General features: G+C 44.5%; 2 protein-coding genes, 8 non-coding genes and 2 pseudogenes across 14 annotated transcripts; 8 read left to right on the forward strand and 4 right to left on the reverse strand.

The window, feature by feature from the left end:
- Positions 1-14,537: 14,537 nt before the first annotated feature.
- TRNAK-UUU (transfer RNA lysine (anticodon UUU)) lies at positions 14,538-14,610 on the forward strand. The gene has a single exon. It is a non-coding gene; the product is annotated as a tRNA-Lys (tRNA).
- Positions 14,611-33,434: 18,824 nt separating this feature from the next.
- LOC132360581 (large ribosomal subunit protein uL23-like) lies at positions 33,435-33,956 on the forward strand (annotated as a pseudogene).
- A 12,982-nt stretch (positions 33,957-46,938) lies between these two features.
- EAPP (E2F associated phosphoprotein) lies at positions 46,939-73,401 on the reverse strand. Of its 5 annotated transcripts, none has more exons than XM_059914082.1 (8): positions 73,310-73,401; positions 72,415-72,503; positions 66,476-66,697; positions 63,253-63,434; positions 62,079-62,174; positions 60,916-61,036; positions 53,634-53,747; positions 46,939-47,520 (listed from the first exon to the last, which is right to left on the reverse strand). In XM_059914082.1, the coding sequence occupies exons 3-8, from the start codon at positions 66,547-66,549 to the stop codon at positions 47,244-47,246; spliced, it is 864 nt and encodes a 287-aa protein (XP_059770065.1). In that variant the 5' UTR covers positions 66,550-66,697; positions 72,415-72,503; positions 73,310-73,401; the 3' UTR covers positions 46,939-47,243. The 5 variants fall into 5 exon arrangements, with proteins under 5 accessions (XP_059770065.1, XP_059770064.1, XP_059770066.1 ...); XM_059914081.1 differs by having other exon boundaries at positions 73,298-73,367; XM_059914083.1 differs by having other exon boundaries at positions 60,916-61,033; positions 73,219-73,367.
- On the forward strand, positions 54,469-54,575 carry LOC132360934 (U6 spliceosomal RNA). Its single transcript, XR_009501252.1, has one exon. It is a non-coding gene; the product is annotated as a U6 spliceosomal RNA (small nuclear RNA).
- LOC132360582 (peptidyl-prolyl cis-trans isomerase FKBP1A-like) lies at positions 56,046-56,510 on the forward strand (annotated as a pseudogene).
- Positions 73,011-73,174, reverse strand: LOC132361145 (U1 spliceosomal RNA). Its single transcript, XR_009501456.1, has one exon. It is a non-coding gene; the product is annotated as a U1 spliceosomal RNA (small nuclear RNA).
- Positions 73,402-79,557: 6,156 nt separating the features above from the next.
- Positions 79,558-79,721, forward strand: LOC132361261 (U1 spliceosomal RNA). Its single transcript, XR_009501566.1, has one exon. It is a non-coding gene; the product is annotated as a U1 spliceosomal RNA (small nuclear RNA).
- A 4,807-nt stretch (positions 79,722-84,528) lies between these two features.
- On the reverse strand, positions 84,529-84,618 carry TRNAY-GUA (transfer RNA tyrosine (anticodon GUA)). The gene is given in 2 exon segments: positions 84,529-84,564; positions 84,582-84,618. It is a non-coding gene; the product is annotated as a tRNA-Tyr (tRNA).
- Positions 84,564-90,556, forward strand: LOC132360583 (phenylalanine--tRNA ligase beta subunit-like). The gene is given in 3 exon segments (XM_059915664.1): positions 84,564-84,688; positions 88,008-88,582; positions 88,585-90,556. Coding segments are annotated over 2 exon segments (1,764 nt in total). The 5' UTR covers positions 84,564-84,688; positions 88,008-88,032; the 3' UTR covers positions 89,799-90,556.
- A 9,168-nt stretch (positions 90,557-99,724) lies between these two features.
- Positions 99,725-99,814, forward strand: TRNAY-GUA (transfer RNA tyrosine (anticodon GUA)). Its single transcript is given in 2 exon segments — positions 99,725-99,761; positions 99,779-99,814. It is a non-coding gene; the product is annotated as a tRNA-Tyr (tRNA).
- Positions 99,815-104,619: 4,805 nt separating this feature from the next.
- Positions 104,620-104,783, reverse strand: LOC132361374 (U1 spliceosomal RNA). The gene has a single exon (XR_009501675.1). It is a non-coding gene; the product is annotated as a U1 spliceosomal RNA (small nuclear RNA).
- Positions 104,784-111,166: 6,383 nt separating this feature from the next.
- Positions 111,167-111,330, forward strand: LOC132361486 (U1 spliceosomal RNA). The gene has a single exon (XR_009501772.1). It is a non-coding gene; the product is annotated as a U1 spliceosomal RNA (small nuclear RNA).
- Positions 111,331-113,840: the final 2,510 nt, after the last annotated feature.

Below are 113,840 nucleotides of genomic sequence, written 5' to 3' on the forward strand. Positions count from 1 at the left end.
CACCCCACACTATCCAACCCTGTCTTGGAGTTCTCACTACTCCTTTGATTCAACCCTTTTTTCTTCCCCATCCCTAAAGACTTGCTGGCCCCTCTAGCTCTCTCCACTCATGCCCACTTCCTTCTCCACTCATGCATGCAACCTTCCCTTTGGATTCCAAATATCACCTCGAGTCTTTTTCCTAACTGCTGGCAGAATATGTCTAAATATAATTAAAATAAGAGTAAAGGTTATTGGGCTTCCCTGGTGGCGCAGTGGTTGAGAATCTGCCTGCCAATGCAGGGAACACGGGTTCGAGCCCTGGTCTGGGAAGATCCCACATGCCGCGGAGCAACTGGGCCCGTGAGCCACAACTACTGAGCCTGCGCATCTGGAGCCTGTGCTCCGCAACAAGAGAGGCCGTGATAGTAAGAGGCCCGCGCACCGCGATGAAGAGTGGCCCCCGCTCGCCGCAACTAAAGAAAGCCCTCGCACAGAAACGAAGACCCAACACAGCCATAAATAAATAAATAAATAAATAAATAAATAAATTTATATTAAAAAAAAAAAGGAATAAAGGTTATTGTTACATAATTGGTCCTTCCCAGCTTTCAAATTTCAAAGTGCTCTCACATCCATTATCTCATTTCCTCAGAAATGAGAGCAAATACAATCCCTATTTAATAATTATGGACACTGGAGTTCAAAGACATATCCAAGTCCAAACTAATCTTGCACCCAAAACTCACTTTTCTTATCTCTATTAATGGTGAAAACTACTTTGAACTCCAGGCCAGAAACCATGTACCAGTTTTAATTCTCTTGTCTTCTCCCCACTCCTGATTTCCCTCCCTAAGTGATATGGAGTCATTCTCCCAAGTATCTTAGATTTGCCTCCTTTGGTAAGATCTGCCCATAATCTCACTTTTTTTTTTTTAATTAATTTATTTTATTTATTATTTATTTTTGGCTGCATTGGGTCTTCATTGCTGCACGTGGGTTTTCTCTAGTTGCAACGAGAGGGGGCTACTCTTCGTTGCAGTGCGCAGGCTTCTCATTGCGGTGGCTTCTCTTGTTGCAGAGCATGGGCTCTAGGCGCACGGGCTTCAGTAGTTGTGGCGCGCGGGCTCAGTAGTTGTGGTGCATGGGCTTAGTTGCTCTGCGGCATGTGGAATCCTCCCGGACCAGGGCTCGAACCTGTGTCCCCTGCATTGGCAGGCGGATTCTTAACCACTGCACCACCAGGGAAGTCCCCATCATCTCACTCTTATCAAGATAATGAGCTGGCTGTTGTCATCCAAACTTGGCTTATCAGCTACCACTGCCTATTCCTGCTTGAAAACTTTCATCCTGAAAATACTTGCAGCCTATGAGAAGAGGATGACAGATTTTCAAGAAACTATCCCATGTTGTTTGCATCCTGAAAGTTTCACTTGAATCATCTTTTCAGTTAAAATGGCCCAGGAGTTCACCAATCCATTCCCCGACCGCCCACAGTATGGCAGCTGTGCCAAGGCTGGGTTACAGAAAGCCCAATGCAACATGGCCGCTGCCATCAGAGTCTATGGTCTAAAGAGAAACATGTCCCCGTGTCCCATGGAAAGAATGTTACAATTAGGTTTAAAACTGCTGTGAGTGCCTCATTCGTCAGGGGCTGTAGGAGTGGCAGGGCGGGTCACCCAGAGCCACCCTTTAAGGAGACACACGTAATGGCAAGGAAAACACGGGATTCATCCTGCCCACTAGGTTTTCATGATATTCCTGCAACAGCAGCCATAGAGGAGACTACTCATAGAGAAGTCTGAGGCTGAGGAGGCAAGGAGGCTGGGGAAGCAGAGAAGGCCGGGGAGGCGGAGGCACATAGGCTGCTGGGAGAAGAGGAAGGCAGGGAGCAGTGTCTGGCTGGAAGGGTGGGGTCCTGCAGGTAGATCCGAGAGCAAGAGCCAAAGGTACCCTTTCAGCTACCCACAGCTGCAAACCTGCTTGTCTCTTTAGCAAATGAATGTAAACTAGAGGCCCACTTAAGCCTCACATTAACAGCTCCTACTTCCTCTAACTCAGTCTGCTTTCCAAGTACAAATACAAGAGTGATTTCATGTTTAGTTTCCTTTATGTTGCAAATAAATAGCTGGCCTTGTCTGTGGTGTCATTCTTTGTAGCCTTTTTAATAACCTCTATAGAAATATAATTTATCTTAAAACTTTGCTGTGAGGACTCTCCTGGTGGTCCAGTGGTTAAGAATCCTCCTTCCAATGCAGGGAACGCAGGTTCGATCCCTGGTCAGGGAACTAAGATCCCACATGCCGCGGGCCAACTAAGCCTGCATGCCACAACTATTGAGCTCGCGTACCTCAACAAGAGAGCCTGCCTGCCACAAAATACAGAGCTCATGCACTCTGGAGCCCTCGTGCCACAACTACAAATCCCACACACCCTGGAGCCTGTGCGCCACAACTAGAGAGAGAAAACCTGCACACCGCAACTAGAGAGAAACCCGAGCAGACTGCACACCGTAATGAAAAAGATCCCGTATGCCTCAACAAAGATCTCGTGTGCCGCCAACTGGGACCCAACGCAGCCAAAAAAAACAATATGGAAAATAAATATTTTTTAAAAACCCCAAACTTTGCTGTGAAAAGTGAATCATTCTGACAGGTGATCATCAGTCTTAGGGTGCTGAACTTTTCAAGTCTAAAATTCATATGCAGGAGATTTGGCTACTTTAGGGAGATATTTAAACTGCTCAGCAGTTCACCTATGAGGCAGAATTCTACAAAATAATCATTTGGTAAGGTAAAATAACCTCCCTTGTATGACTTTGAAAATTATGTCAAATAAGTTTTGAACTCTGCTATTTATTCTAGACATAATTAAATCGACTTAAGGTTCTGGAAGAGCTCATCCAAAACTTAAGGTGGAGGTGGTTTCCAACTATGTGCTTAAATTGCACATCTACTCATTAAAACTAATTCGTGTTTTCTGTCATTAATGCTAGAACTCCATGCTTCCTACTGCTGAATTACAATCCCATCTGGAACGTATATCACACAGGCCAGGGATTCAGGAGCAGCGGCCCTGTATCATTATGTCACATTACGTGTTATCTCATTATAATTTTACAAATTATATGTATAATAAAAGCTGGATTGATTACATGACATTGCCCTAACAAGTTCTAGGCATTGGTGTCTCTGATACTCTCCTAAAACAAATCTTTATGCTGGCCGAGTACTAATACTGAAATTCAACCAGTGTCAACACACTCTGAAGACCTGTCAGAATTCTCTCAAAGTCTTTAGATAAGCAGAGTAAGACAAGGAAAAAAAATCAATCAATCAATCTTTCTCCCAAAATTCAAAAATAAGAAAGGCTTCAGAAGCCACTATGGAGCATAGTATGGAGATTCCTTAAAAAACTAAAAATAGGACCCCCCCCTGGTGGTCCAGTGGTTAAGCCTCTGCACTTCCACTGCAGGGGGCACGGGAAGCTCCACATGCTGCCACCGTGTGGCCAAAAAAAAAAAAAACTAAAAATAGAGCACCACATGATCCAGCAATCCCACTCCTGGGCATATATCCAGAGAAAACCATAATTTGAAAGGATACATGCACCCCAATGTTCATTGCAGCACTATTTACAATAGCCAGGACATGAAAGCAACCTAAATGTGCATTGACAGATGAATGGACCAAGAAGGTGTGGTACATATATACAATGGAATATTACTCAGCCATAAAAAGAACAAAATAATGCCATTTGCAGCAACACGGATGGACCTAGTGTCATACTGAGTGAAGTAAGTCAGACAGAGAAAGACAAATATCATATGATATCGCTTATATGTGGAATCTAAAAAAAATGGTACAAATGAACCTATTAACAAAACAGAAATTGAGTCAAGATGTAGAAAACAAATTTATGGTTACCAAGGGGGGATGTGGGGGGAGGGATAAATTGGGAGATTGTGATTGACATATACACACTACTACATATAAAATATATAACTAATAAGAACGTACTGAATAACACAGGGAACTCTATTCAGTACTCTGTAATGACCTATCTGGTAATAGAATCTAAAAAAGAGTGGATATATGTATATGTATAACTGACTCACTTTGCTGTACAGAAGAAACTAACACAACATTGTAAATCAACTATACTCCAATAAAAAATTAACTATATAAAAGAAATAAAAATGGGAACTTAACAGACCCTCATCAAAAAAGATGCAAGGGAAAGATGTTCAACATCATTACACATTAGGGAAATGCAAATTAAACCCACAATGAGATACTACTACACACCTTTTAGAATGACTAAAATTGAAAAGGTTGACCATACCAAGTGTTGGCAAGGATATGGGGGAAATGCCATCCCCATACATTGATGATGAAAATGTAAAATTATACAGCCACTTTGGAAAACATTTTGGCAGTGTCTTAAAAAGTTAAACAATCACCTACCATATGATCCAGTCATTTTATTCTTAGGTATTTTCCCAAGAGAAATGAAAGCGTATGTCCACACAAAGACTTTTACAGGTGCTTTATTTGTAATAGCCCCAAACTGCAAACAACCCAAATGTCTGTCGATAGGTGAGTGGAAAAACAAACTGTGGTTTATCCTTAGTAGACAGAAATGAAAAGGCTGTGAGTCTCCTTAACTCTCCCATCACCACCATGGAGAATATCTCAGCTGGTCCTTTGACCCTTTACCACGGAGGTACCCCAAGAGGCAGGGGAGTGAGTCTTCCCCTGAGGCTGGGGGCTGGGTATAGGCTGAAGGGACCAGCCAGAACAGACACAATATTTATTTGAAACATCATTCTAAATTGGCATTCTACTCCAGAAATATATATCTGCACTTGTTTCCCCCCGCCACAAATCTCCCCAATGAATCCAATGTTTCAGGAAAATGGGAATTGTACCTACAGTGGCTTCAAGTATCCCCAGCACACACACCAACTGAGATTCAAGTTTGAAAACCTGGCCACAGTCCTCTCCCACCTTACCTTCAACTCAGATTTGATTATCAAAGTCTGGCAATTCCAGAATTCCAGGATCTGCAGGCTTCAGTCAACAACTCACACCATCTCCTAAACACATGGCTGGCCTCTTCTTTCTGCTCAGAAAGCATAGGGGGCCCCTATTTCCTTCTGCATTTGATATTGGCTCCTTTGCCTTGCTTTCCAGAATCTCCACAGCTGGACTGCACCCTCCTGGTTACTGTAGTATCCACACCTGCTGGTGGCTTCACCCTCACAAATGGCCTCTCCATCCACAAACACTTCATGCTTGCTCCCACCTTTATGCCTGGAATTTCTTTCCCACTGGCCTCTATAAATATCCAAATCATGTTTTTCCAGCCCCAGCTTAAGTTTTCCTTTGCAAATATAATGATTCCCTGCTCTTTCAAAATGCAGTAACAGCTGCAGTCTGTGCCAGCCATTGGGCTCATCACATGATTTTTTTCTCACATTTTGGGTAATGTCTTCACTCTGGTCCTTAAGTGCCCTCCCTAAACCATCCCAGTAGCCCCTTTCCTCCCCCCACTCCCCTAAAATCAATACCAAGTCCTTGCCTTGCTCTTGCCTCTCCAGGCCTTCCAGAGGCAGTAATCCTGGTCCTGAACCCCACCCCCATCCTGCTTTCATTTCCCTTCTCCCTGGTGCCCACCTGTTGCTACTGCCAGGTGTCAAGAGGTTCTGACCCCTGGCTGGGCATCCTCATGTAGCCTCCTCACGGTGGGCTCTGGGTTCCAACCTTCCCAGGCAGACGGAACATTCATTACCACATTTCTGAATCCCCTACAACTTAACCAAATAAATTAAACTTATGCTAAATCCAGATGTGTGAATGATGGTGACTCAAATATGGGCATGTGGGGCCTCCATTAAAAGAGTGCATGGTCAACTGGAGAAGACAGTCTGGAAGAGGCAGTGCTTTTCCTGCCTGGGATGTGAGGCTGTCAGGAAGGCAGAAGAGGTGATATTCAACCTGGGTCTCGAAGTGTGTGTCTGATTCCCCAGTTAGTAATGGGGAGGAGGGTGACATGTGGGGACTTTCCAGACAGGAAACTGCCTGAGCCAAAGTCACTAAGGACATGAGAGGCTGCAGTCTCTTCAGAATACCAAGCACACCGATGCTGTTAAAGACTGACCTTTCACTAAATTTTTCCAATTATGAAATGTTTTCCCAATTTTAGATAAAAGAAGAAAACATTTTACAGGACAGAACTTGGGCATGTTCTCATGCAGACCCTTACTGAGGGTAAACGCTTACCCTTTGAAAGTAAATCCTTTTTGTAAATAATCCGAGGTCAATTTCAATCAGAGGATAACCCAGTAACTCATGTGGATTATCAAACTAGTTCATGCTCTATGGAATAAGTAAAAAAAGATGACCAAATGAGTCATCTTTCATGCTGTGCGGAATGAGTAAAAAAGTAATGAAACTGGAAGGTGACAGTGTGGGAAGACGCCAAGTTAGCGTCTCCCCACAACTAGGGCTCCTGCCGGCCACTGGTGGGGAACCCTGATGCCCAAGGAGAAGGGAGGAACCCCCAAGTGAACCGGTAGGATATGCGGGAACTGAGAGGGGAGGAGAAGTGGAGGCCAGAGAGGATCGGTGCCCCTGAAACCAGGGGAGATCAGGAAAGGCAGGTGGGAGGGGCCCTCCAGAGGAGCTGGAGAGGAGTCGTGGGGGGGAGGGGGAATTGCCCCACCCACTCAGGCCCAGTGAGCCTGCTGAGCTCCCAGGCCGGTCCCCTGCCCTCCAAAGCCCCCTCCAGGCCACGTGGGTCCTGAGGGCAAAGGAGGGAGGCCAGGCAGACAGCAGGGGCCCTCTGGGAGGAGGGGGGCATTTGCCCCACCCACTCAAGCCCAGGAAGCCTGCTGGGCCCCCAGCTGAGGTCTCCCCCCCTCTGAGACCAGGGATGGGGGGCATGCCTGGGGCCCTTGTGTTCCATTGAGCCTAAGTCCCACCCCACACACCCCCAGGGCCTTTTCCAGCCCTATGGGTCCTGAGCACAGGCCCTGCCCACCACCCAAACCTCGCCCTTGCTTAGACCCCGCTCTCCACAGCCAACGCCTTTCCCCCCCGTTTTTTTTTTTCTTTTCCCTCCTCCTCTTTTTTACTATTGTGGTACTGCTGTACCTTCTGGTTGTTGATTCATCTATATCTTTATTTTTATATTCTTTCTAACATACCTTTTAGTTTCCTAGTCTAATTTTATTTTTTACTTTGTTACTGTTCTCTCTCTCTCTCTTTTTTTTTTTTTTTGCCACCCCACGCGACTTGTGGGACCTTGGTTCATGAACGGGGGTCAGGCTGAAGCTCCTGCAGTGGGAGTGCCAAGTCCGAACCACTGGACTAACAGAGAATCTCAGACCCCAAGGAACATTCGTCAGAGTGAGTTCTCACGGAGGTCCTCATCTCAGCACCCAGCCCTACCCAACAGCCTACAAACTCCAGTGTTGGAAGCCTCAGGCCAAACAACCAGTAAGACAGGAACACAATCCCACTCATTAAAAAAAAAAAAAAAAAAAAATGAGACGGCAAAAAAATATGTCACAGATGAAGGAGCAAGGTAAAAACTTACAAGACCAAATAAATGAACAGGAAATAGGCAATATACCTGAAAAAGAATTCAGAGTAATGATAGTAAAGATGATCCAGAATCTCAGAAATAGCATGGAGGCACAGATTGAGACAATACAAGAAATGTTTAACAAAAATCTAGAAGAACTAAAGAACAAACAAACAGAGATGAATGACACAATAACTGAAATGAAAAATACACTAGAAGGAATCAATTACAGAATAACGGAGGCAGAAGAATGAATAAGTAAGCTGGAAGACAAAATGGTGGAAATAACTGTCAAGGAACAGAATAAAGAAAAAGAATGAAAAGAATTGAAGACAATCTCAGAGACCTCTGGGACAACACTAAACACAGCAACATTCGAATTATAGGGGTCCCAGAAGAAAAAGAGAAAAAGAAAGGGTCTGAGAAAATATTTGAAGAGATTATAGTTGAAAACTTCCCTAATATGGGAAAAGAAATAACCAAGTCCAGGAAGCGCAGAGAGTCCCATATAGGATAAATCCAAGGAGAAACACGCCAAGACACATATTAATCAAACTAACAAAAATTAAATTCAAAGAAAAATATTAAAAGCAGCAAGGAAAAAACAAAAAATAACATACAAAGGAATCCCCATAAGGTTATCAGCTGATTTTTCTGCAGAAACTCTGCAGGCCAGAAGGAAGTGTCAGCATATACTTAAAGTGATGAAAGAGAAAAACCTACAACCAACATTACTCTACCCAGCAAGAATCTCATTCAGATTTGATGGAGAAATCAAAAGCTTTTCAGACAAGCAAAAGCTAAGAGAATTCAGCACCACCAAACCAGCTTTACAACAAATGCTAAAGAAACTTTTCTAGGCGGGAAACGCAAGAGAAGAAAAAGACCCACAAAAACAAACCCAAAACAATTAAGAAAATGGTAATAGGAACATACATATCGATAATAACCTTAATGTAAATGGATTAAATGCTCCAACCAAAAGACACAGACTGGCTGAATGGATACAAAACCCAGACCCATATATATGCTGTCCACAAGAGACCCACTTCAAACCTAGGGGCACATACAGACTGAAAGTGAGGGGATGGAAAAAGATATTCCATGCAAATGGAAATCAAAAGAAAGCTGGGGTAGCAATACTCGTATCAGATAAAATAGACTTTAAAATAAAGACTGTTACAAGAGATAAGGAGGGACACTACATAATGATCAAGGGATCAATCCAAGAAGAAGATATAACAACTATAAATGTTTATGCACCCAACATAGGAGCACCTCAATACATAAGGCAAATACTAACAACCATGAAAGGAGAAATAGACAGTAACACAATAATAGTAGGGGACTTTAACACCCCACTTACACCAATGGACAGATCATCCAAACAGAAAATAAATAAGGAAACACAAGCTTTAAATGACACAATAGACCAGATAGATCTAATTGATATTTATAGAACACTCCACCCAAAAGTGGCAGAGTACACTTTCTTCTTAAGTGCACATGGAACATTCTCCAGGATAGATCACATCTTGGGTCACAAATCAAGCCTTGGAAAATTTAAGAAAATTGAAATCGTATCAAGCATCTTTCTGACCACAACGCTATGAGACTGGAAAGCAATTACAGGAAAAATACTGTAAAAAACACAAATACATGGAGGCTAAACAGTGTGCTACTAAATAACCAAGAGATCACTGAAGAAATCAAAGAAGAAATTTAAAAAATACATATTAAAAAATGACAATGAAAACACTACGACCCAAAACCTATGGGATGCAGCAAAAGCAGTTCTAAGAGGGATGTTTATAGCCATTCAATCTCACCTCAAGAAACAAGAAAAATCTCAAATAAACAATCTAACCCTACACTTAAAACAACTAGAGAAAGAAGAACAAAGGAAACCCAAAGTCAGTAGAAGGAAAGAAATCATAAAGATCAGAGCTGAAATAAATGAAATAGAAACGAAGAAAACAATAGCAAAGATCAATAAAACTAAAAGCTGATTCTTTGAGAAGATAAACAAAACTGATAAACCCTTAGCAAGACTCATCATGAAAAAAAAGGGAGAGGACACAAATCAATAAAATTAGAAATGAAAAAGGAAAACTCACAACTGACAGTGCAGAAATACAAAGGATTATAAGAGAGTACTACAAACAACTATATGCCAATAAAATGGACAACCACGAAGAAATGGACAAAATCTTGGAAAGGTACAATTTTCCAAGACTGAACCAGGAAGAATTAGAAAGTATAAACAGACCTATCACAAGTAATGAAATTGAAACCATAATTAAAAATCTTCCAGCAAACAAAAGTCCAGGACCAGATGGCTTCACAGGCGAATTCTATCAAACATTTACAGAAGAGCTAACACCAATCCTTCTGAAACTCTTACAAAAAATTGCAGAGGGAGAAACACTCCCAAATTCATTCTACAAAGCCACCATCAACCTGATACCAAAACAAGAAAAAGATATCACAAAAAAAGAAAATTATACACCAATATCACTGATGAACATAGATGCAAAAATCCTCAACAAAATACTAGCAAACAGAATCCAACAACACATTAAAAGGATCATACATTTTGATCAAGTGGGATTTATCCCAGGGACGCAAGGATTCTTCAGTATACGCAAATCAATCAATGTGATACACCACATTGACAAATTAAGGAATAAAAAGTATATGATCATCTCAATAGATGCAGAAAAAGCTTATGACAAAATTCAACACCCATTTATGATAAAAACTCTCCAGAGAATGGGCATAGAGGGAACCTACCTCAACATAATAAAGGCCATATATGACAAACCCACAGCAAGCATCATACTCAATGGTGAAAAACTGAAAGCGTTTCCACTAAGATCAGGACCAAGACAAGGATGTCCATTCTTGCCACTCTTATTCAACATAGCTTTGGAAGTCCTAGCCGCAGCAATCAAAGAAGAAAAAGGAATACAAATTGGAAAAGAGAAGTAAAACTGTCACTGTTTGCTGATGACATGATACTATACATAGAAAATCCTAAAGATGCCACGAGAAAACTGCTAGAACTAAGCAATGAATTTGGTAAGGTTGCAGGATACAAAATTAATGCACAGAAATCTCTGAAATTCCTATACACCAACCACAAAAAATCAGAAAGAGAAATTAAGGAAACACTCCCATTTACCATTGCAACAAAAAGAATAAAATACCTAGGAATGAACCTGCCTAAGGAGGCAAAAGACCTGTACTCAGAAAACTATAAAACACTGATGAAAGAAATCAAAGATGACATAAACAGATGGAGAAATATACCATGTTCTTGGATTGGAAGAATCAATATTGTGAAAATGACTATACTACACAAAGCAATCTACAGATTCAATGCAATCCCTCTCAAACTACCAATGGAATTCTTCACAGAATTAGAACAAAAAGTTTTACAATTCGTATGGAAACACAAAAGACCCTGAATAGCCAAAGCAATCTTAAGAAAGCAAAACGGAGTTGGAGGAATCAGGCTTCCTGACTTCAAACTATACCACAAAGCTACAGTAACCAAGACAGTATGGTACTGGCACAACAACAGAAATATAGATCAATGGTACAGGATAGAATGTCCAGAGATAAACCCATGAACATATGGTCACCTAATTTATGACAAAGGAGGCAAGAACATACATTGGAGAAAATACAGTCTCTTCAGTAAGTGGTGCTGGGAAAACTGGACAGCTACATGTAAAATAATGAAATTAGAACACTACCTAATACCATACACAAAAATAAACTCAAAATGGATTAAAGACCTAAATGTAAGACAAGATACTATAACTCTTAGAGAAAAACATAGGCAAAACACTCTTTGACATAAACCATGGCAAGATCTTTTTTGACCCACCTCCTAGAGAAATGGAAATAAAAACAAAAATAAACAAATGGGACTTAATTAAACTTAAAAGCTTTTGCACAGCAAAGGAAACCATAAACAAGACAAAAAGACAACCCTCAGAATGGGAGAAAATATTTGCAAATGAAACAACAGATAAAGGCTCAATCTCCAAAATATACAAACAGCTCATGGAGCTCCATATCAAAATAACAAACAATCCAGTTAAAAAATGGGCAGAAGACCTAAATAGACGTTTCACCAAGGAAGACATACAGATGGCCAAGAGGCACATGAAGAGATGCTCAACATCACTAATTATTAGAGAAATGCAAATCAAAACTACAATGAGGTATCACCTCATGCCGGTCAGAATGACCATTATCAAAAAATCTAGAAACAATAAATGCTGGAAAGGGTGTGGTGAAAAGGGAACCCTCCTGCACTGTTGGTGGGAATGTAAATTGATACAACCACTATGGAGAACAGTATGGAGGTTCCTTGAAAAACTAAAAATAGAACTACCATATGACCCAGCAATCCCACTCCTGGGCATATACCCTGAGAAAACCATAATTCAAAAAGAGTCATGTACCACAGTGTTCATTGAAGCACTATTTACAATAGCCAGGACATGGAATCAACCTAAATGTCCATCGACAGATGAATGGATAAAGAAGATGTGGCACATATATACAATGGACTATTACTCAGCCATAAAAAGAAATGAAATTGAGTTATTTGTAGTGAGGTGGATGGACCTAGAGTCTGTCATACAGAGTGAAGCGTGTCAGAAAGAGAAAAACAAATGCCGTATGCTCACACATATATATGGAATCTAAAAAAAAAAAAAAAGGAACTGATGAACCTAGTTGTAGGGCAGGAATAAAGATGTAGACCTAGGGAATGGACTTGAGGGCATGGGGTGGGAGGGGGAAGCTGGGGCGAAGTGTGAGTAGCATCGACATATATACACTAATGAATGTATAATAGTTAGCTAGTGGGAAGCAGCTGCATAGCACAGGAAAATCAGCTCAGTGCTTTGTGATGACCTAGAGGGGTGGGATAGGGAGGATGGGAGGGAGGCTCAACAGGGAGGGGATATTGGGACATATGTATGCATATGGCTGAGTCACTTTGGTGTACAACAGAAACTAACACACTATTGTGAAGCAATTATACTCCAGTAAAGATCTATTTAAAAAAAGATTAAATGGCAGGTATTCCTAGGGCAACTGCCAGCAGAAGGACAGAAGAAAAATCATGAGCCAAATTCTAAGAAAGGTCCTAAGAACCCGGATCCGTATAACTACGTGCACATATCCCATACTAGCATTCCAATATGGGGATTCTGAACCAGAAAACAAAATGAATGAGAAATGGTCAGGGTCCAAAACCTTCCTTATCTTCATAGTTGGTTGATTGTAACTCTGTTTTTAACCCTTAAACTAGTGCTTGGTTTTATAGTTAATTGTTGGACATATCTGTCTCCCCAACTCAGTTTTAAATTCCTTGAAAACAAATGGTTTCTTTTTCATCTTTGTACATCTCAGATTGCTCTGATTATAAAAGGTTCCCCAATAAATAATTATTCAGTAAAAAATTTTTAAAAAGTAATGAAACTGATCTTCTTGGTCCATAAAGGGACTCAGAAGGCAATTTTAAAAGTTAGTGACCAAGCTGGAAATATAGGAATTATCCTAGACTACTCCTTTAGCCCCTACCTTCACCTTAAATTACTGGCCAAGATCTGTAATCATTTGCCTAACCACTGAATGACTCCATTGTCCTGGCCATCTCCTTCCTTTCCTTCCCAGTCCCTACCTTAGGTTAACCATTGATTCTGACCTGGATGGACCAAACGTGCAGCATGACTGACAGGTTTTTGATTGGGTGGAGGATGGGGGAAACCAAGCTCTCATTTTCTATCTTGATGAAAAATGTTCAATTGTTATGTTCCTGTAGGACACATGGAACTGTGGGATACATTTCACCATGTACATGTACGGTTCACCTATTGGATAGTTATCATGTTTCTGAGAGTTACAAAAGTGTATAAGATACACACTACTATATATAAAACAGATCACCAAGCTCCTATTGTATAGCACAGTTCAATATATATGTTGAATTATATATAGTTCAATATATTGAACTATATTCAATACCTTCTAATAGCTTATAATGGAAAAGAATCTGAAAAAGAATTTTACATATATATATATATGAACTGAATCACTGTGCTGTACACCTGAAACTAACACAACATTGTAAATCAACTATACTTCAATTAAAAAAAAAAAAGAAGTACTTCAAGTGCCTCTAGGAATTCAGGGAGGAGGGTGCATATTCCCTCAGTTACCTCCCCCCCCTCCCATTTGTGCAGATAAGTAGTATTAGCCTCATACCCCATCTTCCTGTCTTGCCCCCAAAGCCAGTCCTTCCTCACTACTGCCAGAGTCAACTTTCCAAGAATCTTTCCACAACTTTTCATCACCTCAGCGTGGTGGGCAAAGTTCTGCACGCTTCTGCTCTGCCCTCTCTCCCCCAAGCATGCTGAACTATTCCCTCTGTCTGTGGCACACTCTTTCTCACTCCCATGCCTACATAGAGAACTTTTATTCCCTCTGCCAGGAAGCACCTGAGTCCCCACTCCTGCTCCTCCTGGCGAACTCCAGCTCACCGTTCAAGGACCAGCTCCATGGCTTCCTCCTGCAGGTGCCCTCACTGTCTCCTTTAGACCCCCAGCAGCCCTCCCTCCCTCCCCCCATAAGGACCCAGCACCTCACACCCCCTCCCCTAGAGCACCTGCTACCTGCATTGTCACTGTCACTGCACTGTAACTGTCGCCCCACCATTCAATGAGCTCCTGGAGGACCAGCCCTAGGCCTGTTCATCTTTATGTCCCCAGCAGTGCCTGGGACAAAATAGATTCTCAACAAATGTTTGTCAAAAGAATAAATAAAAGAATGAAGAGCTCCAAGAATATTTTAGCAACAAAAGCATCAGAAAAATAAGCACACAGTTTCGCAAAGTCACTGCTATTAAGAATAAAATTAATTTTTAAAAGTTATTTTTAGGGAATTCCCTGGTGGTCCAGTGGTTAGGACTCTGCACTTTTGCTGCCGAGGGCCCGGGTTCAATCCCTGGTCGGGGAACTAAGGTCCTGCAAGCCGCATGGTGTGGCATGGCCAAAAAAAAAAGTTAAAAAGAATTATTTTTAAAAATAGTGGTGGGGGGCTTCCCTGGTGGCACAGTGGTTGAGAATCTGCCTGCCAATGCAGGGGACACGGGTTCGAGCCCTGGTCTGGGAAGATCCCACATGCCGCGGAGCAACTAGTCCCGTGAGCCACAGTTACTGAGCCTGCGCATCTGGAGCCTGTGTTCCGCAACAAGAGAGGCCGCGATAATGAGAGGCCCGTGCACCACAATGAAGAGTGGCCCCCACTTGCCACAACTAGAGAAAGCCCTCGCACAGAAACGAAGACCCAACACAGCCATAAAAAAATAAACAAATAAATAAAAAAAATAAGCCCAAAAGTTAAAAAAAAAAAAATAATAATAGTGGCGGGGCTTCCCTGGTGGCACAGTGGTTGAGAATCTGCCTGCCAGTGCAGAGGACATGGGTTCGATCTCCGGTCCGGGAAGATCCCACATGCCGCGGAGCAAATAAGCCCGTGTGCCACAACTACTGAGCCCATGTGCCACAACTACTGAAGCCCGCATGCCTAGAGCCCGTGCTCCACAGCAAGAGAAGCCACCGCAATGAGAAGCTCATGCACCGCAACGAAGAGTAGCGCCCGCTCACCGCAACTAGAGAAAGCCCGTGCACAGCAACAAAGACCCAACACAGCCAAAAATAAGTAAATAAAATAAATAAATTTATTTTTTTTTAAAAAGTGGCATGTTATAATTACATTGGTTGTTGGGGAGGAAAGTCATGTTTTGATTTTATTTTTAATACAAAGGTTTCAGTGATATCGTCTCCTGATTTTGAAAGATATTTAAAATGTGTCATACTTAAACACCTAATAGTCGTGACTAATTAAGCCAGAAATGATCACCTTCCTCTTCTTGTTCCAGCCTGAAGTAAAGATAGAAATCAGAAGGGATAAAAGTTTGATGACTAGCAAAACAAAGCAAATGTCTGATGTACTGATATCATTCTAAGTACTTAATAAGAGATACATCAAACCAACTTCCCTGGTGGCACAGTGGTTAAGAATCTGCCTACCAATGCAGGGGACACAGGTTCGAGCCCTAGTCCGGGAAGATCCCACATGCCACGGAGCAACTAAACCCGTATGCCATAACTACTGAGCCTACGAGCCACAGCTACTGAGCCCACGTGCCACAACTACTGAAGCTTGTGCGCCTAGAGCCCGTGCTCTGCAACAAGAGAAGCCACCACAATGAGAAGCCCGCGCACCACAAGAAAGAGTAGCCCCCGCGCACCGTAACTAGAGAAAGCCCGTGAGCAGCAACAAAGACCCAACACAGCCAAAAATAATAAATAAATTTATTAAAAAAAAAAAAAAGAGGGCTTCCCTAGTGGCGCAGTGGTTGAGAATCTGCCTGCCAATGCCGGGGACATGGGTTCGAGCCCTGGTCTGGGAAGATCCCACATGCCGCGGAGCGACTAGGCCCGTGAGCCACAACTACTGAGCCTGCGCGTCTGGAGCCTGTTCTCCCCAACAACAGAGGCCGCGATAGTGAGAGGCCCGCGCACCGCGATGAAGAGTGGCCCCCGCTCACCAGAACTGGAGAAAGCCCTCACACAGAAACGAAGACCCAACACAGCCAAAAATAAATAAATAAATAAATTAAAAAAAAAAAAAAAAAAGAGATACATCAAACCAACAAACTAGAAGACTTTTGCCTTCTCTGTCGGCTTTTTCCTTCCTCCTTCTCAAGTCAGCCCAGCTAAGAGCTCATTCGATGAACATCGTCAATGTGCTGCACAGGCCCTGTGAGTGCTCCCCCCACCCCATGCCCTGACCCTGAGGAGTACTCACTCTCTAGTCTGAGAGGCGTCCCCTGGATGTAACTGTAACTGCTCTGATGAAGGGCCAGGCAGGAGGCACCCAGCCCGGTGAGGAACACCGCCCATTCCCCAAGGAGCTCAGGCTGCCCTTGACTTTCATTACTTATTACTTCCACAGAACTTGCATTTTTCAAACTTACATCAATACCCCCAAACAACCCTTCACGAACAGAATTCAGCTCTCTTCCTCAACTTGACCAACTTTCTATCCTGGTACTTCCCATTCTAACCAAGAGAATCTTGCCATTTTCCTAGGCATGATTTATTCATTCCCAACTTAGAGCCTCCATGAATGCCATCCTCTAGAAAGCTTCTCCCTCAGGCAATCCAATGTATTCTCTTCCTATCAGTCAGTGGTTCTCATCCAGGGGTGATTTTGCCACCCAGGGAATATTTGGCAATATCTGGAGACATTTTCGTTGTCAGAACCAAGGGTTGCTATATGTGGAATCCAGAAAAATGGTACAGATGAACCGGTTTGCAAGGCAGAAGTAGAGACACAGATGTAGAGAACAAACATATGAACACCAAGCGGGGAAAGCGGGGTGTGGGGAGGGATGAATTGGGAGATTGGGATTGACATATATACACTAATATGTATAAAATAGATAACTAATAAGAACCTGCTGTATAAAAAAATTAATTAAAATACAAAAGAACAAACAAAAAAAACCCTAAGAGTTGCTACTGGCATCTAATGGGTAGAGTCCAGGGACGCTTCTAAATATCCAACAATGCATAGGACAGCCCCCAACAAAAAGAATTACCTGGCCCCAAAAGGTCAATAGTATACCCAGACTGAGAAACTCTGCTTTAAGTTGAGCTTTAAATTCATCTATTTGCATTAGGGAAGTGTTCGGCAGCACATATACTAAATTTGGATTAGGAAATATTCCTGAATTAACCATACCCAACTCTGAACATACCTTTGCTTTGCATTACCCCAAAATGTACAGAGTGCTCTACAGAAACTTGAATGTGAGGTTAAGAATCATAGAGTCTCCAGATAGAACAGGACTTCAAAACTCATATATTCTAACCACTTCCTTGTTAACATTGCTTTGTAAACATCTGTTGCATGTGAAAATGTTGTCTTTCTTCAACTAGATTATAAGCAATTCCATTAAATCCTTTTATGTCTGTGCACTCTGCAAACATTTATTGAGCACCTACTATGTACCAAACACTATTCTAGGCACTGGGGACACAGTGATAATTAGACATTATCTCTGCTCTTATGGATATTAATTTTAGTGGGATAGACATATTTTTTAACTATGTAACTTCCATGGTGATAAGTGCTCTAATGGGAAGAACATGGTTTACCTGATAACAGGAGCTCCTTAACCTGATCTGTGACATCAGACAAGGCTTCCCTGAGGATGGGACATTTAAGCACCTATCAGACATTCAGTCAGTATTTGTTGAATAAATAGAGGTGAAGCATGAAAGATAAATAGAAGTTATCCAGGGACTTCCCTGGCGGTCCAGTGGTTAAGACTCCGTGCTTCCACTGCAGGGGGCACAGGTTCGACCCCTGGTCAGGGAACTAAAATCTCGCATGCTGCACAGTGCAGCTAAAAAAAATATAATAGAAGTTATCCAGGTAAAGTACGCAGAGGTGAGAGGGGGACAGCAGGGGAGATGAGTGGCCATGGTGGGTTTGAGGTGTCAATGAGACATCAAGTTAGAGAAACCAGGTGGTCCATTGAATGTATATGTCTGGAGCCCAGAAAGAAAGGCTGGGACCACAGCCAGGGGACCTCCAACTCCAACATGTAAGTCAGGAAGAGGAGGAAAAACCATTGAAAGACTAATAAGGGGAGGCCAGAGACACAGGCAGAAAACCAGGAAAGGATATGTCATAGAAGAAAGCTTTTCAAGAAGCCAGCCAGCTTCCAAGACTGACCAGGAGGCCCATCCTCTTGCCGCCCACATCTCCTCAGTGCTGGGAAGTGAGCAGCCTGGACTGACTATACAAGCTTCCTATAGGACAAACTACTGTTTTTTTCATTTTGAATTAGTATAAAACCTTTCTTCCTAATGAATTTTCTACTTCAAAGTTAACCATGTTGATCTGAGTAGCAATTAGTGTTTGATTTTGTGGGTGTTTTCATTTATGACACTCAGATTTTAAAAGATAAACTCTACCTAATCTCAGTTTCATTTTAGGCCTCAGTGTCACAATGCTCTCCCAGTTTAGAGTATCAAAGGGAAAGAGTCTCGAGCTAGGATTTCAGTGGCTTAATAAACAAAAGATCTAGTAACATGAAATTAGATCTTGATTACTTTTGCCAGTGAGGGGTAGGAATACATGAATAAAATTAATGGAACCTAAAACCCCAAGTTCAACCTTTTTTCCAATTAAATATTTATTTTTTAAATTACTAAATAAATACAGAAAATCTTACAGTAATCTCACTGTCAGTTTCCTTTTACCCTGATCTGAAAGAGATGAAGCTGCTGAAAAGATGGGGGGAAATTGATAACGTGCCAGATAACCTAGAAATTGAGAAATCAACTCCTCAATAATATTAATATAGCTATCTCTTACTGTTTCAGGTTAGATCTCCAAAGAGTGCTTCTGTTTCTAATTTTTTTTTAACAAGCTTTCATTGAATATTTACCCAATACAAGATACATGCTAGAATTATGAAATGAAAAAGACATTGTCTTGTCCTGAGGGGGTCTTAGATTCCACCAGTGAGACAACAAGCTACAAGGCTGAATGCACTAAGTCTAACAGAATCACAGACAAAACGGTGGAGCAGGGCTTCCCTGGTGGCGCAGTGGTTGAGAATCTGCCTGCCAATGCAGGGGACACGGGTTCGAGCCCTGGTCTGGGAGGATCCCACATGCCGCGGAGCAACTGGGCCCGTGAGCCACAACTACTGAGCCTGCGTGTCTGGAGCTTGTGCCCCGCAATAAGAGAGACCGCGACAGTGAAAGGCCCGCGCACCGCGATGAAGAGTGGCCCCCACTTGCCATAACTAGCGAAAGCCCTCGCATAGAAACGAAGACCCAACACAGCCAAAAAAATAAAGTAAAAAAAAGAATAAAGGCAAACACATTTAAAATAAAATAAAATAAAACGGTGGGGCACAGGGGAGGGAATGACTTACATTCCAATGTGTGTGGCGCCCAGGGAAGGAAGTGGATCAGGGAGGCCTTCGTGGAGGATGATGAGAAGTAATGACAGAACATTCTGGGTGAAGGAAGAGCAGGAACAGGACTTTGCAGTTACTCTGTTAGCCTGAGGTAAAACTCTTGATTGATTTGGCTGAAACGCGCAGGTGCTTGAGGAAAGGTTGGAAGAGTGGGTAGGAAAGTCTGTTGGGGCTGAAACATGAAGGATCTTGAGGATCTTGAGGGTGGACTGTATTTTTCATGAAAATGGGGAAGCTTTCTGAGAACTGAAGTGCCAAGATTGGCTTTGTGGGTTAGAAAGAAAAGTGTGGCAACAATATAAGTCACGGGTTCAGGATAAAAGAGACTGGAGACAGGGAAAACCCCCTTAGGCGGTTATTGAAATGACCAAGTTCCGGGTTGCCCAACATGTTCCAAGGAACACTGGTATTCTCAAAAGAAAGGTGGGGGAGGACAGTCTTCTTGGGGAGTCATAATGCATATTAGCGTATTAGGTGCTCTTGGATGTCCTGCAGTAAAAACCTAACTTTGCACGACCCAGTGTATCCCAAACTCATCTGACCAAAGCATCTTTGTTGTGATGGTGGTTGTAGAACATCTATTAATACTCAGTAAGACCCTAGGGTTAAACAGGGTATAACTCGTGAAATGTAGTTCAGGTAGTAGATGATGCGGTTCTGAACTAGGATATAGCAATATAAGATAGAGCAATCAGTCCTGTATTCAGTTTTTAAAATCTTGAAATATTTCCAATACAATGATTTCCTCAGTTCAGTCATTTCTCTTTGTATCCTGTACACAGGAAAAGCCAAAGATGAGAATTTGGGGCCACGTCAGGAACTGGGGATCCTAGGTTCTGCTGGAGGGCTGAGGGAGTGACAGGAGAGGCTGGGGACAAGAGAATTGGTTAAAAGTCTGGTTAAGAAGCTGTTTGGGGGGGCTTCCTTGGTGGCGCAGTGGTTAAGAATCCGCCTGCCAGTGCAGGCGACACGGGTTCTATCCCTGGTCCAGGAAGATCCCACATGCTGCGGAGCAACTAAGCCCGTGTGCCACAAATACTGAGCCTGACCTCTAGAGCCTGCGAGCCACAACTACTGAAGCCCGTGTGCCACAACCAGAGAAGCCACCGCAGTGAGAAGCCCGCGGACCACCACGAAGAGTAGCCCCCGCTCACCGCAACTAGAGAAAGCCCACGCGCAGCAATAAAGACCCCGCACAGCCAAAAATAAATAAATAAATTTATAAAAATTTAAAAAAAAGAAGCTGTTTGGCACCAGGTGTCATCACCACCCCAGAAAGCCAAGCAACTTTCCCTTTCTCCCAACCCTGCAGGAAACAGGAAGTAAAGGCAAATTTTACCTCCAGGAAAAATACAATGTAGAAGAAAGGAAATGTAACCATCCTACACTGCTTAGTTTAGGCATAATGATGTAATCATTTAATACTGACTTTAAAAAGAAAGGCTGCGCTACATTCATATTGAGAGGTGGCAGGATATGAGAGAGCTCTAGGTCCTTGCTGACCAGAGAGAAAGTAAACACTGTGATCTAAGGTTGATGAGTCAAAAATCCATGGTATAAGCATGTTATTTAGATAGACGTGAACACCAGAAAAAACAATTACATTAGAAGGAGATGCCTCTGCGGAGTAGCAACATGGCTAGGGGAGGGAAACACTGATTTTGTTGCATTTTACTACTATTTTATTCTTAAAGCAGTTATATATTAGCTTGATAAAAATTAAAATTAAAAAATTCCAAGATTTGCAGTGATAAAGAGCAAAGCTTTATGCATTACCTAAAGATGAAGACCATTCTTTTATTCAAGATACATTGGCAAAAGGTACCTTCTGTGCTAGTCTGGATCATCCGTGTAGAGTTCTCTTGAGATCTCCAGGTAAAAGCTACTGAAGGCACAAGATATATTTTGATAATGATTCTCCCTATGAATTATTTATCATATTTTTATATAGTGGAAAACTACCTGGCAACTGGTATATCATGGTTACATTGTGGATACAGATGGTTAATAAGCAGGGACTGCTATATTTGATTCAATAAAATAATTCTAAACCAGAAGCTGAAGTTACTTTAGAAAGCAGCTTACTACAGTAAAAGGAGAAAGGAAATCACTGTGGCCCTAGCACCTAGAGACCCTGTAAAAGCTGATATTTCTGCACATGCATAGGAATCCTGGATCAAACACCGGGCAACTGAAAACCCAAGAAAAAGTGATTTAACTTGAAAGCCTTTAAAGAGATTCATGTGAGCTACTCCTATGACAACACAGATAGGTTACACACCAATGAAGTTAGTTTGAGGCTAAGAGTTCATTTAAATATAAGACGGCTCCTTTTATTTATTTATTTATTTATTTTTTAAAACCAGATTTTATATTTTATTCAAATCACATTTATTTTAAATTTATTTATTTATTGATTTCTGGCTGTGTTGGGTCTTCGTTTCTGTGCGAGGGCTTTCTCCAGTTGCGGCAAGCAGGGGCCACTCTTCATCGCGATGCGCGGGCCTCTCACTATCGCGGCCTCTCTTGTTGCGGAGCACAGGCTCCAGACGCGCAGGCTCAGTAGTTGTGGCTCACGGGCCTAGTTGCTCCGCGGCATGTGGGATCTTCCCAGACCAGGGCTCAAACCCGTGTCCCCTGCATTGGCAGGCAGACTCTCAACCACTGCGCCACCAGGGAAGCCCAAGACAGCTCCTTTTAAACTATGTGAGTTGAAAAATCCATGACTGTTGCGTACCTGTTTGCATTTTTTTTTTAAGGATCTTCCAGAAAAGCATCATCTCACTTTCCCATGACAGCCTATGCCTGGAGGGAACTTCGGTACTACACCTGCACAGCTAAAGAAGAGGTCTTGTTTGTAAAGGCTGGGCCAGGGATTCTGCAAGAAGCTCAGAACATGACTTAAGGCTCTGTGTGAAGTCGTCGGATTTTGACACATATGCAAATGACTTCCCCTGCCATCCTTCACTGGTCAAGCAACACCGGGAGTCAAAAGCACTTTTACAGTCCTTGGGGCTCTAGGGACACACCGCTTAGGTGACTGCTGGTGCTTACTACCTCCACCTTGGATGTGTTGAAAGAGTGGCAGATCAGTAAAAACTTAGGGGTGAGCAACCCTGATGGCTCATCTGTGGTTCACTCAACATTGTGTGCCAGAACTGGGAGGACAAAGGGAATCTTTGAAAGGCCCGGTACTCGAGAAGCTCACAGCCCAGATTCATAACAGATGATTGCATACCATTCTTCTACAGAGGTAAGCAGCTGAGGCCGGGAGCATGGAGGCCTATCAACCACAGGCTTCACAGAGGAGCACCCGTCTTCATCAGACCCCTCTCTGCCTTTTGTCTACAGATCCTGCCTTACTGTAATGTGAGCACTGAAAAAGTCAAAATTTGGTAGGACTGAGAAAATTTTAAATCTGCCTTGCCATTACCCAGGCTAGGATAACAGACACAGTTAAAGGCAGCTGCAAAATAACAAGAAAAGCCTCTCTCCCCGTGATACGTTACAGCCGTAAAGTATCAAAATAACACCCTTCTTTGCATGACTCCTGCTTTCTTAACTCACTGAAAGCTTTTGTTCTCTAAAATCATAGATTATCAGAAACTTTCCTATTTGAAATTTTATCCATAAAAATGAAACATTCCATTCCTGATTGAGAATCCAAGTCACTTTGACACAGAGAAGCAGCCTTGATTTACAACCCAGGTGTAAAGCTTCAGAAAAGGAGTTGTGGACACAACATTCCACACCTAAACTTTTACTTTCCAAGGAAACATCACTCTGAGCTCAGTTCAACAGTTTAAACCTGACACTGACCACATGAGCCCTGTTTTGCTTTCAGCCTGTCACTGCTTCTTTTAAATTTTATCTCCACCATTCCCTCAAATCTTGTATTTTTAAAAAATATTTATTTATTTATTTGGCTGCTCCAGGTCTTAGTTGTGGCATGAGGGGTCTTGGTTGTGATATGCGGAATCTAGTTCCCTGACCAGGGGTCGAACCCCGGCCCCCTGCATTTGGAGCGTGGAGTCTTAACCACTGGACCACCAGGGAAGTCCCTCAGGTCCTGTATTAACTCTATACTTTGTTTGGTCCTCTGGTGAGTAGCCTCCCTCATTGTAATAGGTTAATAAACCTGACTTTGTCACATTACTGGTCTATGGATGGGCTAAGACAGCATCATAATCTATGAGAGCCTTGTTGATTTCCAGAATCCTATCGTAACAATCTAGACAGTATTTGGGATATGACTATACAGCTGTGGCAGAGGGAAGGATTTCTACCTGAGGTTTAGTTTCTTAGTACATCTACCCATTTGTTAGCTTGAAATTTGATTCCCCACTTGAATTACAATGATTGAAATGTGATAACTGCACTTAAAGAGTCTTAAAGTCTACTACAAATAAATAAATAAGATATATGGAAAATTTGCATTCAGAGAAAAAACTTTCCCCAAGAAGAGTTTGATCTAACAAAGAGTTAACAACCTCAGAGGGCTGAATTCCTGGCCAATTCATACCAGTCGTGTAAGACTCAGCTCAAACATTTCCTCCTCTCCAGAGCTGTCCCGAGTCCTTCCTTTTCTATACTCTGGTGGCACCTGGTGTTACATTTGTGCCATGGCCGACACCACACAATATTGTGATTGTTTGTTTACCTGTTTTCCCCCACTCATCTCAACTCTTTGAGAGCAGGCCCCTGTCTGTAAATTCCTAGCACCTGACACAATCCCAGGCAGAGAGGAGCTCAGTTAATGTTGATGAACTAATGAATGAAGGGGAGACTGGGAGCAAGAAAACCAGTTGGCAGGTGGTTGTAATGGTCCAAAAGGGATGGAAATGACCTGGACTCAGCGTGACTAGAGGAAAATGATAGATAAGTAGGGGACATTTGAAAGGAAGATGGGAAAAAAAAACAAAAAAGACTTGATAACTAAGTGGAAGTGGGAAACAAAGAAAAATTTTCAATTTTAAGCCTACACAGCTAGGAAGTGGATACCACAACAGGCATAAAGGAATCCTAGAGTAGACAATTTTTTCAGTTTTTGGGTTTTTGGGTTTTTTTTTCTTTTCTTTGGCCATATCCTGTGTGGCATACAGGATCTTAGTACCCAGACCAGGGATCGAACCTGAGCCCCTTGCAGTGGAAGCTTGGAGTCTTAACCACTGGACCGCCAGGGAAGTCCCTGTTCAGTTTTAGATAAGCAGATTTTGCAAGGTCCTAGGAAAATCCAGTGTGCTTCTAGACATTCAGAATTAGAGTCAAGGCTCAAAATAGACTTGGGAACCATTAACATTGAGACTGAAACTTTAAAGAAGTGGATGAACTTTGTAAGGAAGAGACTATGCACTGAATGGTTGAAGGACTGAAACTTGGAGAATGAAAAGGTCTAGAGGAAAAGAAGTAAAAAGGCAACAAAGAGAGAGAGTGTTCACAGAGGAACAAGGCAGTACAATATCCTGCACAGCAATGGAGAAGGACCGCCTGCAGGTGAGAGGAGGAAAACCCAAGAAAGTCACCTGAAAAACTATCAGAACTCCAAGTTCAGCATGGTAGTGAGTTACAAAATACAGCAATTGCTTACAACAATCAATGGCTTTCCTCCAACTATTACCTGTTAGAAAATATAATGGACAAAAGATACAATTTGCAATAGCAAAAACAAAAACAAAAATACTTAGGAAAAAACTTTGAAAATGTGTGGTAAATTTTACAAAGTTATAAAAACCGAAAGTTTTTAAAAAATATTTATTTATTTATTATTTATTTATTTATCTGGCTGAGCCAAGTCTTAGTTGCAGCGTGCGCGATCTTTAGTCGCAGCATGTGATCTCTTAGTTGCAGCATGTGATCTCTTGGTTGCGGCATGTGGGATCTAGATGGAACCCGGTTCCCCTGCATTGGGAGCGTGGAGTCTTAGCCACTGGACCAGGGAAGTCCCCAAAACCGAAAGATTTTAACAATGAAGAGATGTAGTAGATGGGAAACACTGTATTATGAAATGTTAGTGTCCTCCAAATTTACACATTAAATACAATTTAAAGCCAAAATAAATTCCAAGTGGACCAATGAGATACTTGAAAAATAAAAAACATAAAAGATGTATAAATGGGAGGAAAAGGGAGAATGTGTCCTAGGCATAATCCCAAAAGCAGGACTAGTAAAAAAAAAAAAAAAAGATTGATAGATATGATTGTGAACGAACCTGATCCTAGACCCCAAGCACCCCAGCTCAGGCCTTTAAAATGTCCTCCCCAGTCCTTGGATCTGTGATCCTTACAATCTGCCCCCACCTCAACCCCCAACACCAACCCTGGCCTTAGCTCAAGGTATTTCCATCCCCTGTACAGATGAATCATCTGTAACTATTCGCCAATGACCTTCACAATCCCACTGTAGGTGAAGCAACACTGCAAATTCTCAAATTCCGAAACCAATCCCACAGCCTTGTGATACAGCTAGCCCTCAGCCCTGGCTGAGAAATAGGATCAAGAGAAAAAAACAACCAGGCCATGGCTGGCACTGATAAGCCCAAAGCCAAAATTCCACACCATGAGTGTGTTTGGGCTGGGGTTGTTCCGGTCCTAGAAGTAACAGCAAGACACCCCACCTAACCAAAAACAGGGACCAAAAGCAGGGGAAAGATAGTAGCAAGTACCTATTAGGATAAATGTTCAAATGTTCTCTGGCTTGTTTTTTCCTTGTCTTAAAAAAAACAGGGACTTCCCTGGTGGCGCAGTGGAGAGGAGTCCACATTCCCAATGCAGGGGGCCCGGGTTCAATCCCTGGTCAGGAAACTAGATCCCACATGCAAGCCGCAACTAAGAGTTCGCATGCCACAGTAAGGAGCCCACCAGCCGCAACTAAGGAGCCCACATGCTGCAAGTAAGACCTGGTGCAACCAAATAAATAAAATTTTTTTTAAAAAAGAGAAGTTATTACACAGCCTCACACCATACATAAAAATAAACTCAAAATGGCTTAAAAACTTAAATAAAAAAAAAAAAAACAGTCCTTCATAGTGGTTCTCAAGCTTCAGAGCACATCAGAATCACCTGGAAGGTTTGTTAAAAACATGGCTGGGGGCTTCCCTGGTGGCACATTGGTTGGGAGTCCACCTGCCAGTGCAGGGGACTCGGGTTCGATCCCTGGTCAGGGAGGATACCATGTGCTGTGGAGCAAGTATGCCCTCGAGCCACAACTACTGAGCCCGCATGTCACAACTACTGAAGTCTGCGTGCCTGGAGCCCATGGTCTGCAACAGGACAGGCCACCGCAATGAGAAGCCCGCGCACCACAACTAAGAGTAGCCCCTGCTCACCGCAACTAGAGAAAGACCACGCACAGCAACAAAGACCCAACACAGCCAAAAATAATTAATTATTTAGAAAAAAAAAAAGATGGTTGGGTCCCACCCCCCATGGCCTGGAGTGGGACCTGAAGGTTTGCATGTCTACAGGTGAGTTAAACCAAATTTTGAAAGAACAAATCATCACAATCTTATACAAAATCTTTCAGAGCACAGAAAAATAGAGTTCTCCCCACCTTGTTCTATGACAGGATATAACCTTGATCCTAGAAACAGATAAGAACAGCTAAGAAAGGACAAGTACTGGACAACATCACTTGAGAACATAGGTAGAAAAATTAAAACTGACAATCTGATTCTAAAATTTATATAGAAATACAAAGGGCCTAGGATAGCTGAAACAACTTCAAAAATAACAAAACTAGAGGGATTGTACTACCTGATTTCAAAGCTTATTATAAAGCTACAGTAATTAAGACAATGTGGTATTAGCATAAATACAGACCTATATTTCAATGAAACAGAATAGAGTCAAGAAACAGACCTACACATATATGATCATTTCATTTTCAACAAAGGTCCCAAGGCAATTCAATGGGAAAGGATAATCTTTTCAACAAATGGTGCAGGAACACTATTGGGTAGCTATATACAAAACAAAAAACAAAAAAAACACTCAACCTTTATCCCACATCACATACAAAAATTGACTTAAGATGGATCACAGACCTGAATGTACGAACTTAAGGTGTAAAACTTGTACTTTTATTATTTTTGGCCGTGCTGCACGGCACGTGGGATCTTAGTTTCCCAACCAGGTATCGAACCTGTGCCCCCCGCAGTAGAGGAGTGGAGTCTTAATCACTGGACCACCAGGGAAGTCCCTAAAGTATAAAACTTGTACATGAAGGGACTTCCCTGGTGGTCCAGTGGTTAAGAATCCGCCTTCCAATGCAGGGGACACCGCTCGATCCCTGGTCAGGGAACTAAGATCCCACATGCCATGGGGCAACTGAACCCACGCCTGGAGCCACAACTACTGAGTTCGTGCACTCTAGAGCCCGTGCACCACAACTAGAGAAGCCCACACGGCACAACTAGAGAGAAGCCCACAACAAAGACCCAGCGCAGCCAAAAAAAAAAAAAAAAAACTTGTAGAGGAAAATAAGAGAAAATCTTAATGACCTTGGGTTTTGCAAAGATTTCTTAAATATGACACAAAAAGAAAACATTGATAAGTTGGACCTCATCAAAATGTAAAACTTTTGCTCTGTTAACTAAAATGAAAAGGCAAGCCACAGACTGAGACAAAATATTTGCAAAATACATACCCAACGAAGTAGACCCAATTTTAAAATAGACAGCTCACCAAAGATGGCAAATAAGCATAAGAAAAGGTGATCAACATCAATTAGTTAATAGTGAAGTGCAAATTGAAACCATAATGAGAAATCTCTACACACCCAATTGAATGGCTACAATTAAAAAGACAGACTAGGGACTTCCCTGGTGGCCCAGTGGTTAGGATACGGCACTTTCACTGCCTGTTATGGCCCCAGTTTCAATCCCTGGTCCTGGTGGGGGAACTAAGATCCCACAAGCCATGAGCTGTGGCCAAAAAAAAGACAGACTTAAAAAATAAAAAGACAGACTAGATGTGCACCAGTTGGAACTCTAATACACTGCTGGTAGGAATGCAAAGTGTTGCCATCACTTTTGAAAATAGTTTGGAAGTTTCTCAAAACGTGATACATATACCAACCACACAACCTAACCATCCTACTCCAAAATGTTTACCAAAGAGAAATGAAGGCATGTGCCCCTACAAAGACATGTATATGAACATTTATAGTGGTTTGTGTTTTTTTTTAATTTATTTATCTTATTTATTTTTTTGGCTGTATTTGGTCTTCGTGCTGCGCAAGGGCTTTCTCTAGTTGTGGCGAGTGGGGGTTACTCTTCGTTGCGGTGTGCGGGCTTCTCACTGCGGTGGCTTCTCTTGTTGTGGAGCACAGGCTCTAGGCACACAGGCTTCAGTAGTTGTGGTGCACGGGGCTTAGCTGCTCCGCGGCATGTGGGATCTTCCCAGACCAGGACTCGAACCCATGTCCCCTGCATTGGCAGGCAGATTCTTAACTACCGCGCCACCAGGGAAGTCCTATAGTGGCTTTATTTGTAATGGCCAATAATTGGAAACAACCCAAATGTCTATCAACAGGTGATAAATAAATTGTAGTATAATCCATATGAAGTTCATACAATAGAATACTACTCAGCAATAAAAAGGAACAACTAAAAAAAAAAAAAAAAAAAAAAAAAAAGGAACAACTATCTATAATATGCAACAACATGGATGAATCTCCAAATTAGTAGTCTGAGTGACTGAGGTCATGCAAAGAGTATATACTGCATGATTCTATTTATATAAAATTATGGAAAATGCAAATTATAGTGATAGATCAGCGGTTATCTGGGGTGAGGGGGTGCGGAGGAAGAGATGGATTACCAAGGGGCATGAGATAACTATTAGGGTGATAGATATGCTCAATATCTTGACTGTGGTGATGGTTTCATGGGTATATACATATGTCAAAACTAATAAAACTGTACATTTTAATATGCATTTTATTGTATATGTTTATACTTTAATAAAGCTATAAAACATTAAAATATGCAAAACAACTCCAGCGACATATAAAAACTATAATCTGAACCTAAAACTGCTCTTAAAAAATTCAGTCTGTTAAAAAAAAAACCTATAATTTGGTCAGGGGAGAGGTTCCCAAGACCACCCCCAGTTTCAATGATTCATTAGGAGGACTCACAGGACTCAGCGTGTAGTCACATTCATGGCTATGATTTATTACAGTGAAAGGGTACAAAGCAAAATCAGCAAAGGAAAAAGGCAAATGGGCAAAGTCCAAAGAAAACCAGACACAAGCTGCCAAGAGTCCTCTCCCAGTGGAGTCACCAGGACACACTTAATTCCCCCAGTAACAAGTTGTGACAACACATGTGAAATGTTCTCTACCAGGGAAGCTCATTAGAGACCCTGCTCCTAAGGTTTTTACTTGGGCCTGGTCATGTAGGCACCCTTGGTCTAGCAGTACCAAAATTCCAGACTCCCAGGAGAAAAGCAGGTGTTTAGCATAAACCACATTGTTTATACAAACAGTTTAGGCACAGTGAGCTATTTCTATCAGTTAGGGTGGTTGAAAACCCTCCCCAGATTCTTAGTTTCCAGATGCCAGCCAGGGCCAACCTTGTAAGCAGGCTTTTCAAAGGATAGCAGTCAGGGGGACTTCCCTAGTCGTCCAGTGGGTAAGACTCTGCACTCCCAATGCAGGAGGCCCAGGTTAGATCCCTTGTCAGGGAACTAGATCCCACATGCACGCTGCAACTAAGAAGTCCACAACTAAGAGTTCACATGCCACAACTAAGAGGCCCACATGCTGCAACTAAAGATCCTGCATGCCACAACGAAGATCCGAGTGCCACAACTAAGACAAGGCACAGCCAAATAAATAAATAAATAATAAAAATTAATTGGCTTTAAATGGGAAAATTGTGTACTGTGTGAATTATATCTCAACACAGCTCTTGTATTTTTTTAAATCAGTTAGGGTTGGTGAGCTTTGGTGAGTGGGGACTGTGAGACTGAGCATCTGCAGTTCCCAGGCTTGTACTGACAGCAGGGATGGCTCCACTTCCCATCTAAAGGAAAATACCAGATTTTTTTAAATATAGCAGATGTAGAGAGATATAATCCACATACCATACAACTCACCCATTTAAAGCCAACCTATTTTTTTATATATCAATCTTATATTCAGTCATCTTGCTAAATTCTCATATTCCTGAAAACCTGTCTGGGCTTTTTTAGGTAGAGAATTCTATCATCTATGAACAATGACATTTCTTTTTTCCTTTCCAATCCTTATACTTCTTTTTTTTTTTTTTTTTTTTTTTGGGCCGAGCCTCGTGGCTTATGGGATCTTAGTTCCCCAACCAGGGGTGGAACTCGGACCCCAGCAGTGAAAGTGCCAAGTCCTAACCACTGGACCGCCAGGGAATTCCCTAATTTATTTTTCTTATCTGACTCCACTGGCAAGGAGCACCAGAAAAAGCAATGTAGGCCAGAAACTTACTAAAGTTTGGGCACTCTAACAGAGACCATGATAATGATATTGCTTAACTGTACCTTAAAAAACCCAAACATAATCTGGAGTTAGAAACAAAAACTAAGTTCAAAATTTAAAATCTGAAGATGCTCCACTTCAAGTGAAAACTCCATCCTTAAACAACAAGCTCTACCAGAGAGATTTAGAAGTTACATCCGTACTACCAGTGAAGGAACCATCAACAGACTCCACTGGTGTGCAGGGGTTTCAGGGTAAAGGAATTGAAAAATGTGGCAGTACTAAAACAAAAACAATGAATAAGCTTTCCCATTTCTCTAATTGTAGCACAATTAGTGATTATTTGAATTTGGATGAAATTACTGAAGATGATTTGCATGATGGTTAATGCTTGAGTAAAACAGAGGAACATTCTTTTGAGAGGAAGCACTAGACCCAGTATTAGTGATCCGACTTCAGTGAGAGTGAGGAAAATGATGAAGAACTCACTATGAGTAAAAATGAAGGAAAGTTTGTTTTAAGTGACGGAAAAGCCCCAGTAAAAAAGAACCCACCTAAATTAAAATGTAATACTTCGAGGATACCAGTAGATGGGGCTGCTGTAGCAGCCAATAAAATAATCAACTCACACCAAAAAGTGTTTCTCTCACTTCAGAGCCTATAAGGAAACCATTACAAATATTCAGCCCTGCAGCTCAAAGCAAGAGGTCAAAAGATTCCACCAGCAGCATCAGGAAGTAGTGGCAAGAGCAGCAGACTACTTGTGAATGTTTGTATTAAGTCTTGATAACTGGTACAATGTTTTACAACAATTTCAAGCATATTCCTATAGAACACAACATCTGCTGAAACAGAAATACAGTGAAATTGAGAGATCAGCACTTCTATTTAAGGCGTGGAGGAAAGCTATGTGAATGCCTATGTGTGCATGTGTCTGTGTGTCTGTTTAAATAATCACTTTGTATTAAATCAATAATATAGCAAGTGCTTCTCAGGTACTTAGTTAGCCCTACTATAATGCCAGGTAATATCTTTTTTAGGTAGATCTAAATTTATCATGAATAAATAGAGTTACAAGTATTTTATGTAAAGGTGTTAATTTTAATCATCTGCTAGTTATAACTATAATTTATATCATATATAGATATCATTTATATATGTTTCAAACCTTGTTAACCATTAAAAATTAATAATACCTAGCCTAGTTTATTGTGCTTTGTAAAAACATAGATGTTAACACAAAAAAAGCAATTCAGAATTATGATTAAAGTGGGCATTTGCCTTTTTATTAAAAAGCAATTGCTCCTTCAATAGCTGAATGGCTAAACAAACTATCACATAGAGAAAATGGAATACTACTCAGCAATAAACAAAGAATGACCTATTGACACATGCAAAAATTTGGATGGATCTCAGGGCATTATACTGAGTGGAAAAAAAAAAAAACTATTCTCAAAAGACCACACACTGGGCTTCCCTGGTGGCGCAGTGGTTAAGAATCCGCCTGCCAATGCAGGAGACACGGGTTCGAGCCCTGGTCTGGGAAGATCCCACATGCCGCGGAGCAACTGAGCCCGCGAGCCACAGCTGCTGAGCCTGCACTCTAGAGCCCATGAGCCACAACTACTGAAGCCCATGTGCCTGGAGCCTGAGCTCCGCAACAAGGGAAGCCACCGCAATCAGAAGCCTGCGCACCGCAACGAAGAACAGCCTCTGCTCGCCGCAACTAGAGAAAGCCCGTGTGCAGCCACAAAGACCCAGCGCAGCCAAAAATAAATAAATAAATAAATTTATTTTTAAAAAAAGATCTCAAGTAGTTTTATAGAACTTGACTACTTGATTCTAAAATGTAACAGCATGACTTACCATAAAACCACAGTAATGAACATGGTATGGTATTGGCACAAATCAAACAAATAAACCAATAAAACAGAATGGAGAGCCCAGAGTTAGATCCATGCATATTTGGAAATTTGATGAGACACCATTATAGGTCACTGGAGAAAGATAGACTTTTCAGTAAAGTGCTAAGTATTCAAATGGAAAAAATAAATCATTGGTAGATTAAAGAATTAAATATGAATAGATAACTTGGAAACTTTCCAAAGAAAATATAGAAGAATATCTTTGACCTTAGGGTAAGGAGTTATTAAGACACAAAAAGCGTTAACCATAAAATGACAGATTTGACCATCTTAAAAGAACTTTTTTTTTCATTTAAAGAAACCATGAGGAAGGTGAAATGATGAACCACAAAATGAGAGAAGGTATTTGCAGTACATATCACTAACAAAAGTTTGCTACCCAGCTTTTCACGAAGATGGCGCCAAAGGCGAAGAAGGAAGCCCCTGCCCCTCCCAAAGCCGAAGCCAAAGCAAAGCCTTTGAAGGCCAAGAAAGCAGTGTTGAATGGCGTACACAGCCACAAAAAAAAGAAGATCCCGACGTCACCCACCTTCCGACGGCCCAAAACACTGCGGCTCAGGAGGCAGCCCAAGTATCCTGGGAAGAGCGCCCCTAGGAGAAACAAGCTTGACCACTATGCCATCAACAAGTTCCCCCTCACCACCGAGTCAGCCATGAAGAAAATAGAAGACAACAACACACTGGTATTCATTGTGGATGTCAAGGCCAACAAGCACCAAATTAAATAGGCTGTGAAGAAGCTCTATGACATTGACGTGGCTAAGGTCAACACCCTGATCAGGCCTGATGGAGAGAAGAAGGCATATGTTCGACTGGCTCCTGACTATGATACTTTGGATGTTGCCAACAAAATTGGGATCATCTAAACTGAGTCCAGCTGACTAATTCTAAATATAAAAGTTTTCACTATGAAAAAAAAAAAAAAAGTTTGCTACCCAGAATCTATTTTTATTTTTAAAAAGTAAAATGAAAAACAGATAGTAATCACGAAAATAGAATTAAGATCACAATGAAAAATTGTTTGATACTCTTCAGATTGGTAGAAATTAAATCTGCTAAGTATTGACAAGAATGAAGATTCTTATGGGAAGTTTGGGAGATTTTTTTTTTTTTTTTTTTTTTTTTTTTTTTTTTTTTTTTGGCTATGCTGGGTCTTCGTTTCTGTGCAAGGGCTTTCTCCAGTTGCGGCAAGCAGGGGCCACTTTTCATCGCGGTGCGCGGGCCTCTCACTATCGTGGCCTCTCTTGTTGCGGAGCACAGGCTCCAGATGCGCAGGCTCAGTAGTTGTGGCTCACGGGCCTAGTTGCTCCGCAGCATGTGGGATTTCCCAGACCAGGGCTCGAACCCGTGTCCCCTGCATTGGCAGGCAGATTCTCAACCACTGCGCCACCAGGGAGGCCCTGGGAGATTCTTAAATGGGATTTCTTTTGTTTTCCTTGTGGATGCGTAAATTGGTATACCTATTGTGGAAAATGATTTGGCACTATCCTGAAAACTAAACATTCACATACAGTACAACCTACAATTACTACTCCTACATTTAACCCTAAAATTCTTGCAAATATGCATCAAGAAATGTGTATAGGAATGTTCATAGCATCAGTGTTTAGAATACCAAAATAAATAAACAATAATAAAAGCAACCCAAATATCCATCAGCAGGAAAGTAACTCTTCCTCTCAATGGGGAGGTTCAGCTCAAACATCATTTCATTAGGCCTTCTCCAAGGTCTATTTAAATTTAAAACACACACATATGTAGTCACTCTCTTACAGCAGCTACCCCCTTACTTTCACATCAAGACACAACTATCAGTTACCATCTAAAGTCAGTGTATTTTTTGAAAGATCTGTCTTCTCCCCACTAGACAGTAAACTCCATGAAAAGAACATTGTGTCTCTTCTTACTTTGTATCTCTAGGCCTTAGTACATAGTAACACTGAAAGTGAAAAGGAAAGTGAAAGAGAAATCAAAAAAGAGGGGAATGGGTGAGGTGGATGAAGAAGAGTTCATTGAGAACTTATCTACGAAACAGACTCACAGACATAGAGAACAGCCTTGTGTTTGCCAAGGGGGCGGGGGGGGAGGGATGGATTGGGAGGTTGGAGTTAGCAGATGCAACTATTATATATAGAATGGATAAACAACAAGGTCCTACTGTATAGCTCAGGGAACTATATTCGATATCCTGTAATAAACCATAATGGAAAAGAATGTGAAAAAGAATGTATATCTATATAACTGAATCACTTTGCTATAGAGCAGGAATTAATACATTGTAAATCAACTATACTTCAATAAAATTAATTTTTTTTAAAAGTTCATTGAGATCTCAGACAAAAGGGGAAAAGGGAGCCAAGGTATGGAATCTACCACATGGAATGGAGCAACTCTGTATCTGGAAGGTATGCTCATCACCTGAGGAAGGACTAAAGAAAGACAACATAAAGAAAAGACTTGGTAAAACTGGAAGAAGAAAAAATATATATATTTGGGGAGAGGATCTGGAGGGTACTGAGGAATTCAAAATTGTTTCCACCTTCTAGCTTAAGGTCTTACTCTGCTATTGATATGTTTCTTGGAGGGGTGGGAGGGCAGTATATTCCCATTGGAAGACGGTAGGAAATAAGATTCACCTTAATTGAAATGTGCTTTATCATCAACTTTGCTATTGCATAAAATAAAGGATGACAATTGTTATGGGGTTAGTTGTATCCTCTCATAATTCATATGTTGAAGTCCTAACCCCCAGTGCATCAGAATGTGACTGTGCTTGGAGACAGGATCTGTAATGAGGTAATTAAGGTCAAATGAGGTCATATAGGTAGGCCCTAATCCACTATGACTGCTATCCTTATTAAGAGGAGATAAGGACAGACATGCATACACACAGAGAAAGATCATGTGAAGACACAGCAAGAAGGCGGCCTTCTGCTAGCCAAGGAAAGAAGACTCAAAAGAAACCAAACCTGCTTGATCTTGGGCTCTCAGCCTCCAGAACTGTCAGAAAATAAATTTCTGTTGTTTAAGCCACCGAGTCTGTGGTATTTTGTTATGGCAGCCCTAGCAATACATCAATCTAAATAAAAAGTACTCTGCCTAGAGTTGCTTTCATGCCAAAGAAACTTTCCTGTGCTTCCCTAGGTCTCATAAGCCAACATCTATTAAGAGATAGTAAAATCTGTCATGCTATTAAGAGATAGTAAAATCTGTCATGCTATTAAGAATTATTGAAATTGGACAGAGTAAACTCTATTGAAAAGTAGCATGGATCATAGCAGTGGTAATAATGATCAGTTTATTTAAAAAGTAAAAATAATAAAGGAAGAGAAAGCTACCACATTGGGAAATACTATCATTCCAAATTTCTCAAAACATAACATGCATCATATTTTGAGATTTAAACATTAAAATACAACGAAAAGAAGATTAACCAAGATGGCGGAGTAGAAGGACGTGCTGTCACTCCCTCTTGCGAGAGCACCAGAATCACAACTGACTGCTGGACCATCATTGACAGGAAGACCCTGGACTTCACCAAGGAGGATACCCCACGTCCAAGGACAGAGGAGAAGCCACAGTGAGACGGTAGGAGGGGCGCAAGCAGAGTAAAATCAAACCCCGTAACTGCTGGGTGGGTGACTCACAGACTGGCGAACACTTATACCACAGAAGTCCACCCACTGGAGTAAAGGTTCTGAGCCCCACGTCAGGCTTCCCAACCTGGGGGTCAGGCAACGGGAGGAGGAATTCCTAGAGAATCAGACTTTGAAGCCTAGTGGGAATTGGATTGCAGGACTTTGATGGGACTGGGGGAAACAGAGACCCCACTCTTGGAGGGCACACACAAAGTAATGTGTGCATCAGGACCCAGGGGAAGGAGCAGTGAGCCTGGGGGAGACTGAACCAGACCTACCTGCTGGTGTTGGGGGGTCTCCTGCAGAGGCGAGTGGTGGCTCTGTTTCACCGTGGGGATAAGGACACTGGCAGCAGAGGTTCTGGGAAGTTCTCCTTGGCGTGAGCCGTCCCAGAGTCTGCCATTAACCCCACCAAAGAGCACGGGTAGGCTCCAGTGTTGGGTTGCCTCAGGCAAAACAGCCAACAGGGAGGGAACCCAGCCCCACCCATCAACAGTCAAGTGGATTAAGGTTTTACTGAGCTCTGACCGCCACAGCAACAGGGAGGGAACCCAGCCCCACCCATCAACAGTCAAGTGGATTAAGGTTTTACTGAGCTCTGACCGCCACAGCAACAGTCAGCTCTACCCACCACCAGAGCCTCCCATCAAGCCTCTTAGATAGCCTCATCCACCAGAGGGCAGACAACAGAAGCAAGAAAAACTATAATCCTGCAGCCTGTGGACCAAAAACCACAGTTACAGAAAGATAGAGAAGATGAAAAGGCAGAGGGCTATGTACCAGATGAAGGAACAAGATAAAACCCCAGAAAAACAACTAAATGAAGTGGAGATAGGCAACCTTCCAGAAAAAGAATTCAGAATAATGATAGTGAAGATGATCCAGGACCTTGGAATAAGAATGGAGGCAAAGATTGAGAAGATGCAAGAAATGATTAACAAAGACCTAGAAGAATTAAAGAACAAACAAACAGAGATGACCAATACAATAACTGAAATGAAAACTACACTAGAAGGAATCAATAGCAGAATAACTGAGGCAGAAGAACGGATAAGTGACCTGGAAGACAGAATGATGGAATTCACTGCTGCGGAACAGACTAAAGAAAAAAGAATGAAAAGAAATGAAGACAGCCTAAGAGACCTCTGGGACAACATTAAACGCAACAACATTCGCATTATAGGGGTCCCAGAAGGAGAAGAGAGAGAGAAAGGACCAGAGAAAATATTTGAAGAGATTATAGTCGAAAACTTCCCTAACATGGGAAAGGAAATAGCCACCCAAGTCCAGGAAGCGCAGAGAGTCCCATACAGGATAAACCCAAGGAGAAACACGCCGAGACACATAGTAATCAAAGTGGCAAAAATTAAAGACAAAGAAAAATTATTGAAAGCAGCAAGGGAAAAACGACAAATAACATACAAGGGAACTCCCATAAGGTTAACAGCTGATTTCTCAGCAGAAACTCTGCAAGCCAGAAGGGAGTGGCATGATATACTTAAAGTGATGAAAGGGAAGAACCTACAACCAAGATTACTCTACCCGGCAAGGATCTCATTTAGATTTGATGGAGAAATCAAAAGCTTTACAGACAAGCAAAAGCTAAGAGAATTCAGCACCACCAAACCAGCTCTACAACAAATGCTAAAGGAACTTCTCTAAGTGGGAAACACAAGAGAAGAAAAGGACCTACAAAAACAAACCCAAAACAATTAAGAAAATGGTCATAGGAACATACATATCGATAATTACCTTAAACGTGAATGGATTAAATGCCCCAACCAAAAGACATAGACTGGCTGAATGGATACAAAAACAAGACCCATATATATGCTGTCTACAAGAGACCCACTTTAGACCTAGGGACACATACAGACTGAAAGTGATGGGATGGAAAAAGATATTCCATGCAAATGGAAATCAAAAGAAAGCTGGAGTAGCTATACTCATATCAGATAAAATAGACTTTAAATTAAAAAATGTTACAAGAGACAAGGAAGGACACTACATAATGATCCAGGGATCAATCCAAGAAGAAGATATAACAATTATAAATATATATGCACCCAACATAGGAGCACCTCAATACATAAGGCAACTGCTAACAGCTATAAAAGAGGAAATCGACAGTAACACAATAATAGTGGGGGACTTTAACACCTCACTTACACCAATGGACAGATCATCCAAAATGAAAATAAATAAGGAAACAGAAGCTTTAAATGACACAATAGACCAGATAGATTTAATTGATATATATCGGACATTCCATCCAAAAACAGCAGATTACACATTCTTCTCAAGTGCGCACGGAACATTCTCCAAGATAGATCACATCTTGGGTCACAAATCAAGCCTCAGTAAATTTAAGAAAATTGAAATCATATCAAGCATCTTTTCTGACCACAACGCTATGAGATTAGAAATGAATTACAGGGAAAAAAACGTAAAAAGGACAAACACATGGAGGCTAAACAATACGTTACTAAATAACCAAGAGATCACTGAAGAAATCAAAGAGGAAATCAAAAAATACCTAGAGACAAATGACAATGAAAACACGACGACCCAAAACCTATGGGATGCAGCAAAAGCAGTTCTAAGAGGGAAGTTTATAGCTATACAAGCCTACCTAAAGAAACAAGAAAAAGCTCAAGTAAACAATCTAACCTTACACTTAAAGAAACTAGAGAAAGAAGAACAAACAAAACCCAAAGTTAGCAGAAGGAAAGAAATCATAAAGATCAGAGCAGAAATAAATGAAATAGAAACAAAGAAAACAATAGCAAAGATCAATAAAACTAAAAGTTGGTTCTTTGAGAAGATAAACAAAATTGATAAGCCATTAGCCAAACTCATCAAGAAAAAGAGGGAGAGGACTCAAATCAATAAAATCAGAAATGAAAAAGGAGAAGTTACAACAGACACTGCAGAAATACAAAGCATCCTAAGAGACTACTACAAGCAACTTTATGCCAATAAAATGGACAACCTGGAAGAAATGGACAAATTCTTAGAAAGGTATAACCTTCCAAGACTGAACCAGGAAGAAATAGAAAATATGAACAGACCAATCACAAGTAATGAAATTGAAACTGTGATTAAAAATCTTCCAACAAACAAAAGTCCAGGACCAGATGGCTTCACAGGTGAATTCTATCAAACATTTAGAGAAGAGCTAACACCCATCCTTCTCAAACTCTTCCAAAAAATTGCAGAGGAAGGAACACTCCCAAACTCATTCTATGAGGCCACCATCACCCTGATACCAAAACCAGACAAAGACACTACAAAAAAAGAAAATTACAGACCAATATCACTGATGAATATAGATGCAAAAATCCTCAACAAAATACTAGCAAACAGAATCCAACAACACATTAAAAGGATCATACACCACGATCAAGTGGGATTTATCCCAGGGATGCAAGGATTCTTCAATATACGCAAATCAATCAATGTGATACACCATATTAACAAATTGAAGAATAAAAACCATATGATCATCTCAATAGATGCAGAAAAAGCTTTTGACAAAATTCAACACCCATTTATGATAAAAACTCTCCAGAAAGTGGGCATAGAGGGAACCTACCTCAACATAATAAAGGCCATATATGACAAACCCACAGCAAACATCATTCTCAATGGTGAAAAACTGAAAGCATTTCCTCTAAGATCAGGAACGAGACAAGGATGTCCACTCTCACCACTATTATTCAACATAGTTTTGGAAGTCCTAGCCACGGCAATCAGAGAAGAAAAAGAAATAAAAGGAATACAAATTGGAAAAGAAGAAGTAAAACTGTCACTGTTTGCGGATGACATGATACTATACATAGAGAATCCTAAAACTGCCACCAGAAAACTGCTAGAGCTAATTAATGAATATGGTAAAGTTGCAGGATACAAAATTAATGCACAGAAATCTCTTGCATTCCTATACACTAATGATGAAAAATCTGAAAGAGAAATTATGGAAACACTCCCATTTACCATTGCAACAAAAAGAATAAAATACCTAGGAATAAACCTACCTAGGGAGACAAAAGACCTGTATGCAGAAAACTATAAGACACTGATGAAAGAAATTAAAGATGATACCAACAGATGGAGAGATATACCATGTTCTTGGATTGGAAGAATCAACATTGTGAAAATGAGTATACTACCCAAAGCAATCTACAGATTCAATGCAATCCCTATCAAATTACCAAGGGCATTTTTTACGGAGCTAGAACAAATCATCTTAAAATTTGTATGGAGACACAAAAGACCCCGAATAGGCAAAACAGTCTTGAGGCAAAAAAATGGAGCTGGAGGAATCAGACTCCCTGACTTCAGACTATACTACAAAGCTACAGTAATCAAGACAATATGGTACTGGCACAAAAACAGAAACATAGATCAATGGAACAAGATAGAAAGCCCAGAGATTAACCCACGCACCTATGGTCAACTAATCTATGACAAAGGAGGCAAAGATATACAATGGAGAAAAGACAGTCTCTTCAATAAGTGGTGCTGGGAAAACTGGACAGCTACATGTAAAAGAATGAAATTAGAATACTCCCTAACACCATACACAAAAATAAACTCAAAATGGATTAGAGACCTAAATATAAGACTGGACACTATAAAACTCTTAGAGGAAAACATAGGAAGAACACTCTTTGACATAAATCACAGCAAGATCTTTTTTGATCCACCTCCTAGAGTAATGGAAATAAAAACAAAAATAAACAAATGGGACCTAATGAAACTTCAAAGCTTTTGCACAGCAAAGGAAACCATAAACAAGACGAAAAGACAACCCTCAGAATGGGAGAAAATATTTGCAAATGAATCAACGGACAAAGGATTAATCTCCAAAATATATAAACAGCTCATTCAGCTCAATATCAAAGAAACAAACACCCCAATCCAAAAATGGGCAGAAGACCTAAATAGACATTTCTCCAAAGAAGACATACAGATGGCCACGAAGCACATGAAAAGATGCTCAACATCACTAATTATTAGAGAAATGCAAATCAAAACTACAATGAGGTATCACCTCACTCCTGTTAGAATGGGCATCATCAGAAAATCTACAAACAACAAATGCTGGAGAGGGTGTGGTGAAAAGGGAACCCTCTTGCACTGTTGGTGGGAATGTAAATTGATACAACCACTATGGAGAACAATATGGAGGTTCCTTAAAAAACTAAAAATAGAATTACCATATGACCCAGCAATCCCACTACTGGGCATATACCCAGAGAAAACCGTAATTCAAAAAGACACATGCACCCGAATGTTCATTGCAGCACTATTTACAATAGCCAGGTCATGGAAGCAACCTAAATGCCCATCAACAGACGAATGGATAAAGAAGTTGTGGTACATATATACAATGGAATATTACTCAGCCATAAAAAGGAACGAAATTGAGTCATTTGTTGAGACGTGGATGGATCTAGAGACTGTCATACAGAGTGAAGTAAGTCAGAAAGAGAAAAACAAATATCGTATATTAATGCATGTATGCGGAACCTAGAAAAATGGTACAGATGAGCCAGTTTGCAGGGCAGAAGTTGAGACACAGATGGAGAGAATGGACATATGGACACCAAGGGGGGAAAACTGCGGTGGGGTGGGGATGGTGGTGTGCTGAATTGGGCGATTGGGATTGACATGTATACACTGATGTGCATAAAATTGATGCCTAATAAGAACCTGCAGTATAAAAAAACAAACAAAACAACTAATACTAAACTTTCATTGGGTTATTTGTATGGAAACATGTTAATATAAATGTTTCAGACATTACATGAAATTTCTAAAAATCTTATATTTGTATTTGTATGGAAATATGTATGGAAATATGTTAATATAAATGTTTCAGACATTACATGAAATTTCTAAAAATCATATTTGTATTTGTATGGAAATATGTATGGAAATATGTTAATATAAATGTTTCAGACATTACATGAAATTTCTAAAAATCTTATATTTGTACTTGTATGGAAATATGTATGGAAATATGTTAATATAAATGTTTCAGACATTAAAAAAAAAAAAAAAAAAAGAATTATTGAAATTGCTTAATTATCTGAATATGGGATGTTGATAAACTACTGTCAACTTTTTGTCCCCTTACTGATCCATAGGAAGACTCAAACAAATCCAATTTATCCATTTGGCACTGCAGGCAGAGTGCCCAGGACCCAGAAACTTTTCCAGAAAAGAAAATGTACAAGAAAATGTCTGAGATCTGGGCATGAAAAGGGCAGGTACCAGTGCTAAATTAGAAAACAAAACTACAAAATTCAGAGATGTTTCATTAAATTTATATATAAACTTCATTAATTTTTCATTTTAAAACACAAATTTCCCTACATTTGAAAATAATGAGGGGCTTCCCTGGTGGCGCAGTGGTTGGGAGTCTGCCTGCCAATGCAGGGGACACGGGTTCGAGCCCTGGTCTGGGAAGATCCCACATGCCGCGGAGCAACTGGGCCCGTGAGCCACAACTGCTGAGCCTGCACGTCTGGAGCCTGTGCTCCGCAACAAGAGAGGCGGCGATAGTGAGAGGCCCGCGCACCGCGATGAAGAGTGGCCCCCGCTTGCCGCAACTAGAGAAAGCCCTCGCACAGAAACGAAGACCCAACACAGCCATAAATAAATAAATAAATAAATAAAAATAAATAAATAAATTTAAAAAAAAAAAAAAAAAAGAAAATAATGAGGACTTTAGATTTTTGCATTTCTCAGGAATTCTCACATATGCACAATGATTGCTTAAAACTCACATCAAATCAGGAGTCAACACACTCAAATAATTTCAAAAACAAGAACAATCCATTCAAAAAATTTTTTAGAAAAATATTCACCATTGGATATGGGTGCATCTTAATATTTGATGACAGGGGGTAGGGTCTCCCTTTTCTCCCTCCATTCCCTAACTGCCTGTCTCCTTCAGTTCCAAATCACTAATAATATTTCAGAGAGGCGGGGGCAGTGATTCCTGCAAGGGAGGGCTGGGGGGTTGTGAGGGCAAAACTTCCAGGGGCTAGGAGGATGAGGAACTCAGAAAAGAAGCAAACACAGGGACTTCCCTGGCAGTCAGTGGTTAAGAAACTGTGCTTCTGCTGCAGGGGGCACAGGTTCCATCCCTGGCTGGGGAACTGAGATTCTGCATGCTGTGAGGTGCAGTCAAAAAAAAAAACAAGAAGCAAGCACAAACAGTTCGTGTATGATATACATGGAAATGCAAAACATATAAGCCTAAATACATCCTGGACCCTTTAAAATATAAGTGACATATTTAACAAGTAGTGTATTTAATGCTGTATTTCCACATCTAGAGGCAGGAGGCCACCTCTAGAGAGCAGCCCCTGGCTTACATCCAGCAAGAAAACAGCAACTTCAGTCCTACAACATTGCAACAACTTGCAGTAGCTTGGAAGTGGTGTAGCTAGTGGAATCTTCCCCAGTCAAGTCTCCAGATGAGACTCCAACCTGGCCAACAACTTGATTACAACCTTCTTGGACCCTCAGTAGAGGACACTGCTAAGCCATGCCCAGACTCCTGACTCACAAAAACTATGAGATGACAAATATGTGTCACTTTATGCCACTAGGTTTGTGGTCATCTGTTCCACAGCAATAAAAACTAATACAGTGAGCCAAGGTAGGCCACATGTTTATTTAAGCCTCATTTAAATATTAAATAATTTATGCTTCACTTGAAAAAGGAATTGGGGCAGATGAAGGCTACAAGTGGTCCTTTAAGGTTCATGTGTAGCTGTTTAACACACAGATTAGATGAAAACAATTAAAATTACAAAATGTGAGGTTATGGTGAAAAGCACTATGATTGTTGAATAATCTGAATGTAATCAAATTGTAAATAACAGCATCCTAAGAAAACAAAAGAAAAAATACTCAAAGGTATGCATTAAAACTGAGGTAGGGACTTCCCTGGCAGTCCAGTGGTTAAGACTGTGCTTCTGGGACTTCCCTGGTGGTACAGTGGTTAAGAATCCACCTGCCAATGCAGGGGACACGGGTTCGATCCCTGGTCCGGGAAGATCCCACATGCCACGGAGCAACTAAGCCCGTGCGCCACAACTACTGAGCCTGCGCTCTAGAGCCCGCGAGCCACAACTACTGAGCCCACAAGCCACAACTACTGAGCTCTCGTGCCACAACTACCGAAGCCCGCGTGCCTAGAGCCCATGCTCTGCAACAAGAGAAGCCACCACAATGAGAAGCCCATGCACTGCAACGAAGAGTAACCCCCGCTCACTGCAACTAGAGAAAGCCTGCATGCAGCAACAAAGACCCAACACAGTCAAAAATAAATTAATTAAATTAAAAAAAAAAAAGACTCCATGCTTCCACTGCAGGGGGCACACGTTTGATCCCTAGTCGAGGAACTGAGATTCCACATGCCAAGGGGCACAGACAAAAAGAAAAAAAAAAAAAAATGAGGCAGAAAAATTATTGCAGCCCTCTCTGCTTGAAGTCAAAACAGTGTTGACCACCAATCTCCTTAAGTAATACTTCAAGGATTTTTTTTTAAGTTAAAGGGACATCATAAAGAACAGTTGTACATAGTTTTATATTTTGTAATACTTAAATGTATTATAGTCTATTCATGGATCACTTTTCATTTTTTTCTTGTTGCAACATCTTCATGGTTACCCTTTGGATTACAACTGTCATCTTACATTTCTAAGAAACTAGCTTGAACTCAGCTTTGGTAGTATACAAAACTCTGATTCTATACAGTTCTGTCCTTTCCCTTTATGTTGTTACTGTTACAAACTATATCTTTGGACACTGTGATTTCCTGCCTCATGTTTATTATTTAGTCACATTCTGAGTAGGGCCTCAACAATGTGCCTTTTTAATATCTGCTCCAGGTGATCTTTATGCGTAAGACCACTGAGATACTCCTACTGAAGTGGAAATAAGGGTACAATGAGGGTGGTTGAGCAATCTAGGAAGAAAGTAGGGTTTGCAATGATAGTAAGACAGAAAGACATCTTGCAAAGTTACAATAAGGCAAACACAAGGTTAAAATAAACAGACTAATAGTGTTATTCTGTAACGTTATCGTCTGGCAATATGTTGAAATGTTTAAAAGTATATATATTGCTTCCAACTGGATAGATATCAGCATATTATAAAAATTATCAAGTATGCTATTAAGACATTGGAAATTTCCTAAAAGCAAATTCTTTATCATTTTTTTACCTCCATCTAACTCTTACCAACACCACACCATCACTGGTTCCAGTTCACCTTATGTGTAGCTTTTAGAAAGTGCAAAATATAAGGAGGTGGAAAGGATATGTTTTCCCTTCTGGAGGTGTATCATTCTCTGAGGGAGTATGCAGAAGTCCCCCTCAAGCTCTGTTGAGCCCTGACCTCTGTGGGGAAATCACTGCTCTCCTCCAACCTTTTCGTTTTATAAGTGGAAAACTGGGGCTCAAAGGAACAGACCTGCCAAAGATTAGCGCTGCTGAGCCTGAATTAAAATCTATTTCCTGATTTCTTTCCACTCTATCACATCTCTATTAAAATAACAAGAGGACCGTGAGATTCCTAATGTTGTTTTTGGAAACAGTCCAATCATATTCTTTTAAAAAGCTAAAATGTACAGATGCCTACAATGCAATTTCCTCCAAGCTGCCACTAATGATTTTTCTATTATTAAGAGCAAAAACAAACATACCTTCATTGCTGGCAAGAGAAATTCCGGAATAAACGGTAGCACAAGCGACAGCAACAAAATTTTCAAGTCTAAGGCTGGAGGGTGAGTTTGCTCTTCCTTACCACAAATTTCTATTTTACTGTGTTAATTCATTAAGTTTAGAATACTGATTAAGTACCACCCTTTTAAGGAAAGACCTATGTTAATTACTCAAGGCACCCCAATACTAACTTCATGTAATTGTAACAGTTACTAAATACTGTTCACTCCATCCTATGGGTTAGAAGGGAAATAAAGATACTTCTTAGCAAAAATAATACAGACAGAAAGGGTGGGAGGGAGATCCAAGAGGGAGGGGATATATGTATACATACAGCTGATTCACTTAGTTGTACAACAGAAGCTAACACAACGTTGTAAAGCATCTATACCCCAATTTAAAAAAAGAAAAAAATATATATATATAGACAGAAGTGAGGAAACAGTTTCTAGATTAAGCACACCAAGGGTATATCCAAAATAAAAAATAAAAATAACACTCTGAAACAAAAGTTACCTGTAACTCCAGAACATTTTAATTCTAAAGAGCTTTAATAAATAAAAAGCCCCAGTTTCCAAATATCTATCAAAAAGAGAATGAATAACGAGTCCCATCAGAGCTGGGGAAAAATTTTTTTTTAAAAAGGAAGAGGAGGGATGAAGGTAGATAACCATTTTTTTTCAAAAAGATAAAGATGAAACACTGCTTCCTCAAATAACCGCTCAGAATGTCACTTGAGATGAGTAGGCAGGAGGAATATAACTGCCCGTATTTGCCTTGTATACGGTATTGGGCAACTAAATGCCAACTTAGCTATTTAGGAATGGCTTGCTAAAACGTTGAAAAAATGAAAGACTTCATCCTTGTCATAGACCGCCACTTCGGTGGAACATTCAGTGCACATGACTGGGTGATAGATTTCTTCCACACCTGTCTCTGCCTGCTCCGCAGCATCTTCTTGGTTAGACCTCATCTTCTTATGGCCTCGTCTTTTCTTCCTGTTCTCTGGGGCTTTGTATCTTAGAATCTCTTCTTTGTTGATAGAACAATTCATTACAAACATTGCTCTATACTGAGTTTTGTATGATTCATGCCTAAGAGGAAAATGAAATGGAGAATTTGGATTTACATTCTATTTTAATAGTTACACATTTAGAAAAAATGTGAGAATACCAAAAACTTACTGAAATACCAACCAAAGTAAAAACAAGAGAACAAAATGGGAAATTAAAGAGCTTTTAAGAGTTATTTTAAGAACAGGAGGAGACTTGGTAACAGATACTAATGAATATATCCTCTTTTCTACTGCTCTAAAAGTAACTTTTATCTCAGAAAAAAATTTTTTGATTTGCTCTTCCAACTTAGACAAGAAAAGCTATTGGAAACCTGAGAGGTAATGTTTAAAAAATCTTTGACTGTGTCTTTTTCCTGTTGTGACCTGAGACTCTGCCCTCCTCTCATTACCACGTAGTGCCATTCTGGTCACTATTTTAGTAAAAGCTACAGTTTTAAAAGCTTAAAGAGCATCTGATAATGTCAGATTTATTTGATAATGTTAGACATTATTTATAATGTCCACTCTTGGCTTTACTCCAACAGTCTGAAGAATAGATAATGCTTTCTTTGTTCTCCTCATACACTTAATATTTTCCTACTTCTTTCTCGACTTAGTAAGTTATTTTCCTTTTTTTCCCCCTTAAACCTCATGCAACAGAAATATCTATCTAGTTAAAAACAGTGAAGTCAAGTTATGCCTTCATTAGTTCTGAATGCTGATCATCTCCTCTTCCACCACCACCACTACCAGGCTGATGTTTCTCAAGATGAAGTCATAAAAATTTCATTTATACTCCACCATACTGGAATCCTTTCTTAATATGGAACACAATTTTTACCAAGCCCAATTTCTACTGTTAGATCACAAAGCAACTTCTTTTGGGTATAGGAACCCTGTAACATGGTAACATGGTTTAATTTAAAAGAGAAGCAACTTAAGTACAAAGATATTTTACTTTTTCTTTATTTCATATTCTAGGTGTCAATTTATATACAAAAAGCTTAAGAGCTCATATGGAGGGTACAAAAATTAATTGTTGCAGATGATCAGAAACCTCAAGCTAGCTAATAAGAGTAAATTACATCTGGCTACCCATTAGTGACTAGAACAAATCCACCACCTAACATCATCATTTAATTTCAGTTAACCTGATTCAGAACATGGACTAAGTTAGACATTTATAAGGCTACCAGAAAAAGAGAAAAGAAAGAAAAGAAAAGGAGAGGAAAACGGCAAAAGTATATTTGGATTAATAGAATATAAGGAAAAAAACCACATGATCATCTCAACTGATGCATAAAGAAAATTTGAAAAATTCAACACTCTTTCATTATAAAAACACCCAATAAGCTAAGAATAGAAGGAAACCTCCTCAATAAAGACCACATATGAAAAATTCATAGCTGGGCTTCCCTGGTGGCACAGTGGTTAAGAATCCACCTGCCAATGCAGGGGACACGGGTTCGAGCCCTGGTCCAGGAAGATCCCACATGCCGCGGAGCAACTAAGCCCATGTGCCACAACTACTGAGCCTGTGCTCTTGAGCCTGTGAGCCACAACTACTGAAGCCCGTGTGCCACAACTACTGAAGCCTGCGTGCCTAGAGCCTGTGCTCCACAACAAGAGAAGCCACTGCAATGAAAAGCCCTCGCACCACAACAAAGAGTAGCCCCTGCTCGCTGCAACTAGAGAAAGCCAGCACACAGCAACGGAAGACCCAACGTAGCCAATAAAATAAATAAATAAATAAATAAATAAATAATTCATAGCTAACATCATACTCAATGATGAAAGACTGAAAACTTTTCCTCTAAGACAAGGAACAAGACAAAAACGCCTGCTTTCACCACTTCTATTGAACAAAGTACTGGAAGTTCTAATCAGAGCAATTATGCAAGAAAAAGAAAGAAAAGGCATCCAAATTGGAAAGGAAGAAGTAAAATTTACTTTGTTCACAGATGACATGATATTATATGTAGAAAACTCTGAAGATTACACAAAAAAACTATTAGAGTTAATAAACTAATGCAGCAAAGCTGCAGAGTACAAAATGAACACATGGAAATGTGTTGTGTTTCTATACACTAGCAAAGAATAATCCAAAAAGGAAAGTAGAATAGAGATTACCAGAGGCTGGGGTGAGTAGGGGTGGAGAATAGGGAATTATTGTCTAATGGGTACAGAGTTTCTGTCTGGCGTGACGAAAAAGTTCTGGAAATGGATAGTCATGATGGCTGTACAACTGTGACTGTAGTTCATGTCACTGAATTGTACACTTAAAATGGTTAAAATAGGGAACAAGATAAGAGTGCCCATTCTCAGCACTCCTAGTCAACATATTTCTGGAAATCTTAGCCAAAGTAATCAGGTAAAAAACAAAAAGAAAGAAAGAAAGGAAGGAAGGAAGGGAGGTAGGAAGAAAGGAAGAAAGAAAGAAAGAAAAGGTGTCCCAATAGAAAAGGAAGAAGTAAAATTGTCCCTGTTTGCAGATGACATGATCTTATATATATAAAACTCTAAAGACTCCACCAAAAAAATGTTAAATAAACAAATTCAGTAAAGATTAAGGATACAAAAGCAATAAACAAAAATCTGTTGCATTTTCACTAACAAACTGAGAAATTAAGAAAACAATCTCATTCACAACAGCATCAAAAATAATAAACTACTTAGGAATAAATTTAACCAAGGAGGTGAAAGATCTATACACTGAAAACTATGAAACACTGACGAAAGAAATTGAAGAAAACACAAATAAGTGTAAAGATATCCTGTTTTCATAGAATGGAATAATTAATATTGCTACAATGTCCATGCTACCCAAAGCCATTTATAGATTCAATGTCATCCCTATCAAAATTCCAATGGCATTTTTCATAGAAATAGAAAAAAAATCCTAAAATTTGTCATGGAACCACAAAAGACCCCAGATAGCCAAAGTAATCTTGAGAAAGAAGAAGAAAGCTGGAGGCATAACACTTCCTGATTTCTAACTATACTACAAAGCTATAGTAATCAAAACAGTATGGGATTGGCATAAAAACAGACTCACTGATCAACAGAACAGAGTCAAAAGCCCAGAAATAAACCCATGCATACACCATAAACTAATATTTGACAAGGAAGTCAAGAATATTCAATGGGGAAAAGACAGTCTCTTCAATAAATGGTATTGGGAAAACTGGATATTCATATGCAAAAAACTGAAACTGGACCCTTAACTTACACCACTGACAAAAATTAATTTGAAATAGATTAAAGACTAAAATGTAAGATCTGAAATTATAAAACTCATAGAAGAAAACATAGGGAAAAAGCTCCTTGACATTGGTCTTGGCAATGAAGTTTTGGAGCTGACACCTAAAGCACAAGAAACAAAAGCAAAAATAAACATGTGGGACTACATCAAACTAAAAAGCTTCTTCATAGCAAAGAAACAATCAACAAAATAAAAAGGCAACCTATGGAATGTTAAAAAATATTTGCAAATCATGTATCTGATAAGGGGTTAATATCCAAAATACATAAGGAACTCATACAACTCAACAGCAAAAAACAAACAAAATCCGATTAAAAAATGGGCAAAGGGGCTTCCCTGGTGGCGCAGTGGTTAAGAATCTGCCTGCCAATGCAAGGGACACAGGTTCGAGCCCTGGCCGGGGAAGATCCCACATGCCGTGGAGCAACTAAGCTCGTGCTCCACAACTACGGAGCCTGAGCTCTAGAGCCCGCGAGCCACAACTACTGAGCCCACGTGCCACAGCTACTGAAGCCCACACGCCTAGAGCCTGTGTTCCGCAACAAGAGAAGCCACGACAATGAGAAGCCCACGCACTGCAACGAAGAGTAGCCCCCGCTCACCGCAACTAGAGAAAGCCCGTGCACAGCAACAAAGACCCAACGCAGCCAAAAATAAATAAATAAATAAATAAATAAATTTATTTTTTTAAAAAAAATGGGAAAAGGACTTGAATAGACATTTTTCCCAAAAAAGATATACAAATGGCCAACAGGCACACGAAAAGGTACTCAATATCACAAATCATCAGGGAACTACATATCCGAACTACAATAAGGTATCACCTCATACCTGTTAGAAAAGGTATTATCAAAGAGACAAGAAATAACAAAAGTGAATCCTTGTGTACTACTTGTGGGAATGTAAATTGATACAGCCACTATGGAAAACAGTATGGAGGAGCCTCAAAAAGTTAAAAATAGAACTATCATATGATCCAGCAATCCCACCTCTGGGTATGTATACAAAGGAAATGAAATCACTATCTCAAAGAGATATCCGGGCTCTCACCTCAGCCAGTTGATCAACGTCAACATTAATAGTCATAAATCATGTTAATAGTTTGTGCCCATGACATAATGTGATGAAAATGGCACTTTATTTCTGTGGTCTTCCTCCCAAAAACCTACTGCAGCCTTACTTACAATAGCCAAGACATGGAAACAACCTACATGTCCATCGACAGATGAATGAATAAAGAAAATATGGTATGTATATACGATGGAATATTATTCAGCCATAAAAAAAGAAAAAAATCCTGCCACTTGTAAAAACATGGATGAACCTGGAAGGCATTATGTTAAGTAAAAAATGTCAGACAGAGGACTTCCCTGGTGGCACAGTGGTTAAGAATCCGCATGCCAATGCAGGGGATGCGGGTTCAAGCCCTGATCCAGGAAGATCCCACATGCCACGGAGCAACTAAGCCCGTGCGCCACAACTACTGAGCCTGCGCTCTAGAGCCCGGGAGCCACAACTACTGAAGCCCTCGAGCCACAACTATGGAAGCCCGCACGCCTAGAGGCCGTGCTCTGCGACAAGAGAAGCCACTGCGATGAGAAGCCCGCACACAACAACAAAGAGTAGCCCCCGCTCGCCACAACTAGAGAAAGCCCGCACGCTGCAACAAAGACCCAACACAGCCAAAAATAAATAAATAAATAAAATCTACGTTTTTAAAAAAAAAAGTCAGACAGAGAAAGACAAATAATGTATGTATGTATGATCTCACTTATATGTGGAATCTAAAAAAAAAACCTGAACTCACAGAAACAAAGTAACTGTTGGTTGGTGGGGAAGGGCAGATGGATGAAGGTGGTCAAAAGGTACTTATAATGGATAAGTTCTGCAGATGTAAGGTACAGCATGATGACTACAGTTAACAATACTGTACTGCATACTTGAAAACTGCTGAGAGTAAATCTTAAGAGTTCTCACCACACACACACAAAAAAAGGTAACTATGTGAGGTGATAGCTGTGTTAACTAACCTTATTGTGGTAAACTAACCTTATTGTGGTAAACATTCTGCAATATATTTGAATATCTAATCACTACACTGTATACCTTAAGCTTATACGATGTTGTATGTCAATTACATCTCAATAAAGCTGGGAAAACAGCTTTATTTAAAATTGAAAATAGGAACTTCCCTGGTGGTGATGTGGTTAAGACTCCATGCTCCCAATTCAGGGGGCCCGGGTTCGATCCCTACTCAGGGAACTAGGTCTCACATGCATGCCACAACTAAGAGTTCACATGCCGCAACTAAGGAGCCTGAGTCACAACTAAGGAGCCCGCCTCCCGCAACCCCACACAACCAAATAAATAAATAAATAAAATAAAAATTAATTTTAAATTTTTTAAAAAATTAAAAACTAAATTAAAAAAAAAACTAAATTAATTTTTTAAATTAAATTTAAAAAAATTTTTAAATGGTCTAGTTGACAATAAATTGAATATTCAAATGAAGTACTCTTTTACAGCAAAATTTTTAAGACAGTTAAAATAGTAAATTTTATGTTACATATATTTTATCACAACAGAAAAAAAAATGAGTGTATTTGAGAGATTTTGTCATTCCACAACATATATGCAGTTTTACTGAACCCTTGTCAGCACTGGCAAGTACTTTATTAGAAAACCTATTTATAACAATGTGTAATGAAAATTATTTGTATAAAGATTAGTCATGCAGCACCAGGGATATATGAGGACAGAACTTTATCACAATTCCTAAACACCTCAAAAGTCTATTTCTGATTTAAACAAGGACTACCAAGTGGTTTTTTTCGTGTGTGTGTGTGTGTGTGTGTGTGTGTGTGTGTGTGTTGCTACCCTTTATCCGTTACCTTTGGCAATCAAGACACAGTGTGGTCATGCAGGCAGGGCAATTCAAGACAGCATCACTATTTGGAAAAGGCTGTTGTTGTTGACGTCGCCGCTGTATTCCAAAACCATGGTAGCTAGAACAGAAAAAGAAGGTGAAGAGGGGAAACACATTAAAGCCAAATCTTGCTTTCTAATGCCACTCTCCCAACAAAAGAAACCAGTACCCCTTAGAGAAATGGTCGATTCCAGGAATGGGGCATACAAGATGGACCTGGAATATCCTGTAGGGCCAGAAAGTAAGGAAGCGCTCAGAAAGAAAAAACCAAAAACCCACAGTGAGACAGGAATGTTAAAGGGGCACAGGAGCCAACTGAAAGAGCTCCCAATGACTGAAGCCAAAACAATTAGAGCATCAAAATAAAGTAGTATTGAATTATAACCAAAATATAAATAAATACCCATGAGTCCATGCTGACATAAATGACTTAATAAATAAATAAATGGGGGAGAATAGACACATCTCTCATATATAAGAATTACAAATAATTTATGAAGATACTCTCCCCTCAAGGAGGAGGAGCATAACTCCAGACTCCTTAAGTCTAGGCTAAACATAGTGACATCCTTCCAAAGAGCATGGTACAGAAAGGGGTGGAAAGAGTAACTTTACAGTAGAGAAACCTGACAAATACCACTTCACTATAGTGAACAAGATCAACATTAACAGTCATAAATCACGCTGATAGTATGTGCCCTTGATACAAAGTGATGAAAGCGGCACTTTACCTCTGTGGTCTTCCTCCCCAAAACCTCTAATTCCAGTCTAATCATGAGAAAACCATTAGATAAATTCCAGTGCTCGCTTCGGCAGCACATATACTAAAATTGGAACGATAAAGAGAAGATTAGCATGGCCCCCGCGCAAGGATGGCATGCAAATTCGCGAAGAATTCTTCATTTTTTTATCTATGATTGTTGAATCATTCCACGAAAAGGCACTCTGCCACAAGATCAGCTGGATTGTGCGTTTAACGGATGTGGGAGTCGGGGAGTTGCTTGTTCATCCCTTCAGTTTGCACTTGGAACTCCTTTGATACCTCAGAGTTGGGATGGAGCTGGCCAGCCTGTGAAGACCTCCTTTGGGGGGTGCAGGGAGAATTTTTTTCCCCACTTTTATGAAGGGTTGTTTTTTTTTTTTTGATGAAGATATGTTGTTTTGTATACTATGCTTTCAAAGTATTAACTGTAATTATCTAGCGTTATCTTGTTGTTTGTACAGAAATACACTGGCCTAGCACAGGCAGATGTAGATTTTGTTATACTTGTCATAGCTGTTTTAATAAACTTGAGTTCCGCTGCTAAAGAAAAAAAAAAAAAAAAAAAAATTCCAATAGAGGAGCCTCCCACAATATACCTGACCAGTGCTCCTCAAAACTGTTAAGGTCATCAAAACCAAGGAAAGGGCTTCCCTGGTGGCGCAGTGGTTGAGAGTCTGCCTGCCAATGCAGGGGACACGGGCTCGAGCCCTGGTCTGGGAAGATCCCACATGCCGCGGAGCAACTGGGCCTGTGAGCCACAACTACTGAGCCTGAGCGTCTGGAGCCTCTGCTCCGCAACAAGAGAGGCCGCGATAGTGAGAGGCCCGCGCACCGCGATGAAGAGTGGCCCCCACTCGCTGCAATTGGAGAAAGCCCTCACACAGAAAAAAGAAAAAAAAAAATAATAAATAAATAATAAATAAAAAAATTTAAAAAAAAAAAAAAAAAAAAAAACCAAGGAAAGTCTGAGAAACTGTCACAGCCAAGAAAAGCCTAAGGAGACATAACAACTAAATGTAACATGGTATCCCGGATGGGCTCCTGAAACAGAAATGGGTATTAGGTAAAAACTAAGGAAATCTGAGGGAATTCCCTGGAGGTCCAGTGGTTAGGACTCCACACTTGCATTGCCGAGGGTGTGGGTTCAATTCCTGGTCAGGGAACTAAGATCCTGCAAGCCACGTGGCGGATAGATAGACAAATAGATAGATAGATAAACAGATAAATAAATAAATAGGGTCATTTGAAGCCCACTGGGCTTCACTGGGATGGTGCAGGATCAATAATGTGACAGAGATGAATGTGCTTTAAATACAATTTCTATCCAAAGGTAAAATACGATATTTTAAAAAAAAGAGAAAAAAAACCTAAGGAAATATGAATCAAGTAGGGACTTTATTTAACAATAATGCATCGATTATTAACTGTGACGAATGTACCATATTAGCGCACAGCGTTAACAACAGGGGAGACTCGTGCGTTGCTGTTGTTGCAGCGGGTGTGGGGATACCATGGCAATTCTCTGCATCATCGGCTCGATTTTTCTGTGCACCTAAAACTATTCTGGCACAGCCGCGGAACCGCCGCCAGACCCACTGTCGGTCCGCGCCGCCTGCCCGCCCGGCGTCCACTGCCACTGCCACTGCCATGGGAGTGCAGGCAGAGACCATCTCCCCCGGAGAGGGGAGCACCTTCCCAAAGCGCGGCCAGACCTGTGTGGTGCACTACACGGGGATGCCTGAAGATGGAAAGAAACTGGATTCCTCCTGGGACAGAAACAAGCCCTTTAAGTTTGTGCTGGGCAAGCAGGAAGTGATCCGAGGCTGGGAAGAAGGGGTTGCCCAGATGAGCGTGGGTCAGAGAGCCAAGCTATCTCCACAGACTATGCCTACGGTGCCACTGGGCACCCAGGCATCATCCCACCTAACGCCACTCTCATCTTTGACATGGAGCTTCTAAAACTGGAATGACAGGAATGGCCTCCTCCCTGAGCTCCCCATTCTTGGATGTGCCATGGAAGGATCTGGTGCCTCCAGGTGAGCACAGCGAGTCCGTACGGAGCTTTTCCTGATGTTCCACTACACTCTATATAAATATCTTCCCTGACCGAATGTGTTGTCACCAGCTTTGCTCTTCCCCTTTCTCCTTGTATGTGTGTTGACCTGAACTATATGCCTTAAACCTCAAGTTACCCATTTTAGTTTGTTTTCATTTGGGGGTGAACACTGAGTTTCAGTCCTTTGGATCTAGGTTTCCAGTTACGTATTATTCAAGTATTAACAGCACAAGTAATGGGTTAATTTTAGAATAGGAATTGTTGGGGGGGGGGGGGCAAGAATCTATATTTTATTTTATTTTTTTTTTTGGATGAAAGTTTTATCTATTATATATTAAACATTCTTGCTGTTGCACTGCAAAGCCATAGCAGATTTGAGGTGCTTTTGAGGGCCAAATTATTCTCCAATTTAAGCGACGTCCTCGGGCGGAATTAAAAGCCCTACCCGAAACTAAAGTGGGAAGGGGAGAGCCTTTGCCTCCACTGTCCCAACCCCACCCTCCCCTTAACCCTCTGCGTTTTGAAAGCAGATCGTTTTCACTAAGATGTTGGACACTACAGGTGTCTATCCCTGGGCCAGCAGGGACCTCTGAAGCCTTCTTCATGGCCTGGATTTTTTTTTTTTTTCCATCCTCTGGTTTTTTTAATGGATATTTAGGACTTTTGTAATCTCATAGCTATCCAAGATCCACTTCCTAAATTTTAAGAATTTCAATCAAAAGTTAAATTAAAGGTGCTGTTTGTAGACACTTAACACCCATGAAAGCCCAGCCATCATGACAAATCCCTGAGTGTTGTCTTAAGAAAATGATGCTGGTCATCACAGCTTCAGCATCTCCTGTTTTTTGATGCTCAGCTCCCCCTGCTGATCTCAGAGTTTGCTGGCTTCTCCTTCCCCCCTCTCACCCCTTTGCTGTCCTGTGTAGTGATTTGGTGAGAGAAATTGCTGCCTACTCCCGCACCCCTACCGCTACCCCCAGGACTACATATGAGTTTCAAGTTTTATTACTGCAATGAAAGTGCCTTATGTTGGCTTTTCTCAAAAAAAAAAAAAACAACTATTCTAAAAAACAGTCTATTAATAAAAAAAAAAAAAAACCCACAATAAAGCTACATTTAAAAAGCAAGGGTTGTGGACTCCCCTGGTGGTGCAGTGGTTAAGAATCCGCCTGCCAAAGCAGGGGACACGTGTTCGAGCCCTGGCCAGGCAAGATCCCACATGCTGCAAAACAACTAAGCCCGTGAGCCACAACTACTGAGCTTGTGCTCTACAGCCCGCGAGCCATAACTACTGAGCCTGCATGCCACAACTACTGAAGCCGATGCCTAGAGCCCGTGCTCCACAAGAGAAGCCACCACAATGAGAAGCCCCTGCGCACCAGAAAGACCCAATGCAGCCAAAAAGACAAAAGAAGACCACAACATTGTAAATCAACTATATTTCAATAAAAGTTATTACAAAAAAAAAAAAAGCAAGGGTTGTAAGCTCTAAGTGCCTAAGGATTTTGGTCTGTTTTGTTCCCTGTTGTATTTCAAGAGTCTAGAACAGTGTCTGGCATATAGTAAATTCTCAACAGATATTTGCCGATTGAAAAAATAAAGCATGAATCTGTTTATGAAGACACTAAAGTATAAAAGTATATATTCTTAAAAGGGGCTTATGGAAAACACCTAAAAATTGAACAGCAAAATGCAAATCGTTTGGCATTACTTCCTGAACTCTTTAAATATTTGTGGGGAAAAATACTGAGAACACGTGGTATATATTTCATAATTGTTGTTAAATACCTCCAATGCTTAGCAAATTTCAAAACCCAAACCCCAAGAAAATAACTTAATCATTCATTCAATAGGTGCTAAGTGCCCGTACAGCAGTGTGCAAGGTGCTTGGCATACAGCACTGAACAAGACAGGTATGATCACTGTCCTTGCGGTGCTTAAAATGTAGTGAATTCATTATTTGAAGCTGGTTCCTGTGGTCTTAAAAGGCAACTACTGCTTGACACAGGAATGTGAATAAGTCAATAAGATGTTATTTCTTCTCAAGATTATATAAGAATGAAAATACATTCCATCTTACTTCCATGACAAATTCTGTTACCAGAATATGGAGCTAGACCATAAGCTTTATTTCAATAGCACTCATAGCACTTAAAATGTTCATTTCACACTGTGAGTGTGAAAAATATTCATCACATAAATGCATGGGGCAGTTGGAGGAAGTGGTGCATGGGTGAAACTAGGAAAGGAAAAGGACAAAGTGGGAGAGTGGAAGCTAAAGGGTGGTGCACAAAGACCCACATAACAACACAAGCCCTCTGGGCTTGACAAGTACAGATTCCTGGGCCCCACCCTAGTGGAATCAAAACCTCCTAGAGTAGGACTCAAGGGTTTGCATTTCATTCTCACCAGGTGATTCTGAAGCACAGCTAGGTTAGGGAAAAATAGTGGTAAGTTGCCCAGTTTTCACTTTTATGATAAATCAGCCTTTATCAAATCAAATTTGAAAATGAGTATGGAGTTTCCTCTTAGGATGATGAAAATGGTTTGAAATAAATATAGGTAGTGGTTGCACAACATTGTGAATATATTAAATACCACTAAATTGTTTGCTTTAAAATGGTTAACATTATGTCATGTGAATTTTACCTCAACTTTAAAAAATCAAATTTGTATACCGCGTGCTAACACATATATATGGAATCTAAAAAAAAAAAAGGGGGACTTCCCTGGTGGCACAGTGGTTAAGAATCCGCCTGCCAATGCACGGGACACGGGTTCGAGCCCTGGTCCAGGAAGATCCCACATGCCGCAGAGCAACTAAGCCTGTGCGCCACAACTACTGAGCCTGTGCTCTAGAGCTCACAAGCCACAATTACTGAAGCCCATGCGCCTAGAGTCCATGCTCCGCAACAAGAGAAGCCACTGCAATGAGAAGCTTGCGCACCACAACGAAGAGTAGCCCCTGCTCACCGCAACTAGAGAAAGCCTGTGCGCAGCAACAAAGACCCAACGCAGCCATAAATTAATTAATTAATTATTATTATTTTTTTTTTTTAAAGGTACTGATGAACCTAGTGGCAGGGCAGGAATAAAGACGTAGACATAGAGAATGAACTTGAGGACATGGCGGGAGGAAGCTGGAGCAAAGTGAGAGTAGCATTGACATATATACACTACCAAATGTAAAATAGCTAGTGGGAAGCTGCTGCATATCACAGGGAGATCAGCTCGGTGCTTTGTGTCCACCTAGAGGGGTGGGATAGGGAGGGTGGGAGGGAGATGCAAGAGGGAGGGGATATGGGGATATGTGTATACATATAGCTGATTCACTTTGTTATACAGCAGAAACTAACACAACATTGTAAAGCAATTATAGTCTAATAAAGATCTATAAAAAAAATTTTAAACTTAAAAAAAAATCAAATTTGTAAATAGTTAAAAACAACAATTCAAGCATTCAAGTAGAAAACATAACATCCACTGTTTATCCACATAAACTTTTTTTTTTTTTTTTTGGGCAGTACCACAGCATGCAGGATCTTAGTTCCCCAACCAGGAATTGAACCCGTGCCCCCTGAAATGGAAGCGTGGAGTCCTAACCACTGGACCGCCAGGGAATTCCCCACATAAACTCTTAATCTCGAAGTAATTTTAAATTGTTTATTTGAAAAAAGTCAGTTCTGTTTCTTAAAGGGAGAGACTGACTAGCTATAGCAGTCTGAATTCAACAACAGTTTTTAAAAAACTAATGGCCTAAAGAATGTATGTATGTGTATAACTGAGTCACCATGCTGTACAGCAGAAATTAGCACAACACTGTAAATCACCTATACTTCAATTATAAATAAGTAAATAAATATTTTTTAAAATAAATAAAAAACCAATGGTCTAACTGAAATTTGCTTTTCCTTTTTAAAATAAACTATTCAGGGCTTCCCTGGTGGCACAGTGGTTGAGAATCTGCCTGCCAATGCAGGGGACACGGGTTCGGGCCCTGGTCTGGGAAGATCCCACATCCGCGGAGCAACTAGGTCCATGAGCCACAACTACTGAGCCTGCGCGTCTGGAGCCTGTGCTCCCAACAAGAGAGGCCCCGATAATGAAGAGGCCCGCGCACCGCGATGAAGAGTGGCCCCCGCTTGCCTCAACTGGAGGAAGCCCTCACACAGAAGTGAAGACCCAACACAGCCAAGAATAAATATAAAAATAAATAAATAAATAAAAGATTACTAAAAATTAAAAAAAATAATAATAAATAAATAAATAATTTAAAAAATAAAATAAAATAAACTATTCAGCAGTTTTTCCGCAAACTTTATGCATGTCTGTATAAACAAATACACATACACTCAAAATGTGAATATAGCGAAAATCATCTTTTAATCATTTTTCGTAAAGATTCTAATTTTAAATTTAAGTTCTTACCCTCTTCTCTGTGCATCAACCCAGGCCTGATCTCTGTCATCTTTTTCAGGATCATATAGTAATTCATCATTTGTTGGAATTCTGTGTTGTTTCTTCTTCTTTTTCTTGGTCACCTGTGCTACTTTTGAAAATGTTAACGATATGGCTAAGTATCATGTCTAAAATCCACACCTCTTTTATACAAAATGAAGAAATCTGTTTCCTAAGGTACATATTTTTTCTAGTTATATTTTCCTAAAAAAATATTTTAAACTATTCCTCCAAATAAAAAGTTCAGAACTGAGTTCAAATAATGAGACATCAGAGTCTCAAAAAGGCCACTCAAAGTAAGTCAAGAATAGAAACTTTTTTTTTTTTTTGGCCATGCTGCACGGCTTGTGGGATCTTAGTTCCCTGACCAGGGATCAAACCTGGGCCCTGGCAGTGGAAGTGCAGAGTCCCAACCACTGGACCGCCAGGGAAGTCCCTAGAAACTATTTTTGATGTCTTAAATTCTCCATAAGTTCTCATACATAAAATGCTACTGAAATCAGAACAAAAATGAGTGAAAAAAAACCACTATGGTCATCCACATACACTAGATCTACTTGGGCAGGTCAATGTTAATGTAACAACATATAAAAATATAAAATTGAAAAAAAATAAAAAATAAAATTGTTTACCATATAAATTTGTTATTTGTGTATTCCATCATAATTACTGATATAATTAAGTTAGTTTTAGCTCTTGTCATTGTGTTCAACTTTGCTCAAATTTATACAAAATCAATTCCAAAGAACAGAGAGATTGATTTAAAAAAAGCAACAAGTTAGGGAAAATTCTGCAAGAGAGTAAAATCTAGAAACTATCTGCAGTTGTGAAAGCAAATGTTGCTGTGCTAAAGAACCTGAAGGAAGAGGGGGCCAAGAGCCCTGAGGAAAGAGGTACTGAGTCAGGACACACTCTTCCTCTCCCCAGACGTGCCTTTGCAGCACCACCCTCAGTCCCTGTCCTCAGGTGCGTTCCCAACTGTTCTTATGCGCAATCCTGCTTTTGTTTTCACATCAACTGCCTGCAATTTCTTAAAAGATGAAACTCAAAGGGAAAACCTAATATCAAATAATTGCTAGGTAAACCTTCCTTCATAAAATATAACTGCTAAACCTGGTAAACGTGTTACTTACCTGCTTTGTCTTCATCCTCAGAATCAGAATCAAAATATATATCGTCATAGTACTTTGTTGGAGCTGTTCCAACTTTCCCATTTCCTGAGGAAGACCCTAGTCAAACGATAAGGGAAGTCTAAAAACTGAACCATACTGGATTGGCAAGGAAAAAAACTCCATATATTCTTCCATCACTTCAAAGTGATATCAACTCATTCCCAATTTCATTTGGGTGGAAAAATACTTTCACATCAATGACTTACTGGATTTCTGTGCCCTATGCAATTACAGAGAACTTCCCCTCCTTGAATAACTGTTCCAAATCATGAGAAAATTATTCTCTCTCCCTTCCCACAAAGAGACTGAAAGCATATATAAATAATGATAAAAGCACATCTAATTAAATAAAATAGCCATATTTTCACATTGCCGGCATATATATCTCTACCTTTCAGCCATGAAGTATACTGTGGAGAACAGTGAATAAACATCTTGTTTTAAGGAACTTTAGAAGAAAGAGGATAAGAGCTCTACAGAGTCAGGCAGAATGAGTCAAGCACACATTCTTCCTCTCCTCAGCTGTGCCTAGTGCCATGACATCACCTATACTTATGCCATCATATGCCTGCATCCCTAATTCTTCCTCTTAATTAACATCTGCTTTTGCTTTTATCATTATTACATATGCTTTCAATTCTTAACAGTTAATATATAGTATAACAACATGGAAACCAATTCTGAGGAGTCCTACCTTCACAAACAAGTTTTCGAGTCAGATATATTTTACATAGAAACCAAGTATCAAAATGAAGTATGTTTCATTACTTACTAAAATGAGACAGGAATTTGTGGTGACACATCATTCAATCTGCTGTATCAGTGTTATATAACCTTAAATATACTTCTATAAGCTAGTGTGTCTTTTTTTCTTTTATCCTGAGGTAAAAATTACAGAAGGAAATCATACAAGTAAACAATGCTAAACAGTCTCTTTCCAGCAACACAGGAAACTTCTTCACTAGCAATGAAAGAAAACTACGCTCAGGTTGCCAAGCACATTTATTCATTCATTCAATAAGTATTTACTGAGCACCTACTGAAAGTGCTGGGGGCATAACAGAGCACAAATAAGGGTCCCTGCCATTATGGAACTTAGAAAACTATCTATATGAGTATCTAACTAAAAGTTTACCTGTTTCTAGAGAGGATAACTTGTCCTCCATTGTTTTTATGGTGGAATTTAATTCAGCTTCCATTTCTTTTTCAAATTCATCTTCACTAGAGGATTCACTTTCTCCAGTAAGACATTCTCTGATAAGTTTTCGTTTTTGGTCGGGAGTTCCATGTAAAAGCACATCCACCTCATCTTCAGAACTAGAACACATTTAAATCATAAAGAATATAAATATTAAAGAATTAAAATCACTTCAAATGCCTATCATCTCACTGCCCAACAAATTTAAGTTTTATAAGGTTGCATTTGATTCAGCTATCATTACATACAGCTCTTCTCACTTAATAGTTCAACCATTTCTGCATATTTCCAAATATATTTTTTAATGTCTGCATAACATTTGCTCTTGCAGATGCTGTACAGTTATTTCTCTTCGCTATTAAACACTACAATGAATATCTATGTATATATAATTTTGTTTCTGTTGATTTCCTTAGGTTAAATGTCTAAAATTAGATGCAAACATCTTTCTGACTTCTAGAATTATCACACTACTTTCCAAGAGTACTGCGCCAATTCATAATTCCATCAGCAATGAAAAATTTACCTCACAGAACTGGGAGTTTGTTTTAAACCCTGGATAATTAAATAAAACTTAATATATGTAACAAATAGATAGCTAATACATCCACACAAAATGTAACAGACAGTAAGTAAATATTACAGTTTAAAAGGCATAGTGCTACAGAGAACTAAAAAGAGAGAGAGGGCTAAATTATATTCCAAATTCTCCTGAGCAATTTCTGCCAATTTCCTTGGCCTTTTGTGCCTGGGTTTCCCCATCAACAGCAGTATGACAGAATTAAACGAGATATCAGAAGGAATGAAATGTTACCAAGATGAAATGCCTAAGACTTTTCTACTATAGTCAATAGTACACACATAACGTTCAATTATTCATGATCTGATGAACGGTTACAGACTATTCCTGGGTTTTGCTTCTCTATTTTTCTCTTCTACAACAATGCTTGTGAGCCTCAAGCAGAAGGTAAATAAGAAAAATACAATTTCACACCAATCAATTTTGCTAATGATAGAGGCCTTATCCAGATTCTACTCCCAAGAAAATTCCCCATCTGACATTCCTCATCCTGACCAGCATGCTCCCTTTCTCCATTACCACTATATTCACTCAGGTCCTCGTAACTCTGCCTGTACCACCATGGCCTAAGGATCTCCAGGTCTCAAAACTCTTCTGCTTCATTCCACCCTTAACCCTGCTGCAAGAATGTTATTCCTAAAGAACTCTCATCACATCACTACCCAAATCCAAAAGAAAATCATCCATGACCAAAACTCTAAGTACAGCATTCAAAAGAACCTTCCACAACCTGGTTTCAACCTATCTTTTCAGTCTTACCTCTCACTATTACCCTTGAACTACCCCAGTACTCTTCAACTGAGGGGCAATTTTGCCCCCCAGAGAACATTTGGCATAGCTAGAGATATTTTTGATTATCACAACTGGGAGGTGGGAGGAGGGGTTACTGGCTTCTAGTGGCATATTTACTGCCTGCTGTAAAAGAGGTGGATTCTCCAAGCTCAAGTGGTCCTCAGCCATGGTACCAACCCAATCAATGTGTAGCACCCATCTGGGCCTCTCCATGTAACCCCTACAGGAGTTGGGAAGTAAGAGCAACCAACACAAACATGATGCTCATGCTGGATGCTCTGCTGTCAGGTGTCTCCAACTCAGAAGACTCATGTGTTCTGCCAGCTTCCATGAAACAGTAATACGCTAAAAAGATTCGCTTCTAGGTATGGTAAAATCAAATCCTGAGAGACACCTCTTAAACGCCTCTCTAAACAATCTCCCTTTTTAAAATGAGCATTCGATTCAGAGCCTTGAGCAGGCAATACTGCCTAATAATACTGTTTTGTTTTCAAAGTATTTATTTTTACAGTTACCTTACCAGTGGCAACTGTCACAGGAATATAAAGCCTCTTTAAAGACATTTAACTACATGGGAATTCCCTGGTGGTCCAGTAGTTAGGACTCTGTGCTTCCACTGCTGGGGGCCCAGGTTCGATCCCTGGTCGGGGAACTAAGATCCTGCAAACCGTGAGGCAAAAAATAAGACATTTAACTATAAAAATGTAAATTAACTTAAAGAAAAAGATTAAATAAATAATAAGAGGGGTGAATACGGGGATGGTAATGGCAGAATAGCTCAAGTTCAGGAAACACTGAATCCAATCAAACTGAATTACTAATTGAGGCCTACTTTCACAAACTGGACCCATTAATTGAAACTCCTCATAAGGGAATCTTGGAATCCATCCTCACTCCCCACAACAGAAATCTTCACAGCAGTGTGATCTCCCACGCCTGTAACCCCGCCTCAGGATAATATAAGGAAACATTGTGACTGAAAGAAGGGCAGTTTCACTGAAAGCTTAGTTGGACAGAATGTTTTAAAGTTTACGAACAGGATCTGCTGACAGCTTAAAAAATGGCTAAATTTTCCTGGAAACCTCTTGTCAACATAACTGCAATTTTCCTCCAGATAGGATTAATCCGTCCCTTCTGGAAATTCCCATAGAACTTCATCTGTGACTATCCCAGGTCATCTTCTTCTACAGTGGTCTTCTGAGATACAAGTTTACTTCCGAGACATATATCTTCCGAGATATATATATCTTATGTCCCCTACTTTACCGTTAAACCTGTCAAAGACAAAAATCTTATGACTGACCTCTGTAGCCCACAGCAAGCATACAATAGGTGCTCAAAAAAAAAAGTTAAATACCCCTTTATTTCTGTTTATTGCAGTTTAGTCTTCATGATGGTCACTTCACAGTAAGTCCCATGTGCCTCACAACATACTCGTGATATACTTATTATACTTCCTTTTTATAGATGAGAAACCGACGATAAAGGACTTGCCTTCGGTCACAGTGCTAGTAGCTGCAGAAGCAGGATTCGATTTCACGGCTTTTGAATCTTACGCGTAATTCCAGAATGTGCCCCTTCCCCGCGCCAGTGTCGGTCCCGCCTCCCCCGTGGCTATGCGACCTCACCAGACCCCCCTCGGCGTCCCACAGGCGACAGCGGGGCGCCACAGGGGCCCGAACCGCTGGACAGAGGATCCGTACGGGTCCGGCAAGCGCAGCGAGAGGGGGAGGCTGAGGCCTGGCCTCGGCCCGAAGCCTCGGGGACCGGGGTGGGGTAGGGGCCTACCTGCTCAAAGCCGGCTCCTCGTCACTAGGCTCTTCAACTGCGTAGGGGTCATAGTCATCTTGGAGGCGGTTCATGGCGGCCTGCCCCCTCCGATACCGTCCACAGGCGTCGGCAGAGTACCTGCTTTCTCCGCAGGTCCCTTTCCTAAAGCGCTCCAGCACAACTTCCGCTCGCACGTCCGCGCCCTCACTGCGCGCCTGCGCAGATCTTCCAAGCGAGGGGCTGGGGGAGGAAGCGGGGGAGGAGCCAGGAGAAGGGGCGGGGAGGGGGAGGTGGCGGGGAGGGGGAGGTGGCGGGCAGGAGGGGAAGGGGGGGAGGAGGAGGGGAAGGGGAGGGGAGGAGGAGGGGGAGGTGGCGGGGAGAGAAGTAAGTTTTATGTATATACATGTGTGTATATATATATATATATATATATATATATATATATATATATATATATATATATATATATATATATTGTTTTGGCCATGCCCTTTGGCTTGTGGAATCTTAGTTCCCTGACCAGGGATTGAACCCAGGCCCATAGCAGTGAAAGCGCGGAGTCCTAACCACTGGACCGCCAGGGAACTCCCTTCCCTGGTTTTCAACTATTGCTCCACCCAACTCTTTTGCGAGGTACAATACTCACCCATGAGTCACAGTGATGTGAAGGAGGCACCTGTTGGGGAACCCATTTTTCCTTTTCTGAGAATTGTGGCCCTCCTCAAGGATGTGCCCTTACATCCATATTCATTCTGATCCACAAAAGTTGAGTCACTACTTATTTACTCCCATAAACTTAAAATTCAGAATTAGAGATTCTGGGACTTCCCTGGTGGTGCAGAGGTTAAGAATCCACCTGCCAATGCAGGGCACACGGGTTCGAGCCCTGGTCCGGGAGGATCCCACATGCCGCGGAGAACTAAGCCTGTGGACCACAACTACTGAGCCTGAGCTCTAGAGCCCGCGAGCCACAACTACTGAGCCTACACGTCACAATTACTGAAGCCCGTGCGCCTAGGGCCCGTGCTCAGCAACAAGATAAGACACCACAACGAGAAGCCCACGCACTGCAATGAAGAGTAGCTCCTGCTCGCCGCAACTAGAGAAAGCCCCCGCAGCAACAAAGACCCAATGCAGCCAAAAATATAAACAAATAAATAAACGAATTTATTAAAAAAAAAAAAGAATTAGAGATTCTAAGGAGTGGGCTGTAATCCTACAACTGGTAACAGAACAAGTAAACTCAGGGGCTGATCCTGCCATTTTTGGTGGCTGTTTGGGGGTTACATATGCTAATGACGAGCAAGCAAAGAAAAGCAGGAGTATGTAGCAAACTGAAACAGAGAGGCTTTCCCTGAGCCCCTTGTCAAAAACTGTAAGCCCTCAACCCCACCCTCTTCTCTCCATCCCATCTTTTCTATCCCTAAATCCACTTTTCCCCCTTCAACTCCATGTTACTTATTTGTTTGCTTACTTCTGTCTCCCTCTTCCATTTCTCTATTGCTGCACAAAAACATCACCCCAAAACTTAAGAGCTTTAAAACAAAAACACTCATCTATTTTTATCCAAATCTGCAATTTTGAAAGGCATTACTCTGATCCCCAATGTCTAGGGTCTCGGGTTGGGACTAAAACCTGAGCATGTCTCTTTTCCATGCATCGTTCTCCACAAAGCCTTGGGCTTCTGTTGAAGGAGATGATTGGTGGGCTGTGACCACTCGTTGATCTTTGAGCTGGACTCAGGCAATCAAGGTTCCTCATCTGCTCCCCTATCCTTGCAATGTACACTCTGCCTCCTGTTCCCCTCCTGTTCCTCCCCTGTTCGGACAGTGGGAGCTGTCCAAATGATGAAGCCTTGAGGGAGTAGGGTGTTGTTGAGACCATCTGGACAGTATACCTGACAATCCAGTTAAGGCTTCTGTATAAACTTTTAAGAATTGGCTGGGTGACTTCCCTGGTGGCACAGTGGATAAGACTCTGCGCTCCCAATGCAGGGGGCCCATGTTCGATCCGTGGTCAGGGAACTAGATCCCACATGCATGCCACAACTAAGGAGCCAGCGAGCTGTAACTAAGGAGCCCACCTACTGCAACTAAGACCCAGTGCAACCAAAATAAAAATTCTTTTAAAAAGAGACCTTTAAAAAAAAAAAAAAAAGAATTGGCTGCCAGGGATAGAGATCTTCTACTCTTTCAGCGCCCAAGACAATCCTAGTAAGTTCCCTTGCCTCTTAAACCTGCCCTCTACCAACTTAGAGTGGCCTGCCTCTTTCTTTACTCTCTCCTTAGTGAGGGAGGGGAGTCAGTTCGTAAACCAGCAGCTTCCTCACAACATGGCAGCCCCAGAGTTGTCAGCCTTCTCACTCACAGCTCAAGTCTCCCACACAGGGTTCTCAGAGGCCCAGAAGGAAGCTGCAAGCCTTCTGCTGACCTAACCTCAGAATCCCCCGAACATTACTTTGACCTCGTTCTGTTGGTCCGCCTAGTCACTAAGTCCAGATTCCAGGAGAGGGGTAGATACACCTCTCAATGGGCAGAGTAGCTGGGATATAAAAGGTCTCAGTTTACAGTCTTAAAAATTGTGTTTGGAATTCCCTGGTGGTCCGGTTTTCAGGACTCCGCGCTTCCACTTCAGGGGGCCCACGTTCAATCTCTGGTCGGGGAGCTAAGATCCTGCAAGATGCCTGGCACGGCCCAAAAAAATAAACAAAAGTGTGTTTGTCTCACCGTCTAAAAACAAAATGAGAGTTCAATGGATTAAACGGACTATTTCAGAACTCGTGAATTGACTATTAAACATAATCGTCTATTTTTTACAAATTTTAAGTGTTTTAAATGTTTCAAGTGTTTTAAAATACTTTGTGGGGGAGTTCCCTGGTGGCCTAGTGGAGTCAGGCTTTCACTGCCTGACCCAGGGTTCAGTCCCTGGTCGGGGAACTGAGATACCATAAGCCACGCGGCACGGCCAAAATAAAATAAAAAACTTTTGTGTTTGCCGGTATTATATACTTAACTCCAGCACTGCACAATTTACGAAGTGGAAGAAGTTTGTAGTAATACTTTGCCCTGTTTACTTCAATGTTAACATCTTGACTTTTTTTCCTTTAGGTTTCACCAGGTTTAGTTGTTGTGTGTTTTGAAGCAGTTCATGTGTTGAAGTAGTTGATGAGACGCTAACTCAAGAGGACGCCACGAACAAAACGATCGCTTTTAAGTTGACTGGGGAAATCTTACTACGTAAATGCTTAAGGGGGGTGGGGAGGAGGGAAAGGTCCTCATAATAACCATGCCAGTGGGGATGAGTTCGGTCGGGCTGCGAAACCAAAACCAGAAGGTGAGACCAGACCCGAGCCCCGACTCACACCCTCAAATCCCTGGCGCCAGGCGCCCCGAACTCTAGCCGTCCCCATCGCCCCTCCGGGTCCCGACTCTTCGCCGCGCACCCACGCCCCCCGGACCACCAACGGCGACGTGTCTCCGCCGGGAATTAGAAGGTCCCACATCCACCACAGAGGACATGGCGTACATCTAGAGAAACCAGGAGGTCAAGGAAACCTGCCCTAAGCTCCTCGAGGCCACACAAGCTCAAGAGAAAGTAACAAACTAGAAACCCGCCTGAGGGCTAATTACCCCCAAACATAGTGATTTCTCAATGGAAATGACAAGGTTCACTCGACCTCTCTGCCTTTTTCTCTACCATGAAAGACATATTGACCTACCTCACAGGGGTGTTGTGAGGATTAATAAATGTTGGTACAGTGCTTTGGAAATGTGAAGATGCTGTGTAAATGCTAAAAAAATAGCAAGTTCAGAGCAAAAAGCTACACAGTTTTTCACACATCCGTCAGCGAATGTGTTTCTACCGAGGTGGCCTTTTTCTGGGAAGGAAGTACAGTGGAAAGTACATCCCTTGGCCCTTTGGTTTACTGACGGGGTGGGCGGAGACAGGAAGCAGCAATTGTGTGTTGCACATGAGTGTGGGGAGGGGAGGGGTGCTTACTAAATACGTGTGTTCGTGAGTTGATGACTGTCCAGGGGTCTTCTCACTAACAAAACGTACAGATCAGGGAAAGAATGTATGCTAACTCCGTCGAGGTCATACGGGAGGGATTTACTTCGTACGTCCAGAACAATTGAGAGGTTGATTCCACAGCTCACTGCTAGTCCCTGATGAAAATAGCCAGCCCTGGTGAGTTGTGGCAGTCATAAAACTTCTTAACCCTCTCCTGCCTGAGGGCCGCAAAGGTGCGACGGGAAGACGCCTAGTGGCAGAGACAAGCCAGCAGTGGACAGTCTGGGGTTTCCCTCGGATGATGCTTTATGCTCTGAGACGGAGGAAGAGGAGCAACACAGGCTGCGGGAATGGCCTGGGGAGTCAACGCTGGTTGCGGTGGGAAGCAAGGGACTGAGGGATTAGGAGTTTATGCGGTGAGAGTGGAGGATGGCAGGAGAGGAAATCTGTGAGAAAAAAGAAAGTGTGTCAAGCGTACCTGTAGGTCAGTGAGGCTGCAACTGGGTGAGAAAGTGTATACAATATTCTTAATGTTCCGTAGTGACACTATGTAAGTTGAGGTCAAAATGATGTTTTTCTTCCGGTGGGGGGGGGGGGGGTTAAGAGGAAAACTGCCGAGAGGCGCAGAGCTGTTCAATACTGTAAAAATAAGAAGTGAGGGTCTTCCCTGGTGGCGCAGTGGTTAAGAATCCGCCTGCCAATGCAGGGGACACGGGTTCGAGCCCTGGACCGGGAAGATCGCACCTGCTGCGGAGCAACTAAGCCCGAGTGCCACAACTACGGGGCCGGTGCTGCCCAACAAGAGAAGCCACCGCAATGAGAAGCCCCCGCTCGCCGCAACTAGAGAAAGCCCGCGTGCAGCAACGAAGACCCGACGCCACCAAAAATAAAAAAATAAATTTATAAAAAATAAAAAGAGTGAAATTCTGTGTTTCGCTGCTTCTGGACAGAAGAGTATCAGTATCAGCTCACCAACCCTCGGCTCGGACATTCCCGATGACATAGGAAAAGCGGAGCCCGGGTTCGAGACCTGGTCGGGGAAGATTCCTCATGCCACGGAGCAACTAAGCCCGTCCACCGCAACTACTGAGCCTGCGCTCTAGAGCACGTGAGCCACAACTGCTGAGCCCACGTGCCTAGAGCCCATGCTCCGCAACAAGAGAAACCACTGCAATGAGAAGCCCCCTGCTCACCACAACTAGAGCAGGCTCGCGCGCAACAACGAAGACCGAACGCAGCGAAAAATATATATATATCTATAAACTCAGTTTTATAGATTCGCTACATAGAGCAAATTGGTGGCTGCCAAGGGTGGATACTGTGGGAGGTTGATAAAATTTGTGGTAGGGCATGTCAAAAGGTACAAATCCCAGTCCTAAGTAACTCATGAGGACATAATACACAGCATGATGACGAAGGTTTAAAAAAATAAAATAAAAAAAAAATAAACCTACAAAAAACAGGAGAGCACAAACGCAGGCCCCCACTACCGTGAATTATGCACTTGCGTTTCCTACACTTGGGGAAATCACAATGGTCAACATGCGCAGTGCAATGGATAAGCCTGGCTCTGGTTATGATTAATCGTACCTGGACTCAAAGCGAAACGCTGCTGAGAACGTTTGTTTTGTTTTTAAGCCTGACATCAGTAAGTTTTACACGTATGTGTATATAGACACGTATGTTTCTTTGGCCATGCCCGTCGGCTATCGGCATCCTACTTTCCCAACCGGAGACTGAAGCCAGGTCTATGGCAGTGGAAGTAAACAGTCGTCACTACTGGGCTCTCAGGGAAGACCGTGGTTTCTTTTCTTCTATTCATTAAACTAAGTCATTCTTAACATTGTAATAACAGGTTCCGGTATACAGCTTCTGATGGTTCTCCATCGGCCGTTACTTTAACATATCGAATATAACGTTCTACACTGTAAATCTTGGTTACTTACCTATTTTACATGTAGTATTCTGTCCCTCGTAAGTCCCATACTCCCTACTTAGTTCTCCGTAACTCTCTGCTCCCGAGGGCGGTGGGGGTCTGTTTTCAGAAAGTAAGCAGAACATACATATATCACTTGCCGCATTTCACAGGAAGTGGCGTAACTGACATTTTACCCATGCTTAATTTCCTTGGTATACATAATAAGCTGCTTTCGCTCACACTACGGCAAACGGCAGTATGTGCTACCGTTCATTCTGCGTTCCGTACGGGCCCACTTCGGCACTACCATACAGCGCTCAGACTATTAATGAACACCCCACAAAGCCCAATGGTAGAAAACGCTCAGCAGTTGGGAAAACAATAAGGTACACAAAAAGACTGCCGTTCAACTGCGGTTCATTACACAGCTGAGAACACTGCAGACTCTCCACACCACCACGGGGCGTACCCCCGTTGGGAAAAAGATTACGGACAGACGTCACAGCACTCGCAACCGCCCGTAAACCTTAAAGTAAATGCTAAAAGCCGATGTTGCAACGCTGTACGCTAACCGTTGGTCAGTTGATGACGAAAACTGGTCTATCATTCAACCCACACAAACACCAGGGGAGAGCGCGAACGCAGTCCCCCACTACCACAAATTATGCAGTCGAGTTTCCCACATTTGGGGAAATCGCAGGGGTCAGCACATCCGGAGTGCAATGGATAAGCCTCGCCCTGGGAAAACCACCTTCGTGATCATGGTATCTCCCCTGCCAGGTAAGTATGAGTCTCCCGCCCACCCTCGCCCCACACCCTCGCGATCGCCCACCTCTTCACGCACGCTCACTTCCCTCACGCCCTCTCCGCGCCCTCCGCCCCTGCATGCCTCTCGCTCCGGCATCGCGCACCCCGGGAACAACCTCGCGAGTCCTCGGCTGTCCACACGCAGGACGCGGAAGCCCAGCCGGAGTGGGACCAGGAGCTTCTGCGCGCCTCTCTATCTGCATACACCACGCCCCTCTCCGGAAGTCCCGCGCCTCTAGTCTTTCCCCAAGCCGGCTGAGGACAGTAGCGAGAACGCAGAAGGGATCTGCTCCCGAGTCTTCGACTTAAAATGAACATTAGGTTCTTGTTTAAAGTCAGATGGAGAGGTTTCACTTTTCGCACCGTCTATGTCTAACCTTTTCCCCATTGGGAAATCGCTATGTTTGGGGGCAGTTAGCCCTCAGGCGGCTTTCTAGTCTGTTACTTTCTCTTTGGCTTGTGTGGCCTCGAGGAGCTTAGGGCAGGTTTCCTTGATCTCCAGGTTTCTCTAGATATGACCCAAGCGGAGTGGGACCAGCAGCCTCTGTGCGCCTCCTCATCTACATACGCCACGCCCCTGCCGGGACCTTTTCGGCGTCCCGTTCTTTCCCGCGGGAGATAACGGACCTACTAATTCCCGACCGAGATGCGCCGGTATCTCCGGAGGGAGGGCGTGGGCGAGCGGCGACGAGTCGGGACCTGGAGGGGGGACCCGGGAAGACAGGAGCTCGCGGCGCCCGGCGCCCTGCAGTTCAGGAGCAGGTCGGAGCTCGGGTGTGGTCTCACCTTCCTTTCAGTGAAAATGACACGGAACAGAACGTCAATCAAATGTTAAATAGTTTAACATGAAACATGAAACGTCATCAGTTTAACATGAAATTGTTTTAGTCCTCATCCATGATCTTTCGTTCAGATTATGTAGTAATCGAATCTCGCAACAGCAAAGAAAAACGAACAGAGACTATCAGGGCAAAGTGTTCCTGCAAGGGGTAGATGTGTGGGCCGCGAAGGGGTGTTGAATGGTCTCCGAAAATCGAATGCACGGAAATGTCGCGTTTTCGTCCTGAGGGACTAGGCTGCCTCTTTCAGCCGCCCGGATTTGTCTTTTCCTCTTCCATACGTGAAGATTCTTTCTCGAGATCAAGTGGATCCTCCCCAGACGTGAACAAAACGATTCAACTATTGTGTGTCGACTTCCAGTGGCCCTTGTGCTGCGTTATACTATTGTGGTCGGTGCTACGGAGCAAAGCGAGGCTAGACACAGGACTGGAGACTATAGGGTCAGGGAAGGTTTCCTGAGGTCCTAACTGCGAAAAGATCAGAGGAAACGTATTGTAGCACCCTTTTTTCTTTCTCTTTTCTTTTCTTTTCTTTTTTTTTTTTTTTTTTTTTTTTGGCTGCTCCGTGGGGCATGCGGGATCTTAGCTCCCCAACCAGGGATGGAACCCACGCCCAGCGGCAGTGGAAGCGGGGAGGCTTAACCACACCACTGGACCGCCAGGGAAGTCCTAAGCACCCTTTTCTGATTACTGGTTGTCTCAGGAAGTTTCCTTTCTTAGTGTGTATTTCCTAAAAATAGAGCATTTTCTTATCTAACCCCAGGATAATTATAAAAATCAAGAAATTAACATGGGGGCTTCCCTGGTGGCGCAGTGGTTGAGAGTCTGCCTGCCAGTGCAGGGGACGCGGGTTCGAGCCCTGGTCTGGGAGGATCCCGCGTGCCGCGGAGCAACTAGGCCCGTGAGCCACAATTTTACTGAGTCTGCGCGTCTGGAGCCCGTGCTCTGCAACGGGAGAGGCCGCGATGGTGAGAGGCCCGCGCACCGTGATGAGGAGTGGCCCCCACTTGCCGCAACTAGGGAAGGCCCTCACACAGAAACGAGGACCTAACACAGCCATAAATAAATAAATAAAATTAAAAAAAAATAAAAAACAAAAATGGATACCATTTAAAAAAAAAGAAAGAAATTAACATGGATGCAATATTATTATTTACTCTATAAACATTATTCCATTTCTATCAATTGTCTCAGGAATGTCCTTTATAGCAAAGGAAAATTCAAAATCACATGTTGCATTCTGTATCCTGTCTCTTTAACCCATTTTAACCTGAAATAATCCCCAGGCCCATCGTTTTATTTCATTATGCAGGCATTTTTGAAAATTACAGGCCAGTTATTTTGTAGAATGTCCTTGGTTTTTAGGTTGTCCTGCATTCACATTCAAGTGCGCATTTTTGACACGTAGACGACATAAATGGTACTGTATCTGTTTACATGTTGACTTATGTCCCTCCAAAAAAATATATATATATGTTGAAATCCTAACCCCTGATACCTATGAATGCGACCTTATTTGGAAGTAGAATCTTTGCACATACAATCAAGTTAAGGTGAGGTCAGTACAGTGGGCCCTAATCCACTATGAATATTGTCCTTATAAGAGGAAAATGCCATGTAAGGACAGAGACACGTAGGGATAACGCCACGTGAGGACAAAGCACAGATTGGAGTGATGTAGCTGCAAGCTAAGGATTGACTGTCACCACTAGAAGCAAGGAAGAAGCAAGGAAAGATTCTACCCAGAATCTCGGAGGGAGCATGGCCCTGCTGACACCTTGAGTTTGGACTTGTAGCTTCCAGAACTGTGAGAGAATAAATTTCTGTTGTTTTAAACCACCCAGATTGTGGTACTTTATTATGACAGCCCTATCAAATTAATCCAGTGTCCTCCTCTGGGCATCACACTGCAGGCACGTGAAGTCAGTTTGTTCAGTTATTGGTGGTGTTAACATTGATTACTTGGTGAAGGTGGTGTATCAGTTATCCACTGCTGTGTAACAAACTACCCTAAAACTTAGTGATTTAAAATAGTGACCATGTTATTTGCTCACCATTCTTTGGGTCAGCAACTGCAGCTGGGCTGAGCCGGGCAGTTCTGCAGCTGTGATGTAGGACCACTCGTGCAGCTGCAGTCAGCTCGTGGGACAGTGGGGCGGGTCAGTCTGAAGGCCCTCAGTTGACATGATTCATCTTCACTCCCGTAATTTCATCCTCCAGTAGGCTAAGTCAGGCTTCTTCTCATGGTGGTCTCAGGACAGCAGGTGAGAGCGACTCCCAACGAGCAACTGTTTTTCAGTCTTCTGCTTCCATCGCATTTACTAATGTTCCATTAGCCAAAGCAAGTCACATAGCCAAGCCCAGAGTCAACATGGGAGGGTGCTGCAGAAGAACATGGTACCGGGGCCAGTATTGTAACCCTCTGCCACTGGGGGTGTTCACCAGGTTTGCCCCTCGTAATTATTAAGTAATTTGTGTGGAGATAATTGAGGATATGTAAATATCCGTTACAAAACCTTAACCCAATAGTTTTTAGTATCCACTGTTGACTTGCATTATGGTTGCCAGATGTTGATTTTCTAATTCTGTCCTTCATTCCACATTTCTTAGTTGGCATTCTGTTGTAAGGAAGAAGTTTCCTTCCTTCCCTAGGTAATCAACGTGAACTCATGGCTGTGTTTAGTTGTCTATAATCCATGACTGTTTTCATTTATTTTGATGTTTGGTTGTTCTCATACTGGGCCTATGAAAGACCCTTCAGGTTGGCTTACTGTGTCCTTCTGACATGTCCATATAATTTTTGGAGCCTTTTCTGGCACAAGATATTCCAGGCTCATCTTGTACCTTCCCTGACTCCTGGAAATCACCTGTTTCTCCAAAGAGCCCTGGTTCTTTTTAGTGGAGAATGACATTTAGAAAGCAGGATCAGGACAGTGGGTTTCCCTACACATATCTATATCTGTTAAAAATAATGGGCCCAGGAATAAAGACGCAGACGTAGACACTGGACTTGAGGACACGGGGAGGGGGAGGGTAAGCTGGGACGAAGTGAGAGAGTGGCATGGACATATATACACTACCAAATGTAAAATAGATAGCTAGTGGGAAGCAGCCGCATAGCACAGGGAGATCAGCTCGGTGCTTTGTGTCCACCTAGAGAGGTGGGATAGGGAGGGTGGGAGGGAGACGCAAGAGGGAGGAGATGTGGAGATACCTGTATATGTATAGCTGATTCACCTTGTTATACAGCAGAAACTAACACACCACTGTAAAGCAACTATACTCCAATAAAGAGGATTAAAAAAAAGAAGAAAGAAAGGGGGCCCAGGTACTTCCCTCGTGGCACAGTGGTCAAGAATCCGCCTGCCAATGCAGGGGACACGGCCTCGAGCCCTGATCCGGGAAGATCCCACATGCCGTGCAGCGACTAAGCTCGTGCGCCACACCTACTGAGCTGGCGCTCTAGAGCCCGTGAGCCACAACTACTGAGCCCACGAGCCACAACAACTGGGCCCGCGTGCCACAACTACTAAAGCCTGCATGCCACAACTACTGAAGTCTGCGTGCCACAACTACTGAAGCCCGCGCGCTTAGAGCCAGTGCTCCGCAACAAGAGAAGCCACCGCGATGAGAAGCCCGCTCACCTCAATGAAGAGTAGACCCCGCTCTCGCCGCAGCTAGAGAAAGCCGGCGCGCAGCAACGAAGACCCAATGCAGCCAAAAATAAATTAATTAATTAAAAAAAATAATAATGGGCCTGTACTGATATCTTCAATTCCAATTTTCAGCTTAACACCACATGGTTCCTCCTTGCCCTCCGCCATTCTGTATTTGCATCTCCTTTCTTCAACAGTGAGAACCTTGACTCCCAGCCTCCATTTACTCATTAGCTCAATCCTACAATACAACAGCATTGGTACAAAACTGTTACAACCACATAGCTATGAAATACCAACCTACTAGGGGACACTTCAGTATTTGCAGTTCTTGTCTCTAGAGTTGAAAACGGTTATGGTCAATGTACTGTGTTCAAAAGTCATTTCGGTTGGTTATTTATTTCTACTCCAGTGTGGTTACACTAGTCATCTGAGATACAGTTAGGTTCATTTGTACTTATATCCAATTTTAGGGTCTTTTCCCCCTGTATTTTTTAAAAAAATGTTATTTATCTTTGGCTGCGCTGGGTCTTCGTCGCTGCGCGTGGGCTTTTCTCTCGTTGCGGCCAGCGGGGGCTACTGTTCGTTGCGGTGCGCGAGCTTCTCATTGCAGTGGCTTCTCTTGTTGCGGAGCCCTGGCTCTGAGCGGGCGGGCTTCAGTAGTTGTGGCTCGCGGCCTCTAGAGCGCAGGCTCAGAAGTTGCGGCGCACGGGCTTAGTTGCTCCGCGCGGCATGTGGGATCTTCCCGGACCTAGGGCTCGAACCCGTGTCCTCCTGCATTGGCAGGAGGATTCTTAACCATCGCGCCACCAGGGAAGTCCTCCCCCTGTACTTTTTTTTAAGCAGCAGTTTTTCTTTCTTTCCTTCCTCCTTCCTTCCTTTATTTTGGCTGTGCCGGGTCTTAGTTGCGGCACGCGGTACCTTCAGTTGTGGCCTGTGGGATCTTTAGTTGTGGCGTGTGAACCCTTAGTTGCGGCACGCATGCAGGGTCTAGTTCCGTGACCAGGGACCGAACCCCGGCCCCCTGCGTTGGAAGTGCGGAGTCTTACCCGTTGGACCACGAGGGAAGTCCCTCCCCCTGTGTTTCAGAAACATATCCAAAATGTTAACAGCGTTCCCAAAATAATTACATAGAAAGGTACGCTCAGAAAACTGTCACTCTCTCCTTGCACTCACCCATATAGGTAATTTCATCAGTTCTGGTTTAACACTCCTGGGTTTCTTTTTGACAGACGGTGTATAATTTTCTTTTTTTCACATTTTTCATAGACAAAGGGTAGCATACTACATATATGCGTGCACTTTATATTTTTCGCTTAACATCGTCAATGCGTCATATCTAGAGAAACCTGGAGGTCAAGGAAACCTGCCCTAAGCTCCTCGAGGCCACACAAGCCAAAGAGAGAGTAACAGACTAGAAAGCCGCCTGAGGGCTAACTGCCCCCAAACATAGCGATTTCCCAAAGGGGAAAAGGTTAGACGTAGACGGTGCGAAAAGTGAAACCCCTCAATCTAACTTTAAACAAGAACCTAATGTTCATTTTAAGTCGAAGACTCTGAGCAGACGCCTCCTGCGTTCTCCCTGCTGTCCTCAGCCGGCTTGGGGAAAGACTAGAGGCGCGGGACTTCCGGAGAGGGGCGTGGCGTATTCAGATAGAGAGGCGCGCAGAGGCTGCTGGTCCCACTCCGGCTGGGCTTCCGCGTCCTGCGTGTGGACAGCCGAGGACTCGCGAGGCTGTTGCCGGGGTGGGCGAGGCCGGAACGAGGGGCATGCAGGGGCGGAGGGCGCGGAGAGGGCGTGAGGGAAGTGAGCGTGCGTGAAGAGGTGGGCGATCGCGAGGGTGTGGGGCGAGGGTGGGCGGGAGGCTCATACTTACCTGGCAGGGGAGATACCATGATCACGAAGGTGGTTTTCCCAGGGCGAGGCTTATCCATTGCACTCCGGATGTGCTGACCCCTGCGATTTCCCCAAATGTGGGAAACTCGACTGCATAATTTGTGGTAGTGGGGGACTGCGTTCGCGCTCTCCCCTGGCGTTCGGCTTGGTAAACGAATAGAACAGAGCTTTTTGCAGTGCGTGTTTGAAGTTCGTGCTGGGTGTGGGTGGGGAGTCCTGTGGTTTAACTGGCTTAAAAAGTTGATTTGTGCGGAGTGGTGTGCTTCTATAGGGGGTTTTCAAAAGCACAACAGTGTGTCATCTGCAATGACCTTCCAACAAACCGTGCTTTGTTGGTTTCTGAACCGATGTTAAAGTTTCCCGAGTCATTTAACGTTTCTGTGGCTCGTTTTGCTGTTCACCAGCAACGTGTGCAGTGTCGGGCAGTGGGAAAAAAAAAAAAAAAGTCTACGCCTGTGAAGGATGCAGAGTCTGCAAAAGTACTGACGTTTACAGCAACATGAGCGAAACCAGCACATCACACTAACAAAATCAGATGAAAACGAACGTTATATAAACCGGTTACGTGTAAAAATCTCTCAAGTAAGGGAAGTTAACTCAAAAATAGCAGTCGCCCCACAGGCACAGAAAACAAAGCTCTGGAGAAAGATAAGTTAGGAGTAGGAGGTGGATGAATGTGGAACGCTATGTAGGAAGAAAGAGAAGTTTGCCCGAATAGAACGTTGAACTTTATTCTGCGTCCTCAAGTAATAACACAATGAAAAACACTCCGCACCTCTACATCCGGGACTAGCACCATATCGTAAATCACCCAGTTTTAGTAAGTGAAATTTAAAAAAAAAAAAACAGAACTACGGACAGAATTCCCTGCCTGTCCGGCGGTTACGACCCCTGTGCGTTCACTGCCACGGCCCTGGGTTCAATTCCTGGTCAGGGAACTGAGATTCCCCAAGCCGATGAGCTTAGCCAAAACACCCCAGAGAGAGAGAGAGAGGTATATGTACATACGCAAACACACACACGCGTACATACAATGTGTATTTATAACATTCATCTCAGGCTTAAAAATAAAACGGACACTGTTCCCCAGCAGGTTCTAGTTCTGAGTCCAGGTAAGATGAATAATACTGTGTCCTTCCTACAGAGAAATCACAGAACACTCCCCGTTCCGCTTCATCAGCAATATGTCTGAACACCATTTGCTTGAGTCCCAGGGTGAGAGCTACTACGGCCAAAACCAAAAACCGGAACGCAGTCCCTGAGCCCTGGGAGGGGACGCACCAGGCCACGCCATCAGCCTCCAACCTAGCCTCTTTCAGCTCCTTATCACTTTAGGAGAATGTGATCATTTTTACAGATAGCAGAAAAATGCAAGTCAAGTGTAAGCACCTTATTTTTCTCACATACCTGCCCCTTCTCTTGATCTACTGCTTCTGCTGCTTCAAGCTGTAGGGGAGGCAAAACTTTACTTTTTACCCTTTGAGGGTCTCTGGCAGGGCCTGAGTATTAAAAGGATATAAAACAGGAGCGGGGACTTCCCGGGGGGTGCAGTGGTTAAGAATCCGCCTGCCAACGCAGGGCACACGGGTTCGATCCCTGATACAGGAGAATTCCCACATGCCGCGGAGCAACGGAGCCCGTGCGTCGCAACTACTGAGCCTGAGCTCTAGAGCCCACGAGCCACAACAACTGAGCCCGCGCGCCTAGAGCCCGTGCTCTGCAACAAGAGAAGCCACCGCAATGAGAAGCCCGCACACCGCAACGAAGACTAGCCCCCGCTCGCCGCAACTAGAGAAAGCTCGTGCACAGCGATTAATTAAAAACAACAAAAAAATTTTTTTTAAACAGGAGGAAAACATGCAGATTTTTGCATGTATGTAGATGAAAACCCAAAGAAGTGGTTAAGTGAGTCTCCGAGGAACCCTGGTTCCTTTTTTTTTTTTTAATAAATTTATTTTATTTTTTACTTTCGGCCGCGTTGGATCTGCATTGCGGTGCGCGGGCTTCTCACTGCAGTGGCTTCTCTTATTGCGGAGCACGGCGCGCGGGCTTCAGTAGTTGTGGCGCACGGGCTTAGTTGCTCCGCAGCATGTGGGATCTGCCCGGGCCAGGGCTCGAACCTGTGTCCCCTGCATTGGCAGGCGCATCCTTAACCACTGCGCCACCAGGGAAGCCCACCCTGGTTCCTTTTATTGGCCCTGGTTCCTTTTGTTGGAGAATGATACTTAGAGACCAGAATCTGGTGTGTCATTGCTGTTAGGCCCTTGTACCTATTTTACTCAATGGATTATATTCCGTTATTATCATTACCTTGATTTGGCAGTGGGAACCCTTTCGAATTGGCTCTTGTGTGCTTGACATGCCACCGAATCAGTCGCTGTACATTCCTTCACTTTTGGGCACAGTTGCATGTTCCAGGCTTGTATTTTCCCCACCTAAGAGCCTCGCCTCCCCTGGGGGCTGATATGCCCCTCCGCCCTCCTGCCCACCATGACTTTCTGTCGCAGTGAGGCTTACTGGGGAGCGATGCAGAAGGACCATCAGGCTTCTCAGGAGAGAGCACATCCAGGGCTCCACAAGGCCCGTGGATATCCAGCCTTGGCTCCCCTCCTTCGCCCACCTACCCCGATTCCTTTGGCAGAGGCGGCTGCTTCCTGAAAGAGGTCAAGGTTCTGTGGACTTCCTGGAGAGGCACTGGAGTCCAGAGGGAGGGGCAGAGGGCACAGGTGTCCAGGTTGGACTCCTTACAAACGTTTCGGATCCCACCTGGTGTGTGCCCACCACCCAAGACCACTAACCCACCCAGCAAAAGTCCCACAGAGGCACGGCAAGCCACACCAAAGTGGCCTTCCCTCAGCTGAGTGTGTCGCCGCTCCCTGACCGGGCAGCAGGCACCTCTGCCCCTTGGAGGGTGAGGGGCAGTGCCTCAGAGGTCCCCTGCTACTCTCTGTGACACCCAGACAAGAAGAGTTGGCCGTGCTGAGACTCACACTCCCCTGTGCCGGTCACCAAAACCCACGCACCCCGCCCACTCCCCCAAAGCCAGGTTCCCAAGGGTTCCACACCTCCACATCCCGTCGGGGGTATATCCAACGAAGGCCTGAGGTTCTCTCTTTGGTCCTCACCCGCTGGTCTCTGCAGGTGGTGACATGTGAGGCTGAGGTCTTTCTGCAGCTGCAGAGCAATAGACTCTTGCTGAAGGTCACCTGTCAGCCTGCAGTGGCACGGCCTCCCAGACCCAGGGAGACTCCACAGACCCCAGGTCAGCCCCTCTTAGTTAGCAGTGGGACCGTGAGGAGGGCTGAGACCGCAGCGGGGGGGCAGCCACAGGAGCTTGCCAGGAGAGGAAGACGTGTGGGGAAACGCAGTCTCCGGTTTGAGAGGCAGAACCAGAACCGAAAAAGGGCTTGTGGGCTCAGGGGTCAGGGGAAGGCAGCGCTGGGCCCCCGAGGTTTCAGAGAGCCACGCTCCCATCGGGGTTCTGCTGTGACTCCTCTCGGTGAGTCTCCGGCGTTTCCTTCCCACAGGAAGGGAGGGGCAAGGACCACCCGCGGCGTTCTTCTCGGCACCCACACATCCCACCCCAACCAGGCTCTGTCCCCAAGGTGAAGCTGCTCCTTCTTGCTGAAAGCCCGGCCCATTTCCTCCTGGGTGCTCTCTGCTTGGGCCTCGGCAGCTTCCTCTTGGCCCCGCCAATTCGGCCTTAAGGACCCAAGGCTAAAGGTAGCCAGCTGGTCAGAAGCCACAGGCCAGTGGTTTGTGCAAGGAGGTGAAGTTGTGCGCCCCTCCATGATGGCAGCTCCCCACCCGCCCACCACCCCACCCTCCACCCTTCTGCTCCCATTGCCCCTGGCTCTCAGGGCTCTCTGAGCTCTGTCTGTGCTTTTGCTGGCAATCTTCCTTTCTCTCTCTTTCTCCCGCCCCACCCCCTTTCTATCTACCTGTCTATCTGTCTGTCTGTCTATCTATCTATCTATCTATCTCCATCAGATGTAGCAGAAGAATGGGTGCGGGCGTTTTCCCACCCTTGTACAGTGTGAGCAATCTTTGCTCTTTCGGCGGGAGCTCAACCCCTCCAGCGGCTACCAGAATAGGTGCGAAGGCATATGAAAGCTGAGGTTTCCAGGGGGCCACACCACCCCCCCTCCCCCGCCCTGTCCTCAGACTGACAGGACACCTGGAAGGTTCTCATCGGCACCGTCAAGGCCCACTGAGAGCCCTGCTGCGTTTTGCTCCTGCCGGTGTCAGCTTCCGCGCAGGTACACAATTGGCAGTGTCTTGGAGGGTGGCAGAATGTGGCTTGGAAGATCTCGGGGTGGCAGTTCTGCCCCACAAATAGATTAAGACGGTTGGGAAGGTTCTCTGTCTCCCCAGGTCTGTACCTGTAGAGACCATGGGAAAGACAGGGAAGGAGAGAGAGAGGCTGGGAGATTGAAAGACTGTGACTGGGAGAGACAGAGACAGTGACCTGCCTTTGGGGGGCAGAGCTGGGGACTGAGCCCGGGAGTGAGAGGGGGCTTTCAGGAAGGGTGCCGTGGTTGTCCCTGACCGTGTGATGGCCTGTGCGCTTGTCGGCCTCCAGGGCTTTTGGTGGGCAGCTCCTGCGTGCCCCCCTGTTCGGCAGGGATGTGCGCGCGTCGAGCAGAGCGGGGGCGGTGGGTGAATAAAAGTGGAGAGGGCGCGGGCCGCGCTGGGGCCGGCGGGGGGCTGCGCGCTAAGGCGGGAGCAACCGGGCTGCGGGCGGGCGTGTGGCCTGCGGGCGAGAGGAAGGCGCAGGCGTGTTGCCTGGCCACGGCCCCCCGTGGCTGTGCGGGCGTCCCCCAAAGGCTTTCCCGCCTCTGGCGGGGGAGAGAGGATGCTGCGCTGCCTCAGGGCCTTGGGCGGGGCTTGGCCCCGGGGGGGGGGGGGGTGCCCTTCACGAGGGCGCAAAAGCGACGGGCACCTCCTTCGAGCCGGAATCGAACCAGCGACCTAAGGATGTCCACACGTGTCGGGTCTACAGTCCTCCGCTCTACCAGCTGAGCTATCGAAGGGTGCGCGCCGCCAGGCCCGGGCCCTTAACTTTTACTGGAAATGCCGGAGCACGGCACTGGGACGCCCGAGGTGAGACAGGCCCAGGGCTGGTTGGAAGCCCCTTTGAAGAGAGCGGTGCACGCGCCGCCACGCCGCCCGGTGCGGGCGGGAGGACGGGGCAATCTTGCGGCGTGGCTGCGGCCGGGCCTTGGTGGTGGCCGGCATCGGGGCGGCGACTTTCAAGATGCCTGGGCCCCCGCGCTCACCTGTGGCCTCCTTTCCCCTCCCCACACCCCTCCCCTTTCTACAGGTGGGGACCACGGCGGTCCGCGGCCAGAACGCGGGGAAGAGGGCGAGGGGAGGGGCGTTGGCGAAATGGATGCGCCCGTGGGGAGGGGGAGGCCTGGCAGACGAGAGGGGAACCCACAGGGAGGGGCACCGGGGAGCCGGCTGCCAACCGCCTAGCCACCCGGTGCTTTTGAAGCGCCTTTAGTTCAAAATAATCCTTTGGCCAAAGTGGCATTTTTTTGGTGTGGCACATTCTGCCACCCTTCAAAGCCGACATCGTCTTGCCTGGGTTACGCAAGTCTCCTGTTGATCTCCCTACTTTCGCCCTGCCACCTTTACAGCCGCAGTGATTTTCTTTCCTTTTCGCGGGGTGGGGGGCGGGATGGGGGTGGGTGCTTAGATCAAGCCACTCCTCTTCTCGAAACCTTCTGGTTCACTCAGACTTAAATCCTTACAAAGGTCTACAAGACCCTCAGTTCTTAACCCCACCCAGTCACTTCTCTGACTTAATTTTGGTACAACTCTTAAACTTTGTCCTGTACACAGGGCCTCCTTGCTATTCTCCAAACACAGTCCTACCTGGACCCTTGCTCTAGCTGATCTTCTGCTTAGGGATGCTCTTCCCCCAGACAGCCCCATGACCGACTCCCTCACCTCCTTCCAGTCTGCTCACATGGGCACCTTCTCAAGGGAGCCTCCTCCGACCACTTAACGTAACACAGCAGCCTGCCCCCTTACAACAACTCCCCATGCCCTTTCCTTCCTCAATTTTTTTTTTCTTTTTTCATAGCTCTTAACACCTAACATACTAATTAATTTACCTACTGTGTCTATTGTCGATTTTCTCCCACGCCCCACACGCCCGTCTCTAACCAAAATATGAGCAGCAAGAGGCCTTTTTGTTCCCAAATTCCTGAACAGTGTCTAGCACAGGGTATGCCGTAAACAGTTGTTGAGTGGACAAATGCCCGATGTCATCAAAGAGGAGATCAGGGTATAAAAGAAGGGGCCAGGAGCCAGGGTTTGCCCTGGGGGAAGGTGCAGCGTTATCTTGCGTGATCACAAAACAGAGAATTTCTTCACTGGAGAACTGCAGAACTCTCCGCAGGTAACAACCCATCCAAACCATTTCCTGCACTAAGAGACTTGACCAGACTCTAGCTTGGCCTCCAGAAGGCCAGAAGACCAGAAGCTTGGCCTGGGCTTGACCTCCATCCCCCATTAAAATGCCTGCCTGAGGGACTTCCCTGGTGGTCCAATGCAGGGGGCCGGGCTTCGATCCCTGGTCGGGGAACTAGATCCCGCATGCATGCCGCACGCAACTAGGAGTCCGTGTGCCTCAACGAAGAAGTCCGCATGCTGCACCTAAAAAAAGATCACGCGTGCCGCAACTAAGACCCGGCGCAGCCTAAATAAATAAATATTTTTAAAAAACAAAACAAAAGCCTGCCTGAGAAAGTTCAACACCTGACACAGGCGCCTGACCTCCCCTCCTTAGAGCATTCATTGAAAAGGACCTACAGTTGTGAATATGGTTCTCTTACAACCCCGAAGTGTCTCTCTCAAGAACTGGGAGCCATTCCTTTGAAGTGTAATCGGGAAGGATAGGGCCTCTGTCTCCCAGTTTCTGTGCCTTGAGCCATCCTAACTTCAGTAACTGCCCGCTGACAAACACAAAAGACCTGCGTCTATACCTTTGACCAACCCTTTGTAGTTTTTCGCTTCTGACTCTACTGAGCCCCCTCCCTCTCATTCTTCCTTTAAAACGCCCAGATCCCCTCGCCCAATTCTGAATGGAGCTCAGTCAGCGCTTTCCCCTCTTGTCAGTACTTACTGAATCAAATCTGTTCTCACCACTTTCAATACTGTCTCCTGTGTTTTTCTTTGACAGAGTCCAAATCCGAAAGGACCTGAGGACACTTGCGGGGCCGCCCTATGTGCGCGCTGGGGCAGCAGGAGGGGGCGAGGCCGGAGGGCAAGGGCGCCTGACCCTGAGCACTGCGCTCCGGGAGCCCCCCGGGACCCCCCGGGACCCCCCCCCCTCCTCCCCCGGCTGCGGTGGAGAGGACAGCTCGGCGCTTTCACCTGGTTTTCTCTCTCTGCAACAGAATCCCGGGTTTTCGTCGCAGCGCCACTAGGTTAGGCTACACATCCTGAAGCACTTTCGTCACTTTTCCTTAGAAAGACACCACGAAGAAACATTACCACGCTTTCTTATTAAGGCGGCTTTAGAGCTTAACGTCAACCGGCAAAGAGGCCTTTCCTGAGTTTTCGATTACTAGGAGATGAGTTCGAACAGGCGAAGGCAAAAATGGGCTGAAACTTTCTTTTGGCTGAAAGCAAGGCGAGACCGGACCCGAGCCCCGACCCACCCCTTCAACTGCAGGGCGCCGCGCGCCGCGAGCTCCCGTCTTCCCGGCTTCCCCCTCCAGGTCTCGATTCGTCGCCGCGCGCCCACGCCCCCCCCGCCACGAGACACTCGTTCCGGTGTCCCCCAGGGGGAAGAACAGGGCGCCGGGAAGGTCGCGCTAGGGGCGTGGCGTATGTAGATGAGGAGGGGCGCAGAGGCTGCTGGTCCCCCTCCGCCTGGGCCTCCGCGTCCTGCGTGTGGACACGCAGAGGCTGCCGGGTTGTTCCCCGGGTGGGCGGAGCCGGGGCGAGGGGCGTGCAGCGGCGGAGGGTGCGGGGGCGGCGTGAGCGAAGTGACCGTGCGTGCAGAGTGGGGCGAGCGCTTAGGTATTGGGGGAGGGGGGCCGAGAATAGGGTGGCGGGGGAGGTGTTGGTGCTGTCTTTAGGGGGCCAGGAGGCTTAGTGGTTACCAGTCCGTGTTTTTTTGGGAAAAAAGCTCTTAGATAAAGAGAGAAAAAAAAAAAACCTTTTACGTTGTCCTTGGGGTGTATTGACAGCTGCAGTTTTTCTAAATGTGAGAAAGTTGAGTGCGTCATTACTGTTAGCCAGCACCGGCGTTGAAGCCTTTCTCTGGTTTTTTGTTTTTAAAATAAGTACTTATTTTATGTAATGGGGCCTTGTACAACTGTGTTTTATCAGTGCTGAGTCATTCGTGGCGGGAGGGGGAGAAGCTTTTTAACTGTACTAGTTAATTTGTTTATCGTTTTTATAGTTTAAAATTGTCGGCCGGACTCGCCATGCCTACTGTCAGCCTAAAGTGCGATCTGCTCTTCCGAGCTCTGGGCCGGCCCTACACGGACGGAGAATTTAATGAGCTATGCTTTGAATTTGGTCTGGAACTCGATGAAATTACATCAGAGAAAGAAATTTTAAGTAAGGAACAAGGTAATGAAAAGGCACAGGGGGCCTCTAATGTTCTCTACAAAATTGATGTCCTTGCCAATAGATGTGATCTCCTGTGTCTGTAAGGATTGGTTCGAGCACTTCAGGTCTTCAAAGAAAGGATAAAGGCTCCAATGTATAAACGGGTAATGCCTAATGGAGAAATCCAGAAATTGATCATCACAGAAGAGACAGCTAAAATACGCTCGTACGCTGTTGCAGCGGTTCTCCGAAACATAAAGTTTACTAAAGACCGATATGACAGCTTCGTTGAACTTCAGGAGAAGTTACATCAGAACATTTGCAGGAAAAGAGCCTTGGTTGCTATTGGTACCCGTGACTTGGACACTTTGTCAGGCCCATTTACTTATACTGCGAAGAAACCTTCCGATATCAAATTCAAGCCCTAAATAAGACCAAGGAGTATACAGCCTGTGAACTGATGAACATATACAAGACTGACAACCACCTTAAACATTATTCACATATAATTGAAAATAAACTTCTGTATCCGGTTATCTATGATACCAATGGTGTCATCCTTTCAATGCCTCCAGCCATCAATGGAAAGCATTCCAAAATAACAGTAAATACTAGAAATGTATTTATTGAATGCACAGGGACTGACTTTACTAAGGCAAAAATAGTTCTTGATATCATTGTTACCACGTTCAGTGAATATTGTGAGAATCAATTTACAGTTGAAGCAGCTGAGGTAGTTTTTCCTAATGGAAAATTACATACCTTTCCAGAACTGGCTTATCGAAAGGAGATGGTGAGAGCTGATCTAATTAACAAAAAAGTTGCGGTCAGAGAAACTCCAGAAAATCTTACCAAGCTTCTGACCAGGATGTGTTTAAAGTCAGAAGTCATAGGCGATGGGGATCAGATTGAGATCGAAATCCCTCCGACCAGAGATGACATTATCCACACCTGTGATATCATAGAAGATGCAGCTATTGCTTACGGATATAACAACATTCAGATGACTCTCCGGAAAACATACACCATAGATAATGAATTTCCCCTAAATAAACTCACAGAACTCCTGAGACACAACATGGCAGCTGCTGGATTCACTGAGGCACTTACCTTTGCTCTGTGCTCCCAAGAAGATATTGCTGATAAACTGGGTTTGGATATCTCTGCAACAAAGGCAGTCCACATAAGTAATCCTAAAACAGCTGAATTTCAGGTGGCACACACAACCCTTCTTCTTGGCCTCCTAAAGACCATAGCTGTGAATCGGAAGATGCCCCTTCTTCTGAAACTGTTTGAGATCTCTGACATTGTAAGAAAAGATTCTAGCAGAGATGTAGGTGCAAGAAACTACAGGCATCTATGTGCTGTTTATTACAACAAGAATTCTGGGTTTGAGATAATCCATGGGCTTCTGGACAGAATCACGCAGCTACTTGATGTGCCTCCTCATGAAAAGAAGGGAGGATACCTGATCAAAGTATCAGAAAGCCCTGCATTCTTCCCCGGGTGATGTGCTGAGATCTTTGCCCGGGGTCAGAGCATCGGGAAGCTGGGCGTCCTTCATCCTGATGTTATCACCAAATTCGAGCTGACCATGCCCTGCTCTTGCGGGGAAATCAACACTGAGCCCTTTTTGTGAAGATGGGTCTATGTTGTGTGGTTCTCGCCCCGAGGGTCCCTCTCTCCTCCCAGGTGCCCTTTAGTTGTCCCCACAGTAAGTCAGTCCACTTGTACTTGTGCGTTAATGTTGAATAAAGTAGAAAGTAGTGTCTGGCTCCGTGGGTGGTACTGCCATCCCCGCGTCAGGCCAGCTTGTACTACACACGCACACACACACGCACACACACACACACACAAAATTGTAGTTAAAGCTCAATGCGGTGATTTTGTGTGACGTCCAACTGAACGCCTTTTTAAACCATGGTCAGAAAAACTTGTGTGATGGAGAATCTTTTTTGTGACTTAACGGAATTCTCGAAGTGTTTTTTCACTCCGCAAAGTTCGATAGAATTCCCAGCAGTTTGGATATATTTTACCATAGTTCTTTAACAGCTAAGCTCTCAGCAGTTATATTGACTTGAGTTTCTATCGTAGTGAAGTTGAAAGTATTGGCCTTGCGAGGTAGCTGAGGGATTCCTTTTTTTCTGTATAGATCCTTACAATCAAGCCAGTGAAAACATTTTCATTTTGGGGTTGGTAGATGCAGACTGTTATGTTTAGAAGGGATAAACAACAAGGTTCTACTCTATAGCACAAGGGACTATATACAAACCCTCGGGATAAACCATAGTGGAAAACAGTATTTTAAAGTATGTACGTTATAACTGAGTCACTTTGCTGTACAGAAGAGATTGGCACAGCATTGTAATTCAACTCTAACAAATTAAAAACATTTTTCTTCGTGTCAAACTTAGTGCTTGAGGACGTGGATTCATGTTAGTTTCATTGGGCTGGCCAAGAAGTTCATTCAGGTTTTTCCATAACATCTTTACTTTGGTATTAAAGTAATGGAGGTCTGCCAATAATCACCAATAATTGTTCGACTTACAGACCATGTCTGTATACTGAGAGTGCATAGTGGAATTGACTGGAATAATGTAACTGTAAGAATCACTACCTTTTCAGTTTAGTTCATTTCCAATGTCAGTTATTCTAGAAAACTTAAGTGTCAAGTTCTTGTATAAATTATAGTCTGGGGCCCTCCTCCTGATTTTTTTTTTCACTGACGTGTTCTGGGAGGCCTTTTTTACATCCAATCCCTTCTTACGGTACATGTCCCACAGTTCTTTAGTGGCCACACCATCAATTTTCTCTCTAGGGACTCCTTCCTTGAGGAGGGCCATGAACATGTCCTTTCTGGATACTCTTTCATTCCTTTCGTTTCCTATCCTCTTTCCTCTCAAAATTCCATTCTCCTATATCACCCACTTGGCAAACTTTATCAATTACTTCATTGATGGGAACGCCTGTTTCACTTAACAAAAGAGTTAAAATGACATGCTTGTAGCTTGGAGGGGCCGTTTTAAAGATCTTATTTCTCATTTGTACTGTTAGAGGCATGTGTGACATCTCATCTGCATGTCCCACAAAGATGGCACTTTTCATGGCCTCCTCCTTCAGTCTCTGAATGCAATCTTTTAACGTATACCAAGGGCAGTCGCTCCCTGGCCAGGTAGATTCTAAAAGGTATTTCTTAAGGCACCCTTCAGCCACCAACTCCAGGAAATTTGAGTCTCCGGGATTTTGAGTTTTATCTCTAAAGGCTTGTTGCACAAAAGAATCATTGCTGATAGTGCCAGATTTCTTTGCATCCCTGTCATGGATAAGGATTCCAGCTGCCCCAGCATCGTATATGCGTACTACCCAAGAAATAAGGGGCTCTCCAGACCTCTGAGTGAATCTGCTTAAAATGTCATTCATTTCATGCTCAGTATAATCTTCAAGAGTATCCTTTCTTACGGCATTACCTTGGGCATCAGTTTCCATTTTCCGACACCATGTTGGCTGTGCATAAAAATTAGGTGGGTTCAATTCCTCCTTGGCCTGTATAGGCCTAGTTTTTGCTCCTAAGTCTGCATCATCATCTGCCTCTGAATTTGAACTATCATCCCATGTATCTCCATCCCAAGCGTCGGGTTCCCAATCTACCCCCACTTTAGCTATTGCTAGATGAACTTTCTTTTTAATTAACCTTACCATGCCACTCTCGATATTTAGCTTGTGCGACCTTTACAACAGCTTTCTCTGCTACCAACTGGAAAGTGCAGATTTTTTTTTTTTTTAATAAATTTTTATTTATTTATTTATTTATTTATGGCTGTGTTGGGTCTTCGTTTCTGTGCGAGGGCTTTCCCCAGTTGTGGCAAGTGGGGGCCTCTCATCATCGCGGTGCGCGGGCCTCTCACCATCGCGGCCTCTCTTGTTGTGGAGCACAGGCTCCAGACGCGCAGGCTCAGCAATTGTGGCTCACGGGCCTAGTTGCTCCGCGGCATGTGGGATCCTCCCAGACCAGGGCTAGAACCCGTGTCCCCTGCATTGGCAGGCAGATTCTCAACCACTGCGCCACCAGGGAAGCCCCTGGAAAGTGCAGATTTGGTCAGCTAAAATGTAATTTTGACGTTGTAATATGGACAATTGTCCTTGCAAATCACACAGTTCTTTCTCCAATTTTGATTTCTCTTCCACCAATTTTAATTTGGCTTCGTGTACCTTACGGTAGGCAGAGAGGAGGATCCAGCCTCTCCGACCCAGCACGGTACATTCTTGTCCTTTCTTAATTGGCACGAGCCGCAAGCATTTAATAACTTCTAAAGGTTCGGCTCGCTTTAATTTAGGGCCCCAATTCTCACACAATCCAGTGGATATTCCCCATTCAGTAGCTAACAAGCAGTAAGGCAAGTCTTCCCATCCAGGAATAAAAACTTGATTAGTTTTAACCTCTTTCTTTTTAAAGAGTGGCATTTTGTTTTACGAATACTGCTCACAGCGCCCATTAATGTTTTGCCAAAAGCTTTACTTTCGGTTTCAAGGTTCGTAGGATTCACTGGCAAAATAACCACTCTACACTCAGTGTAAGCAAGAATTTAGAGAATTTATTGAATTAACAAAAGATTACAGTATACTAACTAAGAAAGAATAGTAAAAGGTAGAGGTTTATACATCACCGAGTTGGGGAAGCACCTACATCCAGATCCAAGCAGTGCTGGGAAGTCCTCTGAACAGCAATCTGGAGTCCCAACTGGGAAGGGCCCCAGGTGTGTCCACTCTACCGGTGAGACTTCAGTTTGCTACTTGAAGGAGTACAACTTTTAACACCAGGTCGCAGGTGGAAAACAATCAGCCTACGTGCAAGTTTGCAGCTCTGGTTATTGTCATAAATGCCTTGGTCTTAACTCCTAAGTTTTGGAATGTTCTCTGATCCCTGGGGGCTGGCCAGGCCCTCAAGGTTCAAGAAGCCCCATGACTTACTCCCTTTCTTATCTAATGATTTACAGTGTGTGCTGGAGCCACCCCTGCTGGCCTGCATGGAGCTCAGCAGTTTGGCATGTAGCCAGTTTTAGGGTCATTGCCCGGTCAGAGAGACGCCTAGTGCCACCTCTGAAGCCTGAACAAGACTACATTACTAGCTTCCCCCAATACCAACTGTGTAAAAGGGTATGGTGACTTGCTGCTCAATTTGTATATGCTTACCTGGACTATGTATCTTTGGTGAACTTCATGTAAAATGTCAGTATGTTATGTTGATGTATGATCCTTTGTCTCAAAAAATATATATGACTGTGCCTTCAACTTCTAGTGAGCAGAAAAGTTCTGAGCTTCTCCTGGGTTATAATCCTCAGTTTGACTGGAATAAAATTATCTTTTTTTCTTCTTAACTTGATTTTTAATTGAATTTTTGTTAATAGTTCTATATCTCAAAGTAAAAAAGTATCATTATTTGCTAAGGCCCAGCTCCATACACGGATTTGTTCCAGTTTGGAGTGCTTTTCCAGTGCAGTGTGAGACTTTCACTCTCTGCCATCCCTCTCTTCTTTCAGGAGGTACATAGTTACCAAATAAGGGGCCTTTTTCTCCAGGGAGCTCCACCAACACTCCATCTATATAGTACAGAATGTGGTAGCCTTTAATTTGCACAAGTCTCTCCCCAGTAGGTTAACAGGAGGATCAGGAGAAAGTAAGAATACATGTTCCTCAAGTCAGAGGACCAATCTATATAGGAACCATGGAGGAAAAGGAACAAGTAGAAAGGTGACCCAAAAAACCAACAGCTTGTATTTTCTACCACCAGATGGAAAATAAGACATTTCCAGGAAATTGCAGAGTAAGTAGAACCAGTATCTTTGGGAAAAGATAGTGTTATATTAGGCCAAGGAAAACTTTTTGACACAATATTTTTGGTTCACCAGTTCCCATCTCTAAGATTCCCTCAGTCTTCCAACTTTGAGCCAATTTACCAATTATTTCTTAGCTAAGGGTTTTGACTTGATTCCCTTGCTCCTGAAATGTCTGCATTCTGTGGAGTCTCTTTCTACAATCCCCCTTCCAATGTCCTGGCTTCTTGCTCTAATGACATATAGCTTCCCCTTCTTCCTTTGCTCCCTTCATAGGTTGTCCAGAGTGGGTATTATTCCCTTTAATGAATAGTTCTGAGTACCTAACAGAGCAGTTTTAAATTCCTTAATTTCTTCTTTATCTGTCCGTAGATTGCCCCAAACACTGAGTAGCTGCTGTTAAGATTTGAGCACTAGTTTGCCCTTGCCATACTACCAGCATCCTCTAACTTGAGTCTGGATAGTTGGTACGAGAGCTGAGGTAAAAGGTTAGACTAAGAGCAATTTTGATCTGCACCTGGATCCATGCCAGTAGATGTTGAGAAATTTTAATCATCAAACTACTGATGGAAACCAGTGTGGACTCCAGGTCTTGTGGGTACACCACTGTAATTTCTCTCAGCTTACCTTTAGCAAGAAAGGCTTCAAGTATGCCCACTAACACCCTCTGGATGGTTCTCTAAAGGTTTTAGTTCTTCCACAGTCGTGGGGGCTGGCTTCCCTTGGTCACGAATATAGTACCCTTTGTATGGTGGGTCACTGGATTCCCGATGTGCTGCTCCATCAAAGCAGCCAAGTCTTCTGGTTGCAGAGTCTCTTAAGTGACTGTTGTGTGGCCACAAGACTTTTAGCCGATTCAGTCAAATCAGCAACTGCCAGACCAATCCTGTCCTCATTGCTAGACTGTTGAGGAGAATAACATCTCCTGGCAACCCAGCGAATCCTCTCCACAAAGGTAGAAAGAAGAGAAGTCAACATTTTTATTGAAAAGCCACTAAACCAGACTGTAATGTGCATCACAAGAAATCCACCGAAGAGATTGCAAAGACAGTATATTATTCAGCTTGGGCTGCCATAACAAAATATCACAGACTGGGGTGAGGCTTAAATAATGGGAATGTTTCTCAGTTCCGGGAGCTGTAAATCCAAGACCCAGATATTGGCAGCTTTGCTTTCTCCGGAGGCTTCCCCTTGTCTTGCAGCCATCCCTGACGTCTCTAATGAAGGACACCAGTCATATTGAATTACAGCCCCACCTTTATGACCTCATTTAAACTTAATTACCTCCTTAAAGGCCCTGTCTCCAAATACACTCAGATGGGGGCTAGGGCCTCAACATAATGAATTTGGGGTGGGGGGGACACAATCCCATAACAATAAGAATGTTCCCTGTTATATAAGCAGGTAGATAAAACTTATTACATAGATGTTCTCAAGAACTTGTCCTCAATAGGAGGACTTGACAGCACCATTTGCTACATATAGTTCATCCTAAGTTCAACTGGTAATTGGAGTGGCCATCTGTGTGCCTTTATCCAAAGAGAAATAAAACTCGTATCTCCATGACAAGCACGTGGTTACGACTTGGAGCCAGCCACCTAACCTAAACTCCCAGAGGTAGAGGGAGATGGGGCACTACCTTCCTTAATGTTCACATTTCAAAAAGATGGTTTCAAGGCCCTCCAGACATTCTGAGGTTGTAAAACTGGCAAGAGATACATTTAGCTGTTAATAACATTTACATATATATCTCAAACGGACCGAACCAGTATTTGCAAATTTTCTAAGAAGGAGGGAGAAATGTCTTTCCCTTTTTGCACCAAGGGGAAATTTTCTTTTTCCTTCCCATTTCGTATTCGCTCTCACATCACACTTGTCCCAGTGCCGATGAGCTCAAGGGAGGTCTGAACATAAGGGACTTCGGATGGTGAAACAGCAACATTACCACTCAAGAAAAGGTCCATCTCATAAAACACAACCGCGGTTGCCTGTTTCTTCCTGGGCACATGTTAAGCAATCAGGAGACTTTCTCCATACAGCATTCAAGAAAGGCCTTACCAAACAGCCAGAGTGTTGCCTAGTTTCCCAAGCCCATCAAAAAAAAAAAAGCATAAGTCCGCACTTCTGGGAGTCATAAACAAGCATGCGTCGTCACCCTATGCGTATATCTACTTCAAGTAGGGTGACCCTATTACAACGCAGAAAGCCTAGAGACTGCCTGCTGCTGGTATATTAGACACTCTTGCTACCTTCAAATCTGCAGGTCAAGTAACTGGCAGACAGATCCAACAAAACCGACCACTCCTAAAAGTCCTATCAGAACACCTGCGACCTCACAGCAGTGCCGCCGATTCTTATTCCGCACAGGCATTTTCCCTTTTTCTACCTCACTACTTACGCTCATGTTCACTCACACCCTTGTCTTTCCTCATACGGACGTAACATAATGAAAGAACCTCCTTGGTAAAACACTTTCCAAAAAAAACAGAAGACTGACTTTCTGCACAACCGGTAAGTCCAATGTAATGCAGCTGAAATGAAAAACCGAACAGAAAAATTAGCGGCGCTTACAACTACAAACGCTGTTTTATAACTATGTTTCAGAAAGCAACAAAATATATATGATGAAAATCAATAACATGGTCCTGCAAAAAAAAAAAAAACCTCTTTCAGAACTACGGTGTTATCTTTTGTGGACAACAGAAACAGCACTCTTCCCTCGCCCTACACCCACAGGCACGGCCCACTCTGCACGCACGGTCACTTCGCTCACGCCGCCCCCGCACCCTCCGCCGCTGCACGCCCCTCGCCCCGGCTCCGCCCACCCGGGGAACAACCCGGCAGCCTCTGCGTGTCCACACGCAGGACGCGGAGGCCCAGGCGGAGGGGGACCAGCAGCCTCTGCGCCCCTCCTCATCTACATACGCCACGCCCCTAGCGCGACCTTCCCGGCGCCCTGTTCTTCCCCCTGGGGGACACCGGAACGAGTGTCTCGTGGCGGGGGGGGCGTGGGCGCGCGGCGACGAATCGAGACCTGGAGGGGGAAGCCGGGAAGACGGGAGCTCGCGGCGCGCGGCGCCCTGCAGTTGAAGGGGTGGGTCGGGGCTCGGGTCCGGTCTCGCCTTGCTTTCAGCCAAAAGAAAGTTTCAGCCCATTTTTGCCTTCGCCTGTTCGAACTCATCTCCTAGTAATCGAAAACTCAGGAAAGGCCTCTTTGCCGGTTGACGTTAAGCTCTAAAGCCGCCTTAATAAGAAAGCGTGGTAATGTTTCTTCGTGGTGTCTTTCTAAGGAAAAGTGACGAAAGTGCTTCAGGATGTGTAGCCTAACCTAGTGGCGCTGCGACGAAAACCCGGGATTCTGTTGCAGAGAGAGAAAACCAGGTGAAAGCGCCGAGCTGTCCTCTCCACCGCAGCCGGGGGAGGAGGGGGGGGGGTCCCGGGGGGTCCCGGGGGGCTCCCGGAGCGCAGTGCTCAGGGTCAGGCGCCCTTGCCCTCCGGCCTCGCCCCCTCCTGCTGCCCCAGCGCGCACATAGGGCGGCCCCGCAAGTGTCCTCAGGTCCTTTCGGATTTGGACTCTGTCAAAGAAAAACACAGGAGACAGTATTGAAAGTGGTGAGAACAGATTTGATTCAGTAAGTACTGACAAGAGGGGAAAGCGCTGACTGAGCTCCATTCAGAATTGGGCGAGGGGATCTGGGCGTTTTAAAGGAAGAATGAGAGGGAGGGGGCTCAGTAGAGTCAGAAGCGAAAAACTACAAAGGGTTGGTCAAAGGTATAGACGCAGGTCTTTTGTGTTTGTCAGCGGGCAGTTACTGAAGTTAGGATGGCTCAAGGCACAGAAACTGGGAGACAGAGGCCCTATCCTTCCCGATTACACTTCAAAGGAATGGCTCCCAGTTCTTGAGAGAGACACTTCGGGGTTGTAAGAGAACCATATTCACAACTGTAGGTCCTTTTCAATGAATGCTCTAAGGAGGGGAGGTCAGGCGCCTGTGTCAGGTGTTGAACTTTCTCAGGCAGGCTTTTGTTTTGTTTTTTAAAAATATTTATTTATTTAGGCTGCGCCGGGTCTTAGTTGCGGCACGCGTGATCTTTTTTTAGGTGCAGCATGCGGACTTCTTCGTTGAGGCACACGGACTCCTAGTTGCGTGCGGCATGCATGCGGGATCTAGTTCCCCGACCAGGGATCGAAGCCCGGCCCCCTGCATTGGACCACCAGGGAAGTCCCTCAGGCAGGCATTTTAATGGGGGATGGAGGTCAAGCCCAGGCCAAGCTTCTGGTCTTCTGGCCTTCTGGAGGCCAAGCTAGAGTCTGGTCAAGTCTCTTAGTGCAGGAAATGGTTTGGATGGGTTGTTACCTGCGGAGAGTTCTGCAGTTCTCCAGTGAAGAAATTCTCTGTTTTGTGATCACGCAAGATAACGCTGCACCTTCCCCCAGGGCAAACCCTGGCTCCTGGCCCCTTCTTTTATACCCTGATCTCCTCTTTGATGACATCGGGCATTTGTCCACTCAACAACTGTTTACGGCATACCCTGTGCTAGACACTCTTCAGGAATTTGGGAACAAAAAGGCCTCTTGCTGCTCATATTTTGGTTAGAGACGGGCGTGTGGGGCGTGGGAGAAAATCGACAATAGACACAGTAGGTAAATTAATTAGTATGTTAGGTGTTAAGAGCTATGAAAAAAGAAAAAAAAAATTGAGGAAGGAAAGGGCATGGGGAGTTGTTGTAAGGGGGCAGGCTGCTGTGTTACGTTAAGTGGTCGGAGGAGGCTCCCTTGAGAAGGTGCCCATGTGAGCAGACTGGAAGGAGGTGAGGGAGTCGGTCATGGGGCTGTCTGGGGGAAGAGCATCCCTAAGCAGAAGATCAGCTAGAGCAAGGGTCCAGGTAGGACTGTGTTTGGAGAATAGCAAGGAGGCCCTGTGTACAGGACAAAGTTTAAGAGTTGTACCAAAATTAAGTCAGAGAAGTGACTGGGTGGGGTTAAGAACTGAGGGTCTTGTAGACCTTTGTAAGGATTTAAGTCTGAGTGAACCAGAAGGTTTCGAGAAGAGGAGTGGCTTGATCTAAGCACCCACCCCCATCCCGCCCCCCACCCCGCGAAAAGGAAAGAAAATCACTGCGGCTGTAAAGGTGGCAGGGCGAAAGTAGGGAGATCAACAGGAGACTTGCGTAACCCAGGCAAGACGATGTCGGCTTTGAAGGGTGGCAGAATGTGCCACACCAAAAAAATGCCACTTTGGCCAAAGGATTATTTTGAACTAAAGGCGCTTCAAAAGCACCGGGTGGCTAGGCGGTTGGCAGCCGGCTCCCCGGTGCCCCTCCCTGTGGGTTCCCCTCTCGTCTGCCAGGCCTCCCCCTCCCCACGGGCGCATCCATTTCGCCAACGCCCCTCCCCTCGCCCTCTTCCCCGCGTTCTGGCCGCGGACCGCCGTGGTCCCCACCTGTAGAAAGGGGAGGGGTGTGGGGAGGGGAAAGGAGGCCACAGGTGAGCGCGGGGGCCCAGGCATCTTGAAAGTCGCCGCCCCGATGCCGGCCACCACCAAGGCCCGGCCGCAGCCACGCCGCAAGATTGCCCCGTCCTCCCGCCCGCACCGGGCGGCGTGGCGGCGCGTGCACCGCTCTCTTCAAAGGGGCTTCCAACCAGCCCTGGGCCTGTCTCACCTCGGGCGTCCCAGTGCCGTGCTCCGGCATTTCCAGTAAAAGTTAAGGGCCCGGGCCTGGCGGCGCGCACCCTTCGATAGCTCAGCTGGTAGAGCGGAGGACTGTAGACCCGACACGTGTGGACATCCTTAGGTCGCTGGTTCGATTCCGGCTCGAAGGAGGTGCCCGTCGCTTTTGCGCCCTCGTGAAGGGCACCCCCCCCCCCCCGGGGCCAAGCCCCGCCCAAGGCCCTGAGGCAGCGCAGCATCCTCTCTCCCCCGCCAGAGGCGGGAAAGCCTTTGGGGGACGCCCGCACAGCCACGGGGGGCCGTGGCCAGGCAACACGCCTGCGCCTTCCTCTCGCCCGCAGGCCACACGCCCGCCCGCAGCCCGGTTGCTCCCGCCTTAGCGCGCAGCCCCCCGCCGGCCCCAGCGCGGCCCGCGCCCTCTCCACTTTTATTCACCCACCGCCCCCGCTCTGCTCGACGCGCGCACATCCCTGCCGAACAGGGGGGCACGCAGGAGCTGCCCACCAAAAGCCCTGGAGGCCGACAAGCGCACAGGCCATCACACGGTCAGGGACAACCACGGCACCCTTCCTGAAAGCCCCCTCTCACTCCCGGGCTCAGTCCCCAGCTCTGCCCCCCAAAGGCAGGTCACTGTCTCTGTCTCTCCCAGTCACAGTCTTTCAATCTCCCAGCCTCTCTCTCTCCTTCCCTGTCTTTCCCATGGTCTCTACAGGTACAGACCTGGGGAGACAGAGAACCTTCCCAACCGTCTTAATCTATTTGTGGGGCAGAACTGCCACCCCGAGATCTTCCAAGCCACATTCTGCCACCCTCCAAGACACTGCCAATTGTGTACCTGCGCGGAAGCTGACACCGGCAGGAGCAAAACGCAGCAGGGCTCTCAGTGGGCCTTGACGGTGCCGATGAGAACCTTCCAGGTGTCCTGTCAGTCTGAGGACAGGGCGGGGGAGGGGGGGTGGTGTGGCCCCCTGGAAACCTCAGCTTTCATATGCCTTCGCACCTATTCTGGTAGCCGCTGGAGGGGTTGAGCTCCCGCCGAAAGAGCAAAGATTGCTCACACTGTACAAGGGTGGGAAAACGCCCGCACCCATTCTTCTGCTACATCTGATGGAGATAGATAGATAGATAGATAGACAGACAGACAGATAGACAGGTAGATAGAAAGGGGGTGGGGCGGGAGAAAGAGAGAGAAAGGAAGATTGCCAGCAAAAGCACAGACAGAGCTCAGAGAGCCCTGAGAGCCAGGGGCAATGGGAGCAGAAGGGTGGAGGGTGGGGTGGTGGGCGGGTGGGGAGCTGCCATCATGGAGGGGCGCACAACTTCACCTCCTTGCACAAACCACTGGCCTGTGGCTTCTGACCAGCTGGCTACCTTTAGCCTTGGGTCCTTAAGGCCGAATTGGCGGGGCCAAGAGGAAGCTGCCGAGGCCCAAGCAGAGAGCACCCAGGAGGAAATGGGCCGGGCTTTCAGCAAGAAGGAGCAGCTTCACCTTGGGGACAGAGCCTGGTTGGGGTGGGATGTGTGGGTGCCGAGAAGAACGCCGCGGGTGGTCCTTGCCCCTCCCTTCCTGTGGGAAGGAAACGCCGGAGACTCACCGAGAGGAGTCACAGCAGAACCCCGATGGGAGCGTGGCTCTCTGAAACCTCGGGGGCCCAGCGCTGCCTTCCCCTGACCCCTGAGCCCACAAGCCCTTTTTCGGTTCTGGTTCTGCCTCTCAAACCGGAGACTGCGTTTCCCCACACGTCTTCCTCTCCTGGCAAGCTCCTGTGGCTGCCCCCCCGCTGCGGTCTCAGCCCTCCTCACGGTCCCACTGCTAACTAAGAGGGGCTGACCTGGGGTCTGTGGAGTCTCCCTGGGTCTGGGAGGCCGTGCCACTGCAGGCTGACAGGTGACCTTCAGCAAGAGTCTATTGCTCTGCAGCTGCAGAAAGACCTCAGCCTCACATGTCACCACCTGCAGAGACCAGCGGGTGAGGACCAAAGAGAGAACCTCAGGCCTTCGTTGGATATACCCCCGACGGGATGTGGAGGTGTGGAACCCTTGGGAACCTGGCTTTGGGGGAGTGGGCGGGGTGCGTGGGTTTTGGTGACCGGCACAGGGGAGTGTGAGTCTCAGCACGGCCAACTCTTCTTGTCTGGGTGTCACAGAGAGTAGCAGGGGACCTCTGAGGCACTGCCCCTCACCCTCCAAGGGGCAGAGGTGCCTGCTGCCCGGTCAGGGAGCGGCGACACACTCAGCTGAGGGAAGGCCACTTTGGTGTGGCTTGCCGTGCCTCTGTGGGACTTTTGCTGGGTGGGTTAGTGGTCTTGGGTGGTGGGCACACACCAGGTGGGATCCGAAACGTTTGTAAGGAGTCCAACCTGGACACCTGTGCCCTCTGCCCCTCCCTCTGGACTCCAGTGCCTCTCCAGGAAGTCCACAGAACCTTGACCTCTTTCAGGAAGCAGCCGCCTCTGCCAAAGGAATCGGGGTAGGTGGGCGAAGGAGGGGAGCCAAGGCTGGATATCCACGGGCCTTGTGGAGCCCTGGATGTGCTCTCTCCTGAGAAGCCTGATGGTCCTTCTGCATCGCTCCCCAGTAAGCCTCACTGCGACAGAAAGTCATGGTGGGCAGGAGGGCGGAGGGGCATATCAGCCCCCAGGGGAGGCGAGGCTCTTAGGTGGGGAAAATACAAGCCTGGAACATGCAACTGTGCCCAAAAGTGAAGGAATGTACAGCGACTGATTCGGTGGCATGTCAAGCACACAAGAGCCAATTCGAAAGGGTTCCCACTGCCAAATCAAGGTAATGATAATAACGGAATATAATCCATTGAGTAAAATAGGTACAAGGGCCTAACAGCAATGACACACCAGATTCTGGTCTCTAAGTATCATTCTCCAACAAAAGGAACCAGGGCCAATAAAAGGAACCAGGGTGGGCTTCCCTGGTGGCGCAGTGGTTAAGGATGCGCCTGCCAATGCAGGGGACACAGGTTCGAGCCCTGGCCCGGGCAGATCCCACATGCTGCGGAGCAACTAAGCCCGTGCGCCACAACTACTGAAGCCCGCGCGCCGTGCTCCGCAATAAGAGAAGCCACTGCAGTGAGAAGCCCGCGCACCGCAATGCAGATCCAACGCGGCCGAAAGTAAAAAATAAAATAAATTTATTAAAAAAAAAAAAAGGAACCAGGGTTCCTCGGAGACTCACTTAACCACTTCTTTGGGTTTTCATCTACATACATGCAAAAATCTGCATGTTTTCCTCCTGTTTAAAAAAAATTTTTTTGTTGTTTTTAATTAATCGCTGTGCACGAGCTTTCTCTAGTTGCGGCGAGCGGGGGCTAGTCTTCGTTGCGGTGTGCGGGCTTCTCATTGCGGTGGCTTCTCTTGTTGCAGAGCACGGGCTCTAGGCGCGCGGGCTCAGTTGTTGTGGCTCGTGGGCTCTAGAGCTCAGGCTCAGTAGTTGCGACGCACGGGCTCCGTTGCTCCGCGGCATGTGGGAATTCTCCTGTATCAGGGATCGAACCCGTGTGCCCTGCGTTGGCAGGCGGATTCTTAACCACTGCACCCCCCGGGAAGTCCCCGCTCCTGTTTTATATCCTTTTAATACTCAGGCCCTGCCAGAGACCCTCAAAGGGTAAAAAGTAAAGTTTTGCCTCCCCTACAGCTTGAAGCAGCAGAAGCAGTAGATCAAGAGAAGGGGCAGGTATGTGAGAAAAATAAGGTGCTTACACTTGACTTGCATTTTTCTGCTATCTGTAAAAATGATCACATTCTCCTAAAGTGATAAGGAGCTGAAAGAGGCTAGGTTGGAGGCTGATGGCGTGGCCTGGTGCGTCCCCTCCCAGGGCTCAGGGACTGCGTTCCGGTTTTTGGTTTTGGCCGTAGTAGCTCTCACCCTGGGACTCAAGCAAATGGTGTTCAGACATATTGCTGATGAAGCGGAACGGGGAGTGTTCTGTGATTTCTCTGTAGGAAGGACACAGTATTATTCATCTTACCTGGACTCAGAACTAGAACCTGCTGGGGAACAGTGTCCGTTTTATTTTTAAGCCTGAGATGAATGTTATAAATACACATTGTATGTACGCGTGTGTGTGTTTGCGTATGTACATATACCTCTCTCTCTCTCTCTGGGGTGTTTTGGCTAAGCTCATCGGCTTGGGGAATCTCAGTTCCCTGACCAGGAATTGAACCCAGGGCCGTGGCAGTGAACGCACAGGGGTCGTAACCGCCGGACAGGCAGGGAATTCTGTCCGTAGTTCTGTTTTTTTTTTTTTAAATTTCACTTACTAAAACTGGGTGATTTACGATATGGTGCTAGTCCCGGATGTAGAGGTGCGGAGTGTTTTTCATTGTGTTATTACTTGAGGACGCAGAATAAAGTTCAACGTTCTATTCGGGCAAACTTCTCTTTCTTCCTACATAGCGTTCCACATTCATCCACCTCCTACTCCTAACTTATCTTTCTCCAGAGCTTTGTTTTCTGTGCCTGTGGGGCGACTGCTATTTTTGAGTTAACTTCCCTTACTTGAGAGATTTTTACACGTAACCGGTTTATATAACGTTCGTTTTCATCTGATTTTGTTAGTGTGATGTGCTGGTTTCGCTCATGTTGCTGTAAACGTCAGTACTTTTGCAGACTCTGCATCCTTCACAGGCGTAGACGTTTTTTTTTTTTTCCCACTGCCCGACACTGCACACGTTGCTGGTGAACAGCAAAACGAGCCACAGAAACGTTAAATGACTCGGGAAACTTTAACATCGGTTCAGAAACCAACAAAGCACGGTTTGTTGGAAGGTCATTGCAGATGACACACTGTTGTGCTTTTGAAAACCCCCTATAGAAGCACACCACTCCGCACAAATCAACTTTTTAAGCCAGTTAAACCACAGGACTCCCCACCCACACCCAGCACGAACTTCAAACACGCACTGCAAAAAGCTCTGTTCTATTCGTTTACCAAGCCGAACGCCAGGGGAGAGCGCGAACGCAGTCCCCCACTACCACAAATTATGCAGTCGAGTTTCCCACATTTGGGGAAATCGCAGGGGTCAGCACATCCGGAGTGCAATGGATAAGCCTCGCCCTGGGAAAACCACCTTCGTGATCATGGTATCTCCCCTGCCAGGTAAGTATGAGCCTCCCGCCCACCCTCGCCCCACACCCTCGCGATCGCCCACCTCTTCACGCACGCTCACTTCCCTCACGCCCTCTCCGCGCCCTCCGCCCCTGCATGCCCCTCGTTCCGGCCTCGCCCACCCCGGCAACAGCCTCGCGAGTCCTCGGCTGTCCACACGCAGGACGCGGAAGCCCAGCCGGAGTGGGACCAGCAGCCTCTGCGCGCCTCTCTATCTGAATACGCCACGCCCCTCTCCGGAAGTCCCGCGCCTCTAGTCTTTCCCCAAGCCGGCTGAGGACAGCAGGGAGAACGCAGGAGGCGTCTGCTCAGAGTCTTCGACTTAAAATGAACATTAGGTTCTTGTTTAAAGTTAGATTGAGGGGTTTCACTTTTCGCACCGTCTACGTCTAACCTTTTCCCCTTTGGGAAATCGCTATGTTTGGGGGCAGTTAGCCCTCAGGCGGCTTTCTAGTCTGTTACTCTCTCTTTGGCTTGTGTGGCCTCGAGGAGCTTAGGGCAGGTTTCCTTGACCTCCAGGTTTCTCTAGATATGACGCATTGACGATGTTAAGCGAAAAATATAAAGTGCACGCATATATGTAGTATGCTACCCTTTGTCTATGAAAAATGTGAAAAAAAGAAAATTATACACCGTCTGTCAAAAAGAAACCCAGGAGTGTTAAACCAGAACTGATGAAATTACCTATATGGGTGAGTGCAAGGAGAGAGTGACAGTTTTCTGAGCGTACCTTTCTATGTAATTATTTTGGGAACGCTGTTAACATTTTGGATATGTTTCTGAAACACAGGGGGAGGGACTTCCCTCGTGGTCCAACGGGTAAGACTCCGCACTTCCAACGCAGGGGGCCGGGGTTCGGTCCCTGGTCACGGAACTAGACCCTGCATGCGTGCCGCAACTAAGGGTTCACACGCCACAACTAAAGATCCCACAGGCCACAACTGAAGGTACCGCGTGCCGCAACTAAGACCCGGCACAGCCAAAATAAAGGAAGGAAGGAGGAAGGAAAGAAAGAAAAACTGCTGCTTAAAAAAAAGTACAGGGGGAGGACTTCCCTGGTGGCGCGATGGTTAAGAATCCTCCTGCCAATGCAGGAGGACACGGGTTCGAGCCCTAGGTCCGGGAAGATCCCACATGCCGCGCGGAGCAACTAAGCCCGTGCGCCGCAACTTCTGAGCCTGCGCTCTAGAGGCCGCGAGCCACAACTACTGAAGCCCGCCCGCTCAGAGCCAGGGCTCCGCAACAAGAGAAGCCACTGCAATGAGAAGCTCGCGCACCGCAACGAACAGTAGCCCCCGCTGGCCGCAACGAGAGAAAAGCCCACGCGCAGCGACGAAGACCCAGCGCAGCCAAAGATAAATAACATTTTTTTAAAAAATACAGGGGGAAAAGACCCTAAAATTGGATATAAGTACAAATGAACCTAACTGTATCTCAGATGACTAGTGTAACCACACTGGAGTAGAAATAAATAACCAACCGAAATGACTTTTGAACACAGTACATTGACCATAACCGTTTTCAACTCTAGAGACAAGAACTGCAAATACTGAAGTGTCCCCTAGTAGGTTGGTATTTCATAGCTATGTGGTTGTAACAGTTTTGTACCAATGCTGTTGTATTGTAGGATTGAGCTAATGAGTAAATGGAGGCTGGGAGTCAAGGTTCTCACTGTTGAAGAAAGGAGATGCAAATACAGAATGGCGGAGGGCAAGGAGGAACCATGTGGTGTTAAGCTGAAAATTGGAATTGAAGATATCAGTACAGGCCCATTATTATTTTTTTTAATTAATTAATTTATTTTTGGCTGCATTGGGTCTTCGTTGCTGCGCGCCGGCTTTCTCTAGCTGCGGCGAGAGCGGGGTCTACTCTTCATTGAGGTGAGCGGGCTTCTCATCGCGGTGGCTTCTCTTGTTGCGGAGCACTGGCTCTAAGCGCGCGGGCTTCAGTAGTTGTGGCACGCAGACTTCAGTAGTTGTGGCATGCAGGCTTTAGTAGTTGTGGCACGCGGGCCCAGTTGTTGTGGCTCGTGGGCTCAGTAGTTGTGGCTCACGGGCTCTAGAGCGCCAGCTCAGTAGGTGTGGCGCACGAGCTTAGTCGCTGCACGGCATGTGGGATCTTCCCGGATCAGGGCTCGAGGCCGTGTCCCCTGCATTGGCAGGCGGATTCTTGACCACTGTGCCACGAGGGAAGTACCTGGGCCCCCTTTCTTTCTTCTTTTTTTTAATCCTCTTTATTGGAGTATAGTTGCTTTACAGTGGTGTGTTAGTTTCTGCTGTATAACAAGGTGAATCAGCTATACATATACAGGTATCTCCACATCTCCTCCCTCTTGCGTCTCCCTCCCACCCTCCCTATCCCACCTCTCTAGGTGGACACAAAGCACCGAGCTGATCTCCCTGTGCTATGCGGCTGCTTCCCACTAGCTATCTATTTTACATTTGGTAGTGTATATATGTCCATGCCACTCTCTCACTTCGTCCCAGCTTACCCTCCCCCTCCCCGTGTCCTCAAGTCCAGTGTCTACGTCTGCGTCTTTATTCCTGGGCCCATTATTTTTAACAGATATAGATATGTGTAGGGAAACCCACTGTCCTGATCCTGCTTTCTAAATGTCATTCTCCACTAAAAAGAACCAGGGCTCTTTGGAGAAACAGGTGATTTCCAGGAGTCAGGGAAGGTACAAGATGAGCCTGGAATATCTTGTGCCAGAAAAGGCTCCAAAAATTATATGGACATGTCAGAAGGACACAGTAAGCCAACCTGAAGGGTCTTTCATAGGCCCAGTATGAGAACAACCAAACATCAAAATAAATGAAAACAGTCATGGATTATAGACAACTAAACACAGCCATGAGTTCACGTTGATTACCTAGGGAAGGAAGGAAACTTCTTCCTTACAACAGAATGCCAACTAAGAAATGTGGAATGAAGGACAGAATTAGAAAATCAACATCTGGCAACCATAATGCAAGTCAACAGTGGATACTAAAAACTATTGGGTTAAGGTTTTGTAACGGATATTTACATATCCTCAATTATCTCCACACAAATTACTTAATAATTACGAGGGGCAAACCTGGTGAACACCCCCAGTGGCAGAGGGTTACAATACTGGCCCCGGTACCATGTTCTTCTGCAGCACCCTCCCATGTTGACTCTGGGCTTGGCTATGTGACTTGCTTTGGCTAATGGAACATTAGTAAATGCGATGGAAGCAGAAGACTGAAAAACAGTTGCTCGTTGGGAGTCGCTCTCACCTGCTGTCCTGAGACCACCATGAGAAGAAGCCTGACTTAGCCTACTGGAGGATGAAATTACGGGAGTGAAGATGAATCATGTCAACTGAGGGCCTTCAGACTGACCCGCCCCACTGTCCCACGAGCTGACTGCAGCTGCACGAGTGGTCCTACATCACAGCTGCAGAACTGCCCGGCTCAGCCCAGCTGCAGTTGCTGACCCAAAGAATGGTGAGCAAATAACATGGTCACTATTTTAAATCACTAAGTTTTAGGGTAGTTTGTTACACAGCAGTGGATAACTGATACACCACCTTCACCAAGTAATCAATGTTAACACCACCAATAACTGAACAAACTGACTTCACGTGCCTGCAGTGTGATGCCCAGAGGAGGACACTGGATTAATTTGATAGGGCTGTCATAATAAAGTACCACAATCTGGGTGGTTTAAAACAACAGAAATTTATTCTCTCACAGTTCTGGAAGCTACAAGTCCAAACTCAAGGTGTCAGCAGGGCCATGCTCCCTCCGAGATTCTGGGTAGAATCTTTCCTTGCTTCTTCCTTGCTTCTAGTGGTGACAGTCAATCCTTAGCTTGCAGCTACATCACTCCAATCTGTGCTTTGTCCTCACGTGGCGTTATCCCTACGTGTCTCTGTCCTTACATGGCATTTTCCTCTTATAAGGACAATATTCATAGTGGATTAGGGCCCACTGTACTGACCTCACCTTAACTTGATTGTATGTGCAAAGATTCTACTTCCAAATAAGGTCGCATTCATAGGTATCAGGGGTTAGGATTTCAACATATATATATATTTTTTTGGAGGGACATAAGTCAACATGTAAACAGATACAGTACCATTTATGTCGTCTACGTGTCAAAAATGCGCACTTGAATGTGAATGCAGGACAACCTAAAAACCAAGGACATTCTACAAAATAACTGGCCTGTAATTTTCAAAAATGCCTGCATAATGAAATAAAACGATGGGCCTGGGGATTATTTCAGGTTAAAATGGGTTAAAGAGACAGGATACAGAATGCAACATGTGATTTTGAATTTTCCTTTGCTATAAAGGACATTCCTGAGACAATTGATAGAAATGGAATAATGTTTATAGAGTAAATAATAATATTGCATCCATGTTAATTTCTTTCTTTTTTTTTAAATGGTATCCATTTTTGTTTTTTATTTTTTTTTAATTTTATTTATTTATTTATGGCTGTGTTAGGTCCTCGTTTCTGTGTGAGGGCCTTCCCTAGTTGCGGCAAGTGGGGGCCACTCCTCATCACGGTGCGCGGGCCTCTCACCATCGCGGCCTCTCCCGTTGCAGAGCACGGGCTCCAGACGCGCAGACTCAGTAAAATTGTGGCTCACGGGCCTAGTTGCTCCGCGGCACGCGGGATCCTCCCAGACCAGGGCTCGAACCCGCGTCCCCTGCACTGGCAGGCAGACTCTCAACCACTGCGCCACCAGGGAAGCCCCCATGTTAATTTCTTGATTTTTATAATTATCCTGGGGTTAGATAAGAAAATGCTCTATTTTTAGGAAATACACACTAAGAAAGGAAACTTCCTGAGACAACCAGTAATCAGAAAAGGGTGCTTAGGACTTCCCTGGCGGTCCAGTGGTGTGGTTAAGCCTCCCCGCTTCCACTGCCGCTGGGCGTGGGTTCCATCCCTGGTTGGGGAGCTAAGATCCCGCATGCCCCACGGAGCAGCCAAAAAAAAAAAAAAAAAAAAAAAAGAAAAGAAAAGAAAAGAGAAAGAAAAAAGGGTGCTACAATACGTTTCCTCTGATCTTTTCGCAGTTAGGACCTCAGGAAACCTTCCCTGACCCTATAGTCTCCAGTCCTGTGTCTAGCCTCGCTTTGCTCCGTAGCACCGACCACAATAGTATAACGCAGCACAAGGGCCACTGGAAGTCGACACACAATAGTTGAATCGTTTTGTTCACGTCTGGGGAGGATCCACTTGATCTCGAGAAAGAATCTTCACGTATGGAAGAGGAAAAGACAAATCCGGGCGGCTGAAAGAGGCAGCCTAGTCCCTCAGGACGAAAACGCGACATTTCCGTGCATTCGATTTTCGGAGACCATTCAACACCCCTTCGCGGCCCACACATCTACCCCTTGCAGGAACACTTTGCCCTGATAGTCTCTGTTCGTTTTTCTTTGCTGTTGCGAGATTCGATTACTACATAATCTGAACGAAAGATCATGGATGAGGACTAAAACAATTTCATGTTAAACTGATGACGTTTCATGTTTCATGTTAAACTATTTAACATTTGATTGACGTTCTGTTCCGTGTCATTTTCACTGAAAGGAAGGTGAGACCACACCCGAGCTCCGACCTGCTCCTGAACTGCAGGGCGCCGGGCGCCGCGAGCTCCTGTCTTCCCGGGTCCCCCCTCCAGGTCCCGACTCGTCGCCGCTCGCCCACGCCCTCCCTCCGGAGATACCGGCGCATCTCGGTCGGGAATTAGTAGGTCCGTTATCTCCCGCGGGAAAGAACGGGACGCCGAAAAGGTCCCGGCAGGGGCGTGGCGTATGTAGATGAGGAGGCGCACAGAGGCTGCTGGTCCCACTCCGCTTGGGTCATATCTAGAGAAACCTGGAGATCAAGGAAACCTGCCCTAAGCTCCTCGAGGCCACACAAGCCAAAGAGAAAGTAACAGACTAGAAAGCCGCCTGAGGGCTAACTGCCCCCAAACATAGCGATTTCCCAATGGGGAAAAGGTTAGACATAGACGGTGCGAAAAGTGAAACCTCTCCATCTGACTTTAAACAAGAACCTAATGTTCATTTTAAGTCGAAGACTCGGGAGCAGATCCCTTCTGCGTTCTCGCTACTGTCCTCAGCCGGCTTGGGGAAAGACTAGAGGCGCGGGACTTCCGGAGAGGGGCGTGGTGTATGCAGATAGAGAGGCGCGCAGAAGCTCCTGGTCCCACTCCGGCTGGGCTTCCGCGTCCTGCGTGTGGACAGCCGAGGACTCGCGAGGTTGTTCCCGGGGTGCGCGATGCCGGAGCGAGAGGCATGCAGGGGCGGAGGGCGCGGAGAGGGCGTGAGGGAAGTGAGCGTGCGTGAAGAGGTGGGCGATCGCGAGGGTGTGGGGCGAGGGTGGGCGGGAGACTCATACTTACCTGGCAGGGGAGATACCATGATCACGAAGGTGGTTTTCCCAGGGCGAGGCTTATCCATTGCACTCCGGATGTGCTGACCCCTGCGATTTCCCCAAATGTGGGAAACTCGACTGCATAATTTGTGGTAGTGGGGGACTGCGTTCGCGCTCTCCCCTGGTGTTTGTGTGGGTTGAATGATAGACCAGTTTTCGTCATCAACTGACCAACGGTTAGCGTACAGCGTTGCAACATCGGCTTTTAGCATTTACTTTAAGGTTTACGGGCGGTTGCGAGTGCTGTGACGTCTGTCCGTAATCTTTTTCCCAACGGGGGTACGCCCCGTGGTGGTGTGGAGAGTCTGCAGTGTTCTCAGCTGTGTAATGAACCGCAGTTGAACGGCAGTCTTTTTGTGTACCTTATTGTTTTCCCAACTGCTGAGCGTTTTCTACCATTGGGCTTTGTGGGGTGTTCATTAATAGTCTGAGCGCTGTATGGTAGTGCCGAAGTGGGCCCGTACGGAACGCAGAATGAACGGTAGCACATACTGCCGTTTGCCGTAGTGTGAGCGAAAGCAGCTTATTATGTATACCAAGGAAATTAAGCATGGGTAAAATGTCAGTTACGCCACTTCCTGTGAAATGCGGCAAGTGATATATGTATGTTCTGCTTACTTTCTGAAAACAGACCCCCACCGCCCTCGGGAGCAGAGAGTTACGGAGAACTAAGTAGGGAGTATGGGACTTACGAGGGACAGAATACTACATGTAAAATAGGTAAGTAACCAAGATTTACAGTGTAGAACGTTATATTCGATATGTTAAAGTAACGGCCGATGGAGAACCATCAGAAGCTGTATACCGGAACCTGTTATTACAATGTTAAGAATGACTTAGTTTAATGAATAGAAGAAAAGAAACCACGGTCTTCCCTGAGAGCCCAGTAGTGACGACTGTTTACTTCCACTGCCATAGACCTGGCTTCAGTCTCCGGTTGGGAAAGTAGGATGCCGATAGCCGACGGGCATGGCCAAAGAAACATACGTGTCTATATACACATACGTGTAAAACTTACTGATGTCAGGCTTAAAAACAAAACAAACGTTCTCAGCAGCGTTTCGCTTTGAGTCCAGGTACGATTAATCATAACCAGAGCCAGGCTTATCCATTGCACTGCGCATGTTGACCATTGTGATTTCCCCAAGTGTAGGAAACGCAAGTGCATAATTCACGGTAGTGGGGGCCTGCGTTTGTGCTCTCCTGTTTTTTGTAGGTTTATTTTTTTTTTATTTTATTTTTTTAAACCTTCGTCATCATGCTGTGTATTATGTCCTCATGAGTTACTTAGGACTGGGATTTGTACCTTTTGACATGCCCTACCACAAATTTTATCAACCTCCCACAGTATCCACCCTTGGCAGCCACCAATTTGCTCTATGTAGCGAATCTATAAAACTGAGTTTATAGATATATATATATTTTTCGCTGCGTTCGGTCTTCGTTGTTGCGCGCGAGCCTGCTCTAGTTGTGGTGAGCAGGGGGCTTCTCATTGCAGTGGTTTCTCTTGTTGCGGAGCATGGGCTCTAGGCACGTGGGCTCAGCAGTTGTGGCTCACGTGCTCTAGAGCGCAGGCTCAGTAGTTGCGGTGGACGGGCTTAGTTGCTCCGTGGCATGAGGAATCTTCCCCGACCAGGTCTCGAACCCGGGCTCCGCTTTTCCTATGTCATCGGGAATGTCCGAGCCGAGGGTTGGTGAGCTGATACTGATACTCTTCTGTCCAGAAGCAGCGAAACACAGAATTTCACTCTTTTTATTTTTTATAAATTTATTTTTTTATTTTTGGTGGCGTCGGGTCTTCGTTGCTGCACGCGGGCTTTCTCTAGTTGCGGCGAGCGGGGGCTTCTCATTGCGGTGGCTTCTCTTGTTGGGCAGCACCGGCCCCGTAGTTGTGGCACTCGGGCTTAGTTGCTCCGCAGCAGGTGCGATCTTCCCGGTCCAGGGCTCGAACCCGTGTCCCCTGCATTGGCAGGCGGATTCTTAACCACTGCGCCACCAGGGAAGACCCTCACTTCTTATTTTTACAGTATTGAACAGCTCTGCGCCTCTCGGCAGTTTTCCTCTTAACCCCCCCCCCCCCCCCACCGGAAGAAAAACATCATTTTGACCTCAACTTACATAGTGTCACTACGGAACATTAAGAATATTGTATACACTTTCTCACCCAGTTGCAGCCTCACTGACCTACAGGTACGCTTGACACACTTTCTTTTTTCTCACAGATTTCCTCTCCTGCCATCCTCCACTCTCACCGCATAAACTCCTAATCCCTCAGTCCCTTGCTTCCCACCGCAACCAGCGTTGACTCCCCAGGCCATTCCCGCAGCCTGTGTTGCTCCTCTTCCTCCGTCTCAGAGCATAAAGCATCATCCGAGGGAAACCCCAGACTGTCCACTGCTGGCTTGTCTCTGCCACTAGGCGTCTTCCCGTCGCACCTTTGCGGCCCTCAGGCAGGAGAGGGTTAAGAAGTTTTATGACTGCCACAACTCACCAGGGCTGGCTATTTTCATCAGGGACTAGCAGTGAGCTGTGGAATCAACCTCTCAATTGTTCTGGACGTACGAAGTAAATCCCTCCCGTATGACCTCGACGGAGTTAGCATACATTCTTTCCCTGATCTGTACGTTTTGTTAG

Source organism: Balaenoptera ricei, chromosome 2 (genome assembly GCF_028023285.1).
Source record: "Balaenoptera ricei isolate mBalRic1 chromosome 2, mBalRic1.hap2, whole genome shotgun sequence".
Classification (NCBI taxonomy): Eukaryota; Metazoa; Chordata; class Mammalia; order Artiodactyla; family Balaenopteridae; genus Balaenoptera; species Balaenoptera ricei.

Excerpts from the sequence above, each read along its gene's own strand:
- EAPP (XM_059914082.1), bottom strand. The coding sequence starts at position 66,549 with ATGAACCGCCTCCAAGATGACTATGACCCCTACGCAGTTGAAGAGCCT. Across the intron at positions 62,175-63,252 it reads GTTATCCTCTCTAGAAACAG|GGTCTTCCTCAGGAAATGGG; the intron begins GTAAACTTTTAG and ends TCGTTTGACTAG. Across the intron at positions 61,037-62,078 it reads TGAGGATGAAGACAAAGCAG|TAGCACAGGTGACCAAGAAA; the intron begins GTAAGTAACACG and ends CATTTTCAAAAG.